The 142,549-nt window shown below is 33.1% G+C and overlaps 19 protein-coding genes across 25 annotated transcripts in view; 9 read left to right on the forward strand and 10 right to left on the reverse strand.

The window, feature by feature from the left end:
* Positions 1 to 3,042: 3,042 nt before the first annotated feature.
* LOC122610815 lies at positions 3,043 to 4,038 on the reverse strand. The gene has a single exon (XM_043783770.1). The coding sequence runs from the start codon at positions 4,036 to 4,038 to the stop codon at positions 3,043 to 3,045; it is 996 nt and encodes a 331-aa protein (XP_043639705.1).
* Positions 4,039 to 6,247: 2,209 nt separating this feature from the next.
* LOC122610816 (auxin efflux carrier component 2-like) lies at positions 6,248 to 10,318 on the forward strand. The gene is made up of 6 exons (XM_043783771.1): positions 6,248 to 7,190; positions 7,309 to 7,552; positions 7,869 to 7,954; positions 9,570 to 9,727; positions 9,884 to 9,960; positions 10,095 to 10,318. The coding sequence occupies exons 1-6, from the start codon at positions 6,254 to 6,256 to the stop codon at positions 10,159 to 10,161; spliced, it is 1,569 nt and encodes a 522-aa protein (XP_043639706.1). The 5' UTR covers positions 6,248 to 6,253; the 3' UTR covers positions 10,162 to 10,318.
* Positions 10,319 to 13,301: 2,983 nt separating this feature from the next.
* Positions 13,302 to 16,181, forward strand: LOC122580543 (tetratricopeptide repeat protein 27 homolog). Its single transcript, XM_043752814.1, has one exon. It carries the CDS (start codon positions 13,361 to 13,363, stop codon positions 15,914 to 15,916), a length of 2,556 nt encoding a protein of 851 aa, XP_043608749.1. The 5' UTR covers positions 13,302 to 13,360; the 3' UTR covers positions 15,917 to 16,181.
* Positions 16,182 to 17,335: 1,154 nt separating this feature from the next.
* On the reverse strand, positions 17,336 to 25,891 carry LOC122578377 (ATP-dependent DNA helicase homolog RECG, chloroplastic). Its single transcript, XM_043750326.1, has 17 exons — positions 25,803 to 25,891; positions 25,586 to 25,721; positions 24,236 to 24,802; positions 24,011 to 24,123; positions 23,157 to 23,391; positions 22,628 to 22,791; positions 21,788 to 21,869; positions 21,207 to 21,296; positions 20,775 to 21,008; positions 20,191 to 20,262; positions 19,892 to 20,044; positions 19,575 to 19,718; positions 19,326 to 19,484; positions 18,933 to 19,016; positions 18,280 to 18,852; positions 17,971 to 18,195; positions 17,336 to 17,542 (listed from the first exon to the last, which is right to left on the reverse strand). Exons 1-16 carry the CDS (start codon positions 25,889 to 25,891, stop codon positions 18,103 to 18,105), a joined length of 2,988 nt encoding a protein of 995 aa, XP_043606261.1. The 3' UTR covers positions 17,336 to 17,542; positions 17,971 to 18,102.
* A 3,127-nt stretch (positions 25,892 to 29,018) lies between these two features.
* On the forward strand, positions 29,019 to 30,770 carry LOC122579317 (serine carboxypeptidase-like 50). Its single transcript, XM_043751470.1, has one exon. The coding sequence runs from the start codon at positions 29,055 to 29,057 to the stop codon at positions 30,438 to 30,440; it is 1,386 nt and encodes a 461-aa protein (XP_043607405.1). The 5' UTR covers positions 29,019 to 29,054; the 3' UTR covers positions 30,441 to 30,770.
* A 739-nt stretch (positions 30,771 to 31,509) lies between these two features.
* On the reverse strand, positions 31,510 to 35,846 carry LOC122579316 (mitogen-activated protein kinase 9-like). 2 transcript variants are annotated; one of them, XM_043751469.1, is made up of 11 exons: positions 35,665 to 35,846; positions 33,826 to 34,242; positions 33,592 to 33,719; positions 33,396 to 33,455; positions 33,146 to 33,295; positions 32,901 to 33,056; positions 32,646 to 32,783; positions 32,473 to 32,546; positions 32,264 to 32,380; positions 31,893 to 32,133; positions 31,510 to 31,778 (listed from the first exon to the last, which is right to left on the reverse strand). In XM_043751469.1, the coding sequence occupies exons 2-11, from the start codon at positions 34,229 to 34,231 to the stop codon at positions 31,710 to 31,712; spliced, it is 1,539 nt and encodes a 512-aa protein (XP_043607404.1). In that variant the 5' UTR covers positions 34,232 to 34,242; positions 35,665 to 35,846; the 3' UTR covers positions 31,510 to 31,709. The 2 variants fall into 2 exon arrangements, with proteins under 2 accessions (XP_043607404.1, XP_043607403.1); XM_043751468.1 differs by lacking the exon at positions 35,665 to 35,846 and having other exon boundaries at positions 33,826 to 34,258.
* An 11,291-nt stretch (positions 35,847 to 47,137) lies between these two features.
* LOC122610817 (MLP-like protein 34) lies at positions 47,138 to 47,644 on the forward strand. The gene is made up of 2 exons (XM_043783772.1): positions 47,138 to 47,294; positions 47,505 to 47,644. Exons 1-2 carry the CDS (start codon positions 47,165 to 47,167, stop codon positions 47,642 to 47,644), a joined length of 270 nt encoding a protein of 89 aa, XP_043639707.1. The 5' UTR covers positions 47,138 to 47,164.
* A 2,801-nt stretch (positions 47,645 to 50,445) lies between these two features.
* Positions 50,446 to 51,257, forward strand: LOC122580570 (kirola-like). Its single transcript, XM_043752842.1, has 2 exons — positions 50,446 to 50,632; positions 50,741 to 51,257. The coding sequence occupies exons 1-2, from the start codon at positions 50,446 to 50,448 to the stop codon at positions 51,010 to 51,012; spliced, it is 459 nt and encodes a 152-aa protein (XP_043608777.1). The 3' UTR covers positions 51,013 to 51,257.
* An 891-nt stretch (positions 51,258 to 52,148) lies between these two features.
* Positions 52,149 to 55,871, reverse strand: LOC122579167 (triadin-like). Its single transcript, XM_043751279.1, has 2 exons — positions 55,631 to 55,871; positions 52,149 to 54,584 (listed from the first exon to the last, which is right to left on the reverse strand). The coding sequence occupies exons 1-2, from the start codon at positions 55,805 to 55,807 to the stop codon at positions 52,437 to 52,439; spliced, it is 2,325 nt and encodes a 774-aa protein (XP_043607214.1). The 5' UTR covers positions 55,808 to 55,871; the 3' UTR covers positions 52,149 to 52,436.
* A 1,020-nt stretch (positions 55,872 to 56,891) lies between these two features.
* On the reverse strand, positions 56,892 to 62,418 carry LOC122609815 (titin homolog). 3 transcript variants are annotated; one of them, XM_043782755.1, is made up of 4 exons: positions 62,043 to 62,418; positions 57,707 to 60,694; positions 57,512 to 57,595; positions 56,892 to 57,357 (listed from the first exon to the last, which is right to left on the reverse strand). In XM_043782755.1, exons 1-4 carry the CDS (start codon positions 62,313 to 62,315, stop codon positions 57,229 to 57,231), a joined length of 3,474 nt encoding a protein of 1,157 aa, XP_043638690.1. In that variant the 5' UTR covers positions 62,316 to 62,418; the 3' UTR covers positions 56,892 to 57,228. The 3 variants fall into 3 exon arrangements, with proteins under 3 accessions (XP_043638690.1, XP_043638691.1, XP_043638692.1); XM_043782756.1 differs by having other exon boundaries at positions 56,892 to 57,354; positions 62,043 to 62,415; XM_043782757.1 differs by having other exon boundaries at positions 57,707 to 60,741; positions 62,043 to 62,100.
* Positions 62,419 to 66,414: 3,996 nt separating this feature from the next.
* On the forward strand, positions 66,415 to 68,980 carry LOC122579472 (10 kDa chaperonin, mitochondrial-like). The gene is made up of 3 exons (XM_043751654.1): positions 66,415 to 66,617; positions 66,726 to 66,865; positions 68,790 to 68,980. The coding sequence occupies exons 1-3, from the start codon at positions 66,513 to 66,515 to the stop codon at positions 68,836 to 68,838; spliced, it is 294 nt and encodes a 97-aa protein (XP_043607589.1). The 5' UTR covers positions 66,415 to 66,512; the 3' UTR covers positions 68,839 to 68,980.
* An 8,287-nt stretch (positions 68,981 to 77,267) lies between these two features.
* LOC122578120 (phosphomannomutase/phosphoglucomutase) lies at positions 77,268 to 81,168 on the reverse strand. Its single transcript, XM_043750007.1, has 7 exons — positions 80,572 to 81,168; positions 79,834 to 80,097; positions 78,750 to 79,266; positions 78,354 to 78,553; positions 78,134 to 78,246; positions 77,715 to 77,855; positions 77,268 to 77,609 (listed from the first exon to the last, which is right to left on the reverse strand). The coding sequence occupies exons 1-7, from the start codon at positions 81,112 to 81,114 to the stop codon at positions 77,528 to 77,530; spliced, it is 1,860 nt and encodes a 619-aa protein (XP_043605942.1). The 5' UTR covers positions 81,115 to 81,168; the 3' UTR covers positions 77,268 to 77,527.
* A 4,006-nt stretch (positions 81,169 to 85,174) lies between these two features.
* LOC122610818 (uncharacterized protein At4g22758-like) lies at positions 85,175 to 85,882 on the forward strand. Its single transcript, XM_043783773.1, has 2 exons — positions 85,175 to 85,418; positions 85,692 to 85,882. Exons 1-2 carry the CDS (start codon positions 85,175 to 85,177, stop codon positions 85,880 to 85,882), a joined length of 435 nt encoding a protein of 144 aa, XP_043639708.1.
* Positions 85,883 to 91,507: 5,625 nt separating this feature from the next.
* On the forward strand, positions 91,508 to 96,790 carry LOC122611127 (putative receptor-like protein kinase At4g00960). 2 transcript variants are annotated; one of them, XM_043784097.1, is made up of 7 exons: positions 91,508 to 91,650; positions 91,787 to 91,804; positions 91,902 to 92,038; positions 93,654 to 93,861; positions 94,453 to 94,687; positions 95,948 to 96,098; positions 96,180 to 96,790. In XM_043784097.1, exons 1-7 carry the CDS (start codon positions 91,587 to 91,589, stop codon positions 96,633 to 96,635), a joined length of 1,269 nt encoding a protein of 422 aa, XP_043640032.1. In that variant the 5' UTR covers positions 91,508 to 91,586; the 3' UTR covers positions 96,636 to 96,790. The 2 variants fall into 2 exon arrangements, with proteins under 2 accessions (XP_043640032.1, XP_043640033.1); XM_043784098.1 differs by lacking the exon at positions 91,787 to 91,804.
* A 4,018-nt stretch (positions 96,791 to 100,808) lies between these two features.
* On the forward strand, positions 100,809 to 109,087 carry LOC122611126 (mediator of RNA polymerase II transcription subunit 23). The gene is made up of 21 exons (XM_043784096.1): positions 100,809 to 101,144; positions 101,257 to 101,300; positions 101,891 to 101,990; positions 102,071 to 103,054; positions 103,150 to 103,387; positions 103,457 to 103,674; positions 103,753 to 103,960; positions 104,036 to 104,313; positions 104,407 to 104,490; positions 104,590 to 104,684; positions 104,758 to 104,920; positions 104,999 to 105,244; positions 105,318 to 105,488; positions 105,555 to 105,668; positions 105,768 to 105,893; positions 106,665 to 106,813; positions 106,928 to 107,168; positions 107,259 to 107,997; positions 108,073 to 108,254; positions 108,367 to 108,470; positions 108,553 to 109,087. The coding sequence occupies exons 1-21, from the start codon at positions 100,938 to 100,940 to the stop codon at positions 108,752 to 108,754; spliced, it is 4,893 nt and encodes a 1,630-aa protein (XP_043640031.1). The 5' UTR covers positions 100,809 to 100,937; the 3' UTR covers positions 108,755 to 109,087.
* Positions 109,071 to 111,403, reverse strand: LOC122611128 (protein TIFY 7-like). 2 transcript variants are annotated; one of them, XM_043784100.1, is made up of 8 exons: positions 111,332 to 111,403; positions 111,178 to 111,261; positions 110,813 to 110,856; positions 110,499 to 110,698; positions 110,338 to 110,428; positions 109,923 to 110,202; positions 109,627 to 109,684; positions 109,071 to 109,452 (listed from the first exon to the last, which is right to left on the reverse strand). In XM_043784100.1, exons 2-8 carry the CDS (start codon positions 111,254 to 111,256, stop codon positions 109,368 to 109,370), a joined length of 837 nt encoding a protein of 278 aa, XP_043640035.1. In that variant the 5' UTR covers positions 111,257 to 111,261; positions 111,332 to 111,403; the 3' UTR covers positions 109,071 to 109,367. The 2 variants fall into 2 exon arrangements, with proteins under 2 accessions (XP_043640035.1, XP_043640034.1); XM_043784099.1 differs by lacking the exon at positions 111,332 to 111,403 and having other exon boundaries at positions 111,178 to 111,325.
* Positions 111,404 to 125,635: 14,232 nt separating this feature from the next.
* On the reverse strand, positions 125,636 to 130,138 carry LOC122610819 (ATPase family AAA domain-containing protein FIGL1-like). The gene is made up of 9 exons (XM_043783774.1): positions 129,534 to 130,138; positions 128,673 to 128,800; positions 128,468 to 128,586; positions 128,161 to 128,264; positions 127,943 to 128,033; positions 126,947 to 127,046; positions 126,521 to 126,604; positions 125,946 to 126,041; positions 125,636 to 125,829 (listed from the first exon to the last, which is right to left on the reverse strand). The coding sequence occupies exons 1-9, from the start codon at positions 130,136 to 130,138 to the stop codon at positions 125,636 to 125,638; spliced, it is 1,521 nt and encodes a 506-aa protein (XP_043639709.1).
* Positions 130,139 to 134,679: 4,541 nt separating this feature from the next.
* LOC122579495 lies at positions 134,680 to 135,454 on the reverse strand. Its single transcript, XM_043751674.1, has one exon. The coding sequence runs from the start codon at positions 135,271 to 135,273 to the stop codon at positions 134,881 to 134,883; it is 393 nt and encodes a 130-aa protein (XP_043607609.1). The 5' UTR covers positions 135,274 to 135,454; the 3' UTR covers positions 134,680 to 134,880.
* A 4,253-nt stretch (positions 135,455 to 139,707) lies between these two features.
* Positions 139,708 to 142,549, reverse strand: part of LOC122578402 (plasmodesmata-located protein 6-like) — a 3,068-nt gene continuing 226 nt past the window's right edge. Inside the window, exons 1-3 of one of the 2 annotated variants that reach the window (XM_043750357.1) lie at positions 141,956 to 142,549; positions 140,765 to 140,878; positions 139,708 to 140,019 (exon numbers count right to left, since the gene is read on the reverse strand). The exon at positions 141,956 to 142,549 is cut by the window's right edge and continues 226 nt beyond it. In XM_043750357.1, the coding sequence (XP_043606292.1) occupies positions 139,862 to 140,019; positions 140,765 to 140,878; positions 141,956 to 142,549 (866 nt within the window). In that variant the 3' untranslated portion in view covers positions 139,708 to 139,861. Of the gene's footprint in view, positions 140,020 to 140,230; positions 140,552 to 140,764; positions 140,879 to 141,955 lie in introns of those variants that run through there. The other variant, XM_043750358.1, reaches the window with a different exon arrangement.

Here is a 142,549-nt window from a genome sequence, read left to right on the forward strand (position 1 = left end):
TTATGTACGTTGTAAATATTTCATTAAGAGTATGGCTTTTTAGGCTAATGAATTATAAGAATTAATCATTCCCCTTATAGAGTTATATGTATGTTAGGTGAAAATGTTTACATTAGCGAATAAAAGAGATAAATATTTTAGGTACATCAATTAATCATTTGAGATTTAAAGAAGGGATTTTCTTTTTATAAAGTTTTATAGATTATAGATATATACACTATCTAGATCAAATTTCCATGTCAACTTTTTTAATAACATGTCATGCCGAGTAACGAGAAATTACCAAAATTACTTTTATTAAAAAAAAATTAAAAGCTAAATCTTTTTAACAGTAAAAAATTAGGTTCCCACAAGTAGAAATTTTTAGTAAAAAGTTTTTTTCTTTTTTGTTCTTTATAAAATTTTCCCTTTGATATGTTTTTTTTATTAAATATGTGATTTAATATGTTTTAACTTATATAATTAATTTAATACGTTCTTATTTATATAACTAATTTTTGTTAATGTTATCAGTATTGTTCAATTCTACCATTAAATCTTAATTTTGTGTTGATTTGTGGTATATATATATATATATAAAAGCAATCTTAAGCTTTAAATTTTGTTTTTGTCCAGATAGAATTACTTATATTTATGATGGTGTGGTGATGTTAGTCCTGAAAAACAAAAATAAATACATGTAGTAACGTGTGTGGTAATCATTTCTAGTTAACTTTTTTTTTTTTAACATTCAAAATTATATTGCTATGAAAACATCTAGCGAGAAGCTAGGAATACAACAATTCAGGAATTACAGGGAATAAAAACTGGAAGTAAGTAGAGACAAAGATATCAAAAATTAAAGCAGGACCATTTGGCCCAATCTATTTGCGCATTTCTGGATCCGTTGGAAAGCCAAAGGAAACTGATACTTTTTAGTTCCTTAGTTGCATATCGGAAGGAAGGATGCTTATGTGAAAAAATACAATCATTCCGGATTCTCCATATCGTCCAATAGTACGCTTGTACAATGAGGTTGATAAACGGGCATTTTGTAGGATGAATGAGCGGGTCCTTGTGGGCGTAAAATAGTTCTTTTATGCTGGAAGGTTTACTCAGAGGGAGCCAAGATTGGAGGAAAGTCCACAGATAGTCCGCAAAGGAGCAGTGCAAAAACAGATGGGAAGCAATTTCAATCACATTGTTGCAATGGGGGCAGGTCGAGTTTGTGATGGGCAAATGGCGGAGAAGTAGCTGCTCAGTCGTGGGGATGCGATTCATCTCAAGACGCCAACTAAAGATGTTAACTTTGAGAAGCACGATTCTGTTCCAAGAGAAGATCCAATGGTTTGGGCCATAGTTGGAGGATTGAAGGACATGTTTGAAGGATTTGACAGAGAAGCAGCCGCTTGAATCAGGAGTCCATATCCATGAGTCTTGGGAGTTTGAGAGGCTGACGTGGTAGATTTGGGAGAGCAAATCTTGAAGTTGATGAAGCTCTTGTTGGGTTGAAGGGTATTTCGACCAGCACCATTTCCATTGAGTGTATTGCCCATCCATGTTCCACCTTTCTTTAATGAGACAGTCTTTGAATCTTTCAATCTTGAATAGATCAGGAAAGCAAGAGTAGAAAGGTGTGTCTCCACTCCAAGAGTCCATCCAAAAACGGATGGTGCAACCATTACCGACCTTTCCTGAAATCAGATTCTCAAGGCAAACGTCAAAGGGGTTGAGGTGGGAGTTAAGGTTAGCAATGGCTTTCCAAACTCCCACCAAGGTAGAATTAACAGGTAGAGGGGCACAGTTTCGGCGCGAGGAGTGTAAGGAGGTGACGACACGAGCCCAAAGACAGGAGTTATCTTTGCGATATCGCCACCACCACTTTGAAAGTAAAGCAAGGTTTTTTGTTTGAAGGCTACCCAACCCTAACCCTCCCGAATCAACAGGTGATATGATTCTGTCCCAAGAAACCCAGGCAATTTTTTTCTTATCAGATGAACCACCCCAAAAGAAAGATTTACGAATAGACTCAAGTTTGGAAAGAACACTTACCGGCGCCTTATACAGCGAGAAGTAGTAGGATGGGAGACTATCAAGCATGGAACGGATTAAAGTGAGTCTGCTGCCAAGGGATAGAGAAGTTGATTTCCATTGAGAAAGACGAGTTTTGAAAGTTTGAATGACCGGAGACCAGTATCTTTTTAGGTTCATGTTCGATCCAACTATGAGACCAAGGTAAGTCATTTGAAAGAGCCCCATTTGGCACTGTAGCATGGCGGTCAGGGAAGAGATGGAATCAGGGGAGAGATTGATGCCATAGAAACATGATTTCTGAAGGTTAACTTGAAGTCCAGAGGCGATGTAGAAGCATCGCAGAATCCTTGATATGTTGGCGATGTTGGTTTGGGTCCAGGACCCAATAAGAATCACGTCATCAGCATATAACAAATGCGAGATGGTAGGCCCGAAGTTAGGTAGTTTGAGCCCAGATATCATGCCCAGGTTTGAGGCACGCTGTATAACGTTGGAGAAAGCCTCCATGGCCATAATGAAAAGGAAAGGTGAAAGGTCACCTTGAGGCATACCTCGTTTACAGTTGAACTCAGAAGTGGGACATCCATTGACGATGACGGCCGATCTGGTGGAGATGAGGATGCCTTTGATCTAGGAAATCCATTTGTTGCATGATAGAGAGAAGAAAGTTCCAATTTACCGTGTCAAAAGCCTTTTCAAAATCGATTTTTGGGAAGAAGGCTTCACGTTTGTTCTTTTTCAGCCAAGTAATTATTTCATTGAGCATCAAAGGACCATCAAGGATATTTCTATCGGTGAGGAAGGCTAATTGTGTTGGGGAAATAACTTTTGCGATGACCTTTTTGAGGCGGTTTGCAAGGGTTTTGGAGATTGTTTTTTTGATGCAACCGATAAGGGTAATTAGGCGATAATCGTTTAAGGATTGGACAGAGGTTTTTTTGGGGATTAGGACGATATGAGAAAAACTACAACCATGGCTAATTCGACCGGTGTGATAGAAGTCAATGAGGATGTTTAGGAAATCAAGTTTCAGGTCGTCCCAATATCTTTTGATGAAGCCAAAATTAATCCGTCTGGTCCTGGGGCTTTATCACTGTCGCAATCCCAAACTGCCTGGATGATCTCTTTGAGGGTGAAAGGTGATATAAGAAGGTTTGCATCATCTGGGGAGAGAGTCTTGAGGCCGAGGCAATGGATCTTGGGCCTATCATTGATGGGCTCTCTCAATTTATTAGAGAAAAAGGTGAGGGCAACTTGGCGAATTGAGGGAGGGTCAATATGCCAATTACCATTGATATCCAGCCCGCTTATTATGTTCCTGGCTTTTCGACAATTGATAAAACGATGGAAGTATCTCGAATTTTCATCACTACAACTCACCCACTTTGCTCGTGATTTTTGATGAAGATCTTTGGTGATTGAGTGTTCAATGGTGATGAGTTTTTCCTTTGTGTCGATCCATAAAGCAAGTTCATCATCAGTATAATCACGGTGATCAATAATAGTATCAAGGCTTTCCAATTGATCATCCAGAGCTATTTTTTTGGCTGTTTCAGTGGCTTTAAGGTTGTTCAACCAAGTTTTGAGCTCCGATTTTAGATGCTTGAGTTTCAGGTTTAAAATCTGGTTGGGACGTCCCCAAAAAGGACCAGAGGATAGGCTATTAGAAACAACATCGTCAATGCCAGGTTTGGAGAGCCAGGAGTTGAAAAACCTGAATGGCGATGGACCAAAATCCAAAGAGGTGGTGGCCAGATTTATAGGGTGGTGGTCAGAGAGGGACCGGGGGAGGGCTGTGAGTGCAGCTTCAGGCCAAGCATCCATGAAATCTGGAGAGACCAGAATCCTTTCTAAGTTGCTCTTTTTAATGCCGTTGTCGGATACATAAGTGAAAAGGTTTCCATGCATGGTATATTCGAGTAAGCCATTGAGATGAATGAAGGCGTTGAATGATTGAGCGCATGAGTCGTTGAAAACAGAATTAACACGCTTTGAGGGATCTCTGACAGTGTTGAAATCGCCCATGAGGATCCAAAAACCACTGGTGTTAGCAATAAGAGTCGAGATTTCATCCCAAAGGGCTTGCTTAACAGGTAGTTGCTGGGGAGCATATAGGTTGAGAATATTGCACGGGGTGGTGACCCTGTTGATGAATCCAGAAGTAAGGAGAAAGTGGCTAGATTTGATGGTATTAGTAAGGCTAAAGGAGGTTGGGTCCCTGTTTAAACACGTCGGACCGTTCAAATCGTGACCAATTCGACTATGAAAGTGCGGAATCCATTCATAATCGACTTTGAGGTTTCTGTATAATTAATGGACATATAAACACGAATTACATGAAGAATAAGAGATAAGAACAGATGTAAAACTCGTGAATATCATTAATCATATGGATATTACACCAAATCAGTATACATCTGACTGGCACAGGGTATAGATCTCTACCCCGTGCACTATAAACGAAATCTGTTGCAACTCAAATCGTTAAAACACAATTGTAACCTAATTCTAGTATATATAGGCTGTAGAAACGGGCTGGGCTTCTATCTTGTTCATGGGCTTCAACTTCCTTCACACGAACTAGATGCCTCGTGCTGACGTCATCACGACCTTGATGATGCCTTTTCTTCATCATAATCAGCCCTTGGAATTGCGTTGCAACGGACAACAAAAGCCTCTCAGAAATTGCTTCTACAGTCCCAAATGCTTAAGACACCACCGGAGCGACCCTCAGAGCCAGTGGAGGGGATGAAGTCAAAATGGAAGTCATGGTTACCCCAGATACGAGATGGGAGGGTGGTTCTGATATCTACACGGTGATTGGAGGGTGGTATTAGTAATTTCTAGTTAACTATTAAAACTTGTACATAGTCGTGGTTTATACCTCTTTTCAGTACTACAAAACTGCCAAATACCGACGGAATTTTATGACGGAAAATATATGTCAGACTTTTGCGACCGATTTCCGACGGAATACCAACAGAAGCTCATTTAATTCTTTGACTCGGAAATTTCTGAAAGATTTCTGACAGATTTTCAACGGAATAATAATTCAATCGTAAATTTATCGGAAAAATAAAAAAATTTCCGACAGATTTCCACCCCACCCCCACCTTCAATATATCACCATCACTGTACCACTACCTGTCCCGCCACATTAGGGAGAGCCTGACATAACCTTGTACTAGTATATATTTAACTTTAATCTGCAAACCTTTTAGTAAGTTGGACACTGAAAAGGCCCGTAAGATCGAGTAGGTAGGCCAAAGCCCAAAGATTAGTAATTTACATCATATAGATGGGCTTGTTAATGAACGGTCATTTTCTTGATTTTTTAGATACAATCTCTTATATTAATAAAAGAGAATTGTTTCTAGAACTTTTTTCCTTATGTGGCATGCTAACAATTTTTTTAAGCTATTTTCTATAAATTTATGATGTCATAATTGTTTTTTTTATTTTTAAAAACTCTTTAAGCTCTTTATTTTCTACAAATTCTTTTTCTTAAGTTTTTTAATTTTTATTTTATATCTACCATTGATTTATGTTAGTTACTTTTTACTTTTTCATCACCCTAATCAGTTTATATATTAATTTTTATCTTTATAAGTATATTGCTATCTCCATATTAAATAATATACTCGTAATATATTGACAACAAATTACATACAACAACAATAACCCGGGTTAAACCTGGGTTTATTAGTTAGTTATAAGATATTCTAGGTTTTGTTCTTAATTAAAAATAATAATAATAATAATAAAAAATTCTTGAGGTTAGTTGATTGTATGAGCATGGACATAATGTTATTTGTTTGAATGCGTAGGTATTTATTAATAGAGCTTATTTTTCAGTGATTTTGATTTTAACGATTTTGATATAAAAGTATTAATTAAATTGAGCGTTATAAATGTTTTAGATGATAATATTACAAACTTTGGAAAATAAAACTTTTACCATATATATAGTTTCCTTAAAGAAAAATAAAAATAAACAATTAATGATCACTAGCTAGCTTGTATGAATGGTCTAAACTTAATTAGTCAAGCACAGTATCCATACGTCTTCTCTAAATGGTCATCGGTCAACAACACATAAAAGTTTCATATTCGTTATGTCTATATATAAACACTATCATATACTCGTATATACACATTCACATACACAAACACAATCTTGATTAAGATTCTCTCTAAAACTCAATAAACTGGATTTGCCAAGCTTGTGAATAAATTAAATATGATCAAAGGTAATGACTTTTACGCGATCGTGACGGCCATGGTGCCGTTATACGTCGCCATGTTTCTCGCGTACGGCAGCGTGAAATGGTGGAAGGTCTTCACCCCGGCCCAATGCTCCGGAATCAACCGTTTTGTAGCCATATTCGCAGTCCCTTTCCTCTCTTTCCATTTCATTTCCATGAACAATCCGTACACCATGAACTTTCACTTCCTACTCGCCGACACCCTTCAGAAACTCATCATGCTGGTAGGACTCGGCTTGTGGGCCAAGTTCACGAAAACCGGGTCCTTTGAATGGGTCATCACCATATTCTCGCTCTCAACGCTCCCAAACACTCTAGTGATTGGGATCCCGTTGGTGAGCGCGATGTATGGTGACATGTCATCATCATTGATGGTTCAAGTGGTGGTATCGCAATGCATCCTTTGGTACACTTTACTTCTTTTCTTTTTCGAGTTTCGTGGTGCAAAGATGCTGATCATGGAAAAGTTCCCTGAATCCGGACACGATATTGCTTCCATTAAGGTTGATTCAGATGTAGTTTCTCTTAATAATAATAATAATGGGCAAGATTATTTTCTCGAAACGGGGGCGGAATTAGGAGAAGATGGGAAACTTCATGTCAGGGTGAGGAGATCGAATGTGTCTAGAAACTCGATAGATTTAATCTCCCTTTCGGGGGTCGAAATCTATAGTCTGAACTCTTCGGCTATTCAATCGCCAAGAGGTTCTAATTACAACAACCAAACAGATTTTTATGCAATGGGGAGGTTGTCGAATTTCAGCCCAGCAGTGGATTTGTATTCTGTTCAGTGGTCGAAGGGCCAAAAAGAATGGCAAAGTAAAACAAGTCGTGATGAACACACCTTTGTTCGGAGCACGAGTGCCCCCATTCGGTCCAAAGCTGGTCATCCCCAAAATGGAAAAATCGAAGGTAATTGCATGTATAGCAAGTTCTTCAATTATATCAACTTTTTTTTTTTATACTAATTAATTAGTTGCATTTTGAAACTATGGATTTGGAAATATGGGGTCATTAGTTAACTAATTATGATACAATTATACATACGAAATATTATTAGGTAAAGATAAAGAGGGGATCAAACATAGGGTGGACTCTGCGTCAGAGCACCACCACAACACAACAACAATTCCCGAGGAAGGGCCTGGAAAGCAGCTGCCCTCGGCGAGTGTGATGATTCGTTTGATAATGATGATGGTTTGGCGAAAACTTGTTAGGAACCCTAATACATACGCTAGCATTATAGGTCTAATTTGGGCGCTTGTCTCTTTTAGGTAAACTTGTTAATTACTCTCTTCATCTCAATTTAAATATCAAAGTTTGACATTTTGAGTCTTCCGTGTTTAACTTTGACCATTAATATTTTTATTTATGTTATATACTACTTGATGTAAAATACGTATATAAATGGACATGGTTTAAATGTATTTTACATTCATATAACTTTCATCAAGTATTGTGTAACAAAAACAAAATTATTTATATTCAAAGTTATAAAAAAAAAATTTGATAAATCAAAATAGAAAATTGAATCTTAATTGCATAGTTTTTTGTGTTCATTGAAATTAATAATATTCACATTAATTACAGGTGGCATGTGAAAATGCCAAATATACTAGGAAAATCAATTTCGTTGATTTCCAATACTGGTCTTGGAATGGCTATGTTTAGCCTAGGTAAAAGTTGATTTCTTACTTTCTCATATTATTTTGTTTAAACCAAATAAATGTATAGAAATACAATGTACAATATCTATTTTAATTAAAATATTATGTATTTTCTTCCTAAACCCCCTAAATATCCAAATTACAAATTTCCCTAAATATCCAAATTACAAATTTTCAATACATATAATAATATATAATGGTTTTGAAATATGTTTTGAGTATATGTGATATATTTAGCGGTCTATAAGGGTATATATAAAATTAATTTATTTTTAGCATATCTATACATATATTGTAAAGTAAATAATTACCACTGTCTAAGTTTTAAGTTTCAACATTTACTTCCTAAAATGTTTTCTATATTAATTCTAGATTTGCCTAAAATAACAACTCGTATAATACTTTTTCTCTCTCCGCAAATCTCAATCAATCATTTTTTTTCTCTCCTCCATAATTCATTTATTTTTCCATTTCATTCAAAATCTTTTATCTCAAAAACTGTAAATCGATAAATTATAAAAGTTATATGGGTGTTTTTAAAATTTCATGTTTTTTCATTAGAGATGTCATTCGATATATACTTTCGACGAATTTTTAAATTCGAAGGCGGAGCTCGTACGGGCGGTAGATCATCCCATCACCGTCCCCGCTGCCGCCATTACATCACGACCCCGCCATCACCACCATTGCCGCCGCAACGCGCGAGTACCGTTCTCGTTTCTTTGTATGGATGATAGGCATAATTTAGTTTACTTTTTTTTTGCAAACGTTACAAAACATATTTGGAATATATGTTAACATTGTAGTTAATATGCTCTACTAAAAAGTAGCTATATAAGTTTGAAAATTATAATCATATTTTCAAATTTTGTGTGAATAGGTTACAAAAGTACCGTAAAGTATAGCATCAAGAAAGTTATATATGGTCAATAAAGTTATGTTTTGTCGTGAAAATTTGGTTGCAAGATGTTTTCTTGAAGTTTATTATCGTGACTAATTAATACGAAATTCCTCAGTTTAGTATAGTAATTTATGCTTTACGCGGTTGTTTTACACAAGGAAGCAATGTATTTCCAAAACGTCTAGGAAGTAGTTAATTAGTACAATAAATCTGTCCATGTTTTAGAAACACCGTTGTCGAGTTTGTCTGTCAAAAATCTATACATTTCATGACGTCATGAATGTAAACATGCATGCATGTTTTTCCAACCACATGTACTTCGTTATAATAAGAAAGTAGTAGTCGTTTATACACATTTTATTCTGCCTAATTTTAAACAAATATATAAAACTTTGTTCAATTAAGTGATGACTAATTACATCACTTAATTACACCAGAATAACGAACATCCTCATATAAAATTGGGGGTCAACATCTTTCTTAAACAACTTGAATACACGTACGTACAGTCAGCTTTCCTGCATTGCACTAACGCATTTCTAACCAAAACACGGTAATATGCTCCTTTTTCTTTTTTTGTCATATTTATTGCTGTCTTTTTTATCTTTAAATCTCCCGTTAAAAAAAGAAATTAAAAATATCCAAAAACTATGGTTTTATAACTGAAGCGTTATCAAATAAAACCACGCACTTTTGATTTGTATATTCCAATTTTTGATTAAGGTTTATTTATGGCGCTTCAACCTAAGATGATAGCATGCGGGAAATCAAAGGCCACACTTGCTATGGCGGTGAAGTTTGTATTAGGACCGTTGGTAATGGCGGTGGCAGCTTTCATAGTTCACCTCCATGGTACCCTCTTTCGTATCTCCATTGTTCAGGTATACACATCTAAGGACTTCATTTAGCATGCATTTTCTCGTTAATTAGTCTTTCATATTATTTCTTTGATATAGTATTCTAGCTTTGAGTTTCGAATAATAAACTGGTCTTTAACGATCTGATAGTCTTTTGTTTATGCTCAATCATTGATACAGGCTACATTATCGGTGGGGATCGTACCTTTTGTATTTGCCAAGGAATACAATGTTCATCCGACAATTCTTAGTACCGCGTAAGTATATATAAACTGCTAGCTTGACGTTGATAAGGATGTGTACGTGTCATGATATGATTTTTCTGGTTTAGGATTTAACGATTAATTAATTGGAATTAACATCTACTTTAATCTGTTGACTCGATCTGCAGGGTTATATTTGGAATGCTGATAACGGTTCCTATAACTATATGCTACTACATCATTCTCCAACTCTGAAACTAATTGGCCGGAAGACATGCACCCGGGGTTAGTTAATTATTAAGCTTTGTAAACCATTATTACTAGCTAGGACTAGTTATAATTGGTTTAGGACAACTATGTAATTGTTCTTTCATAATGATAGTTTTGTGTACGTACGTAGAGACTTTATTTTATCAGCAAGAATTGAAGGTCATGAAGTAGTAGTTTATATACTACTCCTTAATTAATTACGGAGTAGTTTTCTTTTGTGTAGAAAAAGAAATATCAAAGGAGAATTTCATATATGATGTCTTCCAAAAGTTGCAAATTTTCATATAAGTTATAACATCATATGATCTCCACCTATCATTTTCTAAAATTAAGGATATATTGTTAGTTTGTTACCGACTGGAAGTGCACGATTTATCCCCCATTATCTTCACCTAACACATTTTATAAACTTCCCACGGATTGTATGATTTCACATATCTTTAAAGAGCTATTTCCAATCGTCATTCGCCTTTTAAAAGAAAAACGTTACTATATATTGTTATTCTTTCGAGTGGGTGCCCCGATCGATTCAATCAACCAGAAGAAGAAGAAAGGATACTTGAAGAGGCTAGGGAATTAAAAAAAATTAGGATCCTCTAAAGTTATTTTAATTTTACCTATGAAGTTGAAATAATCTCAACTATTGAATTCGATCCAATAGTCAAGATTAAAAATTGATATTTAAATCTTGACCATTATTGAATTTAATCCAATGGTAACTTCAACTTTAGAAGATCTCAATCCAGTATCAATACACACATGTAATTAAGCATGTGAATTTGAGTGGCGACCAAGCTAGCTCACGTTTGTGCTTTAATGAACTTTAATCCCTTTGCATTATTTTTCTTTCCTTTCTCATTGTGAAACCATACAAGAGGGAATTGAAGACCATAAAAGTGGTTTCCAAGTTTAAGGAAATAAAATATCTACCATTAGTTACTCTGGGTTCTCTTTCTCCTCCATTCATTTCTTTGTCAAAACAGTGTAATGAGTGGATATGGGAGTCTTTTATTTGAAGTTAGTAAAGGATTGAGAGGGGAGAAAGAAAGAAAAAGGAAGTAGGATTATATATTCAAGTAAAAGTAGCCTATAGAAGGGTATAATCGTAGTCACCCCGAATATGAAAAAGCTAGCAATGATTTCAAATGATATTGAAAGATTTTCAAATGTGAAATGTCCTTTGGTGAATGTACGGTTAAACTGAGAAGTTCCATAGTTTAATTGTTATCTCTATAGACTAATGGAAATCCATTCATACCATTTGCTACTATAAAAGAAGCATATTCATATATAACAGCCAACAGGTAATCTAATGTTATGGTCAACATTTGAATGTAAGATGCTATTTTATACTACGGAGTACTTGATAACATAAATTCTAGAAGATGATCGTGAAACATACTTTGAAATTTGATGCTAACGCATGACATCTTAAATGAAATAATTCGTAGATATAATGCGTCAGTATAAAATATTTGGATTTTTTTTTAAATCTAAAAAAGATTAACAACTTATATTATTTTAATAGAAGTTAGCTATCGTAAACAAATACTCCGTATTAAATAAAAAATGAAAATAATCACATGAATACAAAATAAAACTAATACATGAAGATTCACATTTATACTACATAAACTGGGCTTACGAAACATTAGAAGGAAAAAAAATAAAAAAAATTTCAGAATATTTAGTTGAGATACGACATCAAACAAATTTTAACGTATAATGATAATGCATAGCATGTATCCTAATTAATGAGATAATCATGAAGCGTCACAAATATTGGGAAAAAAAAAAATTAGACTTGTCAACATCGAACATAATACCTTGGATAAACAAGAAGTGTCTCATCATTGGCTTAAAAAAAGTTAAGAGAAAATTACATTTTTGGTACCTCAACTTGGCAATTTTTATACTTTTAGTCTTCAACTAAAAAAATTGCATTTTTCATACCTAAAGTTTTGTGTTTTTTCAGTTTTGGTACCACGTTCATACGGCGTTAAATTTTGCCGTTAACGCCCTCACGTGACAAACACGTGAGGGGTATTTTAGTCTTTTGACCCTCTTTTTTCTAAGAAAATTACAGTTTTGATACCTCAAATTATCAATTTTTTCACTTTTGGTACCTCAAGTTGACAACATATTTTTATTACACTCTCCAACTTTCATCTCATACATTATCATCTATCAAATAATACACACTCAAAAGTCAACACACATGATTTATTCTTATTTTTAACGGCTCCTAAAAAAACACCCAATTGTGTGTATCTATTATTGAAATATTATATGTTGTTGGTGTAATTACGGGTGATGGTGGAGGAATTGAATGCATTGATGAATCGATGGCCGGAAAAAAACTCATGTCGCAGTAAAATCCTCTTTGGTGATGTATGATTCAAATAAGAAATCTGAATCCTCTCACCCCTAAATTACCCTCTTAATCTATTGGAATATGCTACAAACGAAACTTGATCGTAATCTGCTACAAATGAGATCCTTACGGAATCTGTTACAAATGGATATATTTGTTACAAACGAGATTAGATCAGAATCTGGTGCATGGTGGGGAAGGAGATAGTCGGCAACCCTTTCTAGTGGTGTATGATTTATATAAGAAATCTGAATCTATTTATGTATTTTTATGTATTGGATTTGATATGGTATAGAAATATAGGTATACATGGATACATATGAATGTATGTTGATTTTTAAGTGTGTGTTGTTTGATTGATGCTAATGTGTGAGATGAAATTATAGAGTGTAATAAAAAAATGTTGTCTACTTGAGGTACCAAAAGTGAAAAAGTTGACAACTTGAGGTATCAAAACTGTAATTTTCTCAAAAAAAAAGAGGGTCAAAAGACTAAAATACCCCTCACGTGTTTGTCACGTGAGGGTATTAACGACAAAATTTAACACCGTATGAACGTGGTATCAAAGCTGAAAAAAACACAAAACATTAGGTATGAAAGCTGTAATTGTTTGAGTTGGAAACTGTACAAAAATTGCCAAGTTGAGGTATTAAAAATGTAATTTTTTTCAAATGTTAAATCACAAAATTTAACTATTTTACCTTAAACCCAACGTATCGATAGAACTTCTTTTGTAAAATGTCAAATTAAACATATCTAAAACCCTATTTCTTCACAAACTCTAAACCTCAACTCTCTCTGTATCAATCAATGGCGGAACAAATCCTTCGCACCTACGAGCTTCGTCTTCTTCAATGCACGCTTTCACCCCCCCAAACTCAAACCCAAGCCCAAATCCCCATTTCCAATCACCCCTTACAAACTTCAATCGAAACCCTAATTCAATCAATTGAATCAGGCCAATATTCCAAAACCCTAACCCTTGAATTCGCTCCCTTTCTTACAAACCCGTCATTTTCAGTCACAGATTTCATCAATTCGTTAGAAACCCACCAAAAAGATTCAATCTTTAGGCTATTTAGTGTAATCCCACTTGCAGTTTCTGCCTTTTTGGGTTTTGTTCAGTCAAATGTTACCGGGCCGCCTGTAACGCTTCCTCCGTTATTTTCGAATCTTGGTAAAGATGATTTGGAAATTTGGGCTAGAAATGAGGTAATGTCTTCCGGGTCTGATTTATTAGGAAAGTTTTTGAATTTGGAATATTTTGTTTTTGCTAAATTATTATTGTTACAAGTTAGAGATTATTTGAAAGAAAATGAGAAAGATGTGATTTTTCAGACGGTTTCGTTGTGGTTAGCTAGGGTGTTGTTAGTTCAACAGAAGATGCTTGATGGGCATTCCTCGGTTTTGTTTGAGAAGTTACAGGAGTTGGGTAATGAGACTTTGGATCATTTAGGTAATTTAGAGAAAGTGTCGAAATATTGGCTGGGGGTTGAAGAATGGGTTTTGAGGGAGGTTGTGTCTATGGTGCATTTAGAATTGGGGATTATTGGTTTTAGGTATGGACGTGTTGATTCTTCAAAAGCGCGTCTTGAGTTGGCTGAGAAAGTGTCTGGGCTTTCTATTTCTGTTAGTGGTTCGTTGGGTTATCGGACTGTGCATCAGGTGGATCCGAAAGCACAGCGTCGTCTTATTGTTGATGGTTCAGGCTTTAGAAATGGGGTTTCTGATGATGCGAGCTCTACAAATGGTGTTTCTGATGGTAATGGTTCTCAGCATGATCAGCAGGTTCATGAAGTGTCTGATGTGTTGTTGACTCCGAGATTTATAGGACAAACTAATGAAGGTTCTGAGAGTTTGAGCCCGGTCCAACAAGCATTAATTTTGGCACAATGTCTTTTAATTGAGAAAAATACTCCTCATGATGTAATGCAGAGGTGGGATATGGCGCCATATATAGAGGCAATTGATTCACAGCCATCTTCGTTGTTCATTATTAGATGTATTTGTGACTTGTTACGTATAAGATGGGAGAAAACCCGTAGCAGAACTAAGGAGCGCACTATTTTAATGATGGATAAATTGGTTCAAAGTGTTTATGAATCTTCTCCTGAAGTAACAGAGCGAATGCGTTGCTGTTTTGGTGTTGATTTACCTACTATTCCTACTCTTCGTAAGGAATATGCAGATTTGTTGGTTAGTTGTGGGTTAATAGGTGAGGCTGTGAAAATCTATGAGGATCTTGAGCTATGGGATAATACGATATTTTGTTACCGTTTATTGGAAAAGAAAGCTGCTGCTGTAGAATTAATAAATACCCGTCTTCTGGAACGACCCAATGACCCAAGATTATGGTGTTCACTTGGCGATGTTACAAACAAAGATTTATACTATGAGAAAGCATTGGAAATCTCAGAAAACAAGTCAGTAAGGGCAAAACGGTCACTTGCACGAAGTGCATACAAGAAAGGGGAATATGAAAAAGCGAAACTCTTATGGGAATCTGCTATGGCGATAAATTCTATGTACCCAGACGGGTGGTTTGCGCTTGGTGCTGCTGCTTTGAAGGCTCGGGATGTTGATAAAGCATTGGATGCTTTTACACGTGCTGTTCAGCTTGATCCTGATAATGGTGAGGCATGGAATAATATTGCTTGTTTGCACATGGCCAAAAAGCGAAATAAGGAGGCATTAATTGCTTTCAAGGAAGCCTTGAAGTTCAAAAGAGATAGCTGGCAGATGTGGGAGAATTACAGTCAAGTTGCAGCAGATATTGGCAACTTCAGTCTTGCGTTGGAAGCAACCCAAAAAGTGTTGAGTATGACTAACAATAAAAGAATCGACGTTAAGTTATTAGATAGTATAATGCTTGAAATTGAAGGGAAGAACAATGAGCATGTTGAATCTATTGTAAATGGTGTTGGAGAATTACAATTAGGAAAAACACGAGAAACTGAGCACTTAACGGAGTTGATTGGTAAAGTTCTGCAGCAAATTGCCAAAAGTGGAGGAGGGGGAGAAATTTGGGGATTGTTTGCAAGGTGGCATAAACTGAAAGGAGACCTCACAATGTGCTCAGAAGCGTTATTAAAGCAAGTAAGATCATACCAAGGGTCTGAACTGTGGAAAGACAAGGAACGGTTTGTGAAGTTTGCTCAAGCCTCTTTGGAACTCTGTAATGTTTATGTAGAAATTGGTGCACGCGATGGTGGGCGTCGAGAACTTTCTGCGGCCGAGATGCATCTCAAAAGTACTATTAAACAGGCTGCTTTGAGGTTTTCAGATACCGATGAATACATGAGCCTCCAAACTCTTCTTGAAAGTGTGCAAGCAATGTTACAGGCTAGTTCGGTAACTTCTGCATAAAAGACCTGTGTCATAAATTTGTGTTCTCTGCAGCAGTGTTTTGTATATTTGGAAGAGCATTGGGAAAAGATTCTCAAGACTTGGCCTTAAAATGTCAATACTGAAGTCGGTGTAGGTCTTAAACCTTTACTCACTTTGGTATAAATTCCATTAGCCAACAGCTTTTGATAGTTTGTATGTGATGCACTGTATGTTGTTTTCGATTCTACACACTTATAAGCTATAACCCTAATTTATTACTTATGGGATTGAAATTTTATTCTGATGTTCTTTTTCTTATTACCCTTTTTGTATACCGTATAAGCATATTGTTTAATATCATTTGCTTCTGAAGAACTGGATTCGTAATTGGCTTAATGCTATTTTAGATGAATCCAAAGACGTTCTTGGAGCCTCTTACCTTTTCGTTATTATTAATATGTTTGGTTTATTGCTAATCAAGTGGGTGTGTTTGTGTGTATTTGTTGATATGTGGTTCTTTCATTCATTACTCAATGCTGATGGTTTTAGTTATTGCCCAGTCATCCTACTTCTAACAGCAGTTTTCATGCATTCCTTTCTAATGTGGTAGGCCCTTTTCGGCTTCGAGTGCAACTTAGGCACGGGCCCATTTAGTGACCTGACCACTCCCAAGACGACCACCCACTTTGCAAGTAGCCCGGATTCGTCACGGGTAAACCCCCATGATCCACAACGGGTATAATCACTTTGCTTCTAGGATTTAAAACTTAGGAATTTTAGGTTCACCCTTAGAGACCAAGCCTTCACTAGTAGGCCACCACCCTTGTAGTTGTAGGCTTGTAGTCATTAACAAATGCCGATAGACAAACAAAATTTCAGTCATTACTCTAGACCTTACAAAATAAGTACCGACTAGGTGATCAAGCTAATTGACCCAAACGAATAGTTAAATCCTTAACATCAAGACCAAAAAGAAAAGATAAAACTTTGTTAGTGCCAAAATAGCTCACATAGTTGTGCATAAAAAGTTCATTGTACTCCTTACACAATGTTGTGCTACTCCAAAAAGATATTCTGCTAATCTACGTGCCAAAGATTAGTTCACTGCAATTCAAGGTTTGAGCTATAAAGTTTGTTCAGTCAATTCAGTTTTCAAATACTTGTCATACAAGGACCAAATGACAATCATGATAGTTATCATTAAAAAGATAACCTTGTATAGTCTTATCTGTATTACGTATTTTACACAGAAAAGATCACACTCTCTCTCCTCAAAGTCCTGCAAGTTCATATTGATACTACAGTCTATAGGAACAAGTTTGGAAATTAAGTCGACCATGATCCAACTCAGGCTCAAACAGGCGAGAAAAGTTCATTAATCTATACAAGAAAATACTTCTTGGTTTAAATTAATAAAGCTTTGCATTCCAGAAAAAAAAAAAAAAAAAAAAAAAAATCTATACAAAAATGCTATATTGGATTATAAGAGAGGAATATAAAAAATTGGGTGTCACCAGGTACATACAACAGCAGATGTCTTTGCATAAAATAATAGAATGCCCAGATTGAGATGAATCGAGCAATTTACCAATTGACTGCCATACTTTTCAAACCATAAACTTTCAGCTGAAAATCTCTGTGTAACTGCTGCTCTCACTGACCACCCTAAAATTTACAATGGAAAAAAATTAAGAACAAGATGAGCATCACCGTCATGGCATCAAATTACCAGGTCATGGAAGCTACAAAGACAGACTAATATAGATAACAAGAGATTTAATCAAAGATAGATCGTAGGGAGTCCACACATACCAAAAAGGTTGTTATATAATCGTACACCAGAAAGGCTCATGTAAGTTAAAATAGTTCTGTTGATGATTTTCAAGATATTATTGCATGTTTACACAATTTTAATAGAAAACAACTATACATATCTAAAACAGTAAAACTTGCGCTTTGATATGCGCATGAAAACTGCAATCTCTCTTTTTATACAACTTTATAGGTATGGCACATTTGTCACTATCATCATTAAATATATTTCATCATATAGGAGATTTACAAATCTCTAAATTTCAGGGATAATGACATACCTGTATCAAAACTATCGACTGCGTGGAAGTCCAAGGCTTATCCCTGGAATGGTTTCACAAGCCCTGAAGTATGTACAAGCTTAAGAAACTGAATTGTGATCCTATGTCTCACCATCATAATGCCTATTTGTATTAATCACCTAAAAGGCAGAGCGGTTGTCTCATACTGAGCTCAGCTTTAAGTGCTGGGAATTTCTCCAAATTATGTGAATCACTTAAAACTGACTGCAATCACAATACATATTCATACATTAACAAAGCTTATAAAGAATAAACCAAAAAATTAAGTGTTTTGGTTTAGTATATTACCAGTGCAGCAAGGTGTGCTTCTTGAAGGATATTTCCGTCTATTTCCAATCTAGCAACTGGAAACTCTGGAAGATGACCAGACTGCTTCCTACCAAGCAAGTCACCAGGACCACGCAAAAGAAGGTCCATGTTAGCAAGGTGGAAACCATCCGATGATTTCTTGAGAATCTCCAACCGACCCAGCCCACCAGATGTCGAAGACAAAAGTACACACTTTGATTTGCGGGACCCTCGTCCAACTCGTCCCCTAAGTTGGTGTAGTTGAGCTATTCCAAATCTCTCAGCATTCATAACGACCATCATAGAAGCTTCAGGAACATCAACACCAATTTCAATGACTTGAGTAGAAAGTAGTATTTGTGTCTCTCCAGATCTAAACCGTCTCAAAGCTTCATCTTTTTCATCACTTTTCATCCGCCCATGTAACAAACCGCAATTGATCCCTTCAAACCTATTTGATATTACATCCAGGTCAGCAGAAGCACCACGAAGCTGAGGAAGTTGCTCTGATTGGTCAATAATTGGGTAAACTATATACACTCTCCCCCCTGAATCCAATTCTTCCTTCATCATCTGCAAAAAGTGGTAAGAATGAGATAATGATTTCCATCGAACGGATGTAATGATAGGAAAATCAATTTTTTTATAAATACCTGATAGACCTCTTCAAAACCAGTATCATTCCCTAAAACGACAAAGGTATCAATGGGTTTTCTCCCAGGAGGTAAGTCAGTTATCTGCAAGTAGATTGAGGAAACCCATTCGACACCAGTAAGCACCTTGAATAATCTCAATTAATATAATGATTAAAAAAAAAGAGTAAACTAACATATATCACTTCAAATCCACAAAACAATTCAGCCTACACTCATGCTCCTAGATAAAATATTTTTATTTCACCAAAATGGTCTCAATTAATATGTGACTTTTAAGGAAAAAAAATAGAGGTGTTGTAAGAACTTGAATGACTTATTAGAAACTTGTAGCTTGGACACGTATGTATAAGAATTACAGAAAGCTAATAAGTACGCAGGAGGATCACATACTTGTGTCAGAGACATGTCTCCATACAATGCTAAAGCAAGAGTCCTTGGTATTGGGGTTGCAGTCATAGCAAGAACATGAGGCGCCATATTTATATCATCTTTTGAGATGCCACTTGGATCAACTTCAGTCAACCTTGAAGTTACTGAGTTAGTGTATAGCTGCCAGAAACAAAATATTAGGACAGGGAAAACTAATTACAAGATTTTAAATGACTTAAAGACCAATAAGCCAGAAGGGGGGAAAAAAACCTTGCTATTAAATCGACCTCTCTGGATCACACCAAATCTGTGCTGCTCATCTACCACAGCAATCCGTAAAGAAGAGAATTCCACTTTTTCAGCAATCAAACTGTGAGTCCCAATGACCAATGCAATTTCTCCACTTTGGAGACCCTGCACGACTCAAATCCAGAAAACATAAGAGTCAAAGTAGAAGTGATAGCACTTGAAATCTTCCTTCACTTACAAGATACTCATGGAAGAAAACAATATATTCATGTCGACTGTTGATCTGAATGTATCATAACAAAGATTTAACTTTAAGGGATAGTGACACCTGTGTATACCTCACGAATTTGACGTGCCTTTTTCGCTGGGGTTGAGCCTGTTAACAAAGCAACAGATGGTTTGCTATCTACGTCCTCCAATTTCTCAAGCAAACTAAGAAAGTGATCATGGTGTTGGATGGCAAGTAACTCAGTTGGAACCATGAAAGCCGCCTACGAAATATATCACAAACAACAAAGCCATGAAAACGGATTTCATCTCGCATACAATAAACACTAAGACTTTAAAAGGCACAAGAACAAACTAATAAATCAAACTTATCAGTTGGGAAAGAACATGAGAGCTAAACTAAATTGACCTGATATCCTGAACCAATAACCTCCATACAAGCCAAGAAAGCTACTACCGTTTTCCCACATCCCACATCTCCCTGCAAAGAGACGACAGCTTCAAATGAGTTCATCGCAAGAGGAGTTTTTAGTCATCATGTTTACATGATAAATAACTGATGTTAAAAATGTGCATATCCCATAAATGACAGGTCTATGTTTTGTTATAACCATCTAAATGTCCAGTGTCCGGTAAAAATTAATCTAATAGCAAATTTGCAATTAAGAAAAATTAACTCGGCACGTAGAAGAGAGGAAAGCATATTTATCTTTGGCCACCAATAGTGTTAATCTCATTAAAACCCAATCCTTCACTTTTAGTGCCGTGTTCAACTTTAATGCAACCATTAGCATTAAAGATATGCTTAATAAAACCTGGAACTTCAGTTAAATACACATCATCGATATATCCACCATATAAACAACGGAAATACAAATCGCAAAAAAAATTGTTTACCAGTCATGATGGATGATATGCACAAAATCTGGATCCTAACAACCATGGTATATTTAGAAAACAGGAAAAAGAAAACGCTTTGATTTCAATTCAGACCTGCAAGAGTCGATTCATAGGGACTTGCCGTTTTAAATCCCAAATGATTTCCGATACAGCACTTAGTTGACTAGAAGTTAAAGAATATGGTAGAATCTTCATGAACTGCTTGGTTAGAGTACACCATTCCTCAGCCACAACTGCATATGTTGCAGGGTTTCTATACTTTTCCAGCAAACCATCTTTCTCTATCCTAGTACCAAGCCCTTCAAGCATTTGATACAAGCGAGCCAGCTGTTACAACGTACAACATGTCAAAAACTGAATAAAAAAAAATTATACAACATCTTGGAAGAATGAAACTTCACTACAAACTACTATAATGAAATGCTCAAAAAAGGGCTACGGGTCGGTTCCGAGCAATTATTCTCTTCAAGCACCATCAGCACAAGCTCAAAAAAAAGGAAATACGATGTATAAAGAAATGCTCACCTGTAGGTGGAAGAACTCATCAAATATAAACCTTTTGCGAGCTAAATCAGCCTCACTAAAATTAGCTGGCTGGTGAATCCCAAAATATGCCTGCATCAATATAAAGACAGATGCACAAGTCATATCTGGCAACAGTATCACTATGCATCAAGAAAAACAGAACCAAATTATCTAAAGCATAGACATCTTATGCGTACTATAATAAGAAAATTTAACTTAGTTATACCATCAAACCCTCATCATATACATAATCTACTTATATCTTTCTAATAGTAATGTTAATATGTAGATCGTATAAACTCCTACTATTTCCACAAGTTGTCAATTTCCTTGATTTTAAACTCGACATTTTAATATGAGAGAACATATGGTCCATATTCACTGCCATCTCCAGCAGCAATGCGAAGACCTCACATTTGGAGGCTGTTTGTTGGCACTTCATAAGGCCGCTAGATGCCCCCCCCCCCCCCCCCCCCCCCCCAGCACACAAACAAATTTATTCAGTCAGACCTTGAGTCAACAGTGCTGTTTTTTCTGTCTGAAAGGAAACTAGGAAAGTGTTAATAACTTAGCCGACTTACATCACGAAGGCTCTTTAGTCCAAACATATGAAGAATATTCTTTGGAATCGGATCTATATCAGGAGGCAAGGCATCTAGAACTCTGGAAAACATAAATGAGCAAATGAATATCCACCAATGTGTATGAGGAAAGATTGTTCCATTGACAATGGTAAAAGATATGCAGTGTAAAATGAGATTTCTCAGCCACTTCTGATGTAGATAACTTAGCGCACACAAGACATGCAATCCATTATTCAAAACGAGTTGCAATTCACCATCAAGCAAATAAGAACAAGAAGTAAAAATAGAATACAAAGCCCTCCCATGCATATAGGTAACCATAAACAAGTGTTTAAATAGGCAAAGCTTTTATTAATCAGGTAGTATCCATGACATGATAAATTTTTATGAAGTAATTAATCTATTTAACCTTTAGTACTCTTATCCTCAGAGATATCTATAAAGTATTATATCATGTAATACTCACACAGATGGTATGGAGATATGGAAACCTGAAAACAAGTCCATGTAACGGAGATCAAATGACATAAGGATAAATTAAGCCCCACAGATACCGGCTATATAGTACAAAAAAACAGTTGGAAGGAAGATAGATTATAATGAAAATTAACTCAATCGAATAATTAAACTAATAAACTGCCTCTTTTAAAGAACCTCGGTACAAGATTCTTAAAGTATGCTAATATCATCTATTAGCCATAGATAGCTCATCGAAAAAAGTATGCTAATATCATCTATTAGCCATAGATAGCTCATCGAAACAGATGTGAATGCCAATAATAAGTTCATGTCACAAAATATTGCTGATTGATGAAGTAGAGAGGGCAGAAATCAAACCTTGCAATCATATCTCCAAGTAACCTCGGATTGAGACCACCTTTTGAAGGGTAAATTGGATATGGTCTCCCTTCGGCACAGGCAGATTCATCATCATCATTTCGAATTAAATCCATGCTATATTCCCTCAATTCATAATGATCTTTGGTCCGCATAGTCCTCACCTACATCATATGAACATGAAGTGCTGCATGATCTTGCATCATATCATCATACTACAAAGGCATTTGCATAAGACCCTAACTCAAAGTATTGTACCATGCATGTAACACAGCTAACTCTAAGCCTCTTGTTACACAACCCCTGTTTTCTCTTGCTCAACGCACTGATTTATTTTGCAGAGTTCAGTTAAAGGCTGAACATATTGCAACACAAAAGCATCATATATTGTCTAGTTACACGTAAACGATGACAACCTTCTTACTTTGTTTTAATGCATTACCACTATAATAGTCCCATGACAAATAAATCCAAAAAAAGACTAAAACCAGTGAACCAATATATGAAATGCAGAAACTTGTAAACTCACCTTGCCACTGACACATACAACGTCTCCTGCTTTCTGCTTCTCCTGAAGACTTCGTAAAAAAGGCTGATATGTAAAACGAGTACCGCGAAAAAATTTCTTCAGATGCAAATATATAGTTCTCTTGCTTCCACTATTCTTATCAGAAACCGAACAAGCAGAACCCGAACCACTTTCTGAAACCTCACAACCAACAATCACCTCAAGAAATGATAGAGAACAGCTTGCCTTGATACCCCTACATTTAAAATCATAGTGAAAACATAAAAAAAATATATATATACATATAAAAGAAAATAGATATTGTGTTCCATAGCATTTGCACAGGGACCCACAATCAGAAGATTTTGAACTAATAAAAGCACAGTATCTAGTTGTCATTTACCCATGGATTTCTATGAACACATACTTGATCATTTTCTACCATAAGTGTACTTTCATGCTCTTCGTTACAAAGGACCTCCAGGTAACTCTAGTAACAATTGGCTACCATACATTAAAAATGTATCAAAAGTAGCCACATCACAGGCAACTACTATTGGTTTCCTTGAAAAATTATCATAAATGAAGGGACAATAAAATGAAAATAGAAGAAAAGAATAGTTATTAGAACAGTAAGGGTCCACAATTAATCTACTCTAAACCAGATAAATATATGACGTGAAGGACATTTATGTTGACATCTTCTTCCAATAGTAACATATAGCAAAGGCTAATCCGTAAGTCACAATACTCTAAATATTTGACCATGTTCACTAACGAAACTTCAAATGATATCATCCGTCCACGCAAAAGATTGCACACAAAAGGTTATCAACAAAGAGGGGACTGAAACATATATCTAGGAAGATTCTGACCTGGATGATAGAACTTTTCCAACAAATATCAAGTACTGCCCATCATCAATTGTAAACTGTGCATTCTGTAGGTCAGCATATGTCCGGGGAAAATGACTCAGCAACTTCCTTATCTGCAGATCAGCAAAGGAACAAATTAGAAATATACACAAAAAGGGTATAAGCAATTTATGGAAAGACAGAAAATCAATAATATCGGCATTCACATATTTTCCTATAACCCACCGTATGTAGGCCACAGGTTTCCAACTGACTACAGTGCTTCTTGCTTAATGCAGCTACACTGCTGACAGATTTATCAAGTATGAATTCAAATGGTACCGTATTCGTTTGATCTTTTACTGGACCTCTATTAAAAGAATCATCGACAGCACTTCTAAGATCTGAATTTTCTGTATTTTGGGATCTTTCTTCTTTTAGTGAAGAAGAATTCTCAACTTGGAAAATGGGTGGACGACATGTGGAACCTGTAATATCTTGATCTGATCTACTTTCAATCTCATCTGAAGAAGATATATTAAGTTCGTTAGCTACTGAACACCATGAATCATATAGCATATTTGAGTCCACCACTTTAATACCGATAGAGCTATGAAGAAGCTCGCTACAGATTTCTTTCGTCAAAACACTACTCTTTTCAGAGCCATCTTCAATCCCATCATATAGCTCTACTGGGGTAGACTGCCCTAACATGATACAAGGAAATTGTTTCCGAGCCAAAGATGCATCAAAATCATATTTATCTTCTTCGAAGAGTTCATCAAAACTATCATGGCACATAGCTGTAGATAACTACAAGAATGAAATGACTTTTTACTTAACTGTTACTTGGGTAAGTAAAGCATAAAGTGTGAAAAAGGATGCACAAAAGAATGCCCTTTAGAGGGCACAGGAGAACTCATAAAAGCACATTATCCAGTTGTACTCATTTTCTACCATAATTGTGTTTTCATGCTCTTCGTTAAAACAGCGGACAGTTCTGCAGCCCTACCATTTATAGTGTGAGAGTCGCATTCTCTATATGAATTACACAATATAAGACTTTAACACAGTTCTCTTGACATACAATTTTCCACCATAAAAAAGCTCAAACATCAATGCCAGTTCAGGATATTCTGATAATTTATGTCTGTGGCCCTATCATTATCATGGAAGCTTTTACAAAGAAAAGGAACCATTTTACCATACATTATATTCGGAAGGAAAAAAAAAAGTCATTCATATGAACAAACTCAACTTGTTACTGAGATACATCCGAAAAAGATAAAAACAACAGAGAATCTTAAGGGTTAAAAAACTTTAGCTAAACAGTACTAAGAGAATCACCGATTAAAAGACTAATAAGTTGATCAAAAAACATTTGTCAAGCAACTAAATGTAGTGTCTGTAATATCAAGTAAACCTTTTACAAACACTACAAACACGGAAACACCCCTAAAAATATTTTTAATGGATGTACTGACTTTACCTGCATCCAACAGACGACAACTGATATTACAGGAAAGAACCAAAAGGTCACAAATAAAGATGGGACCAAAATGTACATAAAAAATAAAATCCATGGTGAGGACATACCTTACAGAACAATTTTCGACGGTCCAACCTGCTTGCTCTGCCATAACTATCAACTTTGTGAAAAACATTATCTGTTAACCTAGGTTTTGATGAAGAGAAATATCTTGAGATATTGCATAGCAGAAGACCATTAAACCTGCAAGTATTAAAAAAATTACTTAACCAATCCATTTACTCCCACAGATTACACATTTGCACGATTAATGATCAAATGTACCTCATTTTTCTACCGAAAACATGCCTATACCCTCGTGCAGCTTGAAAAATGTTTGAACGAGCCAAGCATCTTTCACTTAAACACTGCATGCTAAAACTTTCTTGATTAGAAAGAGAGGAACTTTATTCAGTCCACCTATTAAAATACACTTAACTGAAAACAGAATCTACCATAATCGTGGAATACTTAATGGATAACAAACTAAATATATAAACTGCAAACAACCCCAGAAAGCCATCATTAGCATCCGATATCTTGCAGAGACTTGGAACAAGGATATCTGCCAAATAATAAAAAAACAAAGAAGCGACACCATTTATAGGTTGGACGGCTGAAAGGAATTGTTTTTGGAAAAAGCAAACAACAACCTAATAAGTGCTGACTCAAAAAGATCCACAGTGATATCTTGGCATACATATCAAATCCTATTGGTGAGCAACAAAAGATGCATATACAACAACTTCTGTTCCGGTTGGGATAGGTTGTTACCTCTGGTTTAGAACCTATTGCATTAGTTAAGTACCATGGATTTGTCTTGCTAGTCAATAGTTGGTACTTCAGCTTAAACGATTCCCCAGATCTGTATGGCTTGGAATTTAACAAGCTCAACTTTTAAAATGAACTCTTTCACTACAGAAAATAGTTGCCCACCATCTGGCCCACGAACTTCACTTGCTTCAGTGATGGGCTTCCTTCTGGAAGGTTCAGATCACTTGAAAATACATGACTCTAGGAAGGAAAGGCTTAGATTAGGAGAGTCTTAGTTCAATTCTTTTCCTGTATTTGTTTGATGAGAAAGGTCAGTTTGTTTTGTCCGCTTTTTCCATTCCCCTCTAGAAAAATGTGTCTAGCTATCTCCTTTTTGTTTCAATTTTGCATTACGATTTATGTAATCAACATTTTGGACCATGTAAGTAAGAAGATATGTGGCCACACAAGTCTCCCTATGGCTTTAAGTTTATGTGTTGGTGTAACCACACCTCAATAATTAGCGGGCCAAAGTTCAGATACGATGACTACAACAGGGAAGTGCCCATACATATATAGCTCGCAATAACTGACTAAACTACACACACATGGTGCTTCGCCATTATTCTTAACAAAAAATGTTTTAGGCATCTATCGCACAACCTATTAGCATTGATGACATTCACTTTCCGATCCCATTTAACGCTCAACAAGCTAAACATCAGACAACGTTGAACTAACACTTCAATTCCGTGTACATCCATATCACGATAAAACCATTGTACTTAAATAACTGGTCTTATGATATACAATCTTAAACTAACAAGATCATATAAACACATGCATTAACAATTCCATCATCATGATATAAATTAGGTCAAATAAAACGGTAAAAAAGTTAGCAGAGCAACAGCCTAGTGGAAAATGTAAGCATGTATATGTATCACTACTTATTTTTTATTTTTTTTAGAACAGCAAGGGCCGGATCACGGGTATCCGGACTGGATACCGTGGACCTACCTGATCCCGTCCCCCCTGCCCGCCCCACCCGGTAAAAGCTCCACGAATCGCAGGCCGAGAGTAACGAACCTGTGACCTCTTGGACAAAAACCACTGAGGTAATCAGTGAAGGACTGTATCACTACTTATTTAACAATTTAGACAAATATTACTACAGATAATTAGATACATAAATAATCAAATTTAATTGAAAAAGGTAAAAGAAAACATTTATGATAAAAAAAAAAAAAAAAAAAAAAAAAAACTTACATATTTCAGTTATAGAAATTTATCTGATATTGAAACCTTGCAAAAAGGATAATAATTACAAAATTTATATATGTATATATTTAGCGAAGAAGGTGATAAAGGGCTGAATATGAAAATTGAAAATGGAATTTGGGTAAGGACGGAAGAGTACAGCGCGCCCGAACGAAGCGATACAGGCTAAGGAAACAACCACCCAGACCCTCACTTCTCAAACTGACGACACTTCTACGGTTTGGTAAATTGGCACGCACGCACACAAAACTAGTGTTAAATGGAATTTACCAATTTTTAACAATTCTTTGACCTTTCCCTTTTTCTTTGAAAGAAAAAATAAAACTCAAAAATATTACTGCCAAAGACGATTTTATATATGTTAAATAAATAAATTGGGCTTCGTTTTGGGTCGGGAAATGAGAAATGTGAAACACGTCATGGCTGCAAAACCATCTGTTTACCCCGTTGAGATACGATCAGAATTTGTAATTTCCTTTTTCGAATCGTCTATCATCATCACCCGTTTAAATGTATATCGACAACATAAATAATGTGATCGCAAGTAACCTAATCAGATTTTGACAACATATTGGTTTCAAATGGAATTCCGACAACACAACATATTGTTTAATTCTTGACACGTCCCCCTTCTTTTTCGCCATCCGTTTAGTTCTTTTTCTTAAGAGTTAGGGCTTATTTCTAATTGTTTGATATAATATTAGCCCAGATATTATAAACCTTCAGTCCACTATACAAAAGTTGGAGGTCTTGTAGTCTTAGGGGCCCAAAGCAACTGCTTGACCCATATACGCATTGAATCCGACTTTGGCAACAACCACCAAAATGGGATGGCTCGAAAAAGTGGTGGTCGACGCTTATTAAATACCCCAAACGCCAAAGGGTCGTCGTCACATGCAATAAACCAGCCAACCACTTTGATTTCGATCTAATGATGCAGATGTATAAAAGTGATATCATGATCATCTATTCTCATATTGTATTAAGGACAATATGATCATTTGACACACTTTAAATTATGAGAAATGGTCTTTCACATTTGTGATCCCTTCAAAAACAATATGTTCCTAATAAAAAAAAGAATAAAAGACAGTATAATGCCCATATATTTCTATCTCTCTTCATTTTCTTTTATATCGTCAGATTTCAAAAATTCGCTGGAATTATAACAGTAGTCAATGTCAACCACTCATTTCAAACTCCGGAGTCAATAACATTAATAAAAGTAGAATGTATTGTCTCTGCCGCTATGCACAAATAATTTTTTAGTAATATTAAAATGTTTCATGTAAATATGCTCTAACAATATGTGAGATATTGTTCTTTAACATTGAGGTTTAAACTGAAAGATAGAAACTAAAAGGTTAACTTTGAGTTGGAGATGACTAATCAAACATGTTACAATAAAGATGAAAATGAAATTTGTGAAAGTACTGAGCATTAGTTAACAACTTGAAAAATGAAGAGTTTGAGTTGGAGATAACTAATCAAACATATTACAAAATGACGAATCAATCACAACACAAGTCACACCTCTCTTGTAAAATGAAGTCAACACCATTCACCGTCTTCCTCATTCTCACCGTCATCTTCCACCACAATCCACCCTCCTCCGCCACTAAACTCCCTAAACAATCACTCCCCACAAAATCCGGCTACCTGACAGTCAACTCCACCACTAAGTCCGCCATCTTTTACACCTTCTATGAATCCCAAAACCCCAACAAAACCTCTCTTTCTCAAACCCCACTTGTCATTTGGCTACAAGGAGGACCAGGCTGCTCTTCCATGACCGGAAACTTTTACGAACTCGGCCCGTGGCGAGTTACGCCTTCTAAGAAACACAACATTATACTGGAATCCAACCCAGGTTCTTGGAACAGGATATTTGGGCTTCTGTTTCTTGATAACCCAATTGGGACAGGTTTTAGTATCGCTTCGAGCCCAAATGAAATCCCAACAGACCAACATGGTGTTGCAAAACATCTTTTTATTGCTATAAGAAAGTTTGTTGCTTTAGACCCATTGTTTCAGTCACGTCCTGTTTATATTACTGGTGAAAGTTATGCTGGTAAATATGTGCCAGCTATTGGGTACTATATTTTGAAAAGAAACCGGTTTTTGCCCGAGTTGAAACGGGTTAATTTATATGGGTTAGCTATTGGAAATGGGCTGACTGACCCGGGGATTCAAGTGGGTACTCATGCTTTGCATAATTATAACCTTGGGTTGATTAATGAGAAACAAAAAACAGAAATGGAGAAGCTGCAAGATAAGGCTATTAAGTTAACGAATTTGGGTAATTGGAGTGAAGCTACTGATGCAAGAAACAAGGTGTTGAATTATTTGCAAAATGTGGCGGGTTTAGCTACTTTGTATGATTTTAGGAGGCAGACGCCGTATCATTCTGATTGGGTTGAAGAGTATTTGAAGGATCCTGAAGTTAAAAAGGCTTTGGGAGTGAACGAAACGATGGTTTTTGAAGGGTGTAGTGATGTGGTTGGGGCTGCATTACATGCTGATGTGATGAAAAGTGTTAGATATATGGTGGAGTATGTCGTGAAGGAGACGAAGGTGTTGTTGTATCAAGGGCAGTGTGATTTGAGAGACGGGGTTGTGTCCGTTGAATCTTGGGTTAGGAAGATGAATTGGGACGGAATTAAGAAGTTTTTGGACGCTGAAAGGAAGGTTTGGAAAGTGAATGGTTTGCTTGCAGGGTATGTGCAGAAACACGATAAGTTGAGCCATGTTGTGGTGTTAGGGGCTGGGCATTTTGTGCCTACTGACCAAGGTGTGAATTCACAAGCTATGATTGAGGATTGGGTTCTTGATCAGGGCTTATTTGCTAAAATGCGTGCTCAAGATCCACCCGAAGTGGTAGATGTTTGATTTTTTGTTGTTAAAGTTGTTGTATGCTTTGGAATAAGACCCGCGACACGAATATGTGCAATCGAGTCTTGCATACTGCTAGCCTGATCACATGACTAAATATTTGAAATTGTTGTATGAGAAATAAACCTGAACGGCAATAACATTGAGTGTAACTGTGTATGTGGGTCTTAGTTATCTAGCTCGTAATTGTCATAACGTCTCTGGTGGACTATCAATCACGCCTGTCCTAAAGGTTTCGCTCCTTTTTTTTGGGTCATGTTATTTTGTCTGTCTGGCACAATTTATAACTGATCCTATTATTACAAACTGCGAGATTGCTCTTAGACATTTTATACTATCGCAAATTAGTGTGTAACTGGTCTTTAGTTAAACAGGATGGAATATGTTTGTGGTCAAGATGTACGATATATCTCTGCTATATCTCTGCTTTTATGCAATTGAACATACCAATAAATGTCAAATAAGTTTGTGGTCCATTGGTAAGGTCTTAGATCTTAGGATAGTCTACCAGGGTTCGAGGTGGATTATTGGGGGAATTTTCAAGAATTCTGAGGTACATCCTTCTCGCCAGCAGAGCTTGTGTCATATAGCCCGTCCCATGATCATGCCACTCACCTGTAATATAAACTGGACAGGACTTGAACAGCAGTTTTAAGGCAACAAACTTTACAATCGAAATGAACTTGGACACATCTCAAAATAAATATGTAGCTGATCTTTTGCGATGATTTTGTATTTTTGTAAATAATAGTACTAGTAACAAACTATACTCGAGTTTATGTTCTTCTCTTTTTATAATAGACTAGTAGTACGAACTTGATGGATTCGATATCCATGTCAAAGACAGGATGGTAACTAAGAATTTCCAAAAAGGCGCAACATGAACACTATCTTCCATGAAACATCCAAAGAGCACACACAAAGTTATCGTTTATATCTCAGATCGAAGGAACTCATCTTCAAATTCAAGAACTTTGCTGCTGATAACCTTTCCAAGTAAGCAAATTTTTCAATTTGAATAAACAAAGTAGACGAGGGAAATATTTTTGGGAACTTGACCAATAACTTTCAGAAATCAATCTAATTAAATAAAACTCATGATCAATCATAAGTACATATTAAGTCACAACAACAAAGCTTCAACTTAGTAACTAACATATACAGCACATATGCCGTTAAATTATCACAATTTTAAATATCAATACTACACAATAAAATTTATATTAGATTCTGTCAAATTTCAGAGATGAAGCCTTGATACCGGAATCAAGAACTTAATGCTGCCAGCTTCTGTGACAGAACACTGCTCATCTCGTCTCCTTGTTCAAATTTCTCCTGCCAAATGAAAATTTTCCAAACTATAAAAATGATCGTGAAATGTTACGGCTAAGTATGGAACCAATGCAATTCTTTTTAATCATCCTATATCAGAGCTTTCAGAATACTTACCTTGCAACTCCTATTGCTGGCTCCTACATATTTGGGGGTATTAATGCTAGAACTTCTGGACAAGTCTGGTTTCTTATGGCTTTTTGGGATACTATTAGAATCTTTTTTAGGAGTTTTGGATTGATTACATCTTTCTGATCTGGGTGGGCTTCGAAGGGTGGTGGCAATTGCAGCATTTGTACGCCTTTCAAAGTCGTTGATTTCATCAACAGCTTCTTCTATGGGCACACAGATCCGCTCTCTTTGAAAAAAGAGCACAATAATTATCACAATATACCAAATGAAACAACTTCCCTTTCCTTTCCAACATTTTGGAGTTTGGATTTTATTTTTTTTAAAGGAAGTTGCCATGTTGTGTTAAAAAAACTTACCTTGGCAAAGACGTGTAGTGCCTCTGAAGGGGAGAGTTTTTTCCTCCCTTTCCTATCTTCTTGCCTTCCTCCTGCTCCTCAAGATCGGCAAATTGCTGCTTAAATCGATCAATTCCACTGAGGTCAAAGCATAAAGCATATATTAGGTAAATTATAGTTGAACAATTTCCAATTAATTGACATTTTAGTCAAGGTCTCAAAATCCTGACCTTGGATACATGAAGCTTATGTGTTCTTCGCCATGAAGGTACTCTTGAAGCATCTGTGGGTGATACTCTAGGATCTGTGTGCTTAAAAAGATGATAAATCATTAAGCAATGCATGCTAATTATTAATGTTGAAAAGTCTATGAAAGAATAAAGACCATAAAATATGACCATACCTCCCTATAAATCAGCTCTCTCACATCATTCTTTGTCAACCTCCTCCTTTCAAAGTCAAACTCAAGTTTTGAAATTGGCTGCTTGGATGGTTCGGTTTCCAAATTCGCTAAACCATAAAAGTATGGATCCGCCAAGGCCTGCAGATATAAAAATAGCTCACAATATCAATAAACCAAGCTAGTAACTTGATGTATTCAACATCTTTATTCACAGAAAAACCACAATGGTAGAAATAAAATTTTACTAATGCTTATCTCTTCAGCAGATATCCGATCTGCAGGATCAAATGCGAGCAATTTTTCAAGTAAACGGAGAGCCAATGGATCAGCATTAGGGAATTTCTGTGATAAAGGAACAGGGGTTTTCTTTGGCATGCCATTTAAATATCTTCTAGCCTTATCATTTCGTATCTGCAGACATTTAATGAACTACTGATTAACGAAAAGCTAAAATGCAACAAACCTTGTATTTAAGTTAAAAGGAGAGCAACAAAACAAACCCTTGCAATGGTTTCAGCAGAGGGAGAACCAAGCAAATCGGTGACAAGATCCAACTGGTGCACAACATTCCTCCCAGGAAACAGAGGCTTTCCCGTTAGCATCTCAGCAAATATACACCCTATGCTCCAAATATCAATTGCAGGAGTGTACTGAAAAAAAATCAAGTTTCCAACAATCAATAACTGATGTTCCACATATCAAATGCCAACTGATTTACATTTGCTGTTGTGTGTGTGTGTATCTGCTTACCTTAGAGAAAAACGAACCACAAAGTTCCGGAGCTCGATACCATCTAGTAGCTACATAGTCCTGAAAAAAATTACAAAAAAGAATATAAGCAGCTTGTAAAAACTGATATTCCTCGGGTTTCAAATCTCCATGGAACACATGTGCTGCAAAACCGAAGATAATACAATAATGAGGTTTCGTTAGTTGAGATACATACAGTCCAAAAAATTGCTGACGGGGTATCATCAAACGATGCACGAGCAAGACCAAAATCACATATCTTCAGTTTGCAGTCTGCATTAGCAAGGATGTTCTTGGGTTTCAAATCTCGATGGAACACATGTGCTGCAAAATAATATATACAATTAATAGAAATCGAACTCGTATAATCAAGATTATAAATTCTTCAGAAGATCATAATCATAACGTCATAAAAATAAGAAAACCAAACCTGTATGTATGTATTTCAAGGCACGAAGAAGTTGATATATGAAAAACTGATGATGTTCAGGAGTGAGATCATCGTTAACCTTGATCACCTCATCAAGATCAGATTCCATCAACTCAAACACCACATAAATATCTTTAAATTCTCTTCTACAAGGAGGAAGCATAATATGCTTTATTTCTACAATGTCTGGGTGTTTAAGCAAACGAAGAAGCTTAATTTCTCTAAGAATGCGAGTAGCATCTGAAACATGCTCAAAAACATCATTTATTTTTTTTATAGCAACTTTCTCCCCTGTGTGTGTATCAACGGCAGCTGCAACAACACCATAACTTCCCTTCCCAACAACTTCTTGAATCTCATACAAACTTGCCTCGCCATACTCGGTGAAAAATTCCTTGCCAAGCATGGTGTCTGATTCTGAAATTTCCATCATTGAACACACATAAGATACTAACTGAAAACTTGGAAGATATATTGCATCATGAATAAAGTAAAACGAAAGAGTTAGTAGTAAGTTATGATTATCTATTTAAGTAGAAAAGTTGGAAAATTATTTCACCGAAGGTTAATTTAACGATAGCCCCAACCGGGCAGCATCAGAACGCCCCAGACGAAGAGGTAAATCAAGCTCGCCTGCACCTCATCAAGAAAGTAGCGAACTGACTGATCTAGCCTTGCTAAGGAACTATTTTGAGAAATCATGTTTGGATCAAAAAAATTTAGTAAATTTAGAATTTACGGGAATTTAAGATAGACTTGAAACGGGTCAGGAGGTGAGAAGGGCACGGCCATTAAGCAGGATACAACTTGAAACCCAAACGCAAAATGATATGTCATCTACTGTAGAGAAAATCGACTCAACTCAGTTATTGTTGAAAATGGTATCTCATCTAATGTTGAGCCAAAACTACCATCATTAATCAAGCCGACAAGCAAAGTCATTTTGAATAGCTAGTAAGTAAAGCTGCTAGGCAGAAACCAGTAATCGCTTGTTACCATTTGTAACTACTAACTACTATTCTATATAGCGAACTAAACAGACTCTTTGAGCATTCCCTAGCTCTCAAATCTGAGCCCATATTAAGAACGAAAATAAAATGTCCTTGAATAAGTGAAATTCATGATACTACAACAAGTCAACAACAACAACAAGACCCAATCCTTGCATACAAGTATGGGGGAGGTAAGATGTAGCCAGTCTTGCCTCTAAAATGAAATTCATGATACTACAACAACAACAACAAGACCCAATCCCTGCATATGAGGTATGGGGGAGGAGAGACGTAGACAATCTTGTCTCTAAAATGAAATTCATGATACTACAAAACAACAAGGGTATGGGGGAGATGAGACTTAGACAGTCTTGCCTCTAAAATGAAATTCAAGATACTCTAGTCGTTTAAATTATTAAACGAGATATCCAATTAATTCTTCACACCGACAAAATTCAGTTGTATCTCCAAATATACCCCAAACTAGGTTACATGTATAGATTGTAGGGCCTTAGACAACCATCCGAAGACAAATTAAACTTGAAATGTGGACATTAATTTCGGTATGAGTGAAATATTTACCAAATCCCTAACTTCATTTAGTTAAGTCTAATTACAACATTAAAATTCAGAATTTTGCTATTCATAGTAAAGTTTTATACATGGCAAATTAGCAATTGTAAGTTATTTTCAGAGACTAAGATTTTATTTTTATGTACAACATGTGTCCATGAATAGCAATTTAAACCACCCCAAATTAAATTTCCCCCAGGGATCTCTAAGATCTAACAAATGCTTAAACAATAATAATATATCAAGAAAGAAAATAAAAATAATTAAAATGAACCTTGAAGCTGAGCTTAGCAAGCAATTCTTCTCCGATGGCAACAGAAAATAAAAACACTCCTAAATTTTAGCCTCTCAAAACGTATATGATTTTGCAGATAATAATTAAATTAACAGTCTATGAAAAGATGAGAACAAATACTGGAACCTTTCAGTTATATATATATCTACAGTACATGCTTCATATGGACCAGAGAAAATAAATTAATAATTTAAAAAGATGACGGAAATATTGGAAATTGTCCACACAATCAACCAATGTCAAATAATTATAATTATTATTAATATCATAAAGAAGTCAAACATATCTCCATCGTAGCTCTGACCGTCCATTGAAATAAATCCGACGGCTAATATCAGTCTACGCGTAGTCCTTACATCTAGGGTGAATGTATATACGAGTATTAAATTAAATATTATTTATAAATTATATACTATTAATTAAAATTATAAAAGAATATGTATACAGCTTGCAACATTTTGATGTGATAAAGTAGTAGAATAGAATATATATATATATAAAAAGTAAGAAAGAATGTGATGCAATTCTCAATTTGCGTGCCCTATCTTATCCTAGCTTTACTGACACGCGGTCGTAGACACACATTTATATGTATGTATCAATGTATGTATGGATAGATATACAACACAATACATATATGACATGACGATCGAGAGTATGTGGTTGTTATGTATTTAGTTTGGGTATAAAAATTTTCACATTTTATTTTTTTAATCTATAAAATATATGAGTTCATCATTTATTTAAAATATTTAAAAACTAATATGTGAGTGGTTTTATACTCAACTTAGTAGACACTCACTTTTCTCATATATAACTATTGTGAGTAGGATGAGAATGAAATCAGTCGGAAATTTGGAATAGATCAATTGATGAAGTTGATTTTGTATAAACCAAAAACTTCTTACAAACTTACATCTCAAAATAATGTAAGAAAAACATATATAACCATACAGAGGACACCAACAATAATTTGCTATGTTGTTTGAACCTATATACGTTATAAATTACAAAATTTGTTCCTATATTAGGTTTAAAAATCGTAGGTTTCATCTTTAAATTTACAAAATTACATTATTTATCTTTGATCTTAGGCATTTGTCTACAAGGGTTGACTTTTTGACCAAAAGTGATTATCAAAATGGTTGAATTTGGAGTTTGAACTAAAATTGTAAACAAAGATCAAAAATGAAAAACATAATTTCGTAAAGTTATGAATAATAGTTGCAAATTTAGACCAAACACAGGTTATAATTTATCCTTTACAATTAGGATAATTGTGTGGTATTTTTTTAGTTATAAATTAGAGATTTATAATTTTGAATTCCTCAACCAAGTGAATAAATTGACTGGTAGTGGGCGTAAAGACAGTTTGGGTGTTACTTTGATAAGAACTTCAATATTTTTATTTCTTTCATTCTATACAAGTTACTCTAATAAGTATTTCCTATTTCCTATATATTTTGATTGAAATGTTTTCTATTTTCAGTTCACTTCATAGCCCCTGACCCCCTGTAATCTATAAGCTGTTGGTCAAAGTGGATATTATAGATATATTTTTTTTAATGTGTTTGAATTTATCTAATTAACTTTTAATTTTTTTTAAAAAAACATTATTTATATTATGAATTATATTATTGATTTAATTGGGTTTGATTACGGAGATGTACGGATGAGTTGAGTATGGATGATCCATGATGACAAAATTGCGGTTGATCATTTCCAATTGTTGACAAATTTCGATGATGATGATGATCGAGTGAGGAAGGAGATTTGTTTGACCAAATTGGATGTTGATTGTTGTTTGGTTAATTCGAAGAGCTATTTTTTATTATTATTATTTTGTTCCTTTTGCAATGAATTTTATTGATTGTATTATCATACTGATTCGGTGATTCCTACGTAATTAAAGATCAAATATTTTGTTGTTACATAGAAAAAAAAAAACATTTCCACGTAATAATAATACTCCCTCTGTCTCATTTTAATTGTCTTATTTTTGATTGGTCAAATCTTTTTTTTCAACTTTGACCATAAATATCTTTGTTTATTCTATACATTAGTTGATGAAAGTTATATTCAATCAATTCATAAATCTTATATTAAATGTTATATGATACAAACAAAAATATTTACGGCCAAAGTTGAAAAAAAAAAAAAAAAAAAAAAACGCTAGGAAACTTAATATGAAACGGATAGAGTAATAATTAAGGCTTCAATTAGTTTGCTTTCACAAGACGCAACTTTTTGGTTAATGAGTTTATTTAGACATATATCAATCTCCCTTGATAATGGTTTATTTCTTTTGAAATATATAAAATGATACTAAGTAGTGTATTCATTAATCCATAGCCCTATTACAATATTACTTTATAAAAATTATCACATTCTCTCTCCTAATACTTTTCAACACTTCCTTTCATAACAATGTTATCATGCGAAATGACCATCATACAACAAATGTAAACCATATACTTATCAGCTTCTAAAATAACTGCACCACCCTTTTTACATTGATTATTTTTACAATAATAATCACACCGTCACCACCCGTCAAGCCACCGCCACTGCTAACAACACTACCACACCATCGTCAACACCACACCGTCGCCAACACCACATTGTCGCATTGTGCAGACAAAATACTAGTATATCGTTTGATACAACCGAACATAGTGGCGAAGCCATGACTTTTATTCTTGGGTTGCCAGACGGTTTTATTATAATAAATATAAAACTAAACTATAAAATTTGATTACATTAGTCTGAGGTTGTCAATTACCTTAAAACTAAATAAATTAATATAAATAATACTATAAATATATAGTTTTATAAATATTGTGGGATTTTCATGGCTATCCATAGTTCATCCTCTAACCGAACGAGAAGTTTTTCATTGTTTTAATTAGCTTTTAATGAGATGGAAAGGTTGTCTGGGCGGACCCCACGGAGCATCATTTTAGCAGGGGGCATAAAATTGTTGATCGATCTTATACTATACTATGTTTGTTTGACTCACTTCTTACAATTTAAACCAAATAAAATGATAATGTTATACTAATAATCAGAGACATAATGAGATGAATATGAAAAAAAATTAAAAATTTCTTCATATCAGAAACGGAATACTGAAAGTTGCAGGTTGTCTTGAGGGGAAGATGAAGTCTTATTGTATATTTTTGTTTAACTAGCATTGTACCCGCGCAATACGGCGGCGGTGACGATGGTTTAGTGGTGTTGGTGACGGGTGGTGATCGATAACATCGACAATTGGTGTCGATTGGTCTAACCGTGTAAATTGATACAATGGTGATAATGATATTTTAAAAGATAAAGGTTTAAAGTGTAAATTAATTTATTAAGGGTAATTTTGATAATATCTAATAACCATTTCCTTAAGGGTTGTTTATTAAGGGCAATCTAGTAATTTTCATCTAACTTATTTCTAACTCTTTCTTAAAATAGGGGTGAATAATCATTATAAAGGAGTAGTAGATATCTATTCTTTTAAAACATTGTTTAATATTTTTACTTATAACTTATAAGATGTGTCATTTCTACCCCCAGAATTGATAGTTTATTAATTCGAGATTTAGACTTGTATATATGAACTGTGAATACTTCTAAGTTTCCCATTGGACTTGTATTTGTTTTTTACATTTTTATATTTATAGTGATCTAAAGGCCATTAAAAAAAGAATACTAATCATCTATATTAACACTATTGAGTCTTATTCTTAAAGTTAAATTAGTTAAATTAAAGCTGAACATATCTTACATATGATTAAGCTTTTGCTTTCAATGTCTTCAATATTTTTTATAAAAACACATATATTTTTGAAAACCCAAATTTATGCTATGTCAACGCATACGGGATGAGTTTGTGCTATTTTTTGTTTACAAAAGACTATTGGGCATCTTGATTAATTTTTCATGGCTTATGAGCATCATAAAACTCAGGACCGGCTCTGGTTGTCAGTAATTGTAGTGTGTGAGAAGTATTGAGTGTAAACTTTTAAAGAAAAATAATATTCTATTGTAACCTTTTTCTTAATACAATCAATATAATATATGATATTTGATTTACGAATATTATAAGAGTATTATTATAATCAGATGTAAAAGGTTGTACTTATAATACGAATATATAATTTGAATCAGTTTTTTATCAAAGGTAAATTTTGTTTGAAACTTCATGTTGTGATTCAATAGCGATAAGTCTAGTATATGTTGTCTTAACCGGGTACGCACTAGAGAGCTCCCTTCAGGTAGAAATGTCTATTTCAAATACCCAATGAGAAGAAAACGCCCTATTAATCCGTCCGAGAAAAAAGACGATTAATAAGGATAAACCCTTCCTCCTCATACTTGAACCCAAGTATACTCAAGCTAAACTTTTTTAAAAAGACTACTTATATCTCAAAGTTGGCTGAATGAAAATTCGAACCTGAAACCTATAAGTCATTAGGGAACTCCAAACGACTACACCAATTTATCACTGATAATTTGATTCAATTATGAAGAGGGATAAGATGAAAAAAGTTGTACTCCCTTCGTCCCATATTAAATATCCAATTTTGATTTGTCAAGTCTTTTGTTTTAAACTTTGACCCGAAAAATATTTATCTATATTATATAACACTTCATATAAATTATATTGATGGATTGAGTTTTCAATGAACTTTTCATTAATATAACTTTCGTCAACTGTTATATGACACAATAAAAAATATTTATGGTCAAAGTTACAAGCAGAAGACTTGACAAGTCAAAATTGGACATTTAATATGGGATGGAGGGGAGTACTAATTTAATGAGGGCATTGCATTTGATACATGAATGAGTTGTAAATAAATACTTGTTTTTCTAATATTATTAAAAACTTTAAGAAGTTAAGAGATTATGTACATATATTTTAATAAGTGAGTTGTGAGCATAGGTAATTAAAGTTTTTATAGACTAGGATAAGTTTTATGTTTTCTTCAATTAGCTATAACTTATTTACAGAAGAGTAATAATACTATAAAGGGGTGTTTCTTAAGAGATAATAGAAAAGAAAAAATAAAAAAGATAATCACTTATCTTGTTTAGTTGAACACGAAAATAAAAATAAAAAAGAAGATGATGGAATGATTTTCATTCTCTCTATTATCTAAATATTGAAAAAATGATATTGTTTTTTATCTTTTAGTTTTAAGTTTGTTCGACCTTTTATCTGTTAATCTTAATATTAACTTTTTGTTAACAATGAAGTAATTAAATAGGTAAAAAAGATTATTTTTTTTATTTGTGTTCTTTACTTTTATTTTTTTTTGGGATAACTGCAGAAAATAGAAAGTACCTTTTGATCAATTCACAAAAATAGCAGTAACCTTTAAAAGTTTTACTTTTTAGAAATGAACTTCCATTTATTACCGAAAATAGTAACATTTGACACGTGTACATGATGACATGGACATTTTTTGATGACGTGGCATACTTTATAACTATAGAAAATAGAAATGACCTTTCGACCAATTTACGAAAATAGCAATGACCTTTAAAAGTTTTACTTTATAGCAATAAACTCTCATTTATTGTTGGATTACTCCAACACCGATGGCAGCGGTGTTGGAGGTGGAGGTGGTTTCTTCTTGATTTCTTCAACTTATTTAGAATTTGTCGGCAGTCTGTTCGAGATCGAGCTAACTTCTGGACCTCCGCTATCTGGATATATGTCATATGTTGACGAACTATTCTTAAACGGTCCAGATCCTGCTTATGAAACTCTCGTCTCACCTTGAACATTCTCAGGATCTCCCTCCGCCTAAAACGACGACGTTTTGACATCTAAGTTTAGAGATTTTCAATCTCGAGATATATGAAGAAGAGCTAGATCTATGTCTCCTTTAACATCTTTATACACAGCCTTTCAGCTTTTCAATGCTTGAAATAGGAAGAGACTCAACGGAAATCAGTAAAATCAAGCTGAATTTAGCTTCAGAAGAAAATGACGAGAAGAAATATCTTGCCATAACCGAGACTGAAACGGAACCATGTCATTTTCTGGGGAAAATGACACGGTTGATTAAAATTACATAATAAATAAAAATAAAATAATGCCATGTCATTAAAAAAAGCTTCGTAATTAAAATGTCCACGTCATCATGTACACGCGTCAAATGTTACTATTTTCGGGAATAAATGAAATTTATTGCTAAAAAATAAAACTTTTAAATGTCACTACTATTTTCGTGAATTAGTCAAAAGGTGCTTTCTATTTTATGCAGTTATCTTTATATATATATAGGGGAGCCTTATTTTGAGAACCCATTTTTTTGTAAGAACTCCTAATATTTTTATTGGATCACATGTTTTTTTTGTTCATTCACATGTGAAACGTTATAAAAAAATATGTTGCAGAAGAAATTTTTTTTCAAAACCTTACATATAGCCGTTTGTCACATGTGAACAGAAAATGTGAACAAATTCATTCACAAGTTCATAAAAAGCTACTTTGAAGGTTTCATAAAAAAGTTTCTTCTACAACATACCTTTTTATATCATTGAATGAGCAAAAAAAACATGTGAACAAGTATATTATCTAAGAGTTCTCATGGTTCTTACAAAAAAAAATGGTTCTCAAAATAAGGAAACTATATATATATATATATATTCATTCCCTAATTATATCAAACAATAAAATATATTCTCTAACTAAATACTCATCTCTCTTCCCATTATTTTCATTGTTTAATACGTTTTCATTGCCAAGGTTCCCTCCTACCAAATATCTCTTATGCTAAAATATTAACATATTATTATGTTAAAAGCGTCAATACTTTTAGTTTTAAATGACACTAATAAAATATTTTGACATAAACTATATTTTATGATCAATTTTTATCGTTATACATGATCAACATTTTTAGCATAAGTCTTGTTTACATACTGAATAAACTAAGAAAATTATATACTCCGTAGTTCTTAATATTTGAAGTAACATTGTAAAAAACTAAAAATAAAATAAAATTGAGGATCAGAATATTTTGATTCTTTATAACATAACTATTTTTTTTTATTCAAAACACTTGATATAATTGATAAACCTTTAATATTATCTTCAATAATTTTAATAGCAACTGTTAGTAAAAATGAATAGTAAACTGAATTATTTTGTAAATAAGATAAATGGATTGTGAATGTAACTAAATATGATAAAATGTTTATGTTATTTAAAGATTTTGTAAAATATCTATGTAATGTAATGAACTATCAAATCCTGATTATTGGATATACCCAGATATATGTGGCAACCATATAAGTTGCCACGTATAGGTTTTTGATTGACCATGTACATCCAATAATCGGAATTTAAAAGTTCATTACATGATCTGTACACAACATAGACATTTTGTCATAGTTAGTTACATTTATAGATAATAATCCCTAAGTTAAATATATTCGTAAATAAGCAATTAATTCCATTATCCTTTGTTTTCACTTTTCACACCCACTGACCCACCAAACCAAACAATCTACTTAACGTCTCAATATCTCATAAACTCATACTTTAATTCATGTTAGCCCATCACAATATCTAGTTCAATCATGGCCCAAAACCCAAACAAATTAACAGAATCCGGGATTCCGGGCCCTCCTTATTTGTGGTCTTCCGTATCCATCCTGGAGCAAAGAATCAAAGATAGCCTATACTGTTTCCGTTTTATTAAACCTTTTTTGTGTTTTGTTTAACGTCAAACTGTCGTACTTCTGATCTTAAATTAACTCGAGCGCTTAGGATAAAAGTTATGACTTACACTTATAAATACTTCCGTCCCAAGACTTGAACCCAGACGGGAAACCCAAATACCTTATTATCTTCTTAGTTAACTTCATATATATTTTATGATCGCATATGACTATGAGGAACAAGAAATGTAAGAAATAAATAGTCGTATTTTTATCCAAAGACAGAAAAATTACTTTTAAAATACCTTCTGCCATTTTGCAAGGAATGGAGATCAATTTTTTTGTTTTTTCTTATATAAAAGACTCGATATAAAACACAATGTACAATATATACCTCTAATACATGCTCTATAAATATACCAATAAAAATAAAGTATTATTCAATCATTCTTTTCATTGCATGTGACATATCATTTAAGCGTTTTAATTTATAAATTAAATTTTCTAAACTTTTATTTGTGATTACTTATCAATACTTTTATTTCATTATAACATACCAAATAACAATTTCTTACTAAGCACCAAGGTGTAACCACACAACTTATGTAACAATGACCCCCAAAAATTATATCACGTATTAACTCAAAAAAAATTTTGAAAAGAAAAAAACAAACACCCAATATGCCACAAGTCACAACCCAAATTCCCTTTTAAGATGGACCATACGACCCTAAGAATTACACCCCGTAAGCACACCAATTTCATCTCATCCACCCTTTCACCATTACACAAGTTTTAATGCCACACATTTTTGTGACATTAAAAAGGTTATCCAAACAGTAAAAAGTCATAAGTTTCGTGTAATATTCTATAATTAAGATCTATGTATCTTTAATTTGAAAATTTAAAAGATAATCGTAAAAATTATTAAAATACAAGTATATCTATATGTAGAAGAAAAACGCCATTTTGTCCCAACAATCTTATTTTCATGAAATGGGTCTAAAAGAGTTGATGTAATATGTGACAAGAGTAGCAATAATTTCGGTGAATATGGCGACTTTTAGTCGATAGTTTTCCTTGAAATGTCGGGTAAAAGTGACAGTAATGCACCTGAGTACAACAATTCGAATAAGGTCAAAAGGAACAACGTTAAGAAAACATGATGACGTACTGAAGTACCGCTTTGAGAGGTCATTAACAAAATAACGTGACATTAATTAGAAGACTTCGTTTAAAAACAAATTTTTGTTATTTTCGAATATTCAGTCGGGATACGAGGAAACCTCACAGTTTAAAAGTGAAACCTTGTATGTATTCTAGACAACGAGATGTTGACAATGAGTCAATACAAATATTCGGAGGAAAAAACCCCATGGTTTGCCATCACTGAGCATCGAACTCAAGACCTTAAGTAAAATCGGAAGTGACTCTGGCCAGCTGGGCTGATCATCATTCGTAAAAACTAGATCGTATGTAATTGATCGATCTTATATTGAGATACCACAGTGACATCCAATTGGGCAATATGCGGAGCTCGAATTACGTATGATTGCGATGAAACTCAAGACTCTCAAACCCTCCCCCTCTTTCCCAATAATCCCTTTATACAAATGTGGTAAGTGGGATTTGAACTTGATGAATAATTCCATCAAAAGTTTTGTCAACAAATCTTAATGATATGTTGGAATAAACATGATTCGATTCGAGTCATAAAATATTTCCAATCATCCTGTGGAACTTGTAAGAGCATGAAGCATAATTGCTATTGATTTCGGGTTTCCATAGCAAGATGATTGAGTAATAATGGGATGATTTCGGCTAATGTTATGCACGAATTAGATGAGGAAGATACACGAAAATTAGTGAGGGATTAGTGTCTCATTAACCTTAACTTAGGGTTCATGACTCTCTATTTATAATGAGAGTAATTACACATTCAACCCCTTTGGTGTTTAATGTGTATAACATTAGTCCTCATAGTTCCAATCATCTAATGGGAAACTCTATACTACGTCTCTAAGAGTAAATAAGCCCATTATATATTTACTAGACATAGGGATTTCAATTATCGTCAATTATCATATCAGGAATGATACATGATCAGTGACGGTCACACTAACGTTGTTCCAACATGATACACCTGAATATTTTTTTATACATATATTATAGGCAAATTGACACACAAGTAGCAACTTACACGTTTTTGAAAGAAATATTTTACCAAATTTTCAAACAAAATTTTATCGTTTTAGTAATCAACTGGATTCGAAAGATACATATAACAGTTTTAAAATCAACATCGACCCCAAAATGTTGACTCTTATTGATTGTTTAACCATATTTTATTTATCCGGAGACACAATATGCATGTCAGTATATGAGTCTCCATCAGAGTTTAAATTTCGTTCAAATTTCATTTTTTACGGAGTAAATTTTATCAAAAAGATGTCAGTCTTTCGGAAAGAGCAATCATGAATATTTTAATGTTTTATTTTACTTTAACCATGGGCATACCAAAAAATAAAATACAGTCTTTAATTAGTCCAATGTATAAAACAAACTACTCATCCTCCTTTTTTAATTTACAGTTCCGAAAATATCTAAACTATCATTCCTTTTTATTCACTAATTTAAAAATACCTCCATTTAATATACTTAGCTACAACATAAATCACTACTTAATCCTTAAAAAACTTACACTATCCTCCTTTACATTAAGACCACCCACATCCCCAACCTTTTTGGAAGGTGGGTCACTGAAAATATTTTTAAAAAAATGAAAAAGTCACTTAAAATAACAACTTGGTTGGTGGCTTGACTTAAAGGAGTTACCCAACTTTTGCCACTTGTCATTATGCAATTAGTTAAGATTTATTTATAAACCTTATTGGTTTGTCTTTTAGTTGATCGAGTTATGAATGTGGGTAAAAGATTGAGTTAGGTTGAGTTGTTTAGGTGGAAGAAAGAGAGAAATTAATTTTTTTATTAAAGGTTGGGTTGATGTGGGTTTGGAGTGTGGATGGTCTAAGTACCTTTACATTAATAAACACGCGACCACCGCCGTCACCCACCGCCTCCCTTGGATTGTGCGGATATTCATCTGGCGATCTATAAACTAAAATTATAAAATTACATGGAGTAATTGAACTGTTTAAGAAAGTAAGATTATAATTAGGAAAATGATCGATTAATGTGCCTAAAATATTGGCATAAAATAAATATTGATGTTAGAAATATTTATCATCCCAAAAAGGGATTGATTTAAGTAGTCTAGTCATTTTAGCTTTACGTTGGACAATTTGGAGGATTAAAAATGATAGTATCTTGTCGAGTAAATCACCGTCCCTTTGTTTTGCCATCAAAGAAATCAAATGCATGAGTTTTCTGTGGCTCTCCAACCGCTCAAATAAAACCGAAGTAAAATGACCTCAGTGGAGTAGTTTCAATCTATAAGCCCCTACTTTTTACTTCTGCGTTTTATTCGATTTTATGTTCAAAGTATGTATTTGTTCTATTTCCTTCTCCTGGTGTGTACTCCACTAGTTTCTCTCAATAACAACAAGTCTCAAATCCCTGTAAGCAGGACATAAGAGAAGTGAGACGTAAACAGTCTTTACTAGCTTCTCGCTAGTTTTTAAAATACAACATCCAATGTTCTGGACAAAGAAAAATGTAAGTAGTCGGACTCTACTTTTTATGGTAGGGTAAAGCAGGCCACATCTATAAATGGTTATGGGGTAAAGTAAATTATTATATTCACCATCTCAATATCATTCTAACTTCCAAGTCTTAATTAAGAAGAGAGATGTCATTGACAGGCAAAAGAGTTGCTCAGATTAAGATCAAGGCGAAAGGTGATGTTTTTCAAAACTGTAAAACACACGATGGTGAAACTGGAACTGTGGGTTGTGTCCTTCACTGGAACTACTTTCATGGTATATAATTATGACACACACATAATAAATATGTATACTTATACATATATATTTCTTTAGAATTATTGTGAAGTCGATCGATATATTTGATGTAGTATGTACCAACAACATATATAACATAAATTGTATTTTGACATTTTATGTATTACAGTATATATTGTCCACATGAATCCAAGAGTTTAACTTCCATTATTCTATGTTGTTTTGCAGATGGAAAAAACTGTGTGGCAAAAACGCTAATCCTTGACATCGACGAGGAGAAGAAGTTAACCAGCTTTAAGATCGTTGAAGGCGATTTCCTAGAGTTGTATAAAAACTTTCTCATATATCACATGGACCGTCGAGTATGAAAAGCTAAGTCCCATTGTTTTGAGGATACCATGGATCAAGTTAACTACTTTTCACATTAGACCAACCTTTATATCTTTCAACTCAATGGAAAAAAACTTTGTAATCTGTAAAAAAAATATAATTATTTGTGACATTACATAGTCTTAATAATTATATTTATACTATGGTTGATTTATAAAAACGACCGGTTAAGTGTGATTGTGCTTAATTTAAGTACTTTTTTTTCTTAATATTTTGTATTTAAAAATTCTTAAATTAACATTTCTTCTTTATTTACTAGTTAAAATATTTTCAGCTTATATATTTATAATAACATTAATTAAATTATTTACAATATACATCATTCAACTCTTAAAATAACTACACTATCCATTTTTATATAAATTAACTTTACATTAATTACCATATCACCCGCTATTGTCGCTGTCATCATCACTCCATTGCGTGGTACCCGTCTAATAATAGAAAATATCATTAATATTGGCTTGATCTTAAAGGAATCTTTAACCAACATTTCTAACATAATCTTTCCCCTTGTAACCAAAATGTTTGACAAAATCTTATCCTTTTAGATGTTAACTGATACGACTAATACAGATTTGTCACAATGTCACATTCATACAATAGTTTTATGAGCTTTTGGAAATTGTTATTGTTCACTTAAAATAACTATCGCATTGAGTAACTAACATAAGAAAAAATTTATCTTGATATATGTTGATTTATTTTCTGATTTTTTTTTTTAGAACATCGAACAAATTTACTTCGAATTAGAATATTTATCGTATGACTAATTTGAACTAATTTTTTGTCTAATTAGATCATAAAAAGATGGTTATATATGTATTTGTAGTGGTGCTATTCAGGTTATCGTCAAACAATATAAAAGATGATCTAATGTCTTTTTTAGTCATTATACGAGATTTTAGACCCGTGTCCAACAGACCAACACTGGACACGGGATTTACGATATTATCAATATTAGATTTTCATACATTTAAGTCATAAAAGCTTATAATTTTGAAAATACATGGTTCCAAGTGTTATAGTTTGCAAGTTGTAATATCATAATCACAGGTTCATCACTTTCATTATTAGCTGAAACATATTGCTAGAATTGTTTGTCATACTCATCCCACAAGGCACATGTTATAATAATTTCTCTATCATATAAATTTTTGAAACCAGTTTTACTTATAATGTGATATTATTATAAAAGATAATTAAAATATAAACATGTGATCCTGTAGTTGCCATTCAAGTATATGTATTTGATCATTATGCGGGTCTATAACACGAATAGGTTTATTTCCAATCATCTGTTTTATGATAATTAGATAACAATTATGATTGTTTTCATATTCTTTGATAACAATTAGGACTCTTGATTTGAGTGACAATTGTAACTTAAAACATTAATACACAAATCTAATATATAAAAAAAGATAAAATTATATACCTTTTTTATTGAGAGATTATGTTGAAATTTTTTTTAATTAATTGAATGATTGTAAATTTTAAAAAAATTCTCTAAAGTTGATAGATAAAAATAAATATAAATTATGTATTCAGAATTAAAAAGTGTAAATTATTGATGGAAAACAAAAAAGTGTAAATTAATTAGATTTTTTCTATAAATTAATATAAATACAAATATATTAATATATTTGGATAATGATTATTAGGATTTTTAATTTATAGTTTATCTACATGATGACATAAGCGATAATCAATTTGATAAAATCGAACGATTTGATTGGTTAATAAGTAATTAGTTCAACTGTCTTATAGTATATATTAAGATATATATGGTGTGTTTTCAAGTTCATCGTCGTACAATATAAAAAATATGTCAAGCAAGCTAATCTTTTATTTTCTTTGTGAATCAATAAAAAAGTAGATGTATTGTCAATCAACCACTGGGTTAAACCCTAGTGGCCAGGGGTGTTTCACTAAATCTGCTATGCGGGACCCTGGGGGAGTTTACTCCAAGGTCTCGAGTTCGAGCCTCGGTAGGTTCTCCTTGATGGTATTTTCTAATAAATGAGTTGATATGGTGAGAAAAGCTATTTAAGATCCGTTTAGTACGAGATCTTTTCGTTGTGCGATTAACATATATCATACGCGTCTGAAGTAAAATTCACATGTAAAAAAAAAAAAAAGATGTATCGTCAATCAGAGCATGTAATAGATATTTTAGTCAATATTGAATCATGGTTCAGGGGCAATCTAGGGATAAAGCGAAGTGCATAACCGTTCTAAGATCCGATTTTTGGGGGCCCTGAATATTTGTTATATATATCCATACATATAGCTTTTTTACTTTGGAGTTTGCTAAATACGTGTTTAATGTGCATAAATTGTTTGTACATATACTATGAAAAACAGGGGGCGGACTTTTAATATGGAAGGTACAAGTTTTTTTATGCACGTTAAATACAACCCTTAGCATTTCCCTTTCTCTTTTACTAATCAACTATGTGCATTTTGATCGGGTAATTATGAAGTCATAGACATGCATATTTGGTTTTTAGGTATGTCGGGTAGAATCTTGTTGAGGACCTTCCTTTGATGTATTTTTTTTTTCTCTTTCGCAAGTTCTTTATGCCTTAGCTTCGGCTCTTAGCTATGGCCTTTTTTTTTCTCCGACTCAACCTGAGCCCATAACTCCTGAGCCCATAAATCCTCAAGGCTACCCTGTACGTGGCTCAGTGGGTGTTGTATTAAGGGTGGGCCATCTATATATCTTAACTATATATAAACAAGTTATTGCCACACTTGTTTTCAAGTTGAGAGAGAGATGACATTGAGTGGTAAAAGAGTTGTTCAGATTGAGATCAAGTCCAAGGGTGATGTTTTTCACGAGCTATGGAAGGCAAATCCACACCAAGTTCCGAGCTTGACACCAACCACCATCCAAAATTGTCAAACCCATGAGGGTGAAGTTGGAACCGTGGGCTCTATTCTTATCTGGAACTATTTTCATGGTAAACAATATATATATATAGTAGTATATATATATATAGATTTTTGCAGATATCGATTTGTAAATACATTTTGAATCAACTAACATTAGGCATGACATGTGGTTGCAGATGGAAAAGACAGCGTTGCAAAAACATTGATTGAAGACATCAAAGAGGAGAAAAAGTCAGTGACCTTTAAGATACTAGAAGGTGATCTGCTGGAACTATACAAGACCATTGTTATACATGTTCATGTAGACACATGTGGTATAAACCATCTTGTGACATGGACAATCGAGTATGAGAAACTGGCACCTAATGTTCCTGATCCAGATACACTCATGGACTTTTACAGGAAAATCACTAAAGACATAGAAACTCACCATCTTGGTCAAAAATAAATAGTAAATCAAAATCAAGTTCAAATACAACACCAATATATATATAGGTGACGTACCATAAATAATTGATTTTGAGTGTGTTTGATGTTTCATTACCTTAAGTATGTTTGATGCTTTCGTTTGTAAAAATGTTTGGGTTACTTTTATAATCAATTTGGGTGCTTGTGGGTGAGGCCATGATGGAGTTTCTAAATCTGTGGATTTAAAATTTGTCATGGAATCGAATAATGGCCGATTAACAGTAATTCTCACTTGTTTCCACACTTACAAATTCACAAGGTTGAAATTGATGGTTTCATACCATCATAATCACTTTACGAATATTTTCTTTCAGTTTCGTGTGATAAAGCTTGAATCCATTTTCTTTGATATTTCCTGTGTTATTTTGTTTGAATCGTAAACTCATCATCTATACTTACTCTCTGTGATCGATTGGGGCATGGTTATCGGTCTCATACACATTGCAAACCAAAGGACAGTGATTTAAAAATTATATACACCATCATAGTTAAAAGGAGTAGAACAAAGAAGAAGATATAAATGGATATGGACATATGTCACTTAGAGCTCCCACAATGCCACTCCAAAAGTCCAAAGCCATGTCCCAGACTCTCGGTCAGCATCGGACAAAGATATGGCAAGGACTAATGACTAATCCCCCAAACTATTTCCAATGCCAATACTAGTCTAGGACCCACCACTTATACCACTAATCCTTTAAACATCCATACACACTCAATAAATAAACCAAGGACACCACCGTCTCTAGAGAGGCGGACACACCAAGGACGAGACACACACAATGGTGTGCATCCGTCCTTCTTTGGAGGACACGCAAAAGACATGGCGCTGTGAGAGCTCTTATCATTTATCTGAGTTTTAGAAGTTAGTCCCTTTTCTCACACTATCATAAATGGAGCGTTAATGGGGAAGCAGGTTTTACCAATAATTTTTTTCCTCCAATTTAAATTGTTCCCACATTTTTTCATTTTTAAACAGAAGTTTAAAGATTAAACTTAAATGTTACCTGTAAAACTAATACGTTGAACCTTATCTGATTAGTCCATTACATGACAGTTTCCTGCCAAATAATCATAATCATAATATATATTCTACAGAGAAAGGAGACAAAACACTTTCCTACCTAATAATTATGTTGCCTTTATAAAATCCTTCTTTATGGAAACTCCATAACTGTCCAACTAAAAAGTTGTAAACGACCTATTAATAACAATTAACCTAAACAGTTAATTCAAAACTCTTTTAAGACGGTGGGATAAAAAATTACCATGATCATGACTTCATGCAGCGCAAAGAGAAAACTATGTTACCTATATCTCCTGCATTGAGCTTGCCTCCTGGTTCGTCGATCAATGCATACCTTAAACACGAGATTTGGTCTCTTCTACTCTAACGATCTGGTTTTATCTTCTTCTTGCTGCTCTTACTGGATATCTTATACTTGCCAAGGCATTTTTCTTTGGTTTATCCTTTTTATTTGTTGATTCATATTTTCTGGTAACCTTATCCTCATTTCGTTTAGGCTTAGCACTCCTATTTCCAACTCTGACCTTCTTAAATGCCTGCCGACTTTTCTTAGGAGGTCTACCACGACCCTTTGTCTTCGGTTTGAGCTCCTTCAGCTCATCTGGTTGCTGATCTTGTTGAGTATTACCTGCCTCCTGCACTTGTGCTGGTTTAACAAGTTCTACCACTGGCTTCTCCAAACTTGGACTTCTTGATTTCTGTTGCGGTTCCACTTCTGTGTCAAGAGATTCCATTACTGTGCTTTTCTTCGAGCTTCTTAGTTTTGATCGCTGATTGTTCATTATAGTAGATACTGCACTTGGTACCAGTTGTTTTTCTTCAGACAAATGCTCAACAATGTCAAGCTTACCCTTTGGCATATTTGCATTACCGGGAGACCCGGTTAACTCTAAGCCTGCTACCACATCTCTCTTTAACACCGACTTTAATAGCGATCTTGTCCAATTCTTTTTCCCCTCTTGTTGTAACATGTGATTGGAATTAGGAGATTCTTCCAGTTCCAGAATAGGAGGGCTCTGCTCCATATGAATGTCCTTCGAATTAATGCAACCAATATTATCAGAGTGCAATTCTAGAGCTATTTCAACATCCTTATTTTCTTCTTGAATTTGTGTATCACTTGTTTGTACACCTATACTTGTTTGATCAGACATATATTTGCAACCAGAATTATCAGAGTGCACTTCTAGAGCCATTTCAACATCCTTATTTTCTTCTTGAACTTGTGTATCACTTGTCTTAACTTCTATCATCCGTTTCTGCTCTTGTGATGCAGCATCAGTGATTTCTTTATCTAATTTCAAGTTCGCCTCACTCAACACTAGAAGTTGAGTCTCCTTGTTTTTCTTGCTGCGCTTACTACTCCTTGTTGGCATTATCTTCTGCTTCTTATTCTTCCTCTTCTTTGTTCCTATTTTCTCCTTATCGTTAGATAGCTCTACAGATTGATCTTCACTGCCAGTGACATCAGAATGTTTAATCAACAATATTTTTTCTGTTTGGTTTTGTTCTGTTGTATTTGCACAAACTCCACCGTCCCCCAACTCTTGATCTATACACACATCATGTTTTTCTTGTTCATCAGCCACCTCATCCAAGGCTTGAATAGCCTGATCTTCTTTTTGACAGACTTCAACATCCTTATTTTCTTCTTGAATTTGTGTATCACTTGTCATAACTTCTATTATCTGCTTCTGCTCCTGTGATGCAGCATCAGTGATTTCTTTATCTAATTTCAGGTTCGCCTCACTCAACACTAGAAGTTGAGTCTCCTCGTTTTTATTGCTGCGCTTACTACTCCTTGTTGGCATTATCTGCTGCTTCTGCTTCTTATTCTTCCTCTTCTTTGTTCCGCATGTTCCTATTTGCTCCTTATCGTTAGATAGATCTACAGATTGATCTTCACTGCCAGTGACGTCGGAATGTTTAATCAACAACATTTTTTCTGTTTCATTTTGTTCCGTTGCATTTGCACAAACTCCATCCTCCTCCATCTCTTGATCTATACACACATCATGTTTTTCTTGTTCATCAGCCACCTCATCCAACACTTGAATAGCTTGATCTTCTTTTTGACAGACTTCAGTTATATGTTTCAATTTTCCCTTTTTCTTATTTTTTTCATGGTGCTTATTACTGCTTATCTTTGCCGACTCCGAATCCAGCCTACTCTTTTGTTTCTTACCTTTCTTATCATTCCCACTGCTTGTCTTTCCCAACTTCAGATCCTGCCTATTCTTCTGCTTCTTACCGGACTGGCTGCTTTTCTTCCCTGTTTCTAAGGTTTGCAGCTGCTTCTCAGGTGTAGTTGCAGAGACTAGGTCAGAATCTGCATCAACAAGCAAATAGCGTTTTTTGCGAGTCATACAAATCTCTTTAAGATCACAAAGCTTCTCGAGGTGATGTTTCAGCAACGCCGAATGGGCCCAAGGCAAATCAACATACTCCTCTTGTATGTACTTGGATATTGACTCCTCACTAGAACCACCTGTCTCGTTCAACTCTTGAATCGCCCTATTAATCATCTGCATCCACAATTGACCACGATAAAGTTAGATAAGCAACAGCTTATATAACAATAATAACATTTTATACAGGCATCCAATATCCAGATGCATAATATAAGCATATATGTACGTATTCTATCTCGGTTTCTTAAGCTGAAACCAAATTTGACATAGTTTGTACAACGAGCCTACTACTTCTAAGGAAAGGAAGAGCATAGTCCATCTAAAACTGGAGTTATTTATGGTCAGATAAAAGATGTATGAGCTTACATATTTGAACTTTATAAAATAGAAGTCCAAAACTAAACTTTCAACCAAATTAGAAAGAAAAAAAAAAGTATACAGATTTCAGAATCTGTCCTGATAGCCATAAATTTACACAAACACAACTTCTCATGCATTTCCTTGTTAACCCGAGCATAGAACCTCTCCGGTTTCTTTTAGTGACCAAGTGTAGTTCACTTTTACTTTGGACTATCGTTCTCCCAAAGTAAATTTTATGTACGGAAAGAAGAGTATGAATGGGTTCTCAACTCACGTATCTTCTAATAAAGTCGACTTTAAAAATTTCAACAACAGAAGTTAGAACAATTTCCACTACAACGACATACCTTCAAAAAGTTCAAACTTGCATCCAATTTACAATTATGGATGTATTGTTCTTTTTCTTTTTCTTTTTTAAAGGCAATATATCCACACACCATTATCGCATATTCACACGTTAGTCTAGCTGAGACTAGAACCGACAAACTTATGTTCGTTCAATCACCTCCCTATTCCCAAGGCCAGTTGGTACATAGCCTAGGAGTTCATTACAAGCTTTATAATATAATAAAGTATAAAGCTTTCTTGTTACACTATCACACGAAAACAAACGGAGGCCGTATAAAGGCAATCTAACCAGTATAATTAAATGGCCTAATCGGATGATTAAATGTACATTATATGTTCAACCTGACTTAATCCCTTAATTACATTAATGCCAAAAAAAAAAAAAAAAAAGACACAGATAAGCTATAAAAAAAAACAGTGAAGGAAAAAAGGAAAGAATGGGGTGTACTTACAGCAGCATAAGGAGGGTGATTAGGAGTATGAAAATCAGTAAAGAATTCTGAAAATTGTTGGTTAATTAAGGTAGGGTAATCAGTAGTAGAATTTTGGGGGAATAAATTAGGGTTTGAATGTGCAAATTGAATTAGGGTCTCTTTAAATCTGTTCATTGCTGCTGCTGCTGGTTGCATATTGTGCCCTTATCTTTTATTATTATTATTACGAAATTGACGAGTGTTTTTATTTGTTACTGTATTTCATTAGTATTTCATTCATTCATTCATTGTATCTATTATGATGTTGAGGTTAGACTGAGTAATAAAATGGGAGTGTTTTCGGCTGCAGTTTTTGAAACGGTTTTGGGGGCAGAAGAAAGAAACAAACTCTGACTGCGCCTTTAGTACGGAATATATATTTTTTTATATCACATTTTATTTCAAGTTTTTTTATGAAATTATTTTTTAGTTGTGTATATAAAATTTGCATGAATGAATGGATGGATAACATTTTTCTTTTTCGGGTTATCTGGGAATGACGATTTTTAAAACTCAGATGTGGTGTATGCGGTTTAACCAGGATATCCAGTAATCATTTCGAAACGATTCCGTGGCCACCACTTAAATAGAACTTGAACCGATGATGTGTTGTAAAACAATACCTGATATTAAGTCATTGCAAATTCTTAAATCCTTTTGAGATGATTATGAACTAAGTAAAGATATTAATTCTATTATAATTAAAAAATGGCTTTTTTTAACAACTGTTAACCTTATGATTCTTCACTTATTCTTCCTATTAAACTATTTATAAATTTAGATATTGATTTATTGAATTTATTCACTTTTTTTTACTTTTTAGTTTGTCATATAGGCTATGTAGTATGAATTATGAAACAAAAACCTAGACCTAAACCAAGGATACATCTATCAGTTAAGCTAGCTTCATTTGCTTTCAAGATATATTTAGTTCATTTGCTTTTAAGATATATTTAGTCCGCATATTGCATGCCCGACATTTTTTTTTAACTTTGCATGCCCGACTTTAAATGCATGTTATTTAGTCCTCTCTACTCACCTACTTTTCACTCCCATTCTTTCCACTCCATCATGCAAGAAATGCCTGGAAACCTTTATCTATAGGGTGATCTTAAGTCAGTAAATTCTATTCAACTTTATGAGTAATTTTTCAACCACAATCTATTTCCATCGATAAATACTCATGAGATAAAAACACGGATTTTACTAACAGCCCCAAACTCATTATAACATGCATAAAAGCAAAACCCTCAAAACAATGATCATGATACACTAATCAAAATGGCTGAACAGCAATCCCCTACAATGTACATACATCATCAACTGCACTGGCTACATTAAGATCAATTTTCCCCATACTAATTAATATAACACAACATTTAGCACTTGTACATCTAACCGTGTTAACAGTTATCGGGAAACAACATGCTAGTTTTACATACATGGGTAGATAAAATAATCATACCTTCGAACCGGCAGTTAGCTGAGGCTTCAAAATGTTGAACACGCTCTATAGTTAATGTAAATACCACAAAAATGTTAACAACTATCAACTATCATTCTCGCAGTCTTGGGGATCATAAACCTCTACTCCTAGTCTTCCGCGAGTTTGACAATTGCTCAGCTTCAGCAATTTTGGAATTCCTCGTGGAGGGCCTTGAGCCTCCTGATTGTTGTAATTGCTCTTTAGAATGATCAGGACCCTTCTTAATAGCAAATTTTGAAGCTTTAGTAGTCCGAAGTGGTATAAAATACTATTGGCATAGTAAATTAAGAAACAAGATCTGTTTTATTTAACTTTAGGCTGTTGATGTTGTTGATAAATATGAATAATATTGTCAATTCTATAGCATGCCATACCTCAGTTTTTCCAACTGCTTCTGGAACTGTTTTATGATTCCTCTGGCTTCGGCGGACAGGAGGTGTCACTAGGTCAAGTTGGTTCTTTAAGCAAAACAATTATATTAAATACGACATGTCAATAACTAGAAATTAGATACTTATGAAAAAAAAAAAAGATTTAAATTAGTGAATTGACCATAAACGGATGGATACCTGCGTATTCGGAATTGTCTCTTCATACGTGCAGCTAGACCTCAGTCTTTTTTTCAATGGCAGCCTCTGCTTATATTCTTCCTGAAGCACTGCATTGTCTAGTCCTTCATGTTGAGGGCGCAGATCAGATGCTAAAGTTTCTTGCATTCCTATCTGATCCTGGTGCACTTCTGAGGTTTTACATTCCTCACTGTCCCCTTCCACTTCTGATCCAGTTTGTGTTATCACAAAATCCTGTTGGCCAGTAGATACATCATGCACTGGTCCATTATCTTTCTCTTCTACATTGTGTGGCTGTTCTTGTTGAAGTTCATCTTCAGCAACTTTAACTTCTCCTTGTAGCTGAACTTGTCCTACGACATTCCCTTGTTGCTCATGCTGCTGAGATTTGTTCTCTTCTGTGCATTGGTCTTGTGGCTGAAGATGCTTTTCAGAGGCAAGTTGTTGCTCTTCTGATACATTCTCTGTGACACATGTCTGTCTAGCTTGTGTTTCACTTTGATGCATCTCTTGATCTTGTTGCACTTCAGTACCAGTTACGGGCACATTTTCTGTCTGATTTCCTTCTGTTCGTTCTCCCTGCTGAGTTCTCTCTTCAGCTGACTTGGCTTCTTCATTTTGCAGTCGATCTTGCCCACAAGATCGAAGGGGACCTCTATTCCTTTCAGTGCATTGCTCACGTGAATGATTTAATTCTTCACTTTTGTTGCCCTTGTTGGGTTCTTCAGACCAAATCTGTTCCTTAACTGTATCATCATGCTGCTTTTCCACACCAACTATTGATGGTACTTCACATTTCATCATCACCACATCTTGCTCAATAATCTCTTTTTCCACTTTGTTACCATTTCTGTGTTGTTCTTCGGGTTGAATTTCTTCTTTCACTGTATCATCATTTAGTTTTCCCACACCAGCGACTATTGCGTGTGCTTCACATTGCATCATCACCGCATCTTGCTCAACAAGAGTTTGATCTTCTTGATTCTCTTCTTCCAGTTTGTTACCTTTTTTATGTCGTTCATCAAGTCGAATTTCTTCTGCGGCTGTATCGTCATTTAGGTTTCCCGCACCAGCACCTATTGTTTGTGCTTCACATTGCATCATAACCACATCTTGCTCAACAGGCGATTGATCTTGGTTGGCTTCTTCCAAGTTGTTACCTTTTTTGCATCGTTCTTCAGGTCGAATTTGTTCTGTAATTGTATCATCATTTAGGTTTCCCACGTCAGCAACTATTGCTTGTGCTTCTGATTGCATCATCAACACATCTTGCTCAACAAGCGTTTCATTCTCTTGGTTCTCTTCTTCCAGTTTGTTACCTTTTTTGCGACATTCATTAAGTCGAATTTCTTCTCTCGCTGTATCATCATTTAGGTTTCCCACACCAGCAACTACTGCGTGTGCTTCGCATTGCATCATCACCGCATTTTGCTCAACAAGCGTTTGATCCTTTTGGTTCTCTTCTTCCGGTTTGTTAACTTTTTTGTTTCGTTCATCAGCTTGAATTTCTTCTGTGACTGTATCATCATTTAAGTTTCCCTCACCAGCACCTATTATTTGTGCTTCACATTGCATCATCACCACATCTTGCTCAACAAGCGATTGATCTTCTTGGTTCTCTTTTTCCAAGCTGTTATCTTTTTTGTGTCGTTCTTCAGGTCGAATTTGTTTTGTAACTGTATCTATATTTAGGTTTCCCACACCAGCAATATTTGCCTGTGCTTCACATTGCATCATTTGCACATCTTGCTCAAAAATCGTTTGAACTTCCTGGTTCTCTTCTAGTTTGTAACCGTTTTCGTGTTGTTCTTCAAGATGAATTGGTTCTGTAACTGTATCATTATTTAGGTTTCCCACACCAGCAACTATTAGTCGTTCTTCACATTGCATCGTCACTGAATCTTGCCCATCAGCCGTTTGAACTTCTTGGTTCAGCAGTTGATCCTGTTCTGTACTTTCATTTTGTTGTTGCCCCTGGACGTGAAATCTTTTATGAGTTTCATCCTTGCTTTGTCTTTGCGACTCAACTTGTTCTCCGCTCATGTCATTTTGTTTCTTGATAATATCAGACTTCTGGTTTTTTATTGGCCAGGTTTGTTTCACATTTATTGCAGTTTTTGCTTCTTTCTGTTCGTATTGTTCAACTATTTCAGTATCACTGCCAATCATCTCAACATCTTTCTCTCTAGCGGCATTATCTTCTATCCCAGTGACCTCGTCACCAGACTCGTCCTCAAGAAGGTCTCTCTCAAATTCTGTTAATTTTCGTACTCTCCGTCCAATCCACACCACGTTATAGTGTTTTCTTTTTTGACCTTGCTCTTTCGTTCCTTTCTTAGCTTGTTCACATGGTAGACTTTTTTCATTACAAACATCATGTTTCCTTCTTCCTGACCTCCTCACTCCTACACTTTCTCCCTTGTATTTTACATCTTCATTCCTTTTTCCGCAAACATTTTGACCTATGATCACTTTGGTTCGACCTTCAACTAAGAACCCTGTTTCTTTCTCCTCCTCCTCTTTGTCTTGACCCACTTGCATCTTCTTGGGTGTTCTACCCCTACCCCTACCTCTACCCCTCACCTGAACTGTCTTACCCCCTCTTCCCACGGGATTCTTTCTCCTCTGCCTCCTCCTCTTTGACTTGGGCCTTTCATAAGAAGGTCCACAGCTAAAGCTAGTACTGGATGAAGTTGGGCTAGAGTAAACACTAGTTGGTGAACTAGAATAAGAGCTTGACATGGGGCTTGAACAAAGGGTAGGAGCAGGTGTGGGTTTAGTAACTGATGATGGACATAGATAGAATCTGTTTTGTTTCATGGTAATCCTTCCTTTCATGTGAAGATCTTTCAGATGATGATTTAAAATGGTAGCATGTGCCCATGGCAATTCATGGTATTCCTTTTTAATGAATTCTGAAATGGCTTCCTCGCTAGTACCGGTAGCACCACCTTCTGCTTTCAACTCCCACAGGGCTGTTAATATCATCTATACAATCCACCACGTGATGTATATGAATTAGCACTCTGTTCAATCTTCAATTAACAAGCCAATGACATAAGTATAAACCAAAAGAGGATTGGGATGGAAAAATAATATAGGAAAGTTTGAAAAAGACGCAACTTTTCTACAGATTTGGTTTGACGACTCATTGTATGATCAACATATATTTGCTTCATTTTTCTGTCTCTACTACATTATAACTACTTTTATGTTATGATCTAATACAATGGGGACTAAACATATCTGCCGTGACTTGAATGAAACCTCATACACACAAGTTCAAGAGAAAAGTGTATTGGTATATATTACCTACTATACATAAACAGTTTACTTCTTCCTTTAACAGTCTGGGACGTCCTTTAGACAGAATGCATAACTGCCCAAAGCTAAATCAGCCAACATGCAATTAATTAAACAACGTGGGTGCATTTTGAACTCCCTTGAAGATTTGGTATATCGTATTTATAGAATTTTAGAAACACATCTATATTCGGCAGCATTTATAGCTTTGCTGGAGAAATAGGTAAGAATTCTGGCAACATTTAAATGAGCGTGTGTCATGCATATATTGGCCTTCAACATATCCAGTATAAAGAATGCAACTTGTTGAGTAAATTGATAAACCCACAAGCAGTGGATCATATCATCTGTTGTATACAAGATTACTCAGTTATCCCCGGAGTTGCACATTTGTCTAGAATGACCTCATAAAGCAATTTCCTTGTTTCAACCAAGAGACGACAAAACTATACAATCCTAACTTATAACAGCAACCCTTCCCCAACAACCAATTCAAACGGCAACATAACTGCTAGTACATGTCAGGCTTTTACAATTTGGGGTAAAACAAGGATCTTTTTTATTAGAACCAAATCAACGACACCGGAAAAAAACAGCTTTATGTTATGCTCAATAATTAGGCGATGTTCGTGTGTTACTAAACGATTCTTTATTTACTTACCTAAGGATTTTCCAGCTAGCACACATACATTGTATATTCCAATCGAGTTATAACCATTTTCTTAAAACTTTCTCATTTTATACTTTCTGTCCCGTGTATCTCTCCACCTATGTCGAAATGGTCAAACATTAGATTCCTAATTGTTAGATATAAATATAATCTAGTATAGTTGGCCCAACCCAAACGTATAGAGTGATACAATACAGTTTAACCTCTTTAATTTATTGCAGCATTGTAATCATATTTGGCGCATATACATAAAACAATACTACTAATTAACAATCTAAACGTATAATGTTTGTGTGTGTATAGAGATAGATAGATAGATACAGGGCATGCATGGATGAATGGTACATATAGTGACAAACTTACATCGGAATAAGGAGGATGGTCGGGGACGATAAGCTCGTCGGGGAAAATATCATCCAAGTGTCGTTGGAGAAGCGATTGATGAGCTGGCAACATTCCTGCTGCCAGCTTCAAGGCTAGTGATTTCAAGTTATTCATGTTCTGGCACCCACCGCTACTAGTATTCGATTGGCTGTTATTATTAATGGATGAACCATCGTCGTTGTTGCTGATTATATCGGGTGGAGTGTCAGGGTTATTTTGCGGTGGTGGCGTAACGGTGGTGGTGGGGTCCATGGTGGGTGGGTGGTTGAGTGAGCTTGTGTGTCTGAGAAAATTTGGGGGAAATCTGGAAAGTGTTGTGAGAAAAATGTTGACTAGTGTTTTGTATGTTGGTAAACTTTTTTGTTGTCTTTGATCCAAGTAGGACGCACGTGAGAGGTTTTATTTTACAACCCCCGAAATCCAGCGCATGCGCTTTTTTGATGTATGTAGTTGTTTGTTTCTTGTCTTTTTGCAAAATGAAAGTAAAAAGCCATCAAGTAAAAGTAAAAACGCCATTCCAAAATCCAAAAAAAAAAGTTGCCTATTACTTGCTTTCAGTAAATTAAACAATTTTGAAATATGGTGTCAAGATCTTGAGAGAAAGCCAAAAGTCACCGAATGAAAAATAATATTAAGAAAATTATTTTTTTCAAACAAAATACTGATAAAATTGCATCATCGAGTGAAAAAATGAAAAGGCCGGGGATCCCACCTGTCCTTATAAAGATCCGCCCATGGTGTCAAGGGGTATTTGGAATTCTTTTATCATGTGCAAGTTATCATCAAATAAAACAGAAGTTTGATAATGTTAGTATATGCATTGGTACTAACAATTTTGACACGAAACATATTAATATGACACGATATGTTTTTAACAGATTTTGTGTTTGATCTTAACACGTTTCGTGTCTTAACAAGTCCGAACCTGTTAAAACATGTTAAGACCTGTTAAGGTTATACATATATATAAAATACTAAGAATTGATTATTATTGTCGTTATATAATAGTTGAGATTTGTAATAGTTTTTGTATCGTTAAGGTTTTTTTAATATTAGTCAAAAATTCTATAAAATATATGTTAACAGGTTTCTTAATAAGTCTTAATAGGTGCACTTGTTAATTTTTGTGTCGTGTTCGTGTTTGAAAAAAATGACACGATTTGTTAACAGGTCGTGTTCGTGTTTGTCCTTAACAGTTTCGTGTCTTAACAGGTTTCGTTTAACCTGTTATGCCAACCTTAATTATTGGGATATGTATTAAATTGTCTTTTAAAACTCAATATTTTTCGTTAGCGTATTTATTTTTCAGAAGGATCAGAATTATAACTATTTAACCAACTTAGTGTTTATTGTTTAGTTTATTTAAGTGTGGAAAGGAAATGAGATCAGAGGGGGGAAATTATAAAATGTATTTTAAGATTTTTTTAAGAGTGAAAATGGAAGCAATGAAGATGATTAGAGGGAGAAGTGTAGTTGTTTTTTGTTTTAAAAGTTTTTCCCTCATTTTTGAGGTGATTAGAAAGGAAAATTTGTCTTCCCTCTCCTCATGTGTTTGGTAGGAGGAATTCAAAGAAGGCTAGTCGAAATGAAGTTAATTTCTTTAGTTGCTCAAAGGGAAATAAATTAAACGGGTTATTTTTAAAGAAATATTTTTATTATATCTCATATTTTCATCCAACATGAGTTTCAAAGAACGACATATAGTTAGACAATTATTTTTTTCCTTTTGAGTTTTTTAGAGTTGTTTATCTCCCAAATGAGATTATATAAAGTTGCTTGAATTTTTAAAGTTTGTTGTTAAAAAAGATTATGCCTTTTAATATTTTTTGGGTGAATATTTCCATTGTTAAAATTCTTCATCAATTTTCATTTCTCTTTATTTTGTTTATTTGTATCATTTTATTTCTTTGAATTTCTATCTACTAAACATACAACCTCATAATATTTATTTTTAAGAGATCAAGTTTGTTATATAGGAAGGCACAAAATACAATAGATACATTAATACAATATACATAACTTATTCCTAACTTAAAATGTTGTTAATAAATTCATTCAACACATTTACAATTTATTAAAATATTGTTTTACTGGCTAATCATCCCGGGTTCAACCCGGGTTAACTTATAAATAAATAAATCGAATTCTACCCGGGTAACTTTAAAATATGTTATCATGTTAAAATGTATGATAACAATGTTAAATAAATTGAAAAGTTGTGACAAGTTATTATATAAATAATGTAACTAAACGGAAACAAAACTTGTGTAGCTGTACACACATGTTGAAACACATACGGGTGGTAAAAACAAAAAGTAAAACATATATTAAAAGACACCATAGTTTCGGCCTATTATAACGGAAATTAAGGTGATTAAAATCTTACATAATAGTGTGAACATTTAATAAAAATCTATATTAATGAGATATATTTAAAAAAGGTAGGATATTTTAAATTTTAAATCAATAAATTATGATGATGTCATAATTAATTGAAAAGATGCATGAGAATACACAATTTTTGAAAATCTTAGATCATCATAATCTTTATTTAATTATATAATTCAACAGACATTTACAATTTATTAAAATATTGTTTTATTCCTAAAAGGATACATATATCACGTTAGTTTGTATATCTGACATATATATTAAAAGAGAAACCTTAATTTAGAAATAAAAAAATCTAGACCTTTAGATGAAATTCAATTTTTAATTAAAACCCTTAGATCAAATTGCTTATGTCATTTGCCTTTTATAAATTTAATTTAATTTAATTCAATATATTTACTTAGATATAAAAATAGGCTGAATGTAACCATTATAAAAAAGGAGTAGAATCTTTTGTTGTTTAGGTGCATGTTTTATATATTTTTTTCTAATCATATTATTTATTTATTAAAAAACATTTTTAATTTTATTTTTGATTTCATATTTGTTTTTCTTTTAAATCTTCTTATAGATTAATACTATTAATAAAAATACGCTTTCTTGATTTATTAACAAATAATGATTGTTTCAAAAAACTATGTCGATCCATCTTATAACTTTTTTAATATTTGATTTTCTAATAAGTATTAGTAATTATATTTCCAGTTGCTTAATTTGTGTCAAGTAATATTATGATACATCTTTCATCATAGTTTATTTTCCGTATTTGATTTTCTTACAAATAATTAATAACAAAATAGTTTTGTATTGGATTATGGTTTAAATTAACCTTATGTTATGAAGTATAAGTATACACTTGATGATATATGATTAAGGTTGAAAAACATGGCTGTTATTGTTTAGAGCTAAGTGCGCCGAAATAGCTCATAGGAGATATTGTGACAAACAGTCATTATCGTGATATAAAAAATGTATGAATATTATACATCAACTACACATTAGCATAATAAAGATTACATATTTGCTTCCATATCACTATATACAATATCATGGCAGATCAACTTGTATTCGATAATGGCTGACATCGATGCCTTCAAGGAATCTTAGAATATTTGGGTTAAAATTGTCTTGGCTTCAGTGAAGGAGATTACATGCTTGTGGATCATAGGCCTAAAATCAGTTTCTACAAAACCACTACTATTTGCATATCTTAACTATTTTGTGGATACCGTGAATCCTTATAAGTTTTAAACTATACGTAGTTAACTACCTCCATGCATTGGACCAACTGTTTTAGCTTTCAATTCACTATATGTTATAATCTTTAAAAATATAATCATTTGTAATATTACATAAAACTAAAAAACACTTGCCAGGTGGATGAGAAACCGTTGTCAAACTTTAGTCTTTAAAATTATATTTATACTATGGTTGATTTATGAATAAACAACCAGTTTATTTCATGATTCTTATTTTATTTATTAATCTGTCATTTCTAAATACTTTTTAAGTATTTATTATACATTTTGCTAGCTTTTTACACGTATAAATGTAATTGTTTATACGTTTTTTCGCGTTTCACACGGGTTATAATCTAGTTATCATCAAACCCCCATTGCGAGACTACGACGAACTAGTATAAAAATCATTGAGCAATGCCATAAGTAATTTAATCATGTTGCTTTTGCGAAAGTAAAGTTAAAAAATCTCAACTAGTGAATTAAATTAAAAGCCAAAGATTTAAATTTGATATTTGAACATTAATCTTTAATTTCAATTCAAGGATTAAAAATTATCAACCTTTACCTTTATCCTGTCCCTAAAAAATTATCAACCTTTCCCATAGTTATTCGAATCAAACACGCTGAATTTGTGATGTCTAAGTTTTTTTAATACTAAGTTAACTTTGGGCCAAAGAAAGCCCTAATCAAAATCCCAAACAACCAACCCCCATTTATTTGACCTTGTCAATAAAACCCTCAAAAAGCCCTAGAACCTTCCTTCAAAGCTATAGTACATCTTTTTCTTTCTTTGACTACCAAAAATCAGCAAAATCAAATGGCAAGGCGTCTGATTCCATGTCTCAACAGGGTATTGGTGGAAAAGATTGTTCCGCCCTCCAAAACCACCGCCGGTATTCTCCTCCCTGAAAAATCTTCCAAGGTACTATCTTTTTTTTTCTTCACTTTTTTTTACTCTATTATTATTTGTATTTAGTAATTGGTTTCATGTTTGGGTTTGATATTGTATGTTACATATGGTTTTTTGTAGTTGAATTCTGGGAAAGTGGTTGCTGTTGGTCCAGGAATTCGTGATCATTCCGGAAACAAGGTTCCGGTGGGTGTGAAGGAAGGAGATACTGTTTTGTTGCCTGAATATGGTGGCATGGAAGTCAAGCTTGGTGATAAAGAGTATGTCTTTCGTTTTCTGCTTTCCCATTTGTTTATATCATCGTAAAACAAAACCCCTTTTTTTGGGATATCTGCTTCTTGGTTTTTAGGGGGTGTTTGGGTTACAAGCTTTATGTGCAGAAAGCTATGTGTTTTGGCATTGTTTTTTGGGGTCCTTCTTAAAGAGTTGTAACGCTACAAAGAAATCTAGAAACTCAAATTTAGAGTTTTTTTTTCATAAAGGTCAAACCTTTATAGGAAGGCTTAGCTAAACACAATTACCCATTTAAAATGTTATAAGAATACATTAGTCTAAATGCAAGTCGGTCCGCTTACGGAGTACTTTAACCTAAATGAACAAACAGGGGTATGACACAAAATGAATATCTAAATATGGCGAGCTAAGCTGCTTTTGTTATCTCTATTTGTATTTAAGAACACAGTTGCTTGTTGATATTGATGGATCATATATTTTGAAAGTGAAAATTCAGTAATAAATTATAATTATAAATATGGTTGTTTGAGATGTTTCATGAGAGTTTTGCAGTCATATCTGTGAATGGATACCCTGTAAGTCCGTACTAGACATATATTGGTTTCCATTTATCAAGTTTCCATGTATTGGATTAGGCTTCTCTATGAATATAGCCTCTTGTAATCCTCTTGATCACAATTCAATACAATAACCTACAAGGTTTCTTATGGTATCATCCTTGGAGTCGCAACACTAATTTCACAAATAATGGAGTATGAAATGAATGGACGCCGGGCTCACTTTAAGTTTTGGATCGGGTATTTCAATTGACCTGTGGTTTTTTGATAAACAACCTTTGATAGCTTGGTTCATTTTGGGACATAGCAGTCACAAAGAAACAACTTGTTAAAGCAATATCTAGACTTAGGAGACTCCCCTGAGAATGAAGCTAGTGTTGATATCAAAGTGTAGAGAGACTAAACATCTCGGCATATATGTATTGCACGCATATTGTTAGAGAGAGCAGGGAAAGATCTGTTTTCAAAATTGATTGTATCTTGTGTGGGATGCTGGTGTTCAGTTTTCTTTAGTCTTTACAAATGATAATGCTACCTGTCCATTTTGATTAAGTGGTGCACATGCATATCATTTTTGATGACATTTTATGCAAATACTTTTTTTTTTAACTCATGTATTGTCTACATACACATGTAATGCACTCGGTGACTCTGGTTAATCTTTCAAATTTTGATGGGCATTGATAGCACCATAACTTTATAATCTATATGATGACTAGATTGTTAAAATACATACATTGATAACTTAAGGGTAAGGTATAGCCTTGAGGATCCATTAAAGCAGTCTTAACATCTAAGTTTGGTCCGTGAAAGTTGCAACTGCTGGGGATACCCACCCCAGTCTAATAATGAGAGTCCGGTCCTGGAGGGCTGGTGATTTGCTTGGCTCCGTGGGTCTTGTGGGGTGGCCTTAAGAGTTTGAGGTTTACAAAGGTGGCTCTAGTAGGGTTTCACTTGTACCCCATGAAATTTTTTTGACGACCCCATAAAAAATTGTATAAATTCGTGGGTCAAAAGTGCTACCTGTAATAAGTACCAACGTCAGGAAAAGTAATCAAGAGTATGATGTATACCCAGAAGTATGCTTACACTAAACCAGGAGTAGATACCTTATTCGTTATTTGTAACCTCACAATGTAACAAAGAGAGTTCTAAATTTCTAGGGTCTTGCTTTCACAAAAATATAATTGTGGTTCTTAATTAATTCCAGTCTCTGCAAAGTCTAGTCTAACTTTAAAGCTGTATTTTTCTTCATTCTTGTGTGATTTGTTGTGGGGTTCAAATCAGGTCCCATGGAAATGTTGGTCACATGAATGTTGTTTTTAAAACTATGCTGAGTAAGGGGCTCCCCGTATGAATCTTTTCTAAATTGTAGTTGGTCTCTATGGTGCAGGTATCATCTGTTTAGGGATGAAGACATTTTGGGAACTCTGCATGACTAATTTTTCATATCCGGAGTATTATTGTAAGGGGATCTATCCTGGCCGTCTTATTTTATTTCCAGAAAGTAGACCATTTGATGAGTTAAGGAGTTGTGTAAGAGTACAACTCATGACATGCTAAATGAAACTTGCTTTTATCATATACCTTGATGAACCGTGTTATTTCGTTGCATGTTTCGGTCGAATTATGTTTATGCTCTGGCTTGATGGTCATGGTGAATTCTTTGCACTCGAACACAGTTAGGGTGTTTGGAAGTGCATATACTTGATACTTGAGTGTTCTTGGTTAAACATAGTGTTCGAAATACCTTACATGGCTTAAAGATAGATGTGTTTTCTCTTAAAGTGAAGTTAATTAACGGACCTAATATCATGATGTTTCAAACTGTGTTTTTTGCTTTCAAAAAAGGCGCTAAGCTGTATCCTCTCCCATACGGCATACACCTTCAATAATGACATTAAATGTGTGTTAATCGTAGCTCTCTTGTTATCTTTCTATACTTAGAACTAGTAAAATTGCTTGTGGCAACAATGTTTTAGACTTTTAGCATTTAGTTTATCAGCATACTTGGCAAGATGCTATTCATATCTTCATTTGGATTTTGTTAGGAACATTAACATAAAGTCTCATCAGTACTAAAAATATTGATGTTACACACTACTGAACTTGGGACCTATTGGCATGTGCTCATCATTAATTAAAATGAATGTCCGTTTCAATGTCCTTTGCCTATTTTTTATTTTTTTTTCTTACCATAATTTATTGGAAATCTGTGACATTCCGTGAGCAACAGCCATTAATGCTACAGAGGCTAAACTACTTTTGCAAGTCAATAAATTATAAAACTACAATATGAGTTTCTTAAATTTAATTATTGAGCATATTATATTTCTTTGTTGATGTTAATGTCTTTTGTTGTAAAAAAAAGCTTATTGTTAGGATATGAATATGAAGTTATGAACCATGTAGTATTGGTTCAATCTGATCAATGTAACCAATCAACCAGTATCTTTTTTCTTTGTTTTGGGACTAGTGAAGGCCATTCAACTGTCCAAGTTATGCTCCACTCCTCTATAGTTTTATGTTGAAGAGATTGTTTGATAGAAAAACTTGTTATTAGATGTCCTAATGTTCTTACAAAACATATCAAGTTTTGGTCTACCTAGGTGTATATATCTTGGAGGTGCTCAAGAGAAGAGTTTAGAATCGTTTTTTAGGATATCTAGTTAGGTTGTGTATATTTACTTTAAACTTCTTTAATTCGTTTAAAAATGTGGTTTTGGTAATTTATATGTAGTAATTTTTGAACGAAACATGGTACCTTCATAATACCATTCAAGTTTCCATTAATCAATCATACGAATCAATGAGGATGTAACATAACAATAAAAGAAGCTACTCTGCAAGTATATTGAAGCTAGTGTACCTAATTAAGTTTACTAAAAAGTAATGTCATCTAAGGGCGCGTTTGGTTCACAGAATGTTTTGAGAAGAAATGGAATCTTTTAAAGGAATTGGAATTTGACGGAATGTTTTTTATTTTTTGAAAATTCAATTGATGGAAGGAATGAAATTCCTTCCTCCATCCCCAACGAATGAAGATTCCATCAAATGATGGAATGTTTACATTTCTATGGAATGAGATTCCATCTTTTTTGTGCAACCAAACGCACTAAGGAATGGAATTCAATTCCAATTCCATCAAATTCCATCGGATTTTGTGTGAACCAAACGCGACCTAAGTGTTAATCTTATATTGAATTGAACTTAGAGGCATTGATCACTTAAACACTTGGTTTTAGAAGATCCAAACACTACTATCAACCATCATGCGAGTATGTGACTTACACCCCTAATATAAGGGGAAGAATTGCAGAAACTTTATGTATACTAACCCCACCCCAGTACCCCACCCCCACCCCCACTCTAGAAGTAGTTTTTGTCTTATAATTGAATAATAAGACAGTCCAATTCCCTTTACATATTGCAAGTCAAAGATCTCTCCCTTTCAGCTATCTTCTGCTAGGTCTTTTTCTCTCCACATTCCTACCTATAAACTACACTACTATATACTATATATACTATACCATCTATATAATTAAATTATATACAAGTATATATACACATCATATAATCCACATTGCTACTTTTACTCCTGCCATGCTATAAGCATCATATCCTTCACAATGTCTCAAGATCTTTCACATGAAGTTGCAAAAACAAGATTCAAAACCAGATCAAGTGAGTATTCAAGTTCAAGAATGCAACTTATAATCATCATATGGGTACTCATCTTAATCGCCACGCATGCACCAACATTCTCTGCCGCTACTCACCACAGCCGTAGTTCGGCACCTTCTAGCCGGAAATCCATCTTCTTTAGAACAGTGGCGGCGCCACAATCGCATGCAGCAAGGGCAAGGAACCAAGCAAGTGGAAAAGGTGATTTGTTTGATGAAGATAAAAGATTAGTTCACACAGGTCCAAACCCTCTTCACAATTGATTAGTATAGTGCTATTAAGGTTGCATTTAGTTGTAAAAAATGTTTTAAAGTTTTCCTAGCTTTTCTATTTTATTAGAAAACGTAAGAGGTTTTCATTTCTTAGAAACACACGAATATTCTAAAAACGTGTTCAAAATTAGAATATGTTATTTTCAATATCCATAGAAAATGGAAAATATAAAATGAAAAACATCAAAAGGTTGTTTTCCAAATTTATGTTATAAAATGTAAAATGATGTATCCATTATCTTAATTAATTACTTTTCAAAAAAATTCTAATGAGTAGATCACATTTTTAGTATTCTCATGTTTTTTTTGAAAATTTTTCTAGAAAACAAGAGATGTTTTCTACAACTAAACAAGACCTAAGTAACTTAAAGACTTCGCTAATATAATGTTAACGGAAAGTGATACATAAACAACAAAACTTTGTCAAACACATACAATACGTTCATACTTTACCACAATCGGAAATTGCGCAGTTGTGTATGGCTGATTTTTGTTTGTATAATTATCACGTCCCAATGTTGATTATTATTTGATCTTATATATTTTTGTTTACTACCCTTTTAATGATTGTAATTAAGCTATGTAGAAAGTAGGAGCGAACACTGTTTTGTGTATGTTCTTTCCGCTGATCATCTTATTCCTTTTTCTTCATTCAAGTTATATAATTAATGGTAGCATATAATATATAAATGGCTTTTAGCTTTTTCAGTCCATGTTTAACACTCCAAAAATGGTTAATACACGTAAATAAATTATACATATACACTTTGTATAGTACACTTGTGTAGACTATATAAGAGAGAAAAAGGGACAGATCCTAATTTATTGTTCTTGTTTTGTTCAAGCATGCAGTGTTCCCTCTGAATTTTTCTGTTGCATAAGTTAATGAGTTTCTTACTTCTTTGTATTTTTATTTTTATTTTTTATGTTTGAACAGCAATGAGTTTCTTGTATTAAATGTAGCTAGATATACGTGATGCCATTTGGTTACTACTTTGATTCAAGTGGCCGGGCGATGTTTCTTTGGCACACAAAGCCTTGACTTACTATTCAAGTCTTTTAAATTATCATTTCAAAAAGGCAAACTCATACATGCTTCATTATATTTCAATCTTAACTTAAATCTTCTCTAGCTTATCACCACTTTGTTTGTAAAAGACATCTTATAGGCACTTTAGTGTTACTGTCAGTTTTAATTAACAATTTAATAAAATAAACTCTAAAATTGAATTAGTCACTACGTACGGAGCATTCTATTGCAGGCCTGGTTGTTATGTTAGAAAAGAACGATTTTTAATTAATTGTCAAACTCAAAGTATTAAAAAAAAAGGGTAAGTGGCGGGTGGCTACCTCTAGTTCTATGTATCGTTTTGATACACAGAACACACACCGTATAGAATTCATGTTTAGTGAAGTATCATCCTCACATATGAATCACAAAATATAGTTTTTTATCACTTGTCTTTGACAAGTTTTGAACTTATAATCTGCCGTATTCATGTGTGAGCCCATATAGACATAGTCCTACTTTAGTTACAAAGTAATCGATGATTTCAACATTTAAAATCATCTTTACACACATCTTAATTTTTTTCGAACTTCTTTCTAGAGAGCCCTTGGCAAAAAAAATGAAAACATTCTACTACATTATTTAGCTATTTGAGTAAAAAAAATCAACAAGATTCATAGTTATTGTCTTGAATAGAGCAGTTTTTTGGAATATAGTGGAAATGTTGGAAGCACTTATATGATTTTACTCCCAGATGGAATGAAAAATATTTTTGGACTGAGTAGTGAGTCCCGTAAAGTTATAGTAATAATATAGGTAAAGTTATGATAATTTTATTCTTTGAAATTAAAATCAAAGATTAAGATTAAAAATAATTGACTATTGATTTTAATCTAATGGTTTACATCTATCAACTTTATTTATAAAGAACGTTCATTATAAATGCTCAAAAACCTTATTTTGGAGAACTAGTTTTTTCGAAAGCTTTTGAAGCTAGAATTCTGTGTTCAAATAAACCATTTTGTTGAACCGGTTTGTTCAGTTTTCTTAAAGCCAGACTTAATCTATATATAAACAGTTAAAACACATGCTCCCCAACGTACGTTTTTTAGTTATAACTAGATACGTTATCCGGGTGATGCCCCGGGAGACATTATATTTATTGTGTTCCGTACTATGTAAAAATTATTACAAGCTTTTAGAAACATTAATTATTTAGCTCAAAACATGAGTTCATATTGATTTTTTAATGGGTAAGCAATTATAAATTAGAAAAAATCGACAATATAATTCTATAACAGATTAATATATTATATATATTCTAAAAGATAATAAGTATGAAAGTAGAATAATTAAAAAAAATAATAATAATAAAAACGTAATTAAAGCTAATTTCTCAAATCATTGAAAATAGAAAGTGAAAAAAAAAATTTTAAATATGGATTTTTTAAAAATGTATATATGTATATATACTATGTAATAATTCACTTGTACAAAGATGAGATAATTTTAAAAATGTTAAAAATTTAAAAAATAATAATATGCAATTAAAATAAGTGATCTTTTATAAACAAATTGGAAGCAATTGAAAAGATCAAAACATAATTTGTCAAGCCCAAAATTAAGAATATAAGATGCGTCTAAAAGAAAATAAAACGGCCCATTAAGAAAATAAAAATGGGTCCAAAGAAAAAAAATGGTCCGTTACTATTCTTTACATGCATTTCGGTATTAAGAATATAAGATGCGTCTAAAAGAAAATAAAGCGGCCCATTAAGAAAATAAAAATGGGCCCAAAGAAAAAAAATGGTCCGTTACTATTCTTTATATGCATTTCGGTAACTTTGTTTTTAATATATATATATATATAGGGGGACAATAAAATAAGAATAGTTTTAAAATAAGAACGGTGAGAACACCTTAAAATCATCATTTTGATGCATTAAAAGTCCATAAAACTGACATAGTGCATAACTAATTATCATTATTTAAGTATTTAACAACACATTGATTCATCAAAATCGAAAAAATCACAATTTTTGTTGGATGCATTATTTTGATGAATATGCATCCAAGATGGATCCACAAAACAAAAAACATGATTATTTCGATTTTGACGGATGAATGTGTTGTTAATCACTTAAATAATGATAATTAGTTATGCACAATGTTAGTTTTATTAACTTTTAATGCATCGAAATGATGTTTTTAAGGTGTTGTCACCGTTCTTATTTTAAGAGTGTTCTCACCGGAGTGTTACCATATATATATATATATTAAAACAATAAGAATACTAGCCTTCTAAAGCCTTTTTTCAATCTAAAGCTAATTTTAAATATTGCCACATAGGATTTTATCCTACGTGACATCTCCATACATTTTTTACAATATATTTATTTTATAACCTTTATTTATTCTCAAAATAATCTATTTTATTTTATTAAATATAATATAATATATTAATCATAATTATATACACAAGATAAAAAAATAATATCAAAACTCATATTAGAAAAAATAAAATAACGTCCATGCATCTACTAAATTGACACACATATTTGACAAAAATAATATTATTTATTAAAATATATACAACTTTAAAGACTATATCAAATTTTAGAAATTATTAGAATATATTATTAGATTATATATGACCAATCAATTTTGTTTGTTTTTTTTTCTTTTTGCCGAAACTTTAACTAAAGTTGGTTGTTATTCTAATCATAAGTCTATTATATAATAAAAAGCAAAAACTATAATGATTTTCTCTTATTTATTTTATTGGGTTTCTTTTACTTATTCGTATTGTATTTATGTGTATTTCATATGACTAAATTTATGTGTATTTTATATGACTAAATTTTTGTCATGTTTGGTTTTTTACTTTGTACATATTATTACGTTTGATGAATAGATAACATGCTACATTATCGATTTACGTTTGATTTGTTGTAGTGTTAATCTATAAGGTGAATACATTTTACGCGATTTATGGTTACACAAATGGTGTTGTTGATGATATCATAATATCTTAGGTTAAATGTTCTTAGAAGGGATGTGTAATCACTATAGTAGGTTAAGTGACTGTGCTATCGACATGTCCGAAAAAACAAAGGGTGACCAGAGTGATACATGAATTAACCATGAACTATAACATAATCAATATTTACATAATAAACCTATAGAATAATTATTTACTAATATATTAAATAATCTTTTTAGCTAGTTACGCATTGCGCGGAATAAAATACCTAGTATATATCTATCAATTTACACTAGTAACAAAGATAACTTAAAGACATATAGTTATGGTGAAATATAAGTAATGTGGTCATTGAAGGAAACAGTTTGGTCAATATATAGGAAATGTGATGTGTGGACCATCCCTTAATGTGTTCAATAAATTGAGATCTTGAGATGGCATCGAACACCAGAAAATCTACGATGATGGACAAAATCCCAATATTTTACCTTGGTTATATATTTTCACGTACATATATGAAAAGCGAATTTATTTTTTTTTACGAAATTGGATATGCGCAACCGGCCACTTCATCTGACCATATATACATTTGAACAGATACTTGTGAGCAGATATGAAACTTATCGCAAGTAGCCATAATACTATTGCAGGTTTGTACTAATTAGTCTCATATGTGATATGATTAGGGATGTGCACGGTTTGGTCTAAACCGGCTAAACCGTTTAAACCAAAGTAATTGGAGGGATTGGTCGGTTTAAAATCAAAAACTTAAATCGTCAGTTTGCGTTTTTAATAAACCGCTCTTATGTTTTGGTTCGTAGTTTTAGACTTTTATCAAACCGGTTTAATCAAACCGGACCATTTAATTATATCAATGGTATGTTTATTATATATATATATATATACATGCATATATTAATATTCAATACTATAAATTATAAATAACAAACTATTAACTGGTAAAGATTTGAACATATTTAAATTCTAGATTTAAAATTTTCAAAGTAACGATCCCTAAATCACCAAGCTAATTAATATTAGTATGATTTATATTTTCCAGAATACTTTGTGTTTCATTTTAACTATGAGTGAAACTTTTGCAATTTGGTATTATTAAAAGATTTTATATATGAACGTCTAAAGTATGATAACTGTTTAACCGGACCAAACCAAACCGGTTAATTGGTTTTGGTTGTTTTGGTTTGGCAAAACAATTTGGACGGATTGGTTTGAGAAAATGTTAAACCGTTTACATTGGTTTGGTTGAGATTTTTAGCAAAAACTGGCCAAATCGGACCACCCACATCCCTAGATATGATGATGTACGTGGAACGAATTAATTGAGTTGAAGAAACGCACAAGTGAGCATCATAGCTATCGGTACAACCTGGTTGGTGAACAAAAATGGCACCATTTAATATTTTGACATTATGTCTACTTTATTTTCTTTTCTGATTCTTGACACGGTCCCTATAAGTATTTAATTGGAATTGCAATTTGCAACGCGCTTTTCAGTTTATAAAAAAATGTTTGAATAGGGCTTCCAAATTAGCAAACGTATTCGTGGATGACAGAGCCTTGTTTCGCACCTTTGTCTAATTATTTATTTTTTGAATGTTCATTTTTTTTTCATAGTCTGTTTACTGCATATGTCGTCTCTATATTCACCGGGCATGATATTATGCCATCGCGGTAGTCACGGGGAAAATCTCCAGATAGATCGTCAAATGGCACGACATCTCCGGCATTGAATGTCATTTGGGTTAAAACTTGCGGCTCATTGGATTCGAACCTAGCTGGTTGCCAAAGGAATAAATCTTCACTGGAGTTCTGGAATATCATTTGGGTTAAAACATATGACATCAACTAGGCCAGGTGGATGCATAACTTTTATAAAAGATACAATCTTATGCACATATGAAATGTAAGAAAAGTAAGCATATATAGCATCGTATATTTAGGTATATGTATAATTATAATTAATGTATGTACATTTTACTTTATTGCATCATGACACATCCTCCTAACATTACCATTACGAAATTCTCACTTATTGCTTGTAGGAATGATTTGCCAATTCTTTTTACCTTCTTATGTTATAAAAAAAAGATATGAAGCCTTAGAATTGTGTTTCTTTTTTTTTTCTCCATGATTTCAAGCATAGTTCCGGAAATAGACACCAACTAGCTGATGTTTACGTTCTTTACATACTTTTCGAGCTGCGAGAATTCAAGATCCTTATCCATTCCACTTGCGATGAGAAACCTAAAATGATCAAAATGTTTGACTATTAGTAATTAAGATGTAGAGTCTAATTGTATATAGCTAGGGACAATTGATAATGTGATATGAGATTATGAGATCACTTACTTATCTAAGAAAACTTGAGCCATCGATAGGCACCCACCACGCACCGTCGACTGCATATTGACTGCTATATTTGGATTATGAATACTTTGTCTAATGTGTACCCATCCATATTGTCCATCTTCTTCATTTGAAACCTTAGCCCTAAACATGTTTTATGAATATTAATATTGAAATCAACACAAAAAACACAAATTATGTTCATTTTTTTTTTCTAATAAAAAGGCCAACAAATAGAATCGCCTAGGTTCTCCATAAGGAGTGACCCGTTGGCGAAAGGTCACTGTCGCCTAGATCTATATATCCGCACAGAACCCTTAGGCGTCCAAGTTAATCTAAATCCGGGAAAAACCAGAATGGATGAAAGGGGAAGGCACGATATGGCTTTAGTGTTTGGTATAGGACCACACATAATAATGTACCTGTACATTTGAGCATCCACGGGGGCAGGGGCGTCATTGGAATCAACGAGACAACCATCACTTACCCAACAATCTCCACAGGCATCTAGCTCCCATCCTTCTAGCCTCCCTTCCTGTTAGTTAGTTGTTCCAGATTAATCTTTATATATATATATATATATATATGTTAATTTAAGGTAAGAGTTGAATATAGAAACGATATGATGATCGATGTACGTACTTGTATGTAGGTTTTGAAGGTCTCAATGATCTCAATGGCCTGAGCCTTGGCATGTCTAGGCTCGGAAAGGATGTCCATTCTTAATAATACCGATTCTAATGGCTCTTCGAGATCTTTTATCAAACTTCCGATTCCTTGATCTGAACCTTCTAGTTTCATTCTTACCATTTCTATTATGATTTTTACCACCATATATGCCCCTGCATATTTAACACAACATATGATCTTTAGTTATTCTTTACATAAGTTATAATGTGAACTTCTATATATATCTTGAAGACATCATATAATAATGACAATAGTATAAATATAAATATGACCTTCAAATATAACATGAACTTTGTAAATAATTAATAATACTAGTAAAAACTAAATGAAGAGTATAATCTTACTAACCATCATCAAGAAAATAATTTTCTTTAAGAGCACCATGACCAGATGTTTCCATCATAAGATGAGCATCTACACCATCTTCATTAAGTTGAACCCCCTTGTCAATAACATTTCGGTACCCAACTCGATACAAACAATGCTGGCCCCCACGATCAGTGATGAACCGAGTCAAAGCCATACTAGTTCGAGCATCAGTCACAATAGTAGAACCAGGATGTTCCTTTAGGACAATTGCAGCCATAAGTGCAATCAACTTATCACCATTTATGGGGTTACCTTCTTTGTCAACAACACCACTACGATCCACGTCAGTGTCAAAAACAATGCCAAGATCGGCTGTTGTGTCGAGCACAGCAGCTCGTGTTACTGACATGGCAACCTTGTCTTCAGGGTTTGGGATATGGTTTGGAAACATGCCGTCCGGTTTAAGGTTTAATGATCCAAATGTGTCTGCACCTAGCTTGTCTAATACCTCGTATGTAAAGAACCCGCCTGACCCGTTTCCAGCATTTACTATAATCTGTCGTTTTTAAAAAAAAATAGAGTTAGAATTGGAGACAATCGTCGAGTAGATGATTAAGACTTATGATAATTTTTTCCCATGAAGTTTTTTTTTTTTTTTCTTTTTTCCAAAGTTCATGAAATATGCTTGTACACCGGCCCACTTATTTTGGGCTTGTAGTATTGGTCACAATATGGGCCCAAGAGAAGTAACCCTTTTGATGACCCTTAATATTTCGAGCTTAGAAAAAAAAATATTTGCAAAATCACAACATGGCTTGTAAAATAACGTCGTAACATCGAATGTTAATATGATTTTGTAGGCTGACTTAATTAAATTAGAACTTCAAAACTTGTAATCGATCTATATTATACATATATCATTATATAATACAAAAAAAAAAAAAAAAAATTAATATAAAAGTTGGAAAATAAAAGACTAAAAAAGTCTAAACATTTAAATTGGGACGGAAATATTATAAAGTTTGTTTGTCCACGTTTTATACTTATATGAATATGAAAGAGACCTTCTTAACCGTAAAATTTTTATGTTAATATATGAGTGTCTGAAGATAGATAGATATACCTGAAACCCTTCAAGAGGAGTATCGTAGTGTTGCGGATGGTTCACTCTCTCCTTGATGATATCGCGAAGATGTTTTGCATAAACGTTCATAAAGTCGACTCGTGTAGGGGTAGTTTTGAGTAATGTCGACACTTTTGTTAGCCGATTGGCATATTTATAGGCAGCTTTGTCACATATTTCTTCAACCTCTGGTGATGTTAACCCTCCTTTCTTTGTAAAGAACTTTAATCCATTTCGTGTGTATGGCAAGTGAGACGCGGTCATCTGTATATATCCAGTCCAATTAAGTTAGTACATAACTTTTCATGTATGTGAATTTGTTATTTGCCAAATAACAATACGATTAGTAAATAATAATTTTAAATTACATTGATAAACGTTCAAGAATATAATTCGACCATTTAAAGTCTATAGTTTTTTTCCATTATACTCCGATTTATCTGAATCTTTTTATATAAAAATGATTTAGACGTACCAGCCACTTTTAAGGTTTCGAAAGAATATCTATATCTACATACAGTAATTATATAGAAATCAATTTAAACTTTTATGAAAAAGTGAAATACGTACAAAAGGTTAAAAAAGAAAGATAAAAAAGACTAAAGAAACAAAACACTTGTAGTGACCAAGACTATTCAAAGTTTTCATATTTCGAATTATCTCTTGTTGAATATTTACAAGTAATATATTATTGTTTTTTAAAAAGCGAATATTTGTCACGGATAGAAAAAAACACACCATTATGGAAGCATCGTATAAAAATGGTGACAACACTGTGCTCATGAAACAAGCTGGTGTAGTCGCTAGTCCCATATCATAGGTCATACAACCAGCCCGACCCAAGCCCGAAAATATTGCCACACTCAACAAGCCACCCGATATCCGAGGGTCTCGTCCAAGTGAAATCCGAACATCCTCAACAGGTCTTCCTTTTTCCTTCTCCAATCCATTTGTCACCCACTCTCCAAAACTCTCGGCAATTGCTTCCACTGCTGGAGGTGTAAGGTCCACTTTTCGACCCGGCTCTCCTTCCACGGCCACACCACGTACATCCGACCCGTTTTGAAGCCTTTTAATCCGGCCCATTTCTTCATCCAACCCGAGCTCATTGTAGTTTGCGTAGGTTGAAGATTTAGGGGAAGTTAAAGTTAGTTTTGAAGGGATGGTGTAAGGAAATGTGAGGGGTTTTAGGAGGGTTTTGGATGTAGATGAAGTTGGAAAATTGTGATTAATGGAAGTATTGTTATTTAGAGAAGTTGAAGGGGGTAAAGTGTAAGACATTGTATATTTGTTTTTGTGAAGACAATGCTTAATGCTAGCTAGCAAGTTGCTACTTGCTATCATTCAAAGATTTGGAAGAGATGAAGTTTAGACCAATCAAGAAAATAAGAGAAGATAAGATTTTTTTTAACTCAATATACACCATAATTTTTAATTTGTGATATCTATACAATAACAAAAATATCTATAAACAAACTTCCAAATTCATCTCAAAGGTTTGTTTGGTATTTTGTTTGTGGATAAATTAATGTAGAACTTTACAAGAAATGAAGTGGTGGCTCGTAAGTTGCCCGCTTAGTTGTAGAGGCTAATTAAGCTTGGTATAGTAAGTCAAGCTCGAATAAGCTAAATTATACTGATGTTGGCTCAAAACTAAATTAATTAACGTTTTCAAGAGACATTTTAATTGCATATTTACATTTTTACATTTTTACATATGTTGAAATAAAATGTAAAGATTATAAAGATTCGTTTAAACAACATTTTTACATATACAGAAACATATAATATATAAAGATTCAGTTAGACGGTTGTGTCAACGGCCCATGCGAGTCATAGCTAGTTGTACGTTGTACATTTCCATTTGATACGAAATCACTAGCGCTCCGCCCATTGGTATTTTAATTTTATGGAACTTCGAATTTTGGTTTTGATAACGTATTATCACGACTCGGCTAGATTACCTCAGCCCATTTTACATGTAGTTTAAGAGTCATGATCCAGTTTAAGAGTTATGATTAGCTAGACTCTAGTCCAAGTTAGACCAAAAAGACAGCAATGCATTTAACCTCCCACCAATTTGACCCGGCCATTTAGATGTGTGGGTAATGTACGATGTTCAAGCTAGTCGCGCGCTAGTGTATGGGTTAGGCTTCGGTTTCAGCTTCTTAATTTATACGATTAACTAAATGGGTTGTTTTTGAAATTAATATGGACCTAGTAATATCAATTAACCCAACACAAATCATATACCCTAATTTAAAGCTACCCAATATTAATATAAATATTATAATATATAAGTAAAAAGTAAGTAAGTAAACACCAAATGTTATTTATTCACGAATTTTGAGTCTCAATATTTCAACGATTAATGAGGAGGGTTAAGATGTAAACAGTTTTATCCTTAGCATGACGGTGTAGATAGACTGCTTCTAGATTTTATCTAAGATGGAAAATGATCTTTGGCCTTGCAAAGCATGATGATGGAACACTTCTGTCCAAAAACATGGTTGTTAACCACTTATAACCTTGCTCGTTTATAGGCATGTTAAATCATTGGATTAAATCTAATGGTCAAAATTTATACATCAAATGTTAATCTTAACGATTGGATTTAATTTAGCGGATAAAATTGATCTAACTTTACCTTCAACTTTATTTATAAATTTGGATCTGTTAGTTTGAGTATTTTCGAAGTCTGAAGACAAAAAAGTTACAAATACAAGTATACAACTTTATTTTTGTCGTTTACTTTTACATATATATGTCCTATAAGGGTAGTACTACCATTTTAATTTAGATGGTCCAATCCACAATTGATGTTATTCTCTCAAATAGAAAATTTAGGCGGTCCTATATGCATAAGGACTTCTTTGAGAAGTGAGCACTCATCGAGTTAGACATAGATACATGATTTCGCTTTCGGTCCAAATTGTCCTAACCATTGTTGCACAAATTAAGGCGCAACCGCTTAATTCGTTGTATTTTATTTTTAGGCATACTATACATTTAATGACAATGTAGAGAGTGTAAAATTTAGAAATATTTATCATCCAAAGTCCCCCACAAACCGTCAATCTATGAAAATAGTTATGATGGATGTGACTAAGCATAACCTTACCCAAGGAAGTGTTTGTGACTACATTTTGAGTTGATTATCTAATTATTGAGTTTGTATAACATAAATAATAAAACAATATGTTTGACAAAATTAATGTCTGCGCTTTATTAGAAAACATGTTGGGACATACTTTTTCAAAACGTCATTTTTAAACTCATAATCTATTTTATAAACGGAAACATAAAAACCCCCAAATATTGAAAAAATTACTTCTTTCGTCCCATTTTAAGTGTCATAATTTGACTTTTAAAGTCTTTTTCTTCTAATTTTGACCGTAAATATCTTTGTATGTACTTTATAATAGTTGATAAAACGTACTTATATTATTCAAAAGTATATATCAAAAGCTCGATCCATTCATATATTGTATATCAAATATTGTATAACACAAGAAAAGATAATTATAGTCAAAGTTTAAATAAAAAGACTTTGCAAGTTAAACTAAAACACCTAAAATGAAATAGATAGTGCTACATAAAAAACAAAAACAAGTCAAGAAAAACGAAATGTATGGTTATTTTGGCCTTTGAGTCATCACTTTTACTCTTCTAACAAACAAGATAAAGTAGTTCAAAGATCACTAGCAAAAATGTTCTACTCCGTCTTAGTTAACAGTACACGCACTACAAAAAATATGTTATTTATTAACACTCATTTTTTCATATTTTTTGAAAATGTTAAGAAAATTGTTAATTTGTTAACACTTATAAATGTGTGAAAAGAACTCACATTTAAAAATGTGAATAAAGTTAAAGAATCAAAATCTTTTTACAATTATATATATAGAAACAAAAAGTTCACATTTTCAAGTGTCACTACAAGAAAAATGTTCTTTAGTGACGACTTTAGTTAGTGGCGACTAAAATTTGGTCACTAATAACCTCATTTAGTTACCATTAAGAAAAAGTGGTCACTAAATTTGGCCACTAAACAAAAAATAACATTTTTTGGTTTCTAAACAAAATTAGTCACAGACCTTTAGTGACGAAGAGTGACAAAAAGTGACCACTCAAAATATGGTCACAATTTATCATAATGACCAAATTTTCGTCACTAATTTTATTTAGTGACCAAATTTTCGTCACTATGATAAATTAGTTACCAAATTTTAAGTCGTCACTTTTCGTCACTAAAGGTCCGTGACTAATTTTGTTTAAAGACAAAAAAATGTTATTTTTTGGCCACTAATTTTGTTTAGTGACCAAATTTAGTGACCACTTTTTCTTAATGGTAATTAAATGGGGCTATTAGTGACCAAATTTTAGTCGTCACTAAGCAAAGTTGTCACTAATCAACATTTTTCTTGTAGTGTGTGTAAAAATTATAATTGTTCACACAAGAGGAAGTGCGAGGAATTTGAGTGTGACAAATTAGCTCTCACACTTTTAAGTGTGAATATTTTGTTTATACATTTATACTTGTGAAAAAAGTACGACTACTTTAATTTTTTCACAATTCTAAGTGTGAAATTTTTTTTATACAATTTAAAATGTGAACAAATTAATATATTTTTTCACACTTTTTAAAAATGCGAAGAAATAAATGTGAGTGTTGACGCCTCGAATACTTTTTTGATGCTAGATGCGATATATATATGTATTAAAAAAACCTATTAACTTAGTGATATTCACAGATAATTTTTCACGTAATCCGAACAGATCTAATTAAAGAAAATAAGAAGTTGTTTAACTATAAGAAAACAGAGGCTTCCGTATAATAAAATAGGGAGATTTACGTGTGACAATATACACGTACGTACTAGATGTTTCTAAGAAGAAAAAATATCTGTGAATTCACACACAAAACAATTCACCAAAATCTATGAGGATGTGACAACTAAGACAAATAAGCCAGGAAAATTATTAAACGTGGTACGTACACTTCGGCGATTTTCGTCACTACTCTAGTCACCATTTTTATATATGTACACACTAAATTCTTCCATCATATGGAGTATATCCATATCCATCCCAAAAACCTCTTTATCTCCATTGTTAGTTTTTTCTTTTTGCAAAAAGAAGCAATTAAAGATCCTATTTGTTAATGCTAGAAATCTATAGATTATTTGTATCTTACTATTTCATATTTTGCAAGGAGTTCAGGAAATCCCTGAACTCCACTACCTTTAATTACGACGTACGTATCATTCTATAGTCTTGTTAGTTTTTTTAAAGTATTTTATTAATTAGTTAGCTTTTAGATTCAAAGAATTAAAACAACATGTTGCCATTCAAGATGAAGAAAAAGGAGCAGCAGCAAGGTGTCGTTGTGGGCAATAAAATTCTAGTAAAGATTAACGTAGTAGGAAGTGCTGGACCGATCCGGTTTGTGGTTGATGAGAAGGCGGTCGTGGCTTACGTCATTGAAATCGCGCTAAAGTCGTATGCCCGTGAAGGCCGTCTTCCTGTTCTTGGAACTAACCTTAATGACTTCTTTCTTTATACTCCCATTGCAGGAACTGAAGGTACATTATTCACAAATATATATATATATATATGTGTAAATATAATTAAGACATAATTAAACCGTACATCGTAATTAATATATATGCCCTTAAAAATTTATTAAGTATTCATAAATAAATTTTGTATTAAATATGAATATATAATGTAATAAAAATGTGTAAAGGCAAGTTTAATTTATAGTTAGATATATATATATATATCGATCGGTTTGATCAAATATATTAATTGATGCATGCATGCATGCATGCAATGTATATTAATTATAAATGCAGCTTTGAGTCCATGGGAGATGATAGGATCGTTTGGAGTGAGGAACTTCATGTTATCCAAGAAACGTGACAGTAGGCATTCAGATGACGTGTCAAAGATAACGAAGAAGAGCTTTGGTAGTTGGAAGTCATGGTTTAATAATAGATCACTTAGTTTAAAAGTTGCCACCGCCCGCCCATTAAATAATTTCTAGATCGATATACATACACATATATATATGATCGATCGATGTAATAAATTTGTGGAATATATATTAACTAGAAGCGTCGTTAATTGAATTGGCAGGCCTATTATCTATGTTTTTCGTTAGTTGACTAGTACTGTTCGTTTTTGATCGACTAGCTAATTTCACATGTAGTCGATCGATTTGAATCATAATGTAATTAATTATATTTCTCTTGACGTACGTTACTAGTATTATGTACATGCAATTATTATATATAAACCTAGCTAATTGAGTTCAAACTATATATATGTAGGTAATTAAACTGGTTATAAATTTGAACTAATTAAGCTAAAGAGATACTTGTATATGTAAATTAAAAGATATTGCTTCAATGATAAATCTGTTAAAACTAGTGTTTTAGATTTTAAATTCGTAATATTAAGAAATATTACCTAACTAGTCCTAATACCCGTACGATGTACGGTAGCTATATATTGTGTCATAAAGAAATTCGAATATACTTCATACATGATTTGTGAAGATGAAACAAATTATGCTTAAAGTAAACTAATGATCGAAACTAAGTTATAATAAATAGTAATGATAAATATAATATATGTTTAATTAAGTTTTGAATTTACCTTAAATTTTTAAAATCACATCAAAATCGAAATTTGTAAGCATAGAGGATGACGAAAAATAGCTTGTGATTTCGGATCATAAACTCAAGACAATTTTATTAATGACGAAACGATTAATCAAATAAGATTATAATGCATTTTGTGTTTATAAACTAAGAGTTAGAATTTAATTCTAAGTCTAATAAGAAAATTGAATTTATATACAATTAAAATAACTAATTTAATAGAATAAATAAATTAAAATGATACGCCACATGTCGTTTCAAAAATATTTCATGTTTTAGTTTATTGGTAGATATATTAGATATTCAAATTAAATCATAGTCATGGCATCTCATATTCAGTAGTTTCTTTTTTCCTTATTCAATATTTAGTATTATTTCTTTATTAACGGTATACATTGGCTATATAAACTATAAAGTCATTGTTCTTTCAATAATGTTAAATACAATTCATATTACAATATAATGTTATCATTTATCAATCGATATATATCATAAAGGTTGGAGTCGGTACGTAGAGACAACAAAAGTCGAAGGGTTTTCTTAGCCTTTTGTTCCGATCGAGCAGCAACAGGTTATTAGATTCGACCCTCGTTCAACTCTTATATATATCTAGTCTATCGTCATTATTAAGGATTAATCATTGGAAGATCGATGTATTTTTTCTTTTGTATATGGTTGCCCAATAAACTAAAATATTGATGTTTATCACCCACAGACTTGTAAATTTTGTACATGGTTGACTAAAACGACCTGCTATAGCAGATTACACTTTATTGAGCTGACGTGGCAGCTTAGTTGGTCGTGACGTGGCAACTTACATGTTAAATATATTTTTTTCCTTTTCTACATGGTTGCCTAATTTACTCTTCATATTAATGCGTATCACCCATAAACTTGTAAATTTTATACATACTTGAACAAACGCGCATGTTATAGCCATTAACTAAATTAATAATATGGATACTAGGTGTGCATTATACATGATTGACCAAAACTTTTTATTATTATTTAAATTTATAATATGGATATAAGGTATATATTATACTGATGACATGAATCTTATTAAACTAACCTTCTTCACCAAATACAAACGTGGTCTTGTGTTTTTTTAAATAAAAAAACTAATAGATAATGAAATAGACGTGGTTGGTAGTTTTATCACGGTGATGAAACAAACTGGCGGGGTGAAACAGCCAACAACGTATGTTGCATCCTGTGGTTGTTGAGTTAATAAAAATGAAACCATGTCTATATTTGGTAAAAAATGTTGGATTTATTAGAATTTATGTCATCAGTATAATCCAGAATAAATATCCATATTGTTAATGTTAATAATATGAAAAACATTTTATCATTTCTACCGACTACAACAATTGTTTTTAGTCATACATCAATGAAAAAGTATATTGAGAAACAAAATATATATTTAAGATCAAAACTTAAAAATAAAAAGTTTAAATATTCAAAATAAGATACTTTTAATGGGACAACGTGAGTAGTAAATAAATATAGGAAAAAATAATGCAGATTAGAGATTTATAACTAATAAAGTGTTTTGTGTTGATTAATACAACCATGTCATTTTTTCGCCTTTGCATTTTTCTTATAATTATGGTTTAGCAAACAAAAATAGAAAAACGATTTAACTAAAACATGAAACAATAAATTAAAAAGATGGATTATAACATGGTAAATATATCACCAACAATGAAAAAAAAAAATCCTATATGTTTTGTTATATGACTGTCAAAAGGGTATCAATTGGTAATTGTCAGCATGACCAATCACATCTGGAAATCAAAAGCAAATCAATATCTGTTTACAATTTTTTTTTATCAATTAAGCAATTAAATTAGAGAATTATATAAAGCTACTTCTAGATTGGAGAAATTTATGTGGAATAGATGCGATTTCTTCGACTTCTCTTTTTCAGTTTATGCTTAGATCCTCCTTCAAAATTTCATTTTAAAAGAATGATAATAAAGCAAAAAAAAAAACCCACAGAGTACGAAAATTGATAAACATAGTTACAAATATGAAGAATACTGATAATACAATGATTTTAAAACAGAAATATAATATTTTTAGGGGTTTCAGCTCTTAGGGCTGTGTTTAAGGTGCATAAATTTTTTGTACATTTACCATAAAAATCAGGGGGTGAGCTTTTAATATGGAAGACACATGTTGTTTTATGCACGGTAAGGGCTCTATTTAGCATTTCCCATATTTTTAAAGTTAAATTAAAGTTAATAAATATTATAGGATGTAAGGTGTAAATGAGGTAAATCAATACTACGCAAAGAGTGAGCCTTACCGCCCTTGATATTCTTATTTTAAGGATCAATAAATCAAAAATGACATTACACATAATGCAATAGCGCATTTCTGCTCTAGATAATCAAGTCATATTAAGTCTTTCCTTATAGGAACCCACTTATTCCCTTATTTTTTCACTATTCATCATCTTTTCTCTCTCATATAACACCCATTTCCTTATAAACCCTATTCTTCCCATCACAAACACTTCAGACGCACGTCTAAAGTTAGAATTTAGAAAAAAAAAACCCTTAGACGCTGCCGAAGACGCACCTCATGCTAATAACGTCTTCCCCCTCCTTGGCATCGAACACGGGGAATTGAAAGACGTCCTATAAGAACCGGCCTTAGAGATACAGATAATGCTCTTTAAGGGGTTTAAAGTTGGATGGAGAAAAAGGTCTATAACTAGCTTCTAGAAGAAATATAAGTTGCTAAAGTCCTAAATAGTCTCATACAGATAATCAAGGTCATCGATAAGCTAAGATTACTAAGTACGTGGCCATTAAAAAAACCCGATAGATAAACATACAAACGTTTATACTTTTGGGGAGTGCATCATCCGTAAGCCAAGGTAATACAACAAAAAGTACCTCTGAGCGAGGCCCGTAGTGAATGCATCATGAACAACCTAAAAACAATAATAATCAGTAGATAATACGAGTAGTAGGAAGTGTATTTAGCTGTACGAATATATATAGTAGGAACCGTAATTTGCAAGAGGGGCTTGTCACAATGATTCCTTACTTCCATAGTAGGAAAATTACCATAAAAATACTTCAAAGTGACTGTGCTTCAACAAGCTTCAAATTCTACATAGAGCACTACGAATAATTTTCAAATCAAATCAAGTCGCTAATGCGTTGAAAATTGACGAAACTCCGTGCCGAGCAAGTGTCTAATACATACCTTCAATTCTAAGCTTTAACATTTTCAAAATCTCTTTCAACATAGTGTAAACATTTTATTTGAGTATTTTTCAGATTAAAGATTACCTAAACGAACGTACAGTCTAGTATTAACTTTTGTCAAAAAAATAATACTCGTATATGTTTAATTACTTAGTTAAAACAAATTTCTCTCTTTCTTTTTAATTCCTTTTGTCACATTTAGATATACAATTGGTCCATTTTTGCATACTACTCTTTCAGTATATGAATCTGAATTGAAGAATATGATACCTAAATTTTAATACGACACAATTATTAAAACATTATATCTAATCATTTGAAAAATTCTTCCAACTTTAAATACAAATTTAGTTATGACCTTTTACTAGTTCTCTTATATATAAAAGCTAATTGTTTACTTTTTCTATCAAAGAAAACCTTGACCAATAAATGATTATAATATAGTTATTGGAGTGAGGAATTTTGAGAAGAACCTAAAGTTTCCTGTTTATTTGAAATGCAAGAAATGTGATAATATGACTCAATACACGAATGTTTAATTTCATACCAGAAAAAGTATCCGTGCGTTGCAGCGGTGAGATAGTGAGGTGATAGGTTATAGGAGGTGATAAGTCATACAATGTGATAGTCAAATGCCTTAGCAGTATGGGATCCGTCATCGGATTTAAAAATTCGTCAAAAGTATATCGAATGACATCTCTAATGAAAGAGCATGAAATTTTAAGAACACCCACACAGTTTTTATAATTTCTCGATATACGATTTTTGAGATAAAATATTTTGAATGAATTAAAGTAATAAAATGATCTATAGAGGAGATAGAAAAAAAATTATTGGTTGAAATTTGAGGAGAAAAAAGAAAAATGAGTGTTTGAGATTTAAGGGTATTATAGGTATATTAAGTAAAGATGTTTAAACTAGTGAATAAAGAAGGGGGTAATATAGATAGTTCAAATCATCTTTTGATATTTAAAAAAAAAAAACAAAATGCTTTATAAGATAGTATAGAGATAGATTTATTAAGAATATTTTCTTTAAAAAACTATGCTAATTTTTAAATTATGTATTAAATCGCATATGAACAATTCATTCACATGTGAAAATATAATAAAAGTTCATACGACAAAAAAATTATTGTTAAAACATACTCGTATAAAATTATGTATAACTTAATATATTCATATATAAATAAATTTGTTTGGTTGATAGTTTAAATGGGTTAAAGCCAAATCGTGAATATCATAATAATGAGTGTTTTTTATTTTGTTGAAAAACACGGGTGAATGAAATCTTAGGTCTCGTTTGGTTCGCAGATTCTGGAATTGAAATTGAATTTAATTTTTTAGTGCGTTTGGTTGTTTAAAGATGAAGAAATCTCATTCCGTTGAAATGTAAACATTATCTCATTTGATGGAATTTTCATTCCTTATGGTTGGGGGAAGAAATGTCATACCCTCCACCACTTAAATCTTCAAAAAATGAAAAACATTTCGTTAAATTCTATTTCTATCAAATTATAATTTCTTCGAAAGATTTCATTATTTCCAAAAATTATTTTTTTCCTTATCAAATTAGTATATGTTCTAATCAAGCTATTACTCGTAATATTTTTATAATAACCAAATGTCAAGAAGAAGTACTTTTTGAAAGAGAAAAAAATGTCAAGTACACATTTTTCGTTCATTATTAATTTTCAATTACAGTCACGTCAATTCTTGCAACAGTATAAACGCGCCTTGTTGACCATAAACACAATAAAACCCCAAAAAGTAACTTCTTTGGATAAACAATACGAGTACTTTATTCAATGTATTTTGTTTGTTCATTCATGGATTCCTCATCAACTTAGCAAAACAGCATGAACAAATCCAAGAACTTCTTTAAAAGCATCAAAAACCCATTCAATTTCAGCTCAAGTAAAGGTATATAAACATTTTTATTTACTTCTTTTTTTAAGGCTTCATACAAGATTGCATTTTTATGTGTGTGTGTGTGTGTTTTTTTTTTTTTAATACTAATATTTTTTTTTTTTATGTTTTGTTTGATAATTGGATGGAGCTACGTGCACCCGAAAGAGTATTTTAACCCTTGATTTAAATTTTGATAATGAACTACTTTGAGTTTGCTATAAAAATTGTGTCTTTATTAATGGGTTTGTTGAATTTGTGGCCAGAAAGTCAAGAAGAAGATTTGGGAAAGATTACTGCTCAAGAACAGAAGGTTTTTACTTATGAAACTTTAGTTTCTGCAACAAGAAATTTTCATCCTGATAATAAGCTTGGTCAAGGGGGTTTTGGCCCTGTTTTCAAGGTTTTATATCTATCTTAAAACTCTTTTTTTGTTTCTTGTTTCACTATTGATACTTGTGAATATTGCTGTAAAGGAACTGTTTTTAGTGTACCATTATGTAAAAGAATGCAGAATTAGGGGGAGAATTGGAAATGTTGATATGAAAAAACTTGATAATTGTGTTCTGAGACTGTTTGCCTTATTTGAATATAATGAGAAGTCTTGCTTGTTTGTGTTTGTTGTCATTAGTTGTTCACTTGTTCCACGTATCTCTTAGCTTAAATGTTTGACTATTAGCGGTTTTCCAAGAACTTAGACAAATTAGTGAATTACATAAAAATAGTTCCTAAACTTTTCCAGATTTCCAGAATTGCTGTTAATTTAAGTAGTCCACTTGTTTCAAGTATTCAACCTGTTTGACTTTTAACCTTTTGAGCAAGTCACCACCTACCCACAAGACTGTCAGGCCTCGTATAGGACAATGTGGCCTTCAGCATGATTTGATCAGATGGACATTGGCGGTGATGTGTAATTCACAGGTAATTGGTCTGAATCTGCAAAAGTATGAAATCACCGAAGATTACAATGGTGGGTGCGTCAACAGTTGAATAGATCCAGTAGTATTCTGGTTTAATTGAGTTTTTAAGCCGAACAAGATGGTGGTGGTGGTGAGATTAGGATCTATGGCGATACAACGGTGGTGACTGCCTACCTGCCCAGCAAGTCGAAAAGTCTTTTTGGAGTGTCAAAACAGGCTGAGTGCCTTAATTAGCAATAAAATAATTAGTACCTCAAGTGGAAAGTTAGAAAAAAGGTCGAAAACTTTTATATGATATTTCAACTTTAAAAACAAAGATTATTATATGAAGCGTTTCAATTGGCATTTTTGTTGCCAAATGATGCATGTGCAAAGCTGAGTAAATTAGTGTGTGTTTGTCTTGCCGTTCAAAAAATAAATAAATTAGTGTGTGTTTGTCGCTATGGTATATGTCAAATGTGGTGTTCCTATTCTGTTTTAAGCTTACTCAAGGAATTATATTTATAAGTTTTAATGGAATTCAGAGATTTAAGGCGAGTGTAATGGCTTATATATAGATCAACTAAACAGAATAAGGACAATTTGATTGAGAATGAAATATTATTTAATCGTGGAAATGCCATGTGAGGTGCAAGTAGATAAGCAGATTCCTACCTGTATTTTTCTTGTCTCGATTCGTCCACTGCTGCTACTGATAATGGAAAAAGAGTTATTAGCATTTGAACCAATTGTGAGCAACATTTCAGTGCTAACTGATTCAAATGTCCTTGAAACATGCAGAAACCAAAAACTAACATAACACTTTAATTGGCAATTAAGTTTTCCCCGCTAATTTCAACCATTGTGGTGCTTTCGGCAGATTCATATGTTTCCTTCCTTGTTTGAAAAGCATGTTAATATTCTAGTAACCAGGCATGATTGTTCACATTGCTAATCATATTAAAGGATCAAGAAAAAATGGTTAAAAGTAAGAACAGTGGCATGGGTATCTCTTGGCATTCCATATGTTACTCCTTTATCATTTTATCTAGAAAAACTGGAAGTTTCATGGAGATGTACCCCTGTTTATTATAACGCGTTGGGTGTTTGCCTACGCAGGGAAAGTTGGATACTGGGGAAGATGTTGCCGTGAAGAAGTTGGCACAAACCTCAAACCAAGGGAAAAGGGAGTTTGTAAATGAGGCCAAACTATTGGCTCATGTACAACATCGTAACGTTGTGAGCTTGTTAGGGTATTGTGTGTCCCCAGAGAAGCTTTTGGTATATGAATATATAGCTAATGAGAGCTTAGACAAGCTTCTGTTCAGTAAGTTATATTTTCCCTATCTTAGGAGATGTTTGGATCTGTGTTTTGGAACTGATTATAATGAATCTTTATATAAACAGATTTTGCTTCATTTGATTCTTTTTAATAGTCAAATAATCAGTTCTGGTCTTCTGGATAATCAGTCTCATACCCTCTGCAACAAAACTGGCTATTCTTACTAATATATCTGTTATTTAATATATGAGACTTTTATTTCCACTTCACAGTCCGTTTCTAATTTTGTTTAATAATTGTGTTTTTGGCAACTTTATGATTTAGTATTATAAATAATCAGAATTTGTCACAGACTGAAACAATTCATTATCTAATTATGACGGAAGTAGAACATATCCCAAACACTCTTCTCTGAAGCTCATTCCTAAGTGTTGATTATCTGAATTTTATTATTTAATGTCACATTGTCACATAATCAGTTTTATACACATCCAAACATGCCTAACTTTAATATCATGATCGTAAATCTTTCTCCCTTGCAGCGGTGTTCTTTGCAATTCCACGTTTTTTCTTTTACTCATTGTAAGAACCTAAAACGTATTACTTATTGATGATGGTGAGGATTTTTTGATGTAGAATCTACGATGTGTGATGTATTGGATTGGAAGCGTAGATATGATATAATTGCTGGTGTAGCACGAGGTTTGCTTTATCTTCACGAGGATGCACACGATTGCATCATTCATAGAGATATAAAAGCTAGCAACATTTTGTTAGACGAAAAATGGGTACCTAAGATTGCTGATTTTGGCATGGCCAAGCTCTATCCCGAAGACCAAACTCATGTGCATACTCGTGTAGCGGGTACCAAGTAAGTTTTCTCAAAAAGATCATCATAGCTAATCCTTTTAGATTACATACTCGTAAATTTGCATTTTGAAATTTACAATCAGTGGCGAAGCCACCTTAGTAATAGGCTGGTCCAAGGCCCATCCCAAGCCTACTCATGGTGCTCAAAATCATACTTATAATTTGATAAAATTTTGACATATATTGTATTTGGCCCGTCCTATAAGCAAGTAAGTGATTACATTATAGAAGAATTTGCTTGCACGAGAGAGGCAAAACAAGCATGGCCCAAATTCTAAGCTCTACTTCTTTTCTATTTGGATAATTAAAATCTTTTCTAAAACATCATTTTTTTTTTTAAGATTATATTAGAAAAGATGGCTTTAGGTAAAATAAAACAAGTATTAAAGTAAAACAAATAAAACAATAGGTTTCTATTCATTGAAAATCACCGTGCATCAATTGCTTTATGACTCTTCGTGCATCAATAGGTTTATATTCATTGAAAATCACCGGGCATCATGAAAATCATTGTGCATCAATTGCTTCGTGACTCTTCGTGCATCAATTTAAACATGATCTAAGGGTCAAGATTTTGTCTTATTTGTTTTACTTTAATACTTGTTTTACAATACCCAACCCCTATAAAAGATTATATTACCAAAAGCCAAATCACATTACAAGATATAGTTTACTGTTCATAACCAATACATACGATTAAAATCATAATATATTAAGTTCTTTTATTTTGCTTATATAAATTTTTTTCATATATACATGACTTTAAAGTATTTAAAACATCAAGAGCTAAAATAAAAATGCAATATATACTCAAGTTCAATGCTTTATCATTATGATATTATGTTTTTACTTTGTGATATTCTCATAGAAGGATCTGTGGATCTATGTCGGAATAAGCTTGGCGACAACCTATCTTGAAAAAAATTAAGGATAATATAATATTAGTATAATGTTATGCTACTTGTTTTTCATATTTTTAGATTATGGTCTATCCTAATATAGTTTTGGCCAAGTTCTTAATATAGACTTGCATCGTTTACTACTTTTTGGACTGTGTTGACATCCTATAAGAATAATTAGAGATTTGCTAAGCGATTGGTACTTATTGTTTACATGACACTTTGGCCCACTCTGAAACAAAATCCTGGCTTCGCCACTGTTTACAATGTAGGAAACCTTTAAATTTAAGTATGTCCTTTTGGCCTCTTAAGTTTAGACAAAGTTCATAAAACAATATACATGTTCTCCCTTTTCTATACAGTGGATATATGGCACCTGAGTACGTCATGCATGGTAATCTCTCAGTCAAGGCAGATGTATATAGCTATGGTGTGGTGGTTCTAGAGCTTATCAGTGGTCAAAAGAACTTTAGTTTTAACCTCGATCCCCAGTGCCAAAACCTTCTTGATTGGGTAAGAACTTTACTGGTGGTTGGTTCCACCTTCATTTATCCATATTTTTTGGAAGGAAATAATAAGCGAATATCTTTATAGGCGTACAAGCTTTACAAGAAGGGCAAAGGGCTTGAAATTTTGGCACCAACATTGGCCTCTACAGCTGACCCTGATCAAGTAGCTACCTGCATAAAGATTGGATTGTTATGCACACAATTTGATCATCATTTGCGGCCTACCATGGGTCGTGTGGTGCTGATGCTATCCAGAAAGTCAGGCACGCTTGAAGAACCAACTCAACCTGGGTACCTTGGCTCAAGACACAGAAGGTCGCACAGGACTGCTACATCTTCTTCTTCAGACGGGATGTCTCTTGGGTCCAACTCTCAATCTAGGTCCACCTTCACCTCTAATACCACCACAGCTACTGCAACAGCCACAGGTACCCCTCATACATCCGCACCCCATGTAAGTTCAGCTTCTGATTCTCACCGTAGACGCCGTGGTTCGAGTTCAGTATCAGATCCTTATGGTAAACGGCCAATGCAATTATAGAATGTTGCTATACCATTTATGTAGGAATTATTAGCTATTCTTTTTGTACATAGTACACTACTACACTAGTGTAGATTCTTGGAAATGGATGTGTACTGATAATAAGGTCTAAAAATTGTCATTATATATTATTTGATCTTATCGTTGCTCACTCATACTTTTGGTTCTCCAATAGATGCAAAAAGAAACGGTTTCGTTGGTTGGATTGGATGCTTAATCCACTCCTAGTCTGCTAAAGGAGTGTGTCCTCGTATCTATTACTCCTTTATAATGATTATTTACCCCCTATTTTAGGAAAGAGTTAGAAAATAGTTAGATGGAAAATTACTAGATTGCCCTTAATAAACAACCCTTATGGAAAGGGTTTTTAGATATTACCAAAATTACCTTTAATGAATGAATTTACACTTTAAACCTTTATCTTCTAAAATATCACTATCATCATTGTATCAACTTACACGGTTAGATCAATCGACACCAATTGTCGATGTCATTGATCACCACCCATCACCAACACCACTAAACCACCGTCGCCGTCACCGCCGCCGCATTGCGCGGGTACAATGCTAGTTTAATATGAGTTTTTTTTCATCCGTTTTCCATCTCTTGCTGTTCAAACTACGAGAAGAACCTACGTTCGTGTTGATTGTATTGTTCCTAGATTAAGGCTTCGCTTTGCATTTGTTTATGTACCTTGTATTTACTTTTGGACATCTAGTGATTTGCTAGATGCCTCCTTATTTTAATATATTTTGCCGTTAAAAAAAAATTGTCATTATATTAACATAAAATTCTTGAGTGTTGAATTAATAAGCAAAGCTAGTTATCTTACTTTATTTATAAACAAAACGAAGATTCTGAAACTTTATTTTCATGTTTTTCAATGTATAAGATTTACTGAAGTTATCTTTACTGTGTGCTATAAGCCTTTAAGTAATTATACAGGTTGTTGCTAACAGAGTAACAGCCTAACATCATTCCTACATTCCAGTTCCACGTTGTTTATCTATACTATCAATCTATAACGATGATGATTATTATCCTACGGGTAATTGTATAGGTTAATTGCCTAAAAATTATAGTTAATGGGTTTTTTTAATCCCTACATATTATCTTAGTAACTTTCTTATCATTAAATAATCTAGGTTAAAGACGGTTAGATGACCAAAAGCTAAAATTTATGAAACATGTATGTTTATTTTAACAAATAAAAATATCATTTAAGAACAAATATTCCAAAGTTAAGGTAGTTAAAACTCGATAGGACTGATAAAAATTTCACCTAAGTATCATTTTTCTCGGCAAATTAAGTTTTATAATATAATGAGTGACAAATATGCCCTTTATATGTATTTTGAGTAACAAATTTGCTCTTAAAAAAATGAGTAACAAATTTGCTTTTTACATGCATTTTAAGTAGAAATTTACCCTTTAAAAAAAAAAAAATTATAACAACTATTTCAAATAAAAAAACTTATTTAAAAGAAAAGTAGTTTAATAATTACAGAGGTCATGTTAATATATCTATCTTATCTTAATATATACTATAAGACAGTTGAACTAATGACTAATTAATTAATCACATCGTTCGATTTCATCAAATTGACTTTTGATGATGTCACCATTTAGATAAACTACAAATTAAAAATCCTAATAATCATTATCCAAATATATTATTATATTAATATTTATATTAATTTGTAAAAAAAGTCTTATTAATTTACACTTTTTTGTTTTCCATCAATAATTTACACTTTTTAGCCCTGAATATTTAATTATATTTATTTTTTGCCATCAACTTCAGAGAATTTTTTAAAATTTACAATCATTTAATTAAATGAAAAAAATTTAACATATGAAAAAAATTATTTGTGATTTTGCCATCAATATGTCTAAGCTAATAATGACAGTGACGAATCTATGATTATTGTATTACAACTTGCAAAATATAACACTTAAAACTGTGTTTCTTTAAAATTATAAGCTTTTATGACTTAAATGTATGAAGATCTAATATTGATAATATCGTAAATCTCGTGTCCAGTGTTGGACACGGGTCTAAAATCTATATAAAACATATTCAATCACTAATTAAAACTGTATAACTTTAAGTCAAATTATCTCAATCATCTATTTTTTGAAATTTGATTTAGTCCAAAGTTTTTACAGATAAAAACACTTTCAATTCACCTTTCACTTAGTTTCTCTTTTTGATTTTTCCAGTGCCATTAATACCTCTATTCCCATCTCTCTCCTTAATCTTACAAGAAACATTATGTGCGGGTGCACACGTACGCAAAGTTATAGTCGCCATCAATGCTATGTGCGGGTAACCTGCTAGTTCTTTTGTATTTCCACTACCTTAATTTTATTCCTCATTTCGAATCAAATATTCCATTAGTTAATCTAATAGACAATAATCCTAAATCCAGAGATTTATTTATACTAGCATATTGCCTATGTGATACAACGAGATTAAATATATTTTAGACATTGTTCAACAACTTTTATAGTGGTTTATCGCAATTTCGTAGGTATAGCATTGTAAAACATAGTATTTAGATGAATTATAAAACATAACTCAATAAAATTAAATTGTTCAAATAAAATAATTATATAGAACAAATTTGACTAAACATCTATACTCATTTATTAAATTAACCCCCATCATTCTTTTCTCAAATAATGATCCGGTATTCTTGAAAATGCTTATCTTTTATTTTTGAATTATTTATGATATACACCCCAATCCTTATAATAATTACAAATCTTCTTTTACATCAACTACTTTTACATTAATAACAACATTTTTACTGCCATCATGCCAACGTCGTTATTACCACCGCCGCCACCAACGTCAGATTGGGGGGGGGGGGGGGGACGCTCCGGAAAATATACATGAAAAAATGTGTGTAAGGGTTGTGTGGATCCTTGTAGTATCTTATACAGAAAATGATTGATTCCCCTAAATATTAGCCTAAAAATCCTCCTAAAATTTTAAGAATGTGACATGTGAATTTCACTTTTTCCTAATCTTTTCCCTGAATTTCCACATGTCAATATCCAATAAAATAACAGAATTTTTAGGTTAATGATTAGGAGAATTACTCATTTCCCATATGGCCATCTTATACTTCAAATCTTATACTGTACAAGTTAAGAATTCTTACTTGCCAATTGACATATTTAAAAACTAGGAAGTTTAGAGCCCCGCATTGCGGGGCAGAGATGATCATTTTTTCGTTTTTGTTCTTTATATGCTACTATAACATAATATAATAAATGTGTTTACTCCTATATGTAATGCTTTTTTACACGATATAACACGTGACAATGTAAAGATATACTATCATGTTTATGTTTACTCAAAACTTATAATGGGCAAAAATATAAATAAAGAAACTCAAAGTCTAACTAAAAACCATAAAAAAAATGCAAAAAGAAATAAATCAAAAGAATCTATGTAATACAAAATATTACCAAAAATTACTAAATAATATAACAAAATATAAAAAATATTACCAAAAAAAAACATTTTGTTAAATCAAAATAATATATGTAATACAAATATTACCAAAATTTACTCAATAATATAATGAAATGTAAAAAAACATATAGACAAAACAAATTGTTGAAAATGATAATATTACAAAAAAAATATAAAATGAAAACATATATTAACAAAGACATCAAAAGTAGAATCTAAAAGCAACAAACTTTAAAAAGAAAAAAAAGTTTTTTAAAAAAATGGTATGTTTTAAATAAAAATATGTTATTTATATTAAGTTTATGTAAAATGAGAAAAAACAAAAGTGGGCAAAACTATATATCAACCTATTGAAATAGAAAAATTCAAGGTTATGTAGTTTTAAAAGAAAAAACTCTAAGATTATATGTGAAAATTTTATGGGTGTAAAATGTAAATTTTGAAAAAAAAAAATATAAAAGTTCAAAAATGAATGGGAAAGGATTTGAAACCTCTCACATATAAAATAGGAGTTTTACCCCTAAACTAAACTCAAACTTTAAGTTACAATTTATATATGTATTATTTATTAAAAAAATGCAGATAAAGACAAAATAGACACTATTGACATCCATTTCTTTTATTAAAGAAGTTAATTAATTACGGAGTAAAATAACTAATAGGAATAGGAGGCAAAAGCCACCGGAACTTAACAAAACAGTCACACACTCATAAAACTCTAAAACCCTTTCTCCAAATTGACGCAATTAAATCAAATCAAATCAAATTCAATAAAAAAAAATCAGCTACAAACAGTCATTCCAATTAATCATCCTATGTTCAGAGCACCCACAGCCAGCGTTGGCGGTGGCGGAGGCGGTGGTGTTCCCTTAACATCATCCATCACCACCCAATCACCAAATACGGTTGACATGGGTGGTGGTGGTGGTGTCGATCCGACCCATCACCGAACTTCTGCCCGGGCCTTCCAATTCCACCCGGCCCGACCCCTTATCATTGAACTCTTTAATCTTTACCTTGGTGTATGCTTATTATCATTCATATTTTATAATTTTATTTTATTTATTTATGTTTTTTGCATAATTTTGGATTGTTTTAAGTTAATTTATGGAATTTTGTTGTTTATTTTTGCAGAGAAGTGGTCGTGAAAAGTCGGATGATTTGGTCAGAGAACCTCCGTACGTTTGTTAAATGTTTTATTCCAAGTTTTTTTTTTTTTTTTTAATCTAGTATTGTATTATAAAATTGGGAAGTTTATGTGATTATAATAAGTATAGGTTCGGTGTAGTGCAATGATTAGTTTGACTTGCTGATATAAAAAGATGAAAGCTTTCCCTATATTAGACGGAAAATGAATATCTTTGTTATACTTATACTCCGTCCATACGAAGAAAAGTGTTACTAATCGTGTGTGAGATTGAATAGTTCAAGAAATAATAAAAGCTCGAACCTTTGAAGGAAAAAAAAAGTTTGATACGTATTATATATGATTTTTTCGACTATGTATTTGAAATGTACTTGCTTCGAATTTAAAAGAGGGATGCGTGCTGGTTTTTTTATTTTTTTGGGTATGGTGGATGTAGTTTACTTTCAAAAAGATAGGTTAAATTGTGTATTAGTTAAGAATGGCAACATGTGTAATGTAAAGAATCGCTACTTTTATTTAAGATTATTGTGTGAACTGTTCTCTTGCATATTCCATGTATTAATGAATGTTGAGTTTGTGTTGAAATATATTGACGTTGATGATAAAACTAATTAACTATAGGAATAAGACACAGAAGCGAGTTACTGCTCTTAACAGAGACCTTCCTCCGCCAAATGAACAGTTTCTTGTTGATTTTGAGCAGCTTCAGAATCAATTTCCTGTAAGTTTGAACATGAAATATAAATTACTCTTTGAAATGATCGAAATGTGACGATTGATAGTTGAGAGCTACTTTTTCAGGACAGAGAACAGTTAAGAATGGTATCCGAATCTGTGCTTATATCTCTGGTTATCCAGTGTAGTAATCATGCACCACGGGCAGAATTTATTCTTTTCGCTTTACGTAATTTGTATAACATTGGGTATATAAATTGGGATACGTTTCTACCATCTCTTCTTTCTGCAGTTTCATCTGCAGAAATGTCCGTTAGTGGTATCTCTTCTGCAGCTTCGCCACAACCTACTGTTTCGTCTGCATCTTTATCACAAACTGGAATGTTACCGTCATCAGCCACGATTCCCAGTTCTTCAAATTTTCAGACTTCAAGTCCTGCATCTCCTTTGATTTCTGTTCATGGTATTGGCTCGCCGTCCCAATCAGCAAACGAACCATCGGCTACACCTTTATCACCTGTAAAGTCGTCGGATATTAACAATAGCGGCCATAATTCGAGAACTAACATGTTAATAAGAGATAATGCTATAAGCAGTTTACGCCAGTTATGTTGTAAGATAATCTTTTCCGCATTAGAAGTTAACTTAAAACCATCAACTCATGCTGATATTTTCAATCACATGATGAATTGGCTGGTTAACTGGGACCAACAGCAACAGGGAAGTGACGAGGTTGATGGCCTAAAATCATGGAAAAGGGATAAAGCCTTATTTGAATGGCTACATAATTGTTTAGATGTGATTTGGATATTGGTTGATGATAGTAAATGCCGCGTGCCTTTCTATGAGTTAGTTCGAAGCGGACTACAATTTTTACAGAATATATCTGATGACGAGGCATTATTTACTCTTATCTTGGAGATTCATAGGAGAAGAGATATGATGGCTATGCACATGCAAATGTTGGATCAACATATTCACTGCCCGACATTTGGTAATCAACGCCTTCTGACTCTGGCTACAACTAATATATCAGCGGAAGCAGCCATAAATATGAGATATTCGCCTATTACATATCCAAGTGTGCTTGGCGAACCCCTGAATGGGGAGGTGATCACTGTTATCAATCAATTACTCATTTTTTTTTTGTTGGTTTTACCAAGTATTGTTTGAATTCCTAAAAAGGTCACGTTTTACACCTATAGGATATCGCTCTCTGTGTTCAGAGAGGTAGTCTTGATTGGGAGCGGGCCTTGCGTTGTATCAGGCATGCTCTTCGTAGTACGCCAGCTCCTGATTGGTGGAGACGTGTGCTTCTAGTGGCACCAAGTAACCGCACACAATCACAGGCACTCATCACTCCTGGTGCTGTTTTTACTGCAGACATGATCTGTGAGGCAAATATTGATAGAATTGTTGAACTATTGAGGCTGACAAATTCAGGTAAGTACTGCAAATTATTCTGCAAAATGTTTTCAAAGATTTGACTTTGACTTTCTCACATTTATGCAGAAATAAATTGCTGGCAGGAGTGGCTTATCTATTCAGATGTGTTTTTTTTCTTAATCAAAAGTGGCTGTATAGATTTTGTCGATTTTGTGGACAAGTTAGTTTTACGCCTAGCTGAGGATGATCACCAGATTCTTAGGACGAATCATGTGACATGGTTGTTTGCACAAGTTATCCGGGTTGAGCTTGTAATGACTGCTTTAAATCAAGACTCTAGAAAGGTATATTTCTATATATAGTAGATGACCATCAGGTTCTTACTTAAGCTCCCTTCATGTAAAATGGATGTATGATTGTAGGTGGAAACAACCAGAAAGATTTTGTCATTTCATAAAGAAGATCGTAACTCTGATCCTAATAATCCTCAATGTATCCTGCTCGATTTCATAAGCAGTTGTCAGAACCTTCGTATATGGTCAATCAACTCTGCGACTCGAGAATATTTGAATGGTGAGCAGCTTCAGAAAGGAAAGCAAATAGATGAATGGTGGAGGCAAGTTACTAAAGGTAGATATATCTAATCTAGAAGTAAACAGCCCACATCGGTAATAGTTCTGATTGACTATCTTGTGATATTTTCAGGGGATCATATGATCGACTATATGAATCTGGATGATAGATCAGTTGGGATGTTTTGGGTTGTGTCTTACACAATGGCACAACCTGCTTCTGACACAGTGATAAGCTGGTTAACATCTGCTGGACATGCAGAATTACCAGGACCAAATCTACAATCTAATGATAGAATATCGATGATGCGTGAAGTTCCTCCTGTTCCGATATCATTGATGTCTGGTTTTTCAATTAATTTGTGCCTCAAGCTCGCTTTTCAGATGGAAGAGGCTATGTTCTCTGGAGAGGTAATCCATATCATGTTTGCTGCCATTTGCATTATGCCGAAATGATTACTTAAAATCATGTTCCTCACATTATGGCTTTTCGCCTGAACGCAGCATGTCCCTAACATTGCGATGGTTGAAACATATACCAGATTGCTGCTCATCCAACCTCATTCATTATTTCGTTCACATTTAAGTGTAAGCTTCCACGTTTGTTTCATAAAATTCATGTTACTTCATTTTTTTTTTCAAACCATGACTGATTACATCACACTATTATAATTTTTAAATTCCTAGCATCTGCATCAGAGGAACCCTTCTATTTTAAATAAGCCATCAGCTACTCTTTTGGTTCTGGAAATTCTTAACTACCGTTTATTTTCCCTATACAGGTAATGAAGTTTGACAGACATGTATTCATATTTTATCTATTCTATTTGTGCATTTACACTTATACCATTATAGGTACCAAGGGAAGAGCAAGACATTAATGTATGATGTCACCAAAATTCTCTCTACTCTAAAAGGCAAGCGTGGAGATCATCGTGTGTTTAGATTGGCGGAAAACCTGTGCATGAATCTCATTTTATCATTGAGAGAGTTCTTTTTTGTGAGGAAGGAAGGAAAGGTGGGATAGCGTTCCTATAAGTTGAACTTTCTATATTGTTTTATTTCAACCTTTTAAGCTCATATGGATGCTGTGCAGGGTCCCACTGAATTCACTGAAACGTTAAATCGTATAAGCGTAGTGAATCTTGCCATTATTATCAAGACTCGTGGAATTGCTGATGCTGAACACCTTCTCTATCTTCAAACAATGTTGGAACAAATCTTAGCAACTAGTCAACATACTTGGTCTGGAAAGACCCTTCGTTACTTTCCACCTGTTTTATGTGATGCCTTGATTGGCAGGATAGACAAAAGAGGCTTTGCAATTCAAACCTGGCAGCAGGTTTGTATATTGTTATTTGATGTATGGTTCAAAATGAAAACAATAGATAACTAAATTTTTGTTCATTTTTCAGGCTGAAGCCACTGTAATTAATCAGTGTACCCAGCTTCTCACACCATCAGCTAATCCTACTTATGTCATGACTTATCTTAATACGAGTTTTCCTCAACATCGACAATATTTATGTGCTGGAGCATGGGTGCTCATGCATGGCCACCCTGAGAACATTAATAGTGCAAACCTGGTAAAGTTGTAATAACAATTTCATTTTTAGCATGTAGATATTTGGTCTCACTCGCTTTAATGACAGGGGCGTGTTCTAAGAGAGTTTTCTCCTGAGGAGGTGACTGCAAATATATATGCTATGGTGGATGTTCTTTTGCATAACATGCAATTGGAGCTACAGCATGGACATCTCTTGCAGGTTTTACAAAAAAAAATCATTTCTGGAATGTTGGTATTCATAATGTTTGTTTTATTAGTTGCTAACTTGCTACTCATTATTTTGGATTCATTTTATCAGGATCTTATCTTGAAGGCCTGTGCAAATCTTGCTTACTTTATTTGGAACCATGAGCTGCTTCCTTTAGACATTTTGCTTCTGGCATTAATTGACCGTGACGATGATCCACATGCTTTGCGTATCGTGGTATGTGTTATGTATATGTTCGGCTTTTTTATGATGCTTGAAATGATTGATCAGCATTTGTTTCAAGTTATCTGTTTGTTTTTCTGTTTTTTGAAGGAAGGCAGATTAACAACACACCACAAAAAAAAAAAATCAAACAATTGTCCCTTATGGGACATGAACCCACAACCTCTTAGTTGGTGGGCCCAATCACATACTGCTTGGCTAGATGTTCTTTGGTTTATTTCAAGTTACATGTGTTTGGAATTAGTTAGGGTGCGTTTGGTTCGAGTAAACACCCCTTGTTTTCATTTTCATTTTCCAAGAAAACATGGAAAACAGGAAACACATTCAAATCATAGTTTTCCATAAATGTTTTCCAAGAAAACAGAATACGTTGTTTTCCACTTTTCTATTGGAAATTAGAAAACACTTTTTTATTGTTTTCCACTTTTCATTTTCCATTTCTAAATTTTAAAAACCTCAAATTATATTAACTCCCCCCCTACGCCCTCGTCCCTGCCCCCGTCATCCCTCGCCCCGAACCCCACCCAACCTTAACCTCTCACTTAACCAAGTACATTAGAACATATTTTTTAATATGGAAAATGAATACATCATTTTCTAGTTTTGAAGACATTTTCAAAACTTTGATTTGTTTTCTAGAGATGGAAATCTCCTTCCATTTTCTAGAAAATTAGAAATGGAAAACTAAAAAACATTTTGCACAACTAAACGCGCCCTTAGTTGTTCCTCTTAATTACAATCGTCATATCGTGTTATAATTTTCAGGTTAATTTGCTTGAGCGACAAGAGCTTCAGCAGAGGATCAAATTTTATGTTGCTAACCGTGGCAAGCCCGAGCATTGGCTTCAAACTGTAGCATTCAAGCGTATTGAATTACAAAAGGCTCTTGGCAATCATTTGTCATGGAAGGAAAGGTGACATGCAGAAGAAACTCATTTTGTGGTTTTTGCATCTTTAATTCTAATTTTCCACCAATATTTATTATATAATTTTGAAGCTGTATAACTATTGTAATTTTTTTTATGTAGGTATCCGACATTTTTTGATGATATTGCCGCACGGTTACTCCCCGTTATCCCCTTGATCATCTATAGACTTATTGAAAATGATGCTGCAGAAGCAGCAGATAGAGTTCTCCAATTCTATTCAACCTTCCTTCATTACTATCCCTTAAATATAACATTTGTTCGTGATATACTGGCATATTTCTACGGACATCTTCCAGGAAAACTCATTTTTCGAATACTGAATGTGCTCGATATAAAAAAGGTGAAAGTCTCTTCTATCTTTTTATCTTTCAACTTTTCCTTAGTTACTCTCTCTTTCTTTAACACAAAGGTAATTACACCTCTCTTTCAGATGCCATTTTCTGAGTCATTTCCACAACATGTTAATTCACCAAATGCCACGTGTCCACCATTGGAGTACTTTGCATCTCTTTTATGTAATCTTGTGCATAATGTCATCCCTCAATGCAATTCAAAAGTGGATACTTCAAACAATGGTGCACGTCCTATCACAAATAGGAATCCTGCAACCAATCAACCCGGGTCAACTAACACCCTCGAAGGTCAAAAAGCATTCTATCAAATACAAGATCCTGGCACATACACACAACTTTTTCTCGAAACTGCAGTGATAGAAGTCCTATCACTGCCTGTAACCGCAGCACAGATTGTAACAGCGCTTGTGCAAATAATTATCCACATACAGCCAACTCTTACTCAATCCAACCATGGTTTCCATGGATCTTCAACTAGTTCAGGTCAAGGATCTGCTTTGCCAACTTCCCCATCAGGGGGAAGTACGGATTCTTTAGGCAGATGCAGACAAAATGCTACTGGCATGGGATTTGTTTCAAGAAGTGGTTATGCGAGCCAACAACTTTCTTGTTTGATGATTCAAGCTTGTGGGCTCCTGTTGGCTCAGCTTCCTGCTGAGTTTCACATACAGCTTTACGCAGAGGCGTCACGTGTGATCAAGGAGAGTTGGTGGGTTATGGATGGAAAGCGATCGACCAGTGAGCTAGATTCTGCTGTTGGCTATGCTTTGTTGGATCCAACATGGGCTGCTCAAGACAATACTTCCACCGTCATTGGTAAGTTACAGTAATCGTGGTTGAGTTATTTTTATCAGTCAAACTGATTATTTTGCACTATTATGATAATGCCAGGAAATGTGGTTGCTCTGCTTCATTCGTTCTTCAGTAATCTTCCACAGGAATGGTTAGATAAAACACATCTACTTGTAAACCATCTACGGCCCATAAAATCAGTTGCGGTGTTGAGAATCGCCTTCCGTATTGTGGGTCCATTGCTGCCAAGATTAGCAAATGCTCACAGTTTGTTCAGCAAGGTGACTTCTTTATGAAACTGAACATATTGTTGATTTCTTGATTTGGAAACTAAAAATTTAGTTTGAGCCAAATGCTTTAACATCTTTTTAATTTCTTAAATTGTTTTTTCAGACCCTTGAACTACTGCTAAATATGATGGTGGATGTCTTTGGGAGGAACTCTCAGCCATCAACTCCTGTTGAAGCATCAGAAATAACTGACCTAATTGATTTCCTGTGAGATTTAATATTTTCATCATATGACTTGATTTATGTATAAAAATGAACTTTTAGTGGTTATAACTCTCTTTGTTTGCAGTCATCATATTGTGCATTATGAAGGTCAGGGAGGACCTGTACAGCCAAATTCAAAAGCAAGACCAGATGTATTGGCTTTATGTGGAAGAGCCATTGAGAATTTACGCAGTGATGTGCAGCATCTACTTTCTCACTTAAAAACCGATGCAAATGGTTCTATATATGCAGCTACCCATCCGAAGCTCTTTCAAAGTCCATCTTGATGAGATTGGTTCCTCGTTGCTGGTGCTGAATTTGCTATTTTTAATGTAATGTACAGTTTCTTAACATGAGGTGCAGAAATTGCTTTTCTTCTGGATTTGGCCAGATTTCCTCTGTTGCAGCTACAGACCCACCTTTTTAATATATTTAGGCCAGACTGTTTTTTAGTCTTCTGTATTTTAATCTGATTCAAGTAACTGATTCTTGACCTGAGACTAGTCTGGGATGAAAGGCTTTTGTTGTACAAGTTTAGTAAACAAGTACGAGTAATTCATAACAAATGTAAAATGTTATTCTTTAAAATATCTCCACACAACATATAGAAATTACCATAATTTTCATTATGCTTTCAGCTTTCTTAATCAACCCATGAACCCAACATACATGATTGAATAACTTATTTTTACAGAAAGAAGATAAATAGACGTGGACACGGCACAATTAACATAATCATGTGCCGCATCATTACATAAAGAATTGACCAACTATATGATCTTTGTAGGTATCTCAAAATGAGTTTGAATCGAATTAAAATCCGATAACTTATAGAAATTTTTAACGTTGTTAAATAGGTGTACAGGACCAAAGTCCATGTGCCATTGTAGCCAATTCCCTTCACTTGCTTACATTGACAACGTCATCGCTGTTGGCTGCATAGTTGATGCTCTTGCTGAGGCTGTAAGGAGCTGAAGCCAGCCCTCTGTAAGCATAAAATTGGTTTATATAATGAAATCTTGATAATCAAACACAATGTCAATAAAATCAAACACAGTTTGACCTTTCAAGGATGGTGGAAGTCACTATAAAAGCAAAATTTGTAGCATGTTCTATAGATTAGGAAGAAATTGGCGTTCATGTAGTGATGCTATTGTACCTTTCCTTGCGCTTCTCAAGAAACCGAGCCAAAGATGCTTTGCGCGCCTGAGGGAAGACTGCACAGAATAAAGTTGGTTCAAATTTCCAACATATATATTGTAATATTTGACCATACAAGCAATTTGATAAGTTATCGACTGCATACCCTTCAAGAATAACTGTAGAACGGAATTGTATTTAGATGGCAATAAAATCAATCACTAATTTTAACATGATTAGGAGGAAACTTGGCATCAAAACTTGTTGACAATGAAACTTTTCAATTTTTATAGCAGATTCACAGAATTGAAGTACCTGACTGTATTGCGTGTCCAAGTGAACTCAATAGTTTTTTAGTTTCTTCAGTTTTGTTAGTCGGTCTGCTACCACTAGCTTGACCAACAGGATGTGAAGACACGGACATGGGACTTGAGACAGCCGAGCAGGGTTGTGTGGTAGTTGGCCGGCTTAAATAAGCCTCATCTACTGCTGGGGTCGATGGTCTATATCCATGAGCTTGCACTGGCCGTGGCTTTGGTGTAGTCCCTGATGACAGAAACCTCCAATTTCCAGCCATGAGCATTATAGCCTGGGCCTAAAATCAATATACAAAAATATATATTCCTTTTATACATTTAATTAATATCCTCCATTTCACAAACATTATTAACAAGAGATTGAGAGAGTACTTAATTAATTAATACAGTAGAAGGTAGGTATATAAATTAACCTCCTTAGGAGAGATATTATCATAAACATTCACCAAACCACCATAAAAGATGGTTAGCTGAGACTGGGCGGAATCAACCTTGGAGCCACACCTTCAGTTAAACAATAATCTTTCAATACTTAGCTGACTACATACTTTGGGAAAAAAAAGTGTGAAAATACCATGGTTGGGTTTTGCGACTATAAAAGGAGGAGCCGGTAAATGGGTAAACCGGATGAGATGCAACAGGAACTCCAAGTAAATGTGGCTTAACAGCAGGGGCACCATAAAACTGGGGGGTAAACAAACAACTACCTAATAAGCTGCTAGTTGGAACTGCTTGCTTAGCATCACTGTGAAGTTGCATAAAATGTGCACCGGCCTGTACACGTTAACTTGCATGAAAATCCGGTGCAGAATCGATTAACGTTAAGCTTATTACTCATATATATATAAACCTCAAGTAAACATGAAATATTCTGTATATTATACAAACCTGGAATTTACCCTCTTGGTGGTGGTTGAAGGCTTTAAAACCATCTAACAAAAGATACAGCAACAAATTATATCAAATATTTATCCTTTCAAAACATTAATTCATGAAATTATATGAAAATGATCCCAAGTTAATTAGTATTGAAAAAACCTAGAACAGTATCGATCATCAACTGCTTAGCTCAATTTATATCAATATTGCTTATGTAAGTAAACTATAAAAACTGCTTCAATAACTCATATAGTAAGCTATAGTAATATATATATAATATAATATTAATATGAAAGTGAAAAGATATGTAATATTATATCAATATATGGTTAGATCGAGTTATCATTCAAAACAGTGAGACTCTAGCTAATTACATGCTTCTTTGCACCCTGTAAGATCTTCTTTCTTGAGGACTGTATCTTTAGAATTTAGGCCCATAAAATCTCTTTCCATTTTCCCTGCTTCAAACTTCCAAAACTTAGGAATAAAGTTAAATAAGGATATCTTTACATATAAAAAAAAAACAACCTTAAATCTAAAAAGTTTTATTATACAGTAATATAAATGCCCATGAGTGGAGAAATTGATAGGCTTTAAAGTGCCTCAAATATAAGACAAAACTCACAAAAGTTTCATGTAGCATTATTACTGTTTTAGAGTATATTAATAATTACTTTTAATACCTGTACGGATAGAATCATATGATATACGATTATTTTATATGAGTATTTAATTTATCTAAAATTCTTTCATAGATGATTACATAATTAATTGGTTTTAATACCCGTATATGTAGGGATACAATAATATAGTATACCATTATTTAATTTTATATTAAATTTATCTAAAATTCTTTTTCAACATAGATAATACAAAAATATAATAAATTCTGAAAATAACATTTGAGAACTCTAAATGAATTTGAAAAGGTATGCCGATAACAAAAAATTACAAGATAAATACATTCATTAAACTTATGTTACAATTAGAAAATAATTAGATTTTAAACATGTGTCTAACACTGGACACGGGGTTTATAATATAATCAATATTAGATCGTTATACATTTAGTTCATAATAACTTATAATTTTGAGATATAAGATTCTAAGTGTTATACTTTGTAAATTGCAGTACAATAATCACAGTTAAAATGTTAATATACTTGTGATCCTGTACATAACATTCAAGTATATGTATTTGATTATGATGCAGGACATAACACGAATAGGTCTATTTTCAATCACCAACAATTAGGATTGTTTTCATATTCTTTAATAACAATTAGAACTCTTGATTTGAGTGACAATTATAACTTTAAAAAATAAATATATAAATATTATCGTTCTAAAAAAAAAACTATCATGTTGATTATTAAAAATAAATATATATAAAAAAACTACTCAAGTTGATGGTTAAAAATATATATAAGTTGAATTTTCAGGGCTCAAAAGTATAAATTATTGATGGAAAACAAAAAAGTGTAAATTAATGAGACTTTTTTTCTAGAAATTAATATAAATATTAATATAATAATATATTTGGATAATGATTATTATGATTTTTAATTTATAGTTAATCTAAATGATGACATAAGCGAGAGTCAATTTGATAAAATTAAGCAATTTGATTGGTTAATAAGTCATTAGTTCAACTGTCTTATAGTATATATTAAGATTATTATCTTAATAATCCATCAACCCTATTTTAGTATACTAGCATTGTACTTGCGCGATGCGGCGGACATAGGAAAAAAACAATGGTTATTTAGCGGTACCTGCGCAATTACCGGATCACCGTACCTATGGCTATGTGTGTTTTAGACGGTGGAGACGACGGTTGTTTTGGGGGGCGATGGCTATGTGTGTTTTAAAGGGAGGCGACTTGAGGGGATGTATGTGTGTGTTTTGTTCTGGGGGATGTATGAGTGTGTTTTTTGGTATAATATGTGAGCAGCTTCAAGGGAAGGGAAGGGAGACAAATTGAGCATAAGGTTTTCTTAAAGGTATTTTCGATATTTCAGGATTAAAGTGTTTGGTGGTAGGATAAATTAAAAAGGTAAAATAAGGAATTTAAAGATAGAGTGTTTAATTTGGAGATGGGTAGTTTGTTTATATAAAGAGTATAGATTGGTAGATGTGGTAGTAAAAACTATTTAATTTTTTGTATTCTGTTTTATTTCACACTTCGAACAATGAATTACAAATCTGCATTTTACAATGGGATACAAAATAATACACCAAATTATTTTTATTGTATTTTTTGGGATACAGAATAATACACCAATGAACTAGGTTATCTTGTTCGTGAAACTTACTACTTCAGACTACAACAATATTACTGTATTTTTGTCTTTATATATTAGTTGAGACTCTTATTAACGAAGATAATTAAATAGTATAGACGCATTCGTGGGGGGTGTTAGTCATTTATCCTGCCTTTTAAAAAAAAATACGCAACAAGTTTTAACGGCTAACCAAACAATTATTGCCCGAAATCCATCCGGGGTAACGCATATTGACTCTCCCACACATTAATTCCTACCATCTATAATGATGATGATGATGATGATGATGATGATGATGATGATATCGCGGCTCCCCACTAATTTCTTGTAACTTCTATGAAATTTTAATAAAAGTGTTGTTTATAATAATAATAATACTGATGATGATAATAATAATAATAAACAAAGAATGTCAGCAATAAACTTAATCTTAGAAAGTGTTTGAGATTGCGTTTTAATTTGATTATTGTGTTTAAATAACACAAATTAATAAAAAAAGTGTTTGGCAAAAAATCTTGATTACTACGTTTTCACTAAAACAAAACGCAATTTAAAAAAACCAGGTTAAAACATGCATTTTCGAAATGCAGTTTTTAAATGTAAATCTATATGGCTATCGCAATCTCACAGACCCCTACACGAATAAATTAATGAAAATAAAGTTTCATACAACATTGTCATTTTATTTAAAACGAATTTTGCTAAAAAACCATATTAATTAAAGAAACACCAAGTTGTGGCTGCTAAAACCTATTCAGTAAACAAGTTAAACAATAACCGCATGTTGATGTACAATTAAAAGTATCTATCAATAAATTAAATTAAAAGTATCTATTAATAAATTAAAATAGGATTGAATTGTACTTGAAACGACACGAGGCGTAATTATTGATTGACACTTGTCCTTTTAATTTATTTATTTTTATTAAGTTATCATTTTTAATTGTATATAGATTCAATTTCTTTATTAAACTTAAAATTAAACTCTAACTCTTTGTTTATAAATATAAAACACATTATAACCTTTTTGATCGATCGTTTTTCATTAATAAAATTGTTTCTTTTTTTTTCTCAACTCTTCAACTCCTTACTTATATTACTTATAAGTTATAATGACTTTAAAATTTTGAGTTTACGATCCAAAATCACAAGGCTATTTGCCGTAATCCACCATGCTTATAATTTTCGATTTTGATGTGATTGTAAAAATTTAAGGTAAAACCAAAGCTTTTACTAAACATATATTTTATTATCATTATTGCTTGTTATAATTTAGTTTAGATCATCGGTTTATTTTAATCACAATTACACTCACGAGTCATGTATAAGGCATATTCGAAATCATTTATGATACAATCAATATAGATATTGTACATCATATGGGTATTAAGACTAATTACTCCTATAAAACACAATTCGAATTACGGTTAATGATATCGGCTTTTATGATATTGACATGAAGTCCAATAAAGTTGTATCACCAATATTTTAAAAATATTAATTTAATTTAAATAATTTACAAATTAATTGGTAATGTTAAATAAACAAAAATGATATGTCACAGTCACACTATAACTTTTCCTACTTACCTTTTCGAAGAATCACATGATCATAATATACGTCATCAACTAAAACTTCAATTACATCATTTTGATTCATATACAGTTATACATAAACTTTATTTTATAAAAGAAAATTTACAATATACAAGGTTGTTGATTTTACTTCTTCCCATATGGGAAAAGATGGACAAACATTTAAAAAAAAAAATACCACAAATTTGTTTAAAAAAATCAATCCCAACACATATGATGAAATACGTTTAAGGCTTTAGCCTTTACTATACTATTATATGATAAAATTTTCTTGATGTCATATCCAAATAAATAAAATTAATACCGTAAGTAAACACAAATAAAAAAATCCTCTTAATAAAACTAATTAATTAAATGAATGTGGGGTACTGAATTTAAGATATGAAATATATGTGCCCCGCCTTCATGTGACTCATAGCTTTCAAGGATATGCATGCAGGTGGTCCTCAATCAAAAGATATGAAACTCGTGTGTGTATGTATGTACACTACATGCAATCCATGTAAACAGAATTAGGGACAGTTACATGTAGACACAAATTATTTAGAGTTAATTGTCGTCCATGTGGTTTATATTTTTTTTATATTTTTCTTGCAATGATTTACACTGACATAAAAAGACAAAAGAGTTGGGAATTTTACCTAATATTAATAAGATAAAAACTAAGTAGAAGTTCAGAAGGGAACTTTTTTGAGGAATTTTTGGGTTTGGCGGTTGTATATAGACTAGTTAAGGGAATGAATAACACCATACATGATACACCACAACACGGGGAGGCGAGCGACATTTGTGTCTAGTCCTGTGCACGTCTTCCATTCTTATCGATTTTAAGATTAAATTTTCATCTATCGAATGATTTTTCATTTAGATTTTCTTTATTCTTATTTTTATTATTTATTAGTGTTTATAGTTTACCATTAATATTATTAATTATTGTTTAAAAATAAGTTGACATCTTTAATAGGTTATCATCATAATTTTAGTAATGGGTGATGACTTTCTTGCTCATATATAGTTTGCTACTTTTCATCGTGAGTAATATCCTTAACACTTTTAGTTTAAGCACAATCTTTAACGATATAATAATTTGAGAGAGCACCGTGTACAACTAAAATGAACTAGTTTATTTTTCAGATTCTCATATTTTGTTATCGTTTTAAGTATTCTGGCAGGTGTTTGTATTTGATAAATTTTTGACACCCCCTCATCGAAAATCCTAGCTCCGCCACTGATTACAATAAGAGTTCCTATTTTGAGAAATTTTAGCAAAGTTGATCCAATTTTAACGGAACCATTAAAAGGTCGCGTTAAGAATGCATGTGTTCAACATGTGCAGTGGCATTTCTGTTTTTTGCCACCCCATCGGCCCTCACACGAACTTTTTCTTCTTTTTTATACCTGAAATCAAATATAATATCCATAATTTTATATCATCTTCCCCCGAATAAATACCCTTTCTCCCTTTTAAACCCAATTTGAAAAATTAACACATAAAAGTTCAAATTTAAATTATGAATGGTTATATATATGTGTGGTTATCCTTCTATTCTTCAAACCTTTTGGACATGTGGCACTATAAGAAAAATGTTGATTAGCGACGACTTTACTTAGTAACTACTAAAATTTGGTCACTAATATCTTCATTTAGTTACCATTAAGAAAAAGTGGTCACTAAACAAATTTAGTGGCCAAAAAATAACATTTTTTCGTCTCTAAACAAAATTAGTCACGGACCTTTAGTGACGAAAAGTGACGACTTAAAATTTGGTAACTAATTTATCATAATGACCAAAATTTGGTCACTAAACAAAATTAGTGACGAAAATTTGGTCATTATGATAAATTAGTGACCAAATTTTAAGTGGTCACTTTTTGTCACTCTTCGTCATTAAAGGTCCGTGACTAATTTTGTTTAGAGACGAAAAAATGTTATTTTTTGGCCACTAAGTTTGTTTAGTGGCCAAATTTAGTGACCAAATTTTAATCGTCACTAAGCAAAGTCGTCACTAATTAACATTTTTCTTGTAGTGTAGGTTTATATCATCGTTTAACAATCGCAATAACATGGAATAATTTCTTTAGTTCTTGGACACATTGATGGATCATGCCAAGTAATAAACCCACATCTTGATTTGTAATTAATCGAAATTGTTAAAGATTGTGTAACAATTAATAATATAAATAAATATGTTAAAGATAAGTATGTTAGAGATTGATTGACATTCATAATCACTAATAAAACTAAAGTTATTTACATCTAAATAACAATTGTTTAGCAAATCGTAGATTTTTAACTAACAAAAAATGTTCACAATTACAAAAAGAAAAGAGAAAAAGACGCAATAAAATAATACTACTATGAAATTGTGGGTTTTGATAATGAAAAGTATAGATTGTAGTTAAGTTATGGACTTATGGTTTGCCTTATCCAAAATCACATCATTTCTAAACATATGTCCTAGTATACCTTTTCTTCACTAATATTATTAAATTATGATCACGACATCACGTACGCAATTTGTCAAGATTCTGGATGTGTTGTCGTCCCGTCGTACCACACCAAAACGGTCCATATATGTGGATTAATTGCTAGCTAGTATGTACTACTCGATTATTATTCATATATATTATTTTATCTATATATTATTAATTAGTCACGAAAAGTTTCAAAGACACCACACAATCGATAGAAACTGATCGAGGAGGTTCTTCATGTTAGAGCTATCCGAGATCAGTAACGAGTCATTACTCTAATCGAGTTTTTTTACATGTCATTGCCAATTATTTTCCTAATTGCCTAGCTACAAGTTATATATTGCGCGCTTAATTAAAAGTATGATTTAAACCTAAAACCTTTATAAAACAAATAAGACTTTGACTGTTTGCTTGGTGATGGTTCACACAATCGTTAGAAAGGAAGAACTAACTTAATTTGCCTGTTAATCCTTGTATTCTGATTCATAAAATTAAAAGTGGAAATATTACACTTACTTGTTGATACAATTATAAGGTGTCATTTTCTTTTTATTTTTTTGTCGGTATGAAGATAATGAGTATCGAGTTCTGAATAAATCCGAGGGTTGTTACTTGTTGAAAAAATATTTAGCACGTGTTCCACACTAAATAACAACTTGGATCCAATGACAAACTAGCTATCTACACTACTGTAAAGTAGGGACTTAATTAGACTGTGATGATTTATGACGCGTTTTGATGATTTATGAATGATAAGAACATATCATTATAATATACCAGCATGGCAGCATGGTAGCCACTGAATACATCAGCGATGACGGTCACGAATGATGATGATGGCTGCATCAAATGGTACAAATTAATTGATGTGAAAGTGTTCTAGTAAAGATATTTTATACTTATTGTATAATTTAATATAATATTATTGGTTGCTAGTGATTTAATTTATTAAAAGTATTTTGGTCAATTATTGTATCTCTTTTTTTTTTTTTTTAACTTTCAACATGAGATTGAAATTTTTATAAAGTAGGAAGCACTTCCTCCCTTTCACTTAAATTTTTACCCGTTACATTAACATCATCTTCTCATATCAGCATCCTATTCATTGTCATAATATTGAGACCTAAAACTCGTGGAAGACAATATCAGGTATACGTTACTTACTTTTCTATTTATCAAAACAAAATACAAGAGGTAGTGTTTGGATTAGCACGAAAAACATTCCTGATGTTAATGAATGAAGAGCTAGTTGTAAAAAGACCACTGACATAAGGAATGGTAGATGGATACAAACTAAAGCATAAGACATTAGAATGGCATAACAGTATAACTTCTAGGAAACTATGTATGACACCGGTTAAGACATTACTATTATTGCCGTCAATCCGAGGGCATGACTGGTGGTGAAAGTCCCATTATCATTTTAGAGGAAACCAACTAAATGCTAGAGAATGATTACATTTTAAATCTAGTACATGCATAATAAATTAAATATATTAAAAAGCAACGAGTTATTGAATATCTTACACATGTCAAATTCCTGAGGAGATTTCCCTTCAACAATCGTTATTCACTACTAACAAAATTGGAAGTAGCACTAGAATTCGCCAAAGCCGAAGAAATCAACAACATGTTTTGCTGACTTTTCATTATGGATTATTTCTGATGATGTAAATGTTCTGTAAGCGTGCATGATTCAGACAAGTCGCAAATCAGACGGGTCTTTGATGATTGTTTGCTTCATATTCGGGTTCATCTTTCGCATTTGGATTCTACAGGAAAAATTTCACAAGTGAGAAGAGTATTGAATATGCAGCCTTCAAGTTTTTAATTAAGGAGCAAATTAAAGTGGGTTGAAAATGTAATGAAAGTGATCGAAGATCACTACAACAAAAATGTTAATTGCTCACAATTATTTCTTCGTATTTCTAAAAAATGTGAAAAAATATGTTAATTTGTTTACATTTAAAATTGTTAAAAAAAAACTCACACTTAGAAATGTGAAAAAATTAATAAAGACATACTTTTTTTTACAAGTATAAATGTATAAGCAAAATGTTCACACTTAAAAGTGTGAAAAAATATCAAACATTTTCATACTTAAAAGTGTGAGAGCTAATTTATCACACTCAAATTCCTCGCACTTCCTCTTGTGTGAGGAAATTTGGTGTCACAAATTACTTTCACACTTTTAAGTGTTAACAATTATATATTTTTACACACTTGAAAATGTGAACTTTTTGTTTCTACATATATAATTGTGAAAATTTTTTGATCCTTTAACTTTATTCACACTTTTAAATGTGAGTTTTTTTCACACATTTATAAGTGTGAACAAATTTACAATTTTTTAAACATTTTTAAAAAGTACGAAGAAATGAGTGTTAAGATATAACATATTTGTTGTAGTGGATGTATTGTAAGTAAAATGTATATTCATTTTAGTTTTAGAATCGACCAAGTAACAAAACTGATGAGGTAAAGAAGTAGTGTATCATCAAAAGCCCTTCAAGTCCCAACAAACATTTTTTCGTTCATCTTTTTTGGTTAATGTTATCGATTTTTATATTTTTTTTTACATCTGTAAACATAAATACTTAATTTTACTTTCCAGAAAAACACACACACACAACTATGGACACCATCTCCCTTTTCTGATGATTTTGCAAAATTGTAGAAAAATATTACTAATACTGAGAACTTCAATTGGTTTTGAGCAGTACCATATGTCTAAAAAACAAACATCTCTGAATCGAAAAACTTAAAGATCGTATTTTTCTATAATCTCTTGACAACGCTTTTGATAAATCTGCTTCATTTGTGCAAATCATGGAAATATATGTTAATATGCATATGTAGGAATATATGTGTAGTATGTGTTTTGAGAGAATATGAGAGAAAAAGGGGTGTTTGGATAAAATAGTGTCAAAGGTTTTTTTTTACAAAGGAGGTGGAAGGGACATTTATACATGTATCCTATTATCACTAATACCCCTTCCATTCTTAGAAAAATAACAATTTAACACCATATTTTTAAAGGTAACAATCTCCTCCTTGGTGTTGAATTGTGAATGTTGCAACGTCTTTGATCTTTATATCTTGGTGGGCTATTTATGTGGAGGATCTTTGTTGTTGAGTGACCTTGAAGCTTTCTCTCTGTCTTCATCGTCATCACCCAACTTTGACTTGTTTGATTTTCAAGCATTCTATGTAGGCGAATACTCGGGTTTTCTGGTAAAATGCGGAAGCTTGGTATAAGATGCGGAAGCTTGGCTTGTTGTAGAGTGTGGAAGCTTGGCTTGTAAATGAGTGAAAATTTGGTAAGGAAATGATTTGTCATTTTAACTTCCCCTCAACTTGTCATATGTACAAAATCTTCTCTGAATCTTGCTTCCCCTCAATCAATCACTCCTTTCAAAGTATACAATAAAAATATACTAATAGATCCAAAAATATTTGTCATTTAGCTCCCCCTCAAGTTGAGCATAATCTTCGGAGCAAGAAAATAGGCAAAGAATTAACTTATGCATTGTGCTCCCCCTCAGATGGGCAATTCATTATGCCCCCTCTCAAAAGAATAATTAATCTTTGACGCTTTTCTCCCCCTCATGATGAACATGCATACCGTGTTCATCATGTAACAATGATTGATAGCATAAATGACGAGTGAAAATGTTTAATTATGATGAATTGTCTCAATTAAACATGATTTGTACGGGTTGTACACAGAAATATGCACAAGCCATCTGACATCAACTTACTTTGAAAGAACTTTTGGAACCCATTATTATGCATAAATGACCAAGATTGAATGGACCATTTATACATAATAATGGGTCCATTCAAGCCTAAAATGGCCAAGATTGTTACAAACTTGTGTTGACCACTTACTAGTCATTTCACAAAACTAAGTTTAGTAATCTAAATGGTCTTTAAACAACACACATTTTTGCTCTTTAACTTATGTATGTTGTCAAAACAATAAACTAGAAAGCCATTTGAAGTACAAGTTTCTAGTTAATGGACCCATTATTATGTATAAATGGGTCGAATTTATCACCGCTAGCATAAATTTTTTCAACCGAACAATAAAAGTATTTGATGTAATCTCTTACATTTTTTTTGTCCATAGACCAAAACTAAACATACCTTGGACAAGAGCGAATCTATTTCATCCAAAAATATTACTGCTGGCTGTCGACAATTGGCAACCCCAAAAAGCGCTCTCACTAACTTTTCACTTTCTCCAAACTGCAATCACCATTTAACTTTTTTATAACTAGTTCAAATAAAACCATAGCAAGACTTTACCAAAGGCATGTGGAAAAACTATATGTTGTGATCCATGTGTGAAGGATGGTGACTTATTAGGCATGAGTTCTATGCGGTAGTGTGGTCTCTGAGTACCAAGACGGGACATAGGATCAGATGGTTCCCACCCATATATTTGCCTTTTTTTTGTAAAGATACAAGTAACGTTAGGAATTGTTCCTCTAAAAGAATTAGTACATATGTAACAACTGGTTAATGTGCTCGAAGATATGTATAAAAATGTGGCTTTAGCTTCTCCAGCAATAGCTTTACCAATCAATGTTTTACCGGTTCCCTGGACCAAATAAAGGAAGCAAACAAGTTACACAACTGTCATTATATACTAATCAAGACCTAATTTTTCTGTAACATTCGTGGAATTTGACTTTAGTTGATGACCCGTTAAATATATGTACTTTTTACTTAATTGGTATTAATTAAATGTTATATGATCGAGTTGCTTGTGAGATAATCGTGTTCAAGGTTTTTATGTGCATTAATGATCGTATGAGTATATAATGTTCGTAGACTAGTCAAGGTTGTTTGGTAGTTTTAGTTAGTGATTTAATGAAAGGTTCAAGATTTATTTATGGTGAAATTTAGTTAGTATTGTATAAGGATTATCCATGCGTTAACCCATATCCTAGACCCATACCCATGACCCAACCCTATCCCTTACACCACCACCCAATCCATCCATTCATTCTCTTACACTTCTCTCTCTCTCATTCATTACTAAATCACCAACTATCTTGCATCTCTCTCTTTAAATTAAATGCACCAAATTGAATGTTTCAAGTAAGATTTTGTTAGGGTTATTCATCTATATCATCATCTTATCAACATATCAAAATTTTGGGTTTGTAAGTGCAAGAAATCATCCAATTCGGGTCAATTTTGGGTTTGACACTTTGGTGGAAGATTTGGTAAGTTAAAACTATCTCATATTCACCATTTCATGTTTATAATCATGTTTCTAGTCATATTTCAAGTGTTTATGGGTCAAGAATCAAGTCAAAAACAAATTTGTGTCAAACTAGGATTCCATTAGGGTTGAAATGGGTTAAGGATCGATTTGAGCAAGATTTGTGTTATCGATCGAGTTTGTGATGTGGGTTATGTTCATTTATGTTTAAGTTTGAGTCTTGAAGCTTCTCCTAGTCGATTGTTAGGTCAAAATGAGTTTTTAGTTGGAAATTTGGGGTTTATGCCCGTCACTGGGAGCACGACCTTTGAGAGGCCGAGCACGCGGTTTGTTCTGCACAAGAGTCGTACTCCACTGTCCTCACCGGATACTTTTCAGTTCCCGCTTCGTTCCATATTCAATCGACTTGTAACTTCAAGGGAAGTCTTATAACATCATCTTAAGGTTAACAAAATTGTTTAAACTCAATTCTAAACACTTTGATTTTCATGTCGATTTTTGGTGCTAAGTCATTAAAACGTATTTGACCAAAACTCTTCCTTTGTATCCAAACATCCTAGAGTCACTTCTAGCGTAACTTCGGTGATTGTGGCATTGTATAACTAGTTAGACCTTATCGTTAGGATACCTTGTGATGCTATGATGTTGATGTAATAGGTTTGTGATCATTGTGCTCCCCGCTCACCCGCTTAAATCTCTTTCTAGCGACTTCTAAGGCTAAGGTGAGTTCATAGCCCTTTTTCTTTACATGATTTTGGGGTGAAAAGTGTACATCGTGTTTCATGGTCTCGTTTGATCGTTATGTGTTCGTTTATGTAAGTAATCAAGGTTATATGATTGTTTGGCTAGTTTATCAAGGTTATGTGCTCGTTTGAATTGTGAATCAAGGTTGTATGATTGTTTGGCTAGTTTATCAAGGTTATGTGCTCGTTTGAATTGTGAATCAAGGTTGTATGATTTTTGGCTACTTTATCAAGGTTATGTGCTCGTTTGAATTGTGAATCAATGTTGTATGATTTTTGGCTACTTTATCAAGGTTATGTGCTTGTTTGAATTGTGAATATTGTTTGGCTAGTTTATCAAGATTATGTGATCGTTTGAATTGTAAATCAAGGTTGTATGATTGTTTGGCTAGTTCATCAAGGTTATGTGCTCGCTTGAATTATGAATCAAGGTTATGTGATTGTATATGTTCGTATCAAGGTTATGAGGTTCATTAAATGATCCAATCAAGGTTTCAAGGCTTGGTGATCGTTTAACGATCCCAATTATGAGATCATTTAATGACTCAATCAAGATTTCAAGGTTGTGTGATCGTTTATCGATCCAAATCAAGGTTTCAAGGTTATTTGAACATTTAATGATATAATTATGTTCATATCAAGGTTAAACGGTTGTTATCCCGACACTTGTTTCTTATAGTCAAAACCTATGAACTAACCAACTTTATGTTGACACATTTTAGTACACTTTTCAGGTAATCAAGTAAATCAAAGACGTGATGGATGATTGCATTGTATTTGATAGGACCGAGCTTTGACTTTTGTGGATCCGTGATTCATTGCACCCGTTTATGGGTTATGCCTAGGATCGTTAACCATCATTTGATCTATTTTTTGTAAACTATTGATGGTGTTGTGCTCCTTGTACATTATTTGATCTGAAATTTGTATTTGTACTTGAATTATGTATGGATTACTCAAATCCTTGCATGCATTTAGTGACTCTACTTAATTTCCATGTCACGTTGAGCTATTCTATTAATGCCCTATGTTTCCGCCTTATTGGATGTTAGATTTTCTTTCTATTTTACTCTTTGGTTTCGGTTATCAATATAATAAACCAGAATCAGTTAACCTGTGAATGGATCAAAATTGTGCCATCTATGAAATATATATACGAGCGTAAGTAGAAATAAAGCACTTACAGGGGGACCAAATAAAAGAAGTCCTCGTCCTGGAGAACGACATCCTGTAAAAATATCAGGCCGTAACATAGGCAATTTGACCATCTCATTTACACATTTTTTTAGCATTATCCAATCCTGCTGTACGCGTGCAACACATGCATCAGAATCTGATTAAAGAGTTAACAAAAAGTCTTAAAACAAGTTGATGATACGGAGACATGATATGATGGTTTGGATCTATAGTTGATGATAGCCGCCTTAATTTTTTTTTGGTATCATAGTGTTACATGAACTATAATCTTCAACTCTTAAAGTTTATTACATAAATGATCTCATGCAGCATATCAATTATAGTATTGTAAGTCCCAATTATGGACATCATCTCTCTGTCCCTTATGCAATTCTCTTATTCTGCACAAGTTTCGATCAAGCCAACACAAATACTAAAAAACTTAGATGAATATCTCGTGACCAATATATGTATACTTGAAAATTTGATCAACTGACAATTGACTAAAGGTTCTGCAATCCTAAGAACTCCAACTGATTTCGAGCAGTACCATGTCTAAAAACAAACATCTCGAATTGTAAAACCTAAAGATCATATTTTTCTATAATCTCTTGACAACGCTTCAGATAAATTTGCTTGTTTACAATGACATGTTACTGGTATCTTTGTATAGGCTAGGAATCTCCTCCACTCTAATCTTTGCCTGCATAGTTTCGTATTTACCTTTCAAAACTTCCAAATTTTTACTGCAATACTCTTCAACTTTTCAAATGGACTTTTGTAAACATTATCATCCAAGTTGTTGTTCATTTGAGCATTAGATGGTTCAGTGCCTGCGCCTGATGTAATTATCTTCATCTTTTTTCTTTGACGAGTGTCCGAACTGTCGCATTTGGGTTCATCTTTGACAGGGTCATCTAACCCTGTGATATGCTGTTGACTCGAGCCATTGGTTTCTACAGGCAAAGTTTAAAAACTTAGAACACTATGCGGCCTTCAAGTTTTTAAAAAGCATATAACAATTACATTAAAAGTACACATACTTGATGGCGATAAACTCCCAAATTGATTGTTCCAATTTTCATATATGCCAAGTTGATCACGAGAAACAGAAGGTCTCACCTCTTGCAGTGAATCCTTAAAGTCCTACACAATTTTAGGTATAAAAAAGGCAAACGTAAATATAACTTATTGATGATGGCACATAAACAATCACAATATTTTTCAATTTGTGTTTTCATTATGTTTTTTGCACGAGCAAAAGAATTTGTTGGATACGTTCATTTTTCAATTTAAAATTGAAATGAATTTTTGTGATCAAATTAGGAGGAATTTGAAAGTATCTTAATATCTAAAATCTGAGAAATGAGGCACTTATAACGACATACCTGCATAGTAACTGGCCTTAATTGGTCCTTTATTAGTTTGGCAGGATCCGTGCATTCTTTCAAAGCCTCTCTCACTGGACCCATGGCAGCGTCTTTCACAAAAATTTTCATGTCAGATCCCGAATAGCCTATAGAACAAGTCAAGACAGAAGCAACACAAGCCATGAAGTAATTAAACTTGCGAAAGAAAACACTTATACGTTATGGAGGAAGTCAAGAAAAGGAAAAGAATGAATTAAGTTACCTTCTGTTAATTTGCATATGCTATCGATATCTTCTGGTGAGAGTTCCAAAAGTCCATCCTTCTTCAATAGGTTACATATTATGCAGGCTCTTGCTTCTTTATCCCCAAAGAGATGATTAGTGTCATATTTTGTAGCATGAAGAGGTAACAAAATGGGTAGGCTCACATTGGGTTGGTAATTTGACCCACTACTTTCTTTCATTTTTCTTTAAATTTCAATATTTCATAATAAGCAATATATTAAATGAAATTTCTGAGAACTTCTTTCTATAAATAGTAGATTTGGTGGAAGTTATTTATTTCTTACAACATCCATTAAATCTTTCTAGATCATTTTATATATATATATATATTTTCCAAACATATTAACTACACATAATCCTCACAATGTTTATAGCAGGTCAACATGCATAACCCAATCCAGCATTCCAGCCCATTCTCACTCACAAATTCTAAAAAATCTTTCTTAATTTCCGAGCATTTGGATATACTGTGTCGGACAGATAAATCAATAAGATTTAAAAAAGTCCCAAAATGCCCAAAATTGTGCTTTCTAAGATAAATCAAAGCGGCACCTGAGGAAGGGAGTGGAACATAAAATCGCTTGGTAAGTCTTCTCATAGCTGCCTCATCTAGATCTTGTGGTCTGTTTGTTGCTTCTGCCAGATCATCAGAAGCAAATGGAGCCAAAGAAAGCAAATATAAGTTTAGAGGTGGGAATTACACTGGAGATTATATGAACATGCTCTAAACGTGGCATAAATATTATTAGTTGATTAATTATAAAATTTCCTGAAAAGGTGTTTGTACATAATAGCAACACTCGAAGACTCGGTAGGCATTTTGTATGGAAAATCTATTGCGTGAAAAGCAACGTACAGTCATATAATCTCGATTTTATTTCCAACTTTTCAAAGGTAAAATTATTAGTGGCTTTTACGTAAAAATAAATAATTACTGGACAGGTAGATAAACTTTCTAAGATTTAGGATTTGTAGTACCTATGACTAGAACTTGATCATTTCCACTGGCAAATCCATCCATTTCTATGAGAAGCTGTGTCTTTTGTGCCCTGATTCCCTGATGGTCATTTGAGTTCCGCTGCAATAGTACACAAATTTAGTACGAGTATCTTTTATGCGTTAAAGATAACCTGAAATTTTAATCAAGTTGCAGCAAAAGTGAATCTGTATCTGGTTTAATTAGAGTAAAGATGACATAATCAGCATGGGGGTTATGATTAAGAGTTCAAAACGGGTAATTTGTTCTGGATAGAAACTGCTTAGGTTGGTCATAGGTTGACCATTAAATTTTTTTGTCATCGTTACTACTATAATCAATCAGCGTATAAAAATTAAACAGAAAAAACTATCAAATTTCAATGATTATCTGAATCTTTTTTAATATAGTAGTTTAACATGTTTTATGCACTAAACGATTTGTGCATCTTATTTTAACTACTTGAACCGATGGAGATAAGACAATATAATTAGAGCTTGTTGGGTCTGAAATACTTCGGTGAAGATATACACTCTGCTTCTTTTTGAGGTAATGGTAATATCATTTTATTTAGATTGTTTAAGTTGTTTTGAAAAATGGTTGACGTAAAACTATCCCAAATAACACATGCAAATAATTCGCGCAAATCAGAAACAAAAGATGACAGAAAATAAACTCACTGTTTGAACACTGACTAGTTATTTCATAATACAAGTTTAGTAATCTACATGGGCTTTAAACAGCACAAATTTTTGGCTCTTTAACTTATGCGGTGCTGTTGAAACAATAAACAGCACAAGAACTACAGGTGTGTGGTTTCCGGGCTTCCTATCAAACTGCAGTGTCATAAAATACACAACCCGGATGGACCCGTTATTAAGTAATTAAATGGGTCTAATTTATCACCGCTAGTTAAAAAAATTTCAATGAAACAATAAAAAGTACTTCATATAATCGCTTAAAGTTTTTTTGTATTCAGAGAGCAAAATTGAACATACCTTGGACAACAGCGAATCTATTTCATCCAAAAATATTACTGCTGGCTGTCGACAACTGGCAACCCCAAAAAGCGCCCTCACTAAGTTTTCACTTTCTCCAAAATGCAATCACCTTTTAACCTTAGTAACGGAGTTATATCCGCACAGATATTGATATTCAGGCTTTAGCACATATGAACACAGTTTAAGTAACGTTACAGATTGTTCCCATAAAAGACTTAGTACGTACCCATTTGCTGGTTAATGAACTTGAAGATATGTAGAAAAATGTGGCTTTAGCCTCTGCAGCAATAGCTTTACCTATCATTGTTTTACCGGTTCCCTGTACCAAAGAAAGGAAGCAAACAAGTTACACAACTGTCATTATACACTAACCAAGACCTAATTTTTCTTTCTATTTTACCCTTCGGTTACAGTTATCAATATAATAAACCAGAATCAGTTAACCTGTGTGCATATAAACGGATCAAAATTACGCCATCTACGAAATATATATACGAGCGTAAGTAGAAATTAAGCACTTACAGGGGGACCAAATAGAAGAAGCCCTCGTCCTGTAGAACGGCATCCTGTAAAAATATCAGGCCGTAACATAGGCAATATGACCATCTCATTTACACATTTTTTAGCATGCTCCAATCCAGCTGTACGCATGCAATACATGCATCAGAATCTGATAAAAATTTACCAAAAAGCTCTAAAACAAAAAAAAATGAAATCCAATAAATACCAATATCATCCCATTGAATATTTGGATCTCCGTCCATTATCTCATTACAAATCTTCTCAATAAGGTAAACCGGTATACTCTTCAACTTCTGCGGAAGCTGACCGTCAGGACCACGCAGCGCATCCACGCTGCAGCAATCATATAGTGGATTATTATGTTTGTAGAGAACGTTCTAAAAATCATTAAAATAATAAAAATATGTGGTCATTTTTTTAAAGAACATCTGTTAGGCCTCTGCTTATAATGTAGTCCTCCTTCCGTCCTCGAAAGCTAGGACTACGGACACTATAGGCACAAGTCGTCCTTGTGCTGCGTCTTTGAGGAGGAGTCCTTTGGAAGAAGTTTGGAGACAGCAGAAAGGCGGGACCAAAGGCAACAGGGAGAGAGAGAAAATGTAAAGAGGTGGGACCGAGTTCTGAAGAAGCTTGCCCTTATGGGTAGGGAGACTTATGGGTAAGGAGAGTCCTGGGGGAGTCTGAAGACTCTCCTCCTTATAAGGAGAGGCCTTAGTCTACCATCACTAGAAACCACAAGCACTTAGGGTGGATGGTATGCCTGACTATTCCTCCCCCGGTCTTCACTTTTCTAAAGAACTACCTTCATTTGTCCCATTCGATAAAACCATGGCTTCAATTGTATTTTTCGAGGTATCTTTTAAGTCGTTGTTTTGTAACAAAATGGCCTACTACCTAGTTATAAGTTAAAGTTTTAAAATCCTGGATGATGGTAGAAGCAAATTTTCGATGGTGTGGAGAATTAAAAAAAAGTATATAAGAGTTGTGTACATGCAATACACCCAAAAAGAAAAAGAAAGAATCATTCTGCTGATTTAATAAAAAAGAAAAAAAAGTGAGTACGTACCCATTTTTTGTTGAAGGCATAGTAACAAGTTGTTGATTAGTTATGGGTGAAAGCGGCGTAAAGATGGCATTATTATTATTATTAGTGAAAACGTTGCTGGATATAGGAGTATAGGGATATGGACGAGGATTCCTGTTGTTGTTGTAGTAGTAGTAATGACTACTACTGTATAATTGATTCCACAAGGCATTATTGTAATTTGGATAACTATTATTATTATTATTGAGAAGCAGCGAGGAGGCATTATTATTATTGTAATTTTGATACGTAGTGAGATGAGGAGGAGGAGGCTGATTATGATGATCATGGGCCGGTGGTGGTGGCTTTTGATTTCTCTTGAGGAAGGCATTGTATGACAAATCCCATAAAACCTGAGCGTGCGATTTCAGTGGCTTCGGATGAATCACGAGGAAGGCATTGTATTTTTGTTCCCAGGAAACCTGATCCTCGGGCCTCAGTGGCTTTGGATTACTGATGAGGAAGCCATTGTATTTTTCATCCCAGATAAACTCAGCCTCCGACCTGGCTGGTCTTGGGTTTTTCTTGACGAAATCATTGTATTTACTTTCCCATGATGCATTTGGGTTATTTGGCTGTGGCAGCATCACGATGATCAAACTCCCCCCCTACTATACGGCCCTACGTAGGGTTTCTCGATCTTCTTTTGTGAATATTTAATTAATTTTGATGATTATTTGATTGGTAGCCAGTGCCCTGCCGGCCAGTATCTATACAACACCAAATACCTTCAGGCTTCACCGATTTGTGCAGTGGCCCAAATGCCAATGGGCAACGGCCCATTTGTTTTCTTTCTTTCTTTCTTTTATCTTATCTCTGTTTACTTTAAATGTTTATACTTTTAACGGAGAAATACTCACACAATGCAGCGGAAAAAGTGGCGCCAGTGATGTAGTCGGGACGACTGATGGGGTGGTGGAAAAGTTGGAGTAATGTAAGTAGTTGATTTAAATATATTTAATGTAAAGGGTTAGTGGAAATATAAAAAAATAAGGGTTGCAATTGATTTTGTTAAGATATAATGATAATTAGAAGAGGAATTTATTATTGACTTTGTGTGAAATACTGAAATAATTATCAAAGTTATCCTTAATCTAAGTTTTAGAAGTCTAAGAAATTTTACTTATGCTTTATAAGGAAGTACAAATATAACATGTATATGTGTAATAATGATACATGTGCTTTAAAAAATATTATCACCTTACACGTGCAATATGGTGACAGTGGTGATGATAAAGGTTTGGTGGTAACTTCGTTGAAAGGCGTAGGTTGATGTAAAGAGCTAGTGGAGATATTTTAGAAGATAAGGATTTATAGTGTAAATTAATAAGATGAGTGTTTAAAGTATAAATTAGTTCATTAAAGGTAAATAAGATAATTCTCTTAAATAAGATAATTCTCTTATAATTCTTTCTAGAATAGAAGTTTCATTAAAGGCAATTTGATCATTTTTAAACAAACTTATTCATATCCATTTTAAAATTAAAGGATGGATAAATTTTATATAGGAGAACTAGCATTGTACCCACATAATGCAGATTATGCAGCGACGGCCGACGGTTTGGTGATTGCACTGACCGGAGGTGGTAGCGGCAACCATTGGCGGTGACGGATTGTTGTTGTTGGTGGGTTTAAGTGATTTATGTAAATGTAAGTGATGTAAAGGCAGTTGCGGAGCCAAGATCTTGGACGAGGGGCTGCCAAAAAAAATTCAAACCTTTATTTGATTTGTCACCATGGAAGTACTCCTTTACAAATTTTACAAACCACAAACTCACAAATGTAACGTTAATGACCAAATAACTAGTACCCCTAACTCCCTAAGCAAATGAAGTTGAGAAAGAATATGAACTTCACCTTATAGAATATTACATATTTACATACGATGAGCTAAGATAAATAGACAATTTCCAATAAATTTATTCTTGTTACACTCATCTGATCCGATCAAACGAGTCTTAGAAATTTCACAACATGACCGACTAATAATAATATCAAAAAACCACCGGTTTCTTTTACCTCTTACAACACAAAACTGCCATTTGGGTTTTAGAACTGGGCCAGAATAAAGAGTAATGGGCCAAATTTTATAAAACAAAACTACCCATATAAAATTTAGTAAATATTAGGCTTTGGGTGGCAGCCCCATTTGCCTCGTGCAAATGGTAGTAGAAATATTTTAAAATATATAAAACTAGATTAAACCCGTCCGTTAGACGGTAGTATTATAATAATTAAGCAAAAGTATTATAACTAATAGATATTATATGTATTTTAAATACTTGTAGACCATTAAAAACTATAATGTAATAATTTAAATAGAAAGTATTATAGTAAAATAATTACTAAATATCTTCGAATTTTATATTACACGTATAGTTATATATGTAATTTAAAAGAAATTGTTTTAGCAACAAAACGCTGCATAATAAAAAAAAAACTACTTAACAAAAGAAGAATACATAAGTTACATAGAAAGAATTGATAAATGATTTTGAATTTGTAAATTCATCATTAAAGAAATAACTAAACATATAAAAAATAAATTTAATAAAACCCTTAAAATAATCATACAAATAACGAATCTATTAATACTTTAAAAAAGAAAAAATATCTATAGTTGTATAATTGACAACAATTTCATTTTTTTACTAAATTTTTTAAAAAATATTGATATATTGATGTGAAATAATCAAAATATTATTTTTATAACGTGAAAATAAGTTTATACCAATCAATGTTTTTTAAAGATTTTATATTGATATTGATTGACAAAATCTTTAACTAATTAACTATGACTTGGACTAATAAGTATGACATGCCTCTTCACATAACATGAAAATAAAAATAAATATTGTGATAAAATGAAAAATAATTAAAAATCGAATGTATGTCAACTAATAGCAAAAATATCTTCTCTTAGTTATATAATAATAAAGATTAGTTAATTTGAATAAATGGTTTGAAGTTTCATATTCCAAAAGTAATTTATATTAATAGTTAATAAATAATTACAACATGACAACACACATAACATATATTAAATTAAGTAATGTTATAAAAAAAGAAAAAAAATCAAAAAATAGGATAAAATGAAACTAAGCAAACATCCTAGGTGTCAAATAAAAATAATTACCACTAAATAAAAAATGTATCCTCTTTTACTTACATATAGATATTAAATTGACAAAATTATATCAAATTTTCATAAGACTATGTAAATTTGAATGTATGAAATAATTTCAATACAATTAAAAACTATTTAAAATTTAAAAAACAAAACTATAGTGGTTCCTTTGTTAGGTTGGGCAAGCCCACAAAAAAATAACTAAAAGTCCTTACGTTAGTTTTTAGTTCAGCTATATATATCATTATTTGTGTCGATAATTGGATTGCAGTTGAGATTATAGTTCAATGGTAGATGATGTTCCCTTTTAGCTCGTTATTTTTACCTTCGATCCCTCCTCAACATTATTTTAATCTTTTAAGTCATAATCAACATTTATTCAACCTAGACGTATGAGGTGTCATTTGATGATGAGTTGGCATCTTAGGTGACAAACTTATCGACATAAAATCATATGAAGCGGATGGCAAACATCATTAGTTTGTTTTTTGGGTTAATACAAAAGTATAACGCAAATTCCATTAATTATAACCTTTTTGCCTAAATTTTTTATTTTATAAATAAACCTATTTAGAGTTGTCTATTTAAAAGATCACATTATCAACAATGAAACAATTATTGTAAAGCAGCATGGTTGAATCAGTGGTAAAAATAGGAAACATCATTAGTTTGAAAACCCATACAAACCAACTCGAATTGGTATTTTTGAAAAGTAACCTCACGATTCAAAAAGATAGCGGATCATTGATTTCTAAGAAAATCACAACCCATAAGTTACAGTATAACAGTCACCATCGTGTCATACCTGGGGTAGAATAATCTCTATCGTGAGTAAACCAAACCCTAGATCTCTCTACCAGAGCTTGACTGCAGTGACATGGTGCTGAAATATGTCAGACTACTAGTATAAGTATATAACAAGCCGTAGATCTCTATCAGAGTGTATGAGACAACTAACAATTTGTTGTGTTGTTATTGTAACTAATTCGTATTGTTTCATCCATCTGACTAGTTTAACAAAGTACATAACCAGAATTAAAGGGCTTTGTCAGGAAGGGATGTTGCAGCAAAGTATCCCTTCCTAATGCTCGCCAAATAGGTTAACAACTCGAACCATATCCATCTTGTAACATAGGCATGAGATGGAACTTCAAGCATGGCACAAGCCATTAGAATGGCAGAAGCATATGGTCCAACAAAGTTAAATTAGGACAGTCTAAAAAGATAACCTAAATCATGCAATGTACCAACACCATACCATGTTGAAAATACGCAAACCGGAGACAATACAAAAGCTCAAAACAATCATGGTGGAATATCCCTTCCTGATGATCTGGTAGGTATCCTAATTAGAAGGAATGATTGGTAGAGATCCCAAGTACAAGGAACCCGCCGTGATGCATATCGTAAAGTAGTAGGAGCCTGTTTGGGTTAACTTGGCAGCTTTACTGCTTTTTAAGCAAGTCAATGCCAAAAAGCTAATAAGTTGCATCCCATATGCTTTTGATGGATGCTTGGTTCAATAAGCTTATAAAATATAAACTACCTTATAGATGCAAGTGCAAACATGACAGGGAACTTGAACTTGATAAAATACATAAATCCATCAGTATATAAACCAAGACCAAAACGATAGTGGTTCGATCAACTAGCACGAAAAACATTCCTGATGTTAACTAGTGAAGAGGTAGCCGTAAAAAGACCAGGACAAAGGACTGGTGGATGGTAGACTAGACCAATAGATACAAACTAAAGCATCAACAAATTAACAATATGCATAAACTTAATTAAGGAAAACATACAAAGTATAAACACAAGTCGTATCGATCGACATGATATTATAAGTAATACATTTTAAAGACAAGTCAGTGCATACAAGTAGAATAACTGACATTGAACATCTTAACCATGTCAAATTCCAGAAGAGATTGCCCTTCAACAAATCATTAAACATAAAATTTGCCCTAGAAAGCATCATTCAACTGTATGCAACAAACATAATTCTCATCAAAAACATATATCAAATAGCAACAACAAAAACTGTGTCAATTAATCCGCATTATCCATTCATAACATTAACATTAACAACTAGACGATTAAAAATAAAACATACCAAAACATAAATACATAAAAACGATTCGATAATAACTCCGTAACGATAAACCACCGCCGCCGCCACTATCCGTAATCAATCAAAACCGATCAATTATTTTTCAACTTTTCAACCCTGGAATTCAACATATCGATTTTAACAACCAAATGAGTAACGGAATACAACAGCCAATAAAACACTAAAGCGGAAGCAATCAACAACATGTTTCTCTGGCTCTTCATTATCGATTTCTGATGACGTAGATGTTCTGTAGGCGTGCACGATTCGGCCGAGTCGCAACTCGGACGGGTCTCGTATTTCCAGTAAATGTCCATAAATAAAAACAAACAGAAAGGAACGATGGATAAAAATGGTTTCAAAAGGTTACGAATAACGGCGACCAACCCTTTGCGGAGAGGGCCGAGACCGGGAATGGTTAGTAACAGGACCATAACCGCTTCGGCTGCGGCGGCGTATCCGAGAACAACCCACTCTAATGCCATCTTTCTTCTATCTCTAAATTGACTAATTTTGTATTCTATTATATTATATTATGTATGTAATGTAATTTGGGGATCAAAGGGAAGGAACCCTAGATTATTATTAAAAGAGAGGAGATATATTTTTGGGGGAATAAGATTGTTGGAGTGGGTAGGAAGAAAATATGGGAATCTGACGGAAGGTGTGTTTTAGTCGGTGATCCGACGCGTGTGGACACGTGGTATCTTAATATACAAGCATAGAAAAAATTAAATTTTAAAATTAAGGATTTTGATAACGCTTCTTGTTACGAGTATTATTTTTTATTTAAAACTCAACTCGTGTAACGCGGTGAATTTAAAACTCAATAGTTAAAGATTAAAAATTCAAGATTGACCTTACATTTTGATACAATATTTTTTATTTATTTATTTATTTATTTAAGGGAAAAATTCATTAAAAGGGAACTTTTTACACAAATTCTTAATAAAGAACCTAAACCTTCGTTAACCGCCAACATGACATGCCACGTCATAAAATTATCCACGACATGTACATGTCATCATCATTTTCACCCGATCTTGTTTCTCTTTCATTTATTCCTTGGCAAAAATAAAAAACTATTTCCAAACAAATCAATTAACAAATATGATAACAATACTATACTATAAAAAATCACAAATTGATAAGTGAGTATGAGGTGTTTAATTGTTCAAGTCGTAGTCAGTGAAAGAAAATTAGAAACCTCACTCAAACTTGATATAATTGAATCATCTATATAATACTAATAATAATGATAATGATAACAACAATCATCGCCATCTTCCATGTATATCGACACCAAAAAAACAGTACCACAGCAGTCCCTGTAAAGTCAGCACCCGTATCAATATCTAATTTATATATCCAGATTTGTTAAAAGAAATGGGATAACAAGAACAGAAGTAAATGAGGTTTTGTGCATCTCCATCACACCCACTTAATTTCTTTCTTTAATTAAGGTTGATTGCTGGATATTGTTTGAATTTAGGGGTTTGAAAATCTTAACTTGGAATTGAGAAAAAGATGAAATGGAATATAAAGAGGCACAGGTGGGGATTGATACATATATTGAGATGTAGATGTAGATACATGGATGGAGATTACTCCATATTTGTTTTGATAATGATTTACTTTTGGGATTTGATTTTGGTTTTAGTTTGTATGCTATGGCCTATGAATTAAGAAGAAGATCAGAAAAAGGAGAGGTTTGGGAAATGAATGGTGTGACTTGTACATGTCAGCGCTCTACATCAACATTTTGACGACATGGCATGCCACATTGGCGGTTAATAATGTTAAAAACTAACGATAGACAAAAACTAAATAGGGTGAAAGGTTTCCTTTATTTAAAAGTGTGGATCATTTGCTCGCAACAAGGGATCTAGTTTACGTTGTCTTAACCGGGTCCGCGCTAAAGAGTCTCTTCACCCTCAATACCTTGTAGAAGGAGAAACTCTCAACTAAACCGCCTGAAGACACGACATTTAATTAGGATAAAACTTTGCCTCCTCTGCAAGACTCAAACCTGCTTCACTGGAGGACTTGTTGTATAATTTCTTGAAATGTCCTTCTCATGTCTCGAACTCGAGACCTCCAGCATGTAAAGCTGGTGCTCAACCATTGAGCTATAATAAGGTTGACTGATACAATTTAAGTTGTCTCAATTTTGCCTAATTAAAACAACTTTAACAAAAAAATTATCTCAAAATCATGAAATTGATTACGCTTCTCCAACATAATAACAGTGATGAATTGATGATAACGCTTCTTAGTATATCAACGTGACACCATTTAATTGTTGTCAAAAAAATCTTTCACCTATTGATCCTTTCTTTTTCTTCTGTTATTAAATAAAAATTAAAGTACAATTTACGTTTTATGTAGTCTTTTGATAAATGATAACCCATCAGTCTCACCCAAATCACACACATCTAAAGTCACGTTCTCTTTCTTTTCCACGGCGAGTTTCTCATGATTCATGACGAACCTCGTGGCAATTTTCGTGTGAACAGTGTCATCCGAAAACAAAGTGGTGAAGAGATAGTGACACCTAACGTCTCCACTACTACAGAACGTACATGGAATTTTACACGGTTTAAATAGCTTGTTTGCACGGTTTTTTATGAATTTTCATACACCTTTAACATCAAAATATTTTTAGCGTTAGTACTGTATTAATTTTAATATACCTTTAACAATACTAGGATGTAAATTTGCATTTGTGATAGGATAAGATTTAAGACAACCTTGTACATGTTTTTATGGTTTGTGTTAACAGTTAATGTTAAGGTACTTGCATTTAATTATCATAGCAAAATGATAATTATGTATACACGTTTAGATTCCATTTGTTTAAAAAAGAAAGAAATATCTAACTTTTTGAATGTTTAACTAAAGAAATGTCTCTCTTTATAAGGACCACGAGTAAACTTTTATGCCACGAGAATGAGTTTTTACTCTTCAGTACATACAACATGCAAAATCCCACTAATTGTCCCACACCCCACCATGGCCACTTCATATTCTTAACCCGGGTATGTTTGGCAAAAGTAGTTATAGCTGGTAGCTGTAGCTTTTAGTTGAAGCTGCAAGCTGTAGTTTTTAAACAAAGTTGTTAGCTAGAGCTTTTATTTTTTAGATTGTTTGGTATGGTAGTTATAGCTGCAACTTCAAGAGGTATTTGTGTAACTTTTAAGATTAAAAGCTTCATCGAAACACTAAAGCTAGTTGCATGCAAACAAAGCTTTTAACACAATAGGAGCTTTTTGTTCAAAATTATAAGTTAAAGCTCCCTAAAAGCTATTAAAAAGTTCCTGCCAAATATGCCCGCAGTATAAAAGTTCAAGAGATTGTGCCATTTTACATCATATTATTTTACACTAAGATCGATTTTCTGAAAATTATTTAAGCCTCGTGTTGGTTGATGAATTCTATCATGAATATATAGATCTAAAGTTCGTTCTTATACTATATCGAGGGTAGTAAGATTCACGAATTATCTATGTAAATTTATTGAGTTCATAGAGCTCATTTTTTTATATAAGTCGTGCAAAACTACAAAGATTCTCCCACAAATGTATGCTTCAACACATTAGTGTCGGGGGCGGACTTAGGGGTGTCATTGTGTATGACGTAATCTTTTTCTGCATAGCGTAAATTTCCCAAAAATATTGAGTAATTGTTACTCGTATAAAACAGACAAAACCCAAAAATTACACTTATACACCGCTAATGTGATGGATTAATATTTTAGTGTAATAAATCTAGGATGATGTATGGGCAATCCTCAAAGAGATTTTAGGATCAAAAGCTACAATAATTAAAAGTAAAATTAAAAAATATATATATACCTTAATTTATATACCTTATATAAATTGATAATGAAGAAATACAAAGGAAAAATGAGTAAAGTTTGATTGCGACCATAAGTATTGTTTATGGCAAAAGTATGTACAATGGATGATGATGAAGAACAGATTCCCCACCTTGTTATAACATTTACGTACCTTTATTTTGTTAATCATGTCTAAATAGCAATCCGGATATAAAAGCCAATCGTTTATTAGAAACTTTACATGTACAAATATAATTTATATATACTGTCCACGACATCGTAGTACCATCTGGAAAAATGAGAAAATTAATCACAATGAACCATTGTCTTCTCCTACTATCTCATTTTCATGATTTAATAAAACAAGAACGACCAAATTATATGAAAGATCGATATGTGATGTCATTATACCAAGGTTGACAAATCATGAATCAAATCGTCGGCAATATAATATCAGCGACATGATACACATCATGATATCAATGACAATACATAAAATATTTCAAGTTTGAGAGACAGTATTCGATCTTGCTTTACGATAGTGAAGCATACACATCCACACAAGTGTTTTTAATAATGTATCCCATTAGAACGTCCCCAAGTGTGGTCGCCAAAACCCCACATAGTCATTGCCGAAACCACACATTATCGTCGCTAGGCGACGACACTTCTAGCAACGATATTGAGCGGTCAAAGCTTGTTCACATCCTTAACTTTTTGGTGACGATTTTTGTGACTAAAAATTGTGGGTCCCAAGCACAGTCAAGGATTATAAAAATCCATTATTATTTATAATGAATTTCTTTAATTGAAAAATTGTTTTTTATTACTTTTGGCAACAACACATACTCATGAGTATATTAAAATCTTGTTGTCAAATGTATATATTTTAATTGTCAATTTTATATATAATAATTTTGGCAATGAATTTGTCGCTCCTTATATTTTAAAGTCGTCGCCAAACTTTTATATATTGTTGACAAGTGGATTCGCCGGAATGATTTGTTGCTCATATCATCGATCAGCACTCAGTCAAAGAAGCATCAAAAGAAAATACCAGCGAGTCACCAATAGGTATGAGTCAAGATAAATTTGATGATTCATCACTTATTTTGTAAGTCAAATATGGGGAAAAGAAGAAACAAAATTCTTGGACCTAAAGCGTCACATGAGTGACACGTGTGTGACGTACTTTATCCTCTTTAATTTAGGAAAAAGTTCGAGTTTGTTTAAGTTTATACACCGCTTTCTTTATCACTCAAAATGAAAAACAAACATGAAGGTATTTCAAACGCATCAATTGCAGAGATCTTCACTAATGGAAGATTGCCAACTTTCTGCACATCAACATCCGTATCTTGAAGAGTGTAGCCTTCCCCGAAGACAATTTGGCCTAGAAATTGTAAGTGTAAATCACATCATGTCGTCGCTGAAATATGATTTTCTTGTAGTCACACCTACTATACAATCACATCTTATTCTTAAGATGTGCATGAATGACTCAAGTTTATAACCTTCAATCCATCTAAACCCTTTCGATTACATAGATATAAATTAATAGGTACAGTCGGCTAACTATGAGAAAATACATCGGGCAGTACGGGTACAAAAAGTAAATGCTTTTTGATATATTAGAAAATGATGAGGATGAAAGACAAATAGGGCATCTTTAATTTCTACATAGGGGACTTTTCTCTTTGTTCTTATTTCAGCCCTCCTTTCGCTTTACTACAATGTGTATATATCTTTTATACATATCACATATATAGTCCACCATGAATTGAAGGAATCTTACAAAAAAAGATGCATGGAAAAGGAAAGCAACTTGATCTTGAGGTCACCATTCATAGCTTAGCTTCAATAGTTAATGTTGTAGATAAAGAGCATATGTTCATGAATGTTGCCTTTTACGGTTTACTTACCATCTGCATATATATAAACATAGAAAAAGAAGGTATATGTCTTTGTCAAAAAGCTAGCGGCCGAATGTGTATACTTTTCGTAAGTAGACCGGACCATTATATTAAAATTGTTTTCCATCTTAGATTGCTTTTTGAACAAAATGATCACTAATTATGAAGTAAGAACATAGCTAATTAATTAATAAAGATTCAAAGTACGTACGTAGTTTTAAGTACCTTTTCGGTCACAAAGTCTGCTTAAGAAAGATAGAAAAACAATGATCACGGCAACACCGGCTATAATTCCAATGATTATTGCTAATGTTTTGTCCACGTCTCCATCGTCATCATCTGCATATAATTTAGCTTTGAATCATCAATACATCAAAAGCATATATAGTCAAAGATATTAATTAAAATTCAAAAATGGTAATTAAATCTTATTATTCTCCACATGGTACAAGTTTTTTTTAACTATAAATTTGGATTAATAACATTGTTTTTCTACAAACTCAACTTCAACTCTAAGAATCATCCATTTATGACTAAACCCGTATATTTAAGCCTAAAAACATTTTACTCACATCAAATTCTAAAACCATTAATTAAAGCTCAAGTTACCCAAATAATTAAATAGATTGTAGGCTGGTTCCACATATATCCAAGGTAACCCACACACCAGTACACCACTATCTCATTGAATTGAGTATATCTTAATTTGATTCATTAAAGGAGGGCAAACAAGAGTGTTTTTTATTTTGATCGACTTTTGCTTTTACAAAAGGCTTTCTTGGTACAATGGATATCCACACAAATTTAAAAATGAAGTAAAGAAAAGTTGAACATCCTATTTCTATAAGAAATGAACAAAAGATTGTCTGCCGCTAACACAATTTATAGCTTTAATTCTATATGTTTCTAATATATACAATATTTACAAGCTCTGTATTATTGGGACGTTGATAAACCTACCCTAAATTTGCTGTATATCTTACACTTAATGTGTATTTTTTAAAGCAATTGTACAATAATCATGTGTAATGGACAATTATGATATATTTATCGATTTAGGTCATTATATATACTAGTTTATTCTCCGTGTCAATCATGTTCATATGATTTTTATGTTAATATCACACAGTTATTTACTAACTGAGGTGAAAAATCTGCCTACGTATAATTTAGTATGATTAGAGGCTGCTTGTAGCGCTAATTAATTTAGTAAAATATATCATGAATTAGTATGTAGTAGTAGTAGTAATACTAAATATTACATTGATATTGGTCATTAACTAGCAGCAACACAATCTATAGTAATCTCACATGCGCATGCACAAGAATTAGTTATGAAATGTTAATTCATGATAAGTAAAAACAGGACAATCCACCACCAACTACGGTGGTGGAAATGGTGCAGCAATCTCTTACCGCTTCTCGAGTGGAAACCACGTTCAGAATATCGAATATAGCACTTGCCCAAGTACATATCTCCCCAAGCTGATGCCCCGCAATCAGATTTCAAACGACCACTTGCCTCTGAAAGACAATCTTGACACTCGCCTAAACTCAAATCTTGTATGCATTGTGCTACACCTTGCACACTCCCAGACCCACCCACACGGAAATATTGTCCATTTTCATTCGTCATGTATGCCAACAAAGCATCTCGACGAGTTATAATATCTGAATTATAACCAATCGATGGCCCACACTTCTTGAAGATCTCGGTTTTGTCGTCAACTCCTAAAAATGATGACCCGTCATATTTAACAAAACAACCATCTAACTGTATGGCCCCGCCAGTTGAGCTTGGGCAAATGACCCCAAGTCGGCTGACAGCGTGGGCCACACAATCTCTACAGTCAGAGGTGCTAAGGTCACCTCTGCACTGAAATAGTCCATATACAATGTCAGACTGGGTGGAACCAGGAACCGAGATCTTAAAGTTATTGAACCTAGCAAAAGCAGCTGAGTTGACTAAGGAAGTGAGTACAGAGTTGACATTCGACTCGTATGGTGAGC

The sequence above is a fragment of the Erigeron canadensis genome, chromosome 8, assembly GCF_010389155.1.
Source record: "Erigeron canadensis isolate Cc75 chromosome 8, C_canadensis_v1, whole genome shotgun sequence".
Classification (NCBI taxonomy): Eukaryota; Viridiplantae; Streptophyta; class Magnoliopsida; order Asterales; family Asteraceae; genus Erigeron; species Erigeron canadensis.

Coding starts and splice junctions, on each gene's coding strand:
- LOC122610815 (XM_043783770.1), bottom strand. CDS start 4,038: ATGGGCGATTTCAACACTGTCAGAGATCCCTCAAAGCGTGTTAATTCT.
- LOC122610816 (XM_043783771.1), top strand. CDS start 6,254: ATGATCAAAGGTAATGACTTTTACGCGATCGTGACGGCCATGGTGCCG. Junction 7,191..7,308: donor CCAAAATGGAAAAATCGAAG/GTAATTGCATGT, acceptor TTAACTAATTAT/GATACAATTATACATACGAA. Junction 9,728..9,883: donor TTCGTATCTCCATTGTTCAG/GTATACACATCT, acceptor TCATTGATACAG/GCTACATTATCGGTGGGGAT.
- LOC122580543 (XM_043752814.1), top strand. CDS start 13,361: ATGGCGGAACAAATCCTTCGCACCTACGAGCTTCGTCTTCTTCAATGC.
- LOC122578377 (XM_043750326.1), bottom strand. CDS start 25,891: ATGCAGTGTTTAAGTGAAAGATGCTTGGCTCGTTCAAACATTTTTCAA. Junction 25,722..25,802: donor GTTTTCGGTAGAAAAATGAG/GTACATTTGATC, acceptor TAATACTTGCAG/GTTTAATGGTCTTCTGCTAT. Junction 21,297..21,787: donor GACTAAAGAGCCTTCGTGAT/GTAAGTCGGCTA, acceptor ATATTGATGCAG/GCATATTTTGGGATTCACCA.
- LOC122579317 (XM_043751470.1), top strand. CDS start 29,055: ATGACGAATCAATCACAACACAAGTCACACCTCTCTTGTAAAATGAAG.
- LOC122579316 (XM_043751468.1), bottom strand. CDS start 34,258: ATGATGGAAATTTCAGAATCAGACACCATGCTTGGCAAGGAATTTTTC. Junction 33,456..33,591: donor CGTCAGCAATTTTTTGGACT/GTATGTATCTCA, acceptor AATTTTTTTCAG/GACTATGTAGCTACTAGATG. Junction 33,057..33,145: donor CTGCTGAAACCATTGCAAGG/GTTTGTTTTGTT, acceptor AAATGTCTGCAG/ATACGAAATGATAAGGCTAG.
- LOC122610817 (XM_043783772.1), top strand. CDS start 47,165: ATGTCATTGACAGGCAAAAGAGTTGCTCAGATTAAGATCAAGGCGAAA. Junction 47,295..47,504: donor TCACTGGAACTACTTTCATG/GTATATAATTAT, acceptor GTTGTTTTGCAG/ATGGAAAAAACTGTGTGGCA.
- LOC122580570 (XM_043752842.1), top strand. CDS start 50,446: ATGACATTGAGTGGTAAAAGAGTTGTTCAGATTGAGATCAAGTCCAAG. Junction 50,633..50,740: donor TATCTGGAACTATTTTCATG/GTAAACAATATA, acceptor ATGTGGTTGCAG/ATGGAAAAGACAGCGTTGCA.
- LOC122579167 (XM_043751279.1), bottom strand. CDS start 55,807: ATGCAACCAGCAGCAGCAGCAATGAACAGATTTAAAGAGACCCTAATT. Junction 54,585..55,630: donor ATCACCCTCCTTATGCTGCT/GTAAGTACACCC, acceptor TTGTGGATGCAG/ATGATTAATAGGGCGATTCA.
- LOC122609815 (XM_043782755.1), bottom strand. CDS start 62,315: ATGGACCCCACCACCACCGTTACGCCACCACCGCAAAATAACCCTGAC. Junction 57,596..57,706: donor AGACAATTCCGAATACGCAG/GTATCCATCCGT, acceptor TTTTGCTTAAAG/AACCAACTTGACCTAGTGAC. Junction 57,358..57,511: donor AAGCAGTTGGAAAAACTGAG/GTATGGCATGCT, acceptor TTTGCTATTAAG/AAGGGTCCTGATCATTCTAA.
- LOC122579472 (XM_043751654.1), top strand. CDS start 66,513: ATGGCAAGGCGTCTGATTCCATGTCTCAACAGGGTATTGGTGGAAAAG. Junction 66,618..66,725: donor TCCCTGAAAAATCTTCCAAG/GTACTATCTTTT, acceptor GGTTTTTTGTAG/TTGAATTCTGGGAAAGTGGT. Junction 66,866..68,789: donor GTCAAGCTTGGTGATAAAGA/GTATGTCTTTCG, acceptor TCTATGGTGCAG/GTATCATCTGTTTAGGGATG.
- LOC122578120 (XM_043750007.1), bottom strand. CDS start 81,114: ATGTCTTACACTTTACCCCCTTCAACTTCTCTAAATAACAATACTTCC. Junction 79,267..79,833: donor CTCCTCTTGAAGGGTTTCAG/GTATATCTATCT, acceptor TAAAAACGACAG/ATTATAGTAAATGCTGGAAA. Junction 77,610..77,714: donor GCTCAAGTTTTCTTAGATAA/GTAAGTGATCTC, acceptor TGATCATTTTAG/GTTTCTCATCGCAAGTGGAA.
- LOC122610818 (XM_043783773.1), top strand. CDS start 85,175: ATGTTGCCATTCAAGATGAAGAAAAAGGAGCAGCAGCAAGGTGTCGTT. Junction 85,419..85,691: donor TCCCATTGCAGGAACTGAAG/GTACATTATTCA, acceptor TTATAAATGCAG/CTTTGAGTCCATGGGAGATG.
- LOC122611127 (XM_043784097.1), top strand. CDS start 91,587: ATGAACAAATCCAAGAACTTCTTTAAAAGCATCAAAAACCCATTCAAT. Junction 94,688..95,947: donor ACTCGTGTAGCGGGTACCAA/GTAAGTTTTCTC, acceptor TTTTCTATACAG/TGGATATATGGCACCTGAGT. Junction 96,099..96,179: donor GCCAAAACCTTCTTGATTGG/GTAAGAACTTTA, acceptor ATATCTTTATAG/GCGTACAAGCTTTACAAGAA.
- LOC122611126 (XM_043784096.1), top strand. CDS start 100,938: ATGTTCAGAGCACCCACAGCCAGCGTTGGCGGTGGCGGAGGCGGTGGT. Junction 103,055..103,149: donor GCGAACCCCTGAATGGGGAG/GTGATCACTGTT, acceptor TTACACCTATAG/GATATCGCTCTCTGTGTTCA. Junction 103,675..103,752: donor TAAATCAAGACTCTAGAAAG/GTATATTTCTAT, acceptor GTATGATTGTAG/GTGGAAACAACCAGAAAGAT.
- LOC122611128 (XM_043784100.1), bottom strand. CDS start 111,256: ATGGAAAGAGATTTTATGGGCCTAAATTCTAAAGATACAGTCCTCAAG. Junction 110,203..110,337: donor ATAATATCTCTCCTAAGGAG/GTTAATTTATAT, acceptor TATTGATTTTAG/GCCCAGGCTATAATGCTCAT. Junction 109,453..109,626: donor CTTGAGAAGCGCAAGGAAAG/GTACAATAGCAT, acceptor TTATGCTTACAG/AGGGCTGGCTTCAGCTCCTT.
- LOC122610819 (XM_043783774.1), bottom strand. CDS start 130,138: ATGCTGCCACAGCCAAATAACCCAAATGCATCATGGGAAAGTAAATAC. Junction 127,047..127,942: donor TAGATTCGCTGTTGTCCAAG/GTATGTTCAATT, acceptor GTACTATTGCAG/CGGAACTCAAATGACCATCA. Junction 125,830..125,945: donor CATATGCAAATTAACAGAAG/GTAACTTAATTC, acceptor CTTGTTCTATAG/GCTATTCGGGATCTGACATG.
- LOC122579495 (XM_043751674.1), bottom strand. CDS start 135,273: ATGGCATTAGAGTGGGTTGTTCTCGGATACGCCGCCGCAGCCGAAGCG.